We start from the raw sequence: 114,271 nt of genomic DNA, 5'->3' as shown, positions 1-114,271 counted from the left end.
AACACACTTTTTATAACTCAGATCACATATCCACGTATCTACTTATGGATTCAGCACGGTATGTCTGAGGTATTTCACTGACTAAAAGCAGTTCATTTCCATGCCTAACAGTACCACATTTACAATACCATTAACACACAGTGACCTAAAAATAGCTTCTAAATAGCCCTGGTGTCAAAACAGTGCAACCTCACAGATACCTCATCAAAACACTCTTATTAGCCAGTGCCTAAATGTCTGAAACAAAACACAGTTCAGTGCAGCAAAGTACAACTGGTGGGGTTTCCAATGCATACCAAATGCCTCTCCTGTTCAAATAACTCCCACTGTCTTTCCTTCTGTCAGTCTACAAAGTTCCCAGCCACCTGCAGCTCTTGTTCCTTTATTATATACTTGCGATAAATACAAAATTCTTGTGGTCATACAAAAGCTCAAGTAGCAGAGTTTATGGCTATGTGCAACTTTAGCAAATGAAGAATCCAGTGGAAATATCAATGTAAGGAAAACAAGATCATACCTCCGTTGTATGTATCACACCTCTGGTTTTTTTCTTACCCCTCTGATTAGTACCAGATGCCTTAACATTTCAGTTAAACTTTCTGTGAGAAACAGCTGACCTAGGTTGCAGAAAGAGAAACCTGTTACACAACTCAGTTGTCAGAAGCATCTGTTGCTGCTTTGCTTCTGCCAAAATCATGCCTCTTGTGTTGGATTTCAGAGGAGGCACCTACGCACACCATATTGAGCACATTTCCATCACTTGAATATCAGTAAAAATTATTTTGTGAAAAAGTCTTTATTCTTCATAAACTGTTTTTTCCCCTTAACTTGGGAGGTTGAAGTGGCTTTCTGGATATTAAACACCATTAGTCCAGTTCCCCTGGGCTCTGATGTACCTGAGTGGTTTCATCACCATGGTTACAGACTCCCACCACACAGCTTTATCTCATTGAAATAGTTTGACTCCCTTTCCTGAAACCTCTTGCCCTTCCCAGTGTAAAGAGGCACACAGTAGGATGCACCCCCTGGGCATGGGCTATTCCTCAGATTTCTATTCTCTTAAGAACCAAGTTTCATTTACTCCGAAGAAAGGCACCAAGATGTTAAAGGCCTGACTTTTTCCTAGCATAATTGGCTTGAAAAACCTTATTGTAGTCCTGATCTGGTCTGTTATTCCTTCCCAGTCCCTACTTGTGTCTAATCATTGAAGACATTTTAGAAAACCCAGGGCTTATGAATGAATTTCACATTTTTCTTAAGTCGGGTAGCTACACGATAGGAAAACTGCCAATCAGTGGAACTACTGACAGCAGTAAATGAAGTTTGGACTGGTACCCAAGATTTTTCATATGTGCATAGTACGAAATTAATGAAGATGCTAGGGAAAATATAGGTTTATCTTCATCAATCTTGAGATAATTTTAGTTTACTTAAGGTACTGAGAAGACATTCAGAAAATATGTGGAAACTGTTGCTGGGTTCCCTTTTTTCTTTAAAGAAAAATTTCATAGATCTTCCTGCAGTTCAACATTTTAATAGATTTTTAATTAATTAAATTCAGCTTTGCTCCCCCCCCAGTGAGAACACATCACTTTATTTTACTCTTTTCATATTTAAATCTGAACTGGCTGAATGGAGTCTGTATACACTATTTCATGGGCTCACATCTGGTGATGGCTTTTGCATTAAATGTGAGCAAGTTGTCTGAGCTTCTGTTGCAGTCAGGGGAAAGAGTCAGATGTGTCTGGAGCAATTTCCTGAATGAAGTGAAGATAACTTCTTCAGGGTGAGAGTCAAAACTGACTAGACTGACTAGCTGATGGGGGAAAAAGCCAGGGATGCAGGATAGTAAGAGAAAGGGAGTAACAAGATCCAATGAGCAAACAAACCAGTTGTAATCTTTTGCTGTTGGTAACAAAGCTGAACCAGCTAGAGATTTTAAATAAATGAATGCATAAAATAAAACAGACTATAGAATATTTACTAATGCCTAAGTCAATAATATTATCATCAGAGATCAACATAATGACAAATGTTCTTGGTGTACATTTGCTAACAGAAGGAGAGAAATACATAAAAGAGCTGAGTTTCAAGAGATGAAACTGGAAGTTAAGTACTGCCTCTTATGTTTTGGATTATAGCAGAATATTAGAATATGGATAATGGTGATTAATAACCCTAATTTTCACTCGAAGAATGTTTATCCTGTAGTACCAGTCCATCCAAGTTATGAATTATAGTTTCACCAGACTGATACTTCCTTGGTGTGCTACCAGCCTATAGTTTTTAAGCTCTTCAAGGGTTTGAAAACCCCAAACACGTGTTACCATCACAGGTAACACACAGAGCAGCTGTTACTGGGAACAGCGGGGCTTTGGGGACTCAGCAGTTCACTGCAGGCTCCTTTCAGAAAGGGTTTGGATTTTCACTGTACTGCTGACAGCTATGCTACTGAGGAAGTACAAAGTAGTCTGAAAGATGTTTGTAGTGGAAGCCATTTCCTTGAAGTGCGTTCAAAAGTTACTGTGATGATCCTTAGAGGCATCACCTTAGCACAGATGGAACGAGTCCAGGGACAGGGAAATAGAGATAAAACATAATGCCTTTTGTGCTGAGCTGATATCTGACAATGCAAACTGATTTTATTTGCAGCACAGGTCACTGCACTCACTACTACCATCACTTTTTGGTTCCAGATAATGCACAGCAGTTGCTTATCTGAATATACACTACATTTTTTTTTTTTAAGAGAAGCAGCATTTTATTTTGCTTCTGAATAACCCCCTTTGTGAATTTAAGCCTAACTTTCAGTGACAGGCAAGCTAGACAGGCACAAAATTTGAATTGTAAATGCTTTGTTGAGCTTCAGCTGTTGTTCAGTATGCCTTACTTTATAAAGCTGAAACGTGTAATTTTGGGGTGGCACAAGCTAAGCTCAAACAATGCCTCAAGTCATATGCTTCCAAATATATATTCTGTCTTTAAGTGTTGCTACAACACTCCTGCTCCCCTGCAGTCCAATCATGAGAGTCACTCCTGGGAAACACACTGACATAAAATGAAGGAAATCTATATCCAGTAAAAAAAAACCAAAAAAACCCCAAACCCTTGGATGTAGAATAGTAAAATTTTCACATAATTTAATGCCATTGATTATTTACACTAATGTTTCTGCATTACTTAGAAAAATAATAATTTCCTTTCAAAAAATGCTCATTGCTGTCTCTGAGCCTCAGCTGTAAGAGTGTTTCCAATGAAACAGGCAGTTTTTAGCCTTATGTGCTGACTTACACGATAGGATTGTAGAGGCAGAAGACCCATCACTCTTGGCAAAGGTATCATGTGTGGTAAGAAAGGAGAAAAGCCCTGTATGGCATATTGCTCCAGGAACAAAGGCTCTATAACATCAGTCGAGTGCTGCAGGTTACCATGGAAAATACAGGAACTTGAGCACTCCCAAGGGGTTCACTGGGGAGAACTGGATGTGTTGGGCAGAAGGAGTCATTGTGAGTTTAGTAGCCCTTGGGCTGAACAGCTAACATCATGCATGCAATCTTGTACCACAAACCAGATTTTCCCTAGATGTCAGTCTGCTTGCATGCAATCCCACTGCTCTATTGTGCCTGCTACCTGCATCTTCCAAGCACTACAAGCAGCTCCTTCCCTGCAGAGCACTGTCGCTGTGATTCTGTTATTGCCTGATCCAGTAATGCTAAGGGTCTCATCATTATGCTCTTCTAATCAGTCAGGGTATAGAAAAACTATTTTCCATTTTGAATTGAGCCTTTTAGGCCCAGAGAAACCAGGATGCAGAAAGGAGAAAGCAACTTTAGCTGCCTAACAGAAGAAAAGACACAAACCTGACCATGTGGGATGTGGAAACTCAGTGGCCTGTGTAGTGACAAGGCAAATGGAAAAGAGCAGGAATATGGAAGTCAACTGCCTTAAGTAATTTTTACTTGCTTACATTCTTAGTTCTTCTTTTTTCAGGTGTTTTTCTTTGATGTTTCTTTGTTATGGTGTACAGTTTTTTAGTTTATTTGGTATTTATGCAGAGTATAGTTCTACTTAAGAAACACAATATATCAAACTAATTTGAATTTTGTAATACAGGAGCCACCAATTGTATACTGACAGAGTATATAAAGGCTTGCACAGCCTGTGTATTTCTTACCCATAAAAATCACAGTAATTTATAGGACAGGGCCAACTCCATTGTTTGCTTGTATCTAATACACCAGCAGTCTCCCCACTATTTTGGAACTTCAGATAAAACCACAATGTAAAAATAAACATAATCCATAAAAAGAATGGGGTTCCCGTAGGAAAACATCCATCTTTTAGGTACATGACATCTTTCAGAATTATCTCTTCTGACATTTACTTTTTGCTGTAATAGTCTACATATCAGCTCACACCACGGAAAAGCAATCTCCAGCCTTCAGCAGGTGGCAAAAGAATTCAGACCAAATAAACTGACTTTCTGGGCAAGTTAAACCTCCTCCAGTTTCAGGAGAAGTATTTTACCATGGAGATACACAGAAAGCACTATGCATATTGCATTTTCATAAATTACAAAAAAATTACTATTTCTATTATCTTTTACAAAATTAAATTAGACATACCAGGACGGTTTATTGTTATGTTTTATAAATTTGCCATTTAGGTTTTCTGGAATTTTAACTGGAATCTGGTAGTTCAGACCTTTTCTTCTAGAAAGAATTTTTTTAAAACTTGTGTTCCAACATACATCCTTTTTACTCAATTTGTAAGACATTTGAAAGAATTCAGTCTTCTGTTTACAGCCTCTTTGTCAAATAATTATGATTTGTTTCCTCATTAAAAAGCTCTACAATTACATTTTCTAAATTGAAACCCTCATAATTTACATTTTCAGAATGTGAAGTTTCCTTACATTTCATGAAAAGAAGAAAAGAAAGAAGCAGTCCCAGCCCTGTATGATGTTTCCTGGCCTGTGTAGTGGATGGGAGGTTCAGCTCATGCCCAGTCCAGGTTTTCCATCCCCGGCTGTCTGCTCTCCTCGTGCTGTGCCTGCTGCTGCTGCAATAACAGCGTGCTCTCACACCATCTGATACAAGTGTTCCCTGATAACATTTTAATAGATCATCTCCTGCATCGCTTTAGCTCCCCACACCCTCCTGCTCTTTAGCTACTTTTGTCACTTAAATTATGAAATAAGCTTTTCCTGGCATGTTGGTCACCTCCACCACACTGCAGCCAAGAAACAGTGTCAAGATGCATTTCTTGAGCTAATTTTAACACTTTAAATTTCTAGAAATGTTCAGATGAAATGGGTTCCTCCAATCCTTCTGTCTGTGCCTAAAAAAAAGGGGACAAGGGCAATTCAAAAGGGAGCTCGTTTTCCTTCTGCAATACTTGCATGGGGTTTCAGTTGCACGTAGGTCTGTATACCTGTTGCTACATCAAAGGATAATGTATCTCCCACTTCTTCAAACTGACCATAGGATGACCAACCATAAGTCCCATGAAAGGAAATGGTCTTTATGACATTCTAATGGAGTCCTCTGAGTAGTACCAGCTGAAATAAATTCCTTCTGTGATTTTCTTCACTATTTATTTTGAACAAGTTTGAAGAATGGAAAAGGCAAAGCTCAAGTTCAGTCTTTCACAAGACTTATAGTTTTGATCAGCTGATAGAAAAGCCTGGAGTTGTAGGGGTGTTCTAGCAGCTCCCATACCCAGCTCAACAAGGGGCACTGTCAACGCTGAGGTCAGTCTGTTCATTGCACAGTGAAGAATGAAGGTAGGAAATAGTGGTCATGTGGGCTCTCTGCTAATGGAGACTCTTTGGCAAACATTTGAGAAGCAGAAATTAAAAAGCTTTCCAAGTTTGTTTATGAAGGTAAAGAATAAGCACGGCAACCTTTATATGGCTGATAAAACAGCATCCTCACAGTGGAAAGCAGATTACAGAAGAGAACATTTAAGAGGTGGCCTCTTAAATATGAAAAATAACATACTTTTAAAAAATAGCATGTAATTATGCATCTCTAATCAGAAACATAACAATCAGAGTAGAGAATATACAAGTCAGCTAAAGAAAGGAATATATACATGGTGCAAGGAACAAAGCAGCTCCTGTGGAGCACAGGAACCACTACCAAAAACTCAATTCTCTAAGATTTCCTGACCTGGGTGAAAAACAAGGCAATGACTCAGACCAGCTCATGGAAAAGCCTGCAGGGAATGCAAGATGAAAAGATGGTGGATATGTGGAACAATTTCTGTTAAAGCAGATGAATTGAGGAGAAAATGTATTCTGGGATGATTCTGAAGAAGTGCAATGTCCTGGCTTCCAAGAGAGCAATCATCAGCAGCACGATCTGTTGACTGAATGATGGGCATATGGATAGTTTCAAAACAATTCTGCATCATTAGAAATTTATTTATAAATCTCCTGATCAATACTATGCAGTTTCTTTAACTTTTCTATCATTTTGCAAAAAGCTACCTCTTGAACAAAAGGTTGGGTTGAATTTCAGTGGCACTTGGTTGTCAGGGAATGAAAGAAGCAATACACAAACATCTCAAAAACCTGGACAAAGGCATCAGTCTGACCGTAGAGAAGTGCTTAAATAGGATCTAAAGGTAATTGAGAAGGTCAATCTATCTCCCTGTAGACACATTAAATATGATGTTATTCTCTTGAGCTAGTACCAAGAAATTGGAAGATTGATAGCTCAAACAAGAAGGTTAAACACAGCTATGGTCTTGTGTATTTAAACCATTTCAGTTTATGAATCATAAACATTGTTTACACTACCCACTTCTCTGAAAAAGAATTCTCAATGACAAGGCTGGAAATTGTGACTACTTTCCACTCGTAAAACAAAACTGTTTTGCAATCAGTTGCAGTTGTTGCTGCAATCCTAGAAGCTAGAATAAGAGAGATGGATATTATTCTTCATAGTGACTGGAGTTTTTATAAAATACAAATTATTAATTCAATTGAATTTTTAAAGATCAAAACCCTGAAGTCAAAGCCCTAACAGTTTCCTGTGCAATATCTTCAAAGTCTGCAAAGTGGCCTCTAAACATAATATAGGTTTTGCAGTTCAGAGTTAAAACCTAAAGGATAATTTATTCATTGACCAATGAAAAGTGGGATTAAGGCTATGATCTGAACTTCTGAAATAAAAAGATGCATAAGGAGATAGCTTTAATACGTGATTCTCTTTTTACCATTTGCTTTCTCAGTTATTTTCTTTGTTAGGTTAACAAGCTCCTTGTTTAAAACACCTCATCATAAATGAGGTTTTCTAGGTCCGTGATACTCTCATTGCTCTTTTACAGTTGATCTTTATCTTTTTTTGAAGAGTAATGCTTAAACTGGATACAATGCCCCACTCAAAGCCTGGCTTTAGCCCATGCCTTACTTCCTGTGTCTTAGGGCTGATATCTTTATTTCTGCATTTGCCTTTTTTGCTATTGTATGACAGCTGTTGTCTCGCATTCATTGTGGTTCCTGTAGCCTTTCATGCTTTCCTGCAGACATTCTTCCATCAGCATCCATCATCTTGGCTTTTGCAGGTGTTTCAGACCAATATCTTGCACTGTCTCCAGTGAGCTGAGTCTCACGCTTTAGGCTGGTCCTGTGAGTGTTCACATTAACTTGGAATTTGGTTCAGGATCTGGACTGAAGTCCAGGTTACATCCGACATGGTACATCTGTAACTCCTCATTGTAGAGCTCACATGGTAAAGCACACTCTTTATTTCATTAGCTCAGATGGACAGGCCCATTAACTCCCCAGGGATTTGTTTCAGGCTCTCTGCAGAGGCAAGGCAAGTATCTCTGCCACAGTGCACACTAATCATGTTTTCAAAGATAACTCCATAACCAGCTGCTTCTAGGGCTATAAAGGTTATTCAACATAGGGGGACAGTAGGGAAAGAGCAGTCAAAACCCAGCTACAACAGTAACACAGACTAACAAGATTTAAACTGCAAACACAGAACAAAAAGATACAGTGATTTTAGTAATGTAAGAAAGATCTTCCCCCCCACTGTATCCCCATCAAATCCAAGAGAGAAAATTGCAGCTTGTGCAGGAAAATTCACATAAAAGCAATGAGAATCAAAGACTAACACATGCTTTACTGCAAAAGAGAATCACAATCATGGAGGGAAATGTGTGTGTAAATATAGGAGCAGGAGAACATGGCAAAGAATATTAAAGAAGATTAGTTACTGTATGGGTAGGCTAGAGAAATCTCATTCTGGTTTATTTTCTTTCCTTAGCTCCTCAAGTTTAATGACTTGTATGAGATGTAAAGTAAATTGTCCAAAAAAATATAACAGCAATGTGCTCATTAAAATACACAGTAATATTTTTCTCCAAAGCTGATACACTTAGGATAATCTACTATAAAAATTATTTCAAACATATTAGACAGCTCCATTTCACATTGCATAAACAGCAGCAAGAATGTGAAAAATGGACAGAGATCTCAGTGTAATAATACATAACAATTACAGGTGGTCAGAACTTAATTTAAAAGCAACTCCAATGTTTGGTGAACTAAAAGCTAAGACACATGACATGCCTCGTGCTCACAGGAGCCATAGAAGATTTTAAAAGTCACAATGCAGTCCTTTATGATGCCTCATGGTACCCACAGCCCTGAGTCAGATGCCAAGATTCCTCCTACAGCCAGCCCATGGGGAGTCCTCAGCACCCATGAAAGTGAAATACACAATGTGGCATGCTGAGAAAGGAGCCACACAGCTAACAGATCAGCCTTGTCCTTCAGAGGTAGTTAGGTATGTCACTCCAGGCAGCTTCCTCTTGAGATTCTTGATTGTAAACCCTCCCCTCCTATGGTTTGTTGCCCAAGATATTTTATTTCCTTCTCATGGTCCTCTCTCCTCTGCTGTTTCTCTCCAACTCCAAACAACCAACCACGGAGAGCTCTAACTATGCAACGCAGTTAGGAAGTGGGAGAGCTACCTGAAAATGTTCCCCCTCCCCTGAATTAGAGAATCCCGCCTCTTCTCCAGCGGTCATTCTCAGTCTCTCAGCCTCTGCAGAAGTCTTTCATTTTGAGCACAGAAAGATCAATTAGTCAATATCAACTGCTCTTATGATATCATAGTATGAATCATATCATAGAATGGTTTGGGTTGTGAGGGAATTTTCAAGGTCTCCTAGTTCAGCCCCTTCAACAAGCTGGGACATCTTCAACCAGATCAGATTGCTCAGAGCTCCATCCAGCCTGGCCTCAAATCTTTCCAGGGATGGGGCATCTACAGCCTCCCAGAGAAACCTGTTCCAGTGTCTCACTACACTCATTGTAAAAAGTTGCTTCTTTATATCGATCTAAACCTGCTCTCTTTTAGTTTAAACTAATTATCCCTTGTCCTATCACAACAGGCCCTGCTAAAAGTTTGTCCCTATCTTTCTCCTTTTTGTCACAGGAGAAGTCTTCCAGCCCTCTGGCTATTTTAATGGCCCTCCTCTAGACCCACTCCATCAGGTCCATTTCTGTCCTGTGCTGGGACCCCAGAGCTGGATGCAGTGTTCCAGCTGGGGTCTTGCAGAGCAAAGCAGAGGGGCAAAATCCCCTCCCTCACCCTGCTGGCCATACTGCTTTGGATGCAGCCCAGGATGCATTTGGCTTTCTGGGCTGTCAGCGCACATTGCTGGGTCATATCCAGCCCCTCATCCATCAGCAATCCTTCTGGGAAGGGCTGTTCTTGATCTGTTCAATACTGTGAGGGCAGCAGGGAGCTGCTGGTGTAACTTGAGGGCCTGTCATCGTTGTGACATAGTCAGAACAATGAAGAGTTTGGAACAGATGTGCAAAGTACATCATCACCCATGAAACACAAGTACCATGTGGGTTTTGAGATCCTAATTCTTAAAAGAGATTTCTGAAACTGGTGTCTGATATCCCATCCCCAAATCTGCAGTAACATAAAGGTTATGTCTATACCCTCTTCTGGCATTTTTAAAAACACACCCTACAGAGAAAACTCTTACCACATTAAAAAAAAATCATCCTAAATAATCCACACTGATATTCTACTTCCGAAACGAGAATCCCTTTTAACTCCATCAATTGCAAAGGAAAAGAAATAAATTGACTCCCATGCCCCCGGAGGATGCCCGCACAGGCGAGCTGCCGCAGGCCAGCTCGGCTCCCAGGCTCCCTCGCCAGCTCGGAAGGGGGCCACGGTTGCGGGATGGCTTTGTGGTACCGGCGTGCGGCTTCCTCGAACAAAGCGCGAGCGTGTCCCGCGATTTCCTGCGAGCCGGTGCCGTCGGGGCACGGCGCTCCTGGCGTGTCCCCGCGCTGTCCCCCCGCGGGCGGCCGCCTGGGAGGGGCGTCGGCGGGGGCAGTCCCCGAGCATTGATAACCCCGTGCCGGGCCCGCGGCTGGCAGCCGGGGAGCGCCTGCCCCGCACCGCCACGCACCGCACGGCGCACCGTGAGTGCCTCGGGACTGGGAGGAAAACACCGGGCTGCGGGAAAACCGGGTGCGGGGGAAAGGACGGGGTTGCCCCTAGTCGGGTCTGGTGCCACTCGCAGCTGTGATGCCGCACCATGGGCTCCGGCTGCTGCCGTCCAGTTACGGCTTCCTGGCCAGGGTGGTCCCGGGACGGAGCTGACGGATGGACGGACACGAACTAAAAGCCCCGGGGGTGACGAGCCTGGAGGGATAAGCCCGCTCCGCGCCCGGCTCGGGCTGGCGGGACCCCGGAGGCTGCGCTCCGGCCGGGGCACCGCCCGCCACGGTCCGTGTGTCCGCAGGGCGCGGGAGATGCGGCGGGAGGGAGGGCGCCGCGCCGGGACGCCCCGTCGCTGAGGCACGCCGAGGATGAGGCCGCCCCTGGCGCTGCTGGCCCTGGCCGCCCTGGGGGCCGCCGCCGGCGGCGCGGAGCGGGAGGCGGCGGAGGAGGCGCGGGCGGGGCGTTTCTCCACGCCGGAGCTGCAGCGGTGCCGCTGGGAGCTGCGCTCGGCGGCGGGGGCCAGCGAGCTGCGGCTGAGCTGCCGGGCGGCGGGCGGCGGGGCGGCGCGGAGCTGCGCCTACCGCGGGGAGCCGCGGCGCTGCCCGGCCTTCGGCGCCCGCAGCCGCCAGTACTGGCGGCAGATCCTGTCCCGGCTGCGGCGGCGGCCGCACCCCTGCGCCCCGGGAGCGCCGCTCAGCGCCCGCCTCTGCGGCCCGGGCCGGGCCCCCCCCGAGGCGCAGCTGCGCCTGCTGCCCGACCCCGGCCCGGAGCCCTCCGAGGACCCGGCGCAGGCCTACTGCGCCGAGCGGTGGCACTCGCTGTGCAGCTTCTTCGTCGGCTTCTGGGAGGGCTGAGCCGCTCCGGCCCGCGGGAGGGAGCGCGGCCGCCCCGGCTCCGCACCCGGACACTCCCGGCCTCGCCTGCCCTCGGCCAGCGCCGCCAATGCCCCACGACTCTGTCCGCTCTCCTCTTCTACTCCCCAATAAAGCGGTAACTATTTTGTGACAAGAAGCTCGCGTAATTCTTTGTCTCGTCGAAGCCCTGTAACACCTGTAGCACTGTTCCAGTGTGTAACTGATCCGGGTGAGGGCACCTAGGCACTGCTCGTGCGTTCAAGTACCTTAACTTTTTTCAAGGGACACAGATACGAAGAGACAGCTGTTCTCTCCTCAAAATCAGTTTCTATGAGCCTAAAGTTTAAAGTTAGACTGGCTACCCAAGTAGAAAACCATACATTTATACCAGAATAAGAAGTGACTGAGACCTCACTGAACAGTAAGTCCTAGAAAAACCTTTCTTGCTGACAGAGATTTCACAAGCTACATGACCCAGTCCTGTTTCCCACAGAACAGCTGGGCAACTATCTCCGAACACGAACTTGGACAGGGCTGGGTGAGAAACCAGCTGTGAGAATAAAGGCTGAAAAACTCAGAAGCATCTAGGTACAGGAACTGGATTTAGGTAATGAATGACATTTCACCCAGCTAATGGCATACTGTTGAAATAGGCGAGTTGTTTTACCAGGGAAAAGAGGGGTTTGAGAAATACTTTATCCACACAAAATGGGGTACATTTTGGTAAGGAAAGCTTATGCTTCCGTCAGGTGTCTGGGGTCCTACACAGCCCTAGACATCTGCCTATGACCAGGAACAGTTGCAGACTCTTTCTGTAGGGTTTTAAGGATGGCTGTGAGAAGGCCACTAAGAAGTAATCAGGATCTTCCCAGTGGCTCTCACAAGGATCTGGACTGTTGCATGCAGTTCTTAGTGCCAAGACAATTTCCTTTACAGCAAATAGGTGGGCATTGCTCTGTGCAAGCACTATGCCAAAGCTTCATCATCACTGAATGTGGCTTGGATGACTTTTTTTTTTAATGACTGCTCATTTCTCCTTCATGTGCGTACCGCCCAAGCAGCCACAGAGCAGGCTGCTGGCTAGAGCATTGCGCAGTACCTTGCAATAATGCCCAGCTTTGTTTTACTTCCACGGCTCCAGCACAGCAGCTTTGTGCAGTGCTGCTAAGCTTGTATTTCTCACCATCGGATGCAAAGGTGGAACACCATGGCAACCAAGCTGATTACCCACATCACTCTGCATTTAAAAACCCAGCTAGGAACTCTGAACAAATTCATTGTTTACCCAAGAGGCAGAAGAAAGAAGAGGATCCCTTATTCTATGTTTAACCACAATATTTCCCTGAGTCTCCAAAATAGCTTGAAGTCTTCCTTTTAGCACCACTAACTAATAAAATACAACAACCCAAGAGACTGTATTCATTGCATTTACTGTGGTTAATAACACCAAAGCCTAGTGCTGAATAGCAAACAAATACTCAGTTTTTCTACTGACAAACTGATTTGCAGATCCCAGATCCCCTGGGAAAACATTGTGAGATCCTCAGATTTGCTTTTAAGGGGGAAGACCATGGCTTTTTGCTTCCTATGGCAACATTTTCATCCTCTCACACAGTTGGATAACAGCTGCCACCACCAGCTAAGGCAACCAAACCAGAAACACTTCCTAGCCAAGATCTTCACTTCCAACAGAAACAATTCCTTTTAGTCCTGTGGCAGCTCCACAAGACGTACTCATTACACTTCCCACCCCTGGATTTAGTTTGGCTCCCCTGATCTGCCCATGCCCCCACTCTGCAGCCACCCTTTACCTCTGCTCTCCCATTGCAGCTGTGGCAGTCCTTCACCACTGCTCTAGGTCCTGGCTCGGCTGGCTCCTGTCATCACATCCTTCCTTCCTCAGCACCTCCTGACTGTCCTCAGCAAGGAGAGCCAGCGTGGCCAACCTGCCAGGCCCAAACCCTGACCGTTTATCCCGTTGGCCTGATAAGCTCTTCCCTCCCAGAGGAAGGTGGTGCTGGGAATAATAAACCTTTCCCATATGCAGCTGCTGCTTGGGCTGTCATCACAAGGGTGCCATCAGGACACTTGGTGTGTTTTTCAAGGAAAAGCATAAGCTACCTTAAAAAAAAAAAAAAAAACAACAAATGATTGACATTTTAGCTTCTGGAAATGAATTCTGGGAGCTCTAACTCAAGGAGTTTTCAGAGGCAAAAAAATAAAATCATCTTTGTGCCATATTGCAGACAGCATTGTTTTCTTTCCTCTGCTGCTGAGCTCATCTCTGTATCTGGAGGTTCCAACAGAACCTTGAAAGCTGGCAATACCATTTCCTGATTTTCCTTTGGAGAAAAATCAGTGATGCTGAATCTGGGCATACAATTAGTGTGTCTAGCTTTAATTGCTGTCTTTATATGTAGAAAGCCCTTGATCCTATTAAATAGCACTAATCTCTCTTTCACCACTTTCTAATTTTGAAGGAACAATTAGAAGATGTTACTGTAATTTGCAAGGTTGAAGAAGGCAGTAAGCTGTCTTGCTGCGTGTAGCAACTCTTTCCTGTAAAGTGACATCAAAAAATAAATGGAATGGAAGTACTCTTTCATCACTGTCTGAACAGAGCTTGTACCACAATGGATCTGGAGTTGCATACCCCAGACTTTGAGCAGTTCAGTCTTTTGTCCCAGTCGACAACAGGAATTATTCTTTCCTGGGTTCTGCACTAGGCATTTCCTTCTGGAAGATGCTGATTTTCCCTTTCAGTCTTTATTAATTCCTCTGAATTCAGAGGTTCAACAAATGAAATCTGCTTAGGCAGTCACAGCTCAACCCTCTGCTCTACCAGTTGTACTTGCCTGCATTTGCATATTAATGTTTCCACGTGTAATTTTGACACTGATGCTTCCTACTTGAGTTTATGACCAGCCTGTGCTAGGGGAGTCTGCGAAGGGATGCAATTTTTTTGGAGGTTTGTGGTGCAATTTAAAAGCCATCAGACTATTAGCAAATAAGAATAAGGTGGAGACACAGAAAGAATAAAAAGAAATGAAAAATTTAAAAAGCAACTATTCAAGCTGGAGCTCTTTGGATAACGGAACCTGAAATCTTTGGGAATCTCTCTTTAATTGCCCCTGACATATTTCAGGCCTCCCTTGTGCTGTGAACCCTATGTAAGACTTACTGTAAAGCCAAGCAGCACATGAGCTAAGTGAACGGCAGGCTTTGTCAATTTGCCAAACAACAAATCCCTCGTCTGTTATAATCTGGATTTTTTAAGAATTCCAAGCTCAGTTCATGAGCACAGCTACATGAAAGAGGCTCTTAACCATACAGTATTACAGAGTTTAGATTAACTTTCTCAGCCCTCATACTCCTTTTTTACGTGGAAGGGATCTGTAAAGTACAAGTATGAATAAAATATCTACAGCTTCAAAAGAAATAATTTTAGGGCTTGGCCTCACCTGCCCTGTGCTGTGCCCTGTGAAGTGTGAGCAGGCTGTGCTGCCTCTCAGAAGGTAGATGCTTTGCCCAGTTTATTTCAAGCCCTCCTCAGGTAAATGATGCACGTTCCGTGGAGGCGCAGGCCGCGCTGAGCCCGCAGTGCCGACAGCCGAGAGCGGCACGGCCCGAGCTGCGGCTCCGGCAGCCCTGGCAGCCCCGGCTCCCACAGCCCCGGCTCCCACAGCCTGGGCAGCTCCGGCTCTCACAGCCTGGGCAGTCCCGGCTCTCACAGCCCCGGCTCTCACAGCCTGGGCAGTCCCGGCTCCCACAGCCCCGGCTCCCACAGCCTGGGCAGTCCCGGCTCTCACAGCCCTGGGCAGTCCCGGCTCTCACAGCCCCGGCTCTCACAGCCTGGGCAGCTCCGGCTCCCCGGCTCTCACAGCCCCGGGCAGCAGGGACAGACACGGAGCGTTGGCCCCCGGGGTCTCAGCACCCCAGGGAAACACGCAGCTGTTTCAGTGAGAGAAGATAAATAAAGAATAAATAAACAAATAAATAACTATAGTGTCTCTTGATAGGTGTATTCCAGAGCTCTGTCCTCGCTGCTGTCCCTCGCAGCCTGGACAGGCACAGGCGCTGCCTTACCGAGGGCTCTGCTGGGCACACACTGCACCGTCCCGCGCCAGCGCCTCGGCGGTTCCCACACCCGTTTTACACCCACAGCAGAACTGTTGGACCAGCTGGAGAAGCTTTCATGTTCATCTGCTAGAGGAAACCTAGGAATAATTGCTCCATGTAAAATAAGACTTCTTAGGACTAAGTTGTAGTTAATTTTAGGCTCTAACAGGACATTATTTTCTGGCATAAAATGAGAAAATGTTTGATGGAAGCATCATGGTAAAATGCAGAACTAATTTCTTATTACACATTCACAAAGTACTAAAATATCTATTAAACAAAGGAAATCCGTAGGACAAAATCTGGTCCAATTATAGATATCCAAATCCTAAAATACAAAGTTGTATGTAATATCTACTTAAGCACACATTCTTAATTTAATAAAAAAATATCTTAAAGAATTTCATTCTCCACATTATTTACAGAGCCCATATTTAATCTGACTACTGGACCCAGCAGATATTCTTTCATGAGTAAATTAAAGTCTTAGGTCTTAAAATGTCTATAGGGCTTGAATTCTTGGTTGAAAAAGAACAAAAAAAAATCCTAATTAAAGTTTTGTTGGTTTTTTTTTCACACTGCGGTTGTAACCAGAAAATACATTAGATGTATCATCCTTGGAGTTAGTTTAGTGAAATGCAAGAGAAGGAAGCGTAGTGGCTAACCTTTTAAAGCAGTGTTTCTTTTCAATTTAAAAAAGTAACTGTGCACTTCCCAAAGTCACGATCCTTAGCAGCAGCATGATTTGCACTAACAGGAGCAAATATAGCCTCAACTCCATGTGTTTGCTGCTCCTTTTTTAACTTTAAGAGCAAAACCTTCCAAAATTATGAATAAATTTGTCACCGGTATTCTTTTGATGGGAAAAGACTAACAAGACAGCCACACAAGACAGTATTATTTCTTGTTGGTCAAGACAAGATGCTGAGGATTTCGAGCTGATCTTTTGTTTCTGCTCGAAGACAAATGGTATAACATTTATATGCATGCTTCTGTCCTGACAGCAGACGGCTTCAGCACGACTCTCGCTGAGAGCTAATGGCTCTTGGGGATGCTGCTCTCTGAAGTCCCTGGGCATGAAATGGTCTCTCGCAATTCATCTCCCGTTAATAGCAGCTCCAAGACTACAGTGTCTCTTTTTTTTTTTTTTTTTTTTTTTTTTTAAGTTCTTTTATCCCTGGCTGAAGCGGCCTGTGTTCCCATTGGAGCCGAGAGGGTGTAGTGTGATGGTTTTCTCCCCTCAGCTCTATTCTCTCGCAGCCCTCAGCAGACGGCGGGGCCAGCTGGAGGCCCTATGGCAGCGGGGCCCGGTGTCATCCCACCCAGCACGGGGCCAATGAACGCCTGCAGCCACCGCCCGCCGCGCACGGACACACGGACAGCATCTCAATGGCCTCGGGGCTCTGCAGAGCGCTATGGGGCCCGGCCCATGGCACGGACACACGGACAGCATGTCAATGGCCTCGGGGGCTCTGCAGAGCGCTATGGGGCCCGGCCAATGGCACGGACACACGGACAGCATCTCAATGGCCTCGGGGCTCTGCAGAGCGCTATGGGGCCCGGCCCATGGCACGGACACACGGACAGCATCTCAATGGCCTCGGGGCTCTGCAGAGCGCTATGGGGCCCGGCCAATGGCACGGACACACGGACAGCATCTCAATGGCCTCGGGGCTCTGCAGAGCGCTATGGGGCCCGGCCCATGGCACGGACACACGGACAGCATCTCAATGGCCTCGGGGCTCTGCAGAGCGCTATGGGGCCCGGCCAGTGGCAGCGGGAACGGGACGGCTCCTTTCAATGGGCGTCTCTGGGCCGGAACATTGCGGGGCCGCGGTCATGCAGGAAAACAGCAGCAGAAAACAAAAGGTAGTTTGGTTTAAGAAAGAAGTTATTATAGACCCAAGGGAGATAAATCTTCTGTTTTCATTTCTGGGAGACGAGGTAGCCCTGGGGCGGGGGCCAGCCGTGTGCAGGGGGCACTATGGGGAAAACACGGGGCTGGGACACCAAGAGGAGCCAGCTGGCCCTTTCTGCCAGCACCAGGCTGGTGGGGAGAGCCCAAATCACCTGGCAGTGGTTGCCTTCTTCCTTTTAATGTGCCCATGTGGTAAACGTGGCTTAGTAATGAAATAACATCACAAAATGACATGTATGTGCCTAATGATACCACAGTATAATCAGCCACAGCTTGGTCTGCCTTTTACATAGGTCCTCCTCACCTGCAATCGTTGTGCAGATGTTTCATTGCCTTCTTCACACTCTTTGCTGCCTCAGGAGATCAGACTCTGATGCTCAGGTCTGTTTCCACCTCTGCCCACAACCTGATGGAGTAGTGGGACTCTCAACAGTGCTAGTTCTTTTCAAATTATTCAAACTAGACTTCTTCTGGGAAATTTGGAGCTAACCCCTGAATGAGGTTAATGAAAATATTTCCATCACACATCAGTTGCAGCAGAAGTCATATGCACTTGAGAGGAAGTACCAGCTAATTTTAAATCAGTGAAAGAGTGAGTAAGAAATTGGCATAGGTAACTCAGAAGATAAGGCTGGAAAAGTAATAATTTCCTGAAAGATGATCGGGCATTTGTTTTTTTTATTATTACAGTCTAGGTAAGGAGTAAGTACATATAAATATTCTTTGTAAATTTAAAACAGTGGTTTGTTGGATACCCTCTCTTTTCTAGGCATCTTAGGGATCCTGTTCAGCACAGGCTTCTGCTGTTTACCCAGTTATCCCACACGGGCACCCCAAGCCTGGGGAATATTGTGAGGGGTGCGTGGCCATTGTCACTCAACACCCAGAGCAAACTGAAGCCATCTCCAGTCTAGTGACAAGCATAAACAATATTTACCAACACCATTTATAAAGAAATATAAAATAAAATAATTACAAAAAAAAAAAAAAGTGGTCTAAAGTCTAATGTGGGGTGGGTGTGAAGGGACAGAGATTTAAGGCTAACAGAGTTTTCAGCTACGTTTCTATTGGTAAATTAACCTTTCCAAGACCTTCAATAATTGCTTGAGGCTGTAGAAAGGTAGCTTCTGTCAGATCTTCTCTCTTTAACTCCTAGGGACAGCTTTTATGGACTCTCATAGAAATGCATTATCATTCAACTTCGTGTGTGTGTCTGCGTGAGCTCACCCCAGTGAAGAGCATCCTTCCCTCAGCAAAACGGCTTTTCCAGCTGCTGCTGCTCTTGAGTTGCATTAAGGTTCTAACTGGAAGAAGTCATAACAAGAAGTATGATTTCTGTTAGGTCTGTTAAACCAACACGGCCATGCCACTGCCAAGACTGACTTGGAAGAGCAGTAGGATGTAAAGGGAGAAAGCCCCCACTGCCTCCCAATGTATTAAAATGAGCCACTAACACAATACTGATGCGGTAAGTCAGGGCAATATGCAAATGGCTGCATGTCCCAGAAACCCTAATCCTATCAAGAATGCAGAAGATGTTAATTTGGCCATCTTTCACAGCTCATAAATCTATCTGTAGCAAAGCCAGGCTGGCAGATGTCATCCACTAGCACTTGGAGGCTGGCAGTCTCGGCATAGATGCCCGATCATGCCTCAGTAAAGACCACTGAAGAGCATTGTTTGTGTGGCCTGAGGGCAGCTTCTCACATTTTGCTACAATAGAGGAAAACAGTGGGAAACGTGAATGAGTGATTGGCAGAACTGGTGGTCTTGGTTGTCCTGCTTTCCACATACAGATTTCACAGCTACAGATTTCACATGCATTTTTCAGCAGCAGCAAGCAGATTAGTCTACCTTGTTCTCAAAAGTTAGTGATGTATGTTCTCCAAATTAAGCTTTTGAATCCTAAACTATAAATACAGGCTGGATATAGTTCCTTTTCTCTCAGGCAGATACTCCTTACCTACTTCAAACAACATAAAAGAGCAAACAGCTTTATTATGATGTGATCTTACTCCTAAGATTTAACATCTAGAATAGAAATATTCTATTTCAAAGGAAGCAAAGGTCTGTAAATAAAATATCTCTATAGTGATATACTCATTTTATCCTTCTTAAATACAAGCTTTGAAGGTACCAGTTGCAATATAGCTTCTTTAATACCAGCCAGAATTAATCTAATTTTTTGCAGTGAGGGTGGTAAAATGGTAGCACAGGTTGCTCAGAGGGGTGATAGATCACCCATCCCTGGAAATATTCAAGTTGGACACGGCTCTGAGCAACCTGATGACGCAGTTGAAGATGTCCCTGCTCATTGCAGGGGTTTGGACTAGATGAGCTTTAAGGGTCCCTTCCTACCTAAACCATTCCATGATTTTGTAATAATTTGCTTTTAAAAGGTGTATATTGAAAACACCACAGCAGGTATTTTTGTGTGAAGTTACCTGGGAGCAAGGTGGATGAACCTCACTTTTATGAACTGAAATGTCTTTCAGCTTCTCAGTGGATATTGTGACTATCACAGAACTCCATGTCAAATCACTTTATTACAGCACTGGGCTGAAAAAAGAAACAAGACAAAATTATAAAGAATGCTGTGGAGAAACAGGAGTTCCCAGCAATAAAAATGGCACGTGACTGTCTGCTATTACAGGTAAAGACATCCCCATGGAAACTGCTGTTCATTTAGGATGCGTGCATTCCTGTCACAAGCCACCCACACCAATTCATTTTAGATCATGAAGCTGCAGCCCCACAGAACAGATTTCTCATGGTTGTTCACAGGGTCTAGAGAAGTGCAGGCTCTGAACCGAGAAGCTGAGCTGCTTAATGCTGGCAAATCCCTGCTCTCTGCAACACGGGAGAAGGTGCAAAAGGCAGCCACAGTTAAATAAAGCAGATGGGTCTAAAGAGACAGAATGTTGCAAAGAAGAAGAAACCCGAATAAAGTCAGTTTTAAAACTTAAGGACATAATGAATTTGCTTGGGAAATCCTGGTTGCATTTTACCATTAGAATTAGATATGATAGGGGAGAATGCATTGTGTCTAATGATGAGATGATAACTATTCCAACTCAATAACCTAAAATCACTATTGCTAAATTATGGTATAAATATAGTTCTGATTAATTTTCTGGACACTAACAGAATTAAGAGGCAAATGTGTGTTTACAGATATAATTCAATATGCTAAAACTAGTAGCTCAGTGAGTCCAAACCCACCATTTTAAGTAGGTTAAAGATGCTGAACCACAAACTCCACAAAATAAGCACTGTAAATTCCATCCAGTGGAGGAGACATATTAAACACTATTTTGCGCTTTGTTTCTTTTTTTAAAGGAAAACATGTTATTTATTGATATTGCAGTAAAACATCTGTAATACATAACAATGCACCCTATCACACAATAATATCTAAGCTGTTAATTGTACAAAGTCACATGATTATTCTTTCTTCTTTACAAAAAGCTAAACACAGCTGAAACTTGATATATGAAATATTTAACTCATACATTTTGTTCAACTGCTTTACTGAACAGCTAGTATTTCTGAGAAAGGGGAGGGAAGTCTCAGAAGACATAGAGGAGGCATACCTAAACCTAAGTGTTTATGGACTATTTTATATAAGTCCTTGGCTTTTAAAATTTGCCACAAGGTTCTCATATCTCTTGCAAAGTATTGTCATGATTTCAGTATTTCTGCTGGACTATGTCCCTACAGCTGACACATGGTACTCACATGAATAAAACTATCCAAAGCTTTAAAGCATGTCCCTGAATAAATCTATTTATACTAATGTGAAATTTTCCTTTTAACTGAAATATTCCACTTAACTGCTCCAGGTCTGAAATTATTATTATTTCTTTCTGCATTTTATAAATATCTGTTCTTTTCATTAGTCTTTCTAAATTTATAATTGAATAAGAACACTTTTAATAGCAGGTGGTATTTCAGAAGTGCTTTGGAATATGGTCTAATATACAATTACATAAAAAAAGCAGGTTTCCGTATTTGTCCAGTCCTATCCATAATGGGTTATTCCCATTGGAATTCCTCCCAGGACTTATCTGTTCTGAGCTACGTTTGAGAATTGCCGGAAATGAGCTAGCTCATCATTCTGCCTCTCCCCTTCATTTTGAGTCTGATTAAACTAATGCCAAGAGGCTTTTAAAGCTGCCCAAAATGCTTACATGGCATAAATAAGTAGGATGTTGGATAGAAGGTTCACTGTAAGTTTTTTATTTCAGAAATTCAGCAATCTGACACACTGACAAAAAAGAGCAGCATGTTTCTCTAATTTTTCCTCCTTATCAAGACACTTGGTGCCTTTCACTCTAATTTAGTGTGGACTATTTCCCTGACCTTGTGGTGTACCACTGACCTGATTTTCTGTTAATGTAGTTGCCACCACTCTCAGATGCTCAGTCAATTACACCCACGCCCCTGCACCTGTCCTTTTTTATAAACCTCATTTTTTTTCTCAAGGTCTGTTCTGCACCTTCAGAAATCCATCTCTCTAGTAATGTGTTAAATGGTTCTCCATTTGGAGATTTACTACCAATAAGAGAAACCTATAATTTTGCAGTTTCTAGTGCATTTTCACATTCCTAATATCTCAAAATAAGCTTTAACCATAGCCCATTTAGTTTGAAGTCAGATTTATTTCACTGTCTGATTACCTGGTTTAGAAGCTTTGCATTAAATAACACCTTTGACAAAATGTACTTCAGGGGCCTCATGTTATTACTGGACCTATGCTGTCTGTACAAATTGCACTTATTTATGTAGTTTTTTGATTATTTATAAATCTTGAAGTTTTAGTACCCAACTGCTGAGTGGGTAAATACTGGATTAGACTTTGTTTGATGGAAACAAGTGCTCTAATGAATACTTGTTATTCAAAACAAACCTCTTTAATTTCAAATCTAATTAGTTAATTTCATGTTTACTATGCTTCAGTAAAATACTTTTAAATAGGGAACCATGATCAGACATTGGTCATCATATACAGGTTTATTTATTTAAAGATGACACTTTTGGACTGCTTAGTAGCTCACTCTATCATTAATTAAAACAATACTTAATATGACTGCTGTCAGCTTCTACTTCGACTAAAAAGCTATTAGATACAATATCCCCCTCAGCTGGGTCATAACTATTATACAGACGAATTGATTTACTGTTACTTATTTTTGTAAGAAAATCTGTTTTTTCCTTTCATAGAATCACAGAATCAGTAAGATTGGAAAAGCCCTCGAAGATTAAGTCCAACCTATTTGCTTAATTTATTTACCTGCTTAATTTACTTACCAGATTCTTTATCAGGCTAGTTAGAAATTCTATTTCTGTGCACATCTATTGATCTATGATGCCCACAGCCCCACAAAATTGAATAGATTTCTTGTGAAATAAGTATGAATGAAGAAATTTATTGTGAAATAAGCTTCCAAATGTATTGCTAGCAAAGGTTACCTTTTTGAAGAGCAGCTGGACAGCACAAAGCCAGACATCTCTGGCCCTGAAAAAAACTACTACTTCCCAGTCCATTCCTCAGGCTACTTCTATCAGATACACTATTCAGTATTAATCCTTCCCCATATGTACCACTCCAGATCTGTACACAGTATCAGCAGGTGACACAAAGCTGCTTTTCCATCTATAAAAGGCCTCACTCACACATTCTTAGGCGCTGGTGCATCTTCTTTTGCTCCATAAACAATTCACATTTGTTTTACATGTTAAGATGCAACTTCTGCTGTGGTCTTTTAAAAACTGAAATGGTCCTAGCTTAGAAACTCTGCAAGGAAGTGTTCCCCTGGCTGTGTCACTGCACATGTCAGGAGCCACCCCAATCACCTTTGGTGCCACCCAGGAAGATCCCAGCTGAAACACGCTCATCGAAGAACCACCTTTACCAAGATTGCAGATAGAGAGATGGATCTCACCTCCACTTCCTTTGAATTTCCCGGTTTCATTAAAATCCCCACCTTCCCATACACATCCTACCACTGTACAGAATCCAGGTGGATAATTTAATGCGACACACTTTGCTCTTACGCTGTCTACAGGGGGTTTTCATCTTGTCTCTAATAAATCAATGCTTCAAAACCAAAGTTTTGAAGACCTATTATGCAGGGCATTTGCCTTTGGTATTTAAACCCTGTTTATTTTCTTGCACACACTTTTCCCCAGGTCTAACATTGATGTTTTGAAGTGGCTGCAACTTTCCCCTTCCAAAACAGGTGTGGTCTTCTCAAAAGGAGTCCCATAATGTCCACACATCAGTGTTTGCTTTTTTATGTCAAATGTAAATTGGGAAGCTGATGTACCATGATTACTTTGGCCATTCCTAATACTTATATTTGCTATTCCTAACATGCCTTTTCAGTGTGTGTAGAATTTGCCTTTCTTTTTTTGCAGGTTATTTCTTCTATTCTATTTCTCCTGTCTGTCTTCTCTCAGTTGCCAACCTTGCCCTTTTTAGGGCAGAACTTCTCATCTTCAAGCCAATCACCTACATGCTTTTTCTTTTGTGTTCTCCTCTGGTTGCCTGTAGCTTTTTCTGATCTAGTGAGCCACAGGGAGAGGGAAAAAACCCTTTGATACCCTCAGAAGCACCACTGCTTATGCTTGCTGCACAGGGACAAGACGAGGGACACACCTCCTCTTATGCCCTCCACGGTAGGACGATCTCCACCTCCTACTGCAACTTAAGCACAGCTCCAAGAACCAGAGAGGGGCAGGCGTCAGTCAGTCTCACTGCCAGGTCACTGAAGGCAAGAAAGCAGCCTTCAGCTCAATACCAATCAAGTCTCTATTTTTTTAAACTGGAAGGCAGAAGAAAAGCCACCCATGGGGCTGTTTCCAGTGAAAGAGAAAATCCATTTCATTATATTAAGTTCAGAAGAATGACCGAAGAAGGGGACATGGCTCCTAGGCTGCAGCAGTCTCACTGGCAATGGTGTTCTGCAGAAAAATACACCTTAAAAACTTCTTTTAATTTCTTCTTTCAGAGACTGAGCAAGTGTGTCTGTATGCACAGATACACACATGGCTAATGAGCAAGTTCAGGGTAGAAATAACAGTGGCAATTCCTTTATACACAGTCATTTGCATTCTAAATGAGTGCCAACATACCTCTGTAACACGCATTGTATGGGTAACCAACTTTTTCAATTATCTAAGATAGAAGAGTGTGGCTGAATTGTTTTTTGATTTCTAAGAACTAAAGTTTAACATTTGAGTAAATTTTTAAAGAAAAGATCCTAATATTTCCAATTTGCTTAGTTGTATACTTTCTTTTTATACTAATTATTTAATTAAACAAACCCAAATCTAATGCAGAATGGAAAGTTAAATTTTTTACAACCTAGAGATGTAGAATTTTCAGGAGCAATTTTATCAGAAGTTATGTTCCCAAGACCCTTTAAATATTTTCATCGCCACTGATCTTCGAAAACATTTGCTTTCCTGCCCTCTAGTGCTCATGTCTATTCAAGTCTTCTATACAAACCTGGTTTTGGAAACCTACCACCACATAAATGGTCCTACTGAAATAAATTGTCTTACTGCAATACTACCAGTGATTTAAACAGTTCCTTCTGTTGTTGCTCAGGTATATATCACACCCATGCAGTTTTCTGAAAGGTAAGACTCTTCAGGTTATTTTTCATTTTACCAAACCAATGTAAGCAAGTTTTCTCAGTTCTGGACCATATAATGGAGTTTTAAGTGCACAAACTGTAGCTGACTTCTGGGTTTATTACTAAAACATTTTCACTGCTAGCTAAAGCTGTTAGTAAGCCACATATCAAACTACAAGTTTTCACAGTATTTACAGGTTTTCATCTACATTAAAAGCTCTTCTACTTAATGTAATTAATTTTGCCTCCAGTGATGCAGTTTGTTACAGCATTGTGCATGCTTACATTTAAAACAATGGGTTAACATACTACATCTGTAATTACTCCCAAGCTACCAGAAAACCAGTGAATTAAATTTATTTAGTGTTAAATGGATATGGAATGTCATACAGTACATGTAAAGACACTTCAAGATGAGTAAAGCAGAACTAATTGCACAAGGGATTAAAGGTTCACCTCAACAGTCAGTATTATCAAATCATTACAGCTTCCATCTTCAGAGTGCAAGGTATGTCATGCAAAAAAAAAAAAGCTCAAAAAATCCCCAAACAGACAAAACCAACATTGTGGTACCACTTAAAATGCTATCATACCACAATATTTTACAAGACATTAGGTGATCATTCACATAGAATGAAGCATTTTAGCAATAACAAAAAAGTTTTAAACATAATTAACAGATTTTGCATGAACACAAATTCCAGCATTACTATACCTAAGGAACAGGCAACATGCTGGGAGAAAAGTACCTAAAAATCAAAACCTTTTTTATTCATAGCCAATATTACCTTCTGCAAGATTTCTGCAATCTTATTCAGTTTCCTCACATAACTGGGTAAGGTTCAATACATTTTTACATAGAGCATAATCACATAACCACCACATCAGCAAGAGGATTTCATTATCTTGATCAGTTACTACATTTAAAACCATGGTAAGAAAACATGCCCTGCAAACAAATTGTCTTCTGGGACAGTGTTCTGTATGTAGAAATATTAAACAACTAAAACATACTCCTACCCACTTTAACCCCAAGTAACTTATAATTTGTATTTACATATTTTTGAAACACGTAGGTAAAAACTGCAGATGGCAGAAAAGCAGAACACACACAAGAGCTATGACAGCGCTGACGGAGCGCGTGGGTGCAGCCAGGAACCCCGAATGACACCTGGGCAGGGGCTGTACCTTTTGCACTCCTCCTCTGTTCAAGGAGCCTCACCAGGGCTACCAAAGGCAGCTGCTGCTGTGGCAGAGCTGCTTCTCCCCTCCCAGCTGGCTGAGCTGGAAGCAGAAGGTGCAGCCCCAGCAGTTCCACTCAGCTGAAAGCAGACAAACACACTGCTACACACCTGCTTCAACCACAGCTTGAATGTTAACATGGACGAGACACAGGAGATGAGAGGATGGCTTTTAACATTTTCACCTTGCAACGCTCATATTCTTAGGGCACCAATGGGTATATTAATCTACCAAAAAAAGCATACAAAAAAAGGCCAAGTTGTTTGCCCCTATATTAGGAATAAACTATTTAACTTCCTGGCTTAAATGTAAGCAAGAGGAACTCAAGAAAACTTCTTGAGGTTAATTTTCCATCAACATTCAAAGAAAATAATTTACTAAAACTGTAACTTGCAAGGTCTACTAGCCTTGAAGTGAGGATACTGGTTAACTGTACCTATAGTTAAATAAAAAACTTCAAAAGGCATTTTACAGAAATAAAATATGCAACTCTAGGAAGTAGGTGGAAAACCACTTTAGTATTTGTCTGGAACATTCTATTTTCATAGCCCATCATTCTCAGGAATGTATATTTCATAAATAAAAATACAACAAGAATTTGTGTATTCAATCTAAAGTTGGATATTTCTAAACCTCTTCAGATAAAATTTGCTTTCTCCCTCACAATTAAGTGATAAAACCTGAAAAAAAAAGACTTTTCAAATCTATCTCGCATGAGAAAACACAGATGAACAAACCAACATCTGGAAAGAACATTTTGTACAAGATTGCAGTTCTAAAACACTTATATTACAAAGCAATGTAAATAAATACCAGGCTAGTACAAAAGCTCTTATTTACAGTTTTACAAATGAAAATGTTTTCAGTGTAAATGCAGTGTTTTAAAGAACACAATATTAGTAAAATGAGTTCCTGTATAGACCATTACAATTTCTGCTATGTTTTAATGCAGTATTGTATAAAACCATTGTTTCAAGTTAATTTTTGTTTATAATTTAGTACAGCCAAACCCCAGTTTATGCCTGGAATGGTATCTGTTAAAGTGCTGAAAAAGAGGACATTTCTGAAATTTTAGAAAAACATACTGTACATTATTAAAGCTTTCTCAAGTCAAAACTGGTATATTTTGTTCACATTTGCTACCACACCACCTGGGAATGGGAAGTTTTTCAACAAAAACTTGTTATTATTGGGATGGCAGCCATCGCTATCTTCGCATCCAAAGTCTGATGGTTTCCCACAAGTAATTTGTCTTAAGCTTCAGTGGTGGCTTCAGGCTTCATAATCTGGTAAGTAATCAAGTATTCTGGATAAGCCTGGAAGAGTGACACACACATTGTTTATTATTATTTGATTGTCTGGATGAATTAATAATGTTTGTTAAGGAGGAGAAAAAAATGATGCCAAAGGAAAAAAGGGCAAAACGTCAAAGGTAAAAATCCTGGATCATTCAGGAAACACGCATCCTTTCACCTGCAACCGCAGCTGGAGTTTGTTCTAAGACAAAAGCAAACCCTAGCACCACAAACCTAGGGGAAAAACCTCCAATGCACAACATGCCTTTGAAAAGACAAAAGAGAGTCTGTAAACCAATCCAAAAGCTCTTTACCTGCTCTCCTCTGTAAATGACGTACTCGGCCAATGCCAATCCATTCACACTGGGCCGCCCAGTCACTGAGTGATGTCCTGGGGGAGAATGAGCCATTTTCATGGCGCTGAACTGCAGGAAGGACTTGCCCAGTGTTACACGACAGAAGAGCAACTGCCTGTGTTGAAAGGGAGAAAGAACCAAGAATTCACAATGCTTATGAATTTGAACCTTGAAGCCATTTCAGTCAGCTTTGATAGTTCATAAATTTCTCAGGTTCTGTTTTGCTGAACAGAAGTTATGCTCACTTTGGAAAGCTCTAGCCCAAGGAAAGGGCTGGTAATAACATGGAAAAATATTTATCTTAGTTACTGGAAACAGCATGCTTAACAATCTACTCAGAGATTGCCACCATCTTTTCTTTGTCTGTTACTTATTTATTTTCATTTTTTTGGGCTTTTTAGGAAAAAGTTTTTTATTCCCTCCCCCCATTACTCATCCTGACAACATAATTCACAAGTGTTCTAATGCTAGATTTGTATCCAACAACCAAGTCAACATCAAGGCCAAAGCAAACACTAGGTCAATGCAAAATACCTCAGACTAGCATCTGTCAGTTTGTTATGCTGTTTTCACTATGAAAAGACTCAATAAAGGCTCTTATTTCTGTATACATGTACCTACTACAATGACAATGGAATTCTGGCATTTTTATAGACCAAGGTTATGTACCACCTTACTCTGCCAAAACTTTTGCTTTTCTCAGTCTTTGCAGAAGACAAACAAAAAACCCCTTCTTGATTCAAAACTTCAAAAAGCATGAAGAGACTCTGACATCCTCTGTAACTCTGGAAGATGATCCTCATTATTTGAGAGTGCCAAAAAACAGTAAGCAACATGAAAAAGGGGGAAGAGACTCAAAGAAGGATACTGGAAGGATGACTTCATCCTTGTATACCAATGTAAAACAGGATGCACACAAACACTAAATATTATTCTGGTTGAAATGACTGCCACCACCAAAACTGACTCCACGACCTAAGAGTTTATTCTGAACTGATGGTGTTGGCAACAGGTGTTCTTGTCGAAAAGCAGATTCAGGAACTCAGTTAGTGGCAGAATCCACAAATCCACATCTCTATTTCAGTGTGTGAAAAAGCAGTAATGTGAGTGCTGACTGTTACAAAGTACACCCTCCTCAAAGAAATACTGCACCTGAGTATCTCTGAATTTCTCCTTTCTCTGTAATAGACAATGAACTAAACTCTCATATTGCATCTTTCACATAAGCATCTAGCAGATCCTCTTCGTTCTCTGGCTTCCTAAGTCTGATTTTTACACTAAGTTAAGGGCAAAGATAGGGTTAAGATGGTCGAAGGTTCTTCAGGACTTTGAATGTCAAAGTTTTCTGAAAGTTTCTATTAAGCCCAGCACCTAGCACAAAGAGAGTACTGAGAAAGTCTGGTTAGCAAGCAAACCTTTCTTCAGAGAGAGACTGCTGCATTGATAATCTAGGACACAATATACAAAAGCAAAATCAGATTCTTTCAAGGGACTTACCTGTGGCAAACATAGCAAGATCTATCTTTGTGAACTGGACATCCAGTGCCACCTCCAATTCCATACACATATTGATTGCTTTTGGAAGAATTTTCAGCAAAATAAATCCCAGCTCCAAACATGCCGCCTATATAGGCATGTCTCTCGTCAAAGCCTTTGTGAATGATTGCATTCACAAATGGGGATCCTAAGAGAAAGGAAGCAAAATACTGAAAACATAGTACACAGATTTTTCTACGTGTCACAATTCAATCACTCCTTCCCACTGTGTTGGGAACTATGCAGCCTTCCCTATGAACATCCACTGTGAACTTTGCTCACCAGGACAAACTCTGTATTTGTGTACAGGAAAGACTTCAACTGGCTTTACCTTGCTAATGATAAGCTATCTTTGGAATGCTTAACAAAACTAACTTATCAACTTATAAAACCAAGAAAACAAACAAAAAAAATCCCACCCCAAAACAATCCTAAACAGAATAAAGTTTGACCTTTAATCATTTTGGTCATACAACTGACAAAACAGACTCGAGGAGACACACTACTTAATCTTCATTCATAACTGCTGAAATGTTTTAGCTTAGGTTTTTGAAGTCTCCTTTGGGGAGAGACAAGGAGATGCAAATTTCAGAAGAACAATATAGTACATTGTATCATCCCTTGTGAAATACACAAACACTTGCTCATAAAAAACTCATGTAAAAACCTTGAACCTACTTCCACGGAGGAAATTTACTTTGAGACAGTAGAAACCCTCCAATAAAGAGTGCTGCTGATGAAGTAAGTTCATGAAGTGCATTTCAAATTCTCACCATGAAACAGCATCCTTTCATTGGCATGGTTATGATTCTCTTCAGAGACCTCTTTCCGTCTGTGTGTGTATCTTTCCCATAGTTTTTTGTTGCACACTTTCTGAATCTGAAACAGTCAAAACAACACCAAAAAACTCAGTTCAATTCACTGGACAGATAACCTACAGCCTCTATACTACAGTACAGTTACACTGCCACTGCAATGAGAACACTTTCCTTGGGACTCAACGAAACACAAATTGACTTACCCTGTTGTTTTATGACAAGTAAGTAATAACTATATACTTAAAAATCAATTCATTTCACAGAGCTCCTTGTTAATAATCTTTAAATTAAATATGCTCTAATTTAAATTTAGCAGGCTCAGTCACAATTTTTCTTGATGCCGAATCACAAGTAAAGAGATCAATCAATAAATTAAGAAATGCCTTCCATGAACATTTGTGAAGCACTTCTGAAAGAAAGTAAATTATATACTCCCTGCAGAGGTATGCTGGCCATTGCAAAGTCTTGTGCATGTAGATATAGCATAGCAATTCTACTGTAACTTCAGTTCAGAATAAAACTTAGTAGTGCTTACTTGCAAATCAAATATTTATGATATTAATGAAAATTACCATTACTTCAGAGGGAAAAACACATAAATACAAACCAAAAGTCCATTATTCAAACTCATCTACTGCCTGTTTTTTTACACTTGTTTGGTATTAAATCAAGCCAAAATAAGAGTTCAAAAGTTTTGCTTTTCCTTCTGTTTCTTTCCTGCCATTCTCCCTCAAAAGACACCTCTTCTGTTTCTTACAACACCTCCTGCCTTTTTCTTCAAAAATTCTCCAGTTTTCAGTCACATCCTTCTATGTCAATTTCTTCCTGACTATTAACCCATAAATAGCTTTTCCATATGAACTGTCTTTGAATTTCCCTGGAAAGTGACCTTTATCCTGTGCATGTCTCAGAATGTCACACCTTGTCACCTTATGGAACTCAAACAAGTGTAGAACATTTTACAGATATATTACTTTTAGACAAAACTCCAAATGTGTAAAACCACTGGCCACAAAAAAAAACCAGGCACCTTTAAGATGTTGTATCTATTGAAGACTCCACCAGCATGTCCTCCATCTCTGTGCTCTCGGACAGTACTCTGCATCTGAAAATTGAGAATTTAAAGAAGATGACAGTCTTTCAGAAGACATTCAACTTGTTTCCTTTATACAAGTCAAGTAATGAAAATAATGAATTATGTATTAACACAATTAAAAATCATATGAGAAATTTTTAGGTGGCTGGTTGTTAAGTAATGCCAGGTTTTGTGAAGGCACATGAATAGGTTTAATGATTTATTTAAAAAAAACAATGTATTTTGACTGCACCATGGTCTAGTTTTCAAACTAGAGAAGACTGCCACTAATCTCTTTAAAATTGTATTTGTTCAGAATTTTGCCTTGTGTGATTATGGCACTTTGAAAGGAAGTGATGCAAAACCATGTATGACAAACAGGCAATCAATTGGTAGCACAGAATTTATGTTCTATTGAAGAGATTTGATATATAGTAGAGGTTTTAAAAATACTACAAGCAATAACAATGTAAGAAAGAAAAAAAGTTACAGACATCATGATCACAGATTATAAGTGGTGCAGTCAAAGTTGGGAATCTGAAGTAATCCTTATGCAAGTTTTACTTAAACTTAGTGATATTTACTGCACTGTTAAACTGTCTAGCAATACCTCCTTATCTGCTTCTTTAGCAGCAATAGCAGAAATACTGAGACGTTACAAAGAATGGCATTTACCTCTTCTTCTACAGACTGAAATTCCTTGTCTTCAGTGGAAAGGTCTATGAGAATAGTTCCGCTAGCAGAAGTATTTAGAGTCAGATATGGGTTAAGTCCTGTGAATGCAATAAAACACAGCAAAATGTATGTGAATGTAATAAACAGAGTCTCAGAAACCACAACTGTTTTCTTTGATCTGTGGACATGATTGATCCTTCTCTCAGCAAGAATCATCATTTCAGATGCACTAACCCATTTATCCATGCATAGCTCAGTGTACTAATAGACACAACAGGGGAAATACTTGTAAACACTTGCTTACTTCAGAGTTCATTTCAACTCTAGGCAGTGACACAGCAAGCAACCAGTCCCTGTACAGAGTCCACAACTACTGGTGGCAGTGGCATCATGAATGGGAAGAGCAACTTGAAGCACTAATGTAGTAGGAGTATTTTTTCCCATGGTCATGCAGAAAGAACTGACAAAGAACTATGTCTGTCAATCCAAAATGTTTAAACGTGGTATTGAAAGCTTAAAAGGTGTTTAAAGGAAACTTCCCTATCTTCCCAAATATGCAAAAAATTTGGAATTTTACACAGAATCCAATGTCAGTTTGCATTGGACGAACTGCAATCACAACTGGCAAGCAACGGGAGTGTAATTACTGGATATAAGAATATGAAGACAGTGTGTATCAAGTGTCTTTTCTGGCCATGGCCTTTCCAGACAACTAGCAGGTGACCAGAATTAAACACTGGGTCTGTCATGAGCTCTTTAAAAGGAATAATCTGGGGAAAGTGGAAATTACAGATTCATGCACAGTCTGGAGCCTCATGTTAGCAGTGTGCAGAGAGCATTCTGTGGCAGGACCCAACAAACAGAACACAACAGGCCTGAACTCATCAACAGAATGTGCTCTGCTCTTCAGAGTGCTTTGATGAAGATAAATATTCCCTATCTCAAGGAGATTATGAGCATTTTGCACTAAGTCAACATTTTACCTAAGTAGACAAAAAAGAGTGATCACAGAGAAAAAAAAAAATTAGAGAACTGAAAGGCAAGATTCACAGTAATTCACAGCACAAATAAAAGTACCCAAGCTTCCAGTCAGAAGACATTCTTACCATTTAAAATGCCATTTTCTAGGTCAGGCTTTATTACCAATTCTTTTTAATGAGATACAAATTGGAATAACGTAAGTAATTCATAAAAAGTGATTATGTAAAGGCAGTATCATGTGATAATTTAAAATAAACATATACCTTGTTGTCCAGAAATAAGTCTTTCAACTCCTTTGATGATTTTATGCCTGTGCCCATAAGCATTAATGCCAATTTCCTTCAATTCTTTGTGTCCCATTTCAACCAATACATCCAATGTTATCTATAATGAAAGAAAAACCATGTTTTTTGTAGCAGAACAAATGCCAGTGACAGTGAAAATATCCCTCACAATAGCTGTGAGAAAAAGCAAGTGTGAAAAGAACAGGAACATTAGAGGCTTCAGTGTATTATTTTCCTATTTACTTTTACTCAACTGCGTTCTTCTAACTTTTTGTCTTGAGTAACCATGCTACCAACTACAAACTGCAACTTGCATTGCTTGCAAGTGTTACGTATATGTTAATATATACACGTATAAGATAGCAATTAAAAATCCAGTTACAGTCCTTTCCTTCATCCCCCTCATTTTGACTGTCACTCATTGAAAATCTGTCTTATTACATTCTACTAACCAGTCACTATTTATTCCATTGCTTTCTAGCCCAGACTACCTGGAAATAAATATAACCACTTACCTGTTCTCTCTCAAATATGTCAATTAGATGTTCAAGGCCAAGGTTCCGCACAAACTGATTAATGCTAAAATCTACACCTGAAACTGGGTAAGAAGAAAAACACAATGTACATTCATATCTGTATTATAAAATAAGGCATACACATCTCCCCCTGTCTGTGGCAACAATGAGAGAGGCAGAAATTCCTGGTCTTTTCCAGATGGAGATTAAATATTAAATATCACTAACCAGTAGCAACTAATCTGCTCTTCTACCTCCCAAAGAGCAGTCTTTGCCACAGAACAAGGCAACCAGCCACCAGAAGTGCATACTGCTATAGAAAATATATTGACAAGTAAAATGTCATAGAAGTAACCTTTTTAAGATACCAGATCTAAGAACAGCCTCTTAAAAACTAGATAAAGTTTGTAGTAAAATACTGCTTGGTATGCAGCCAAATTTCGTTCTTTTTAAAACACAATTCACCATATTGGTTCAGTTCAGCAAAAAAAAAATTTAAAGGCTCTGTAAGGGGAAAAAAGTAAAATCTTATACTGCAAGACTTTCAGACTTGTGTTCCTCATTAATGACATCACAAAGAATCTAAATATTGCATATGCTATAATACCTCTACGAATATATGGGAAACTTCACATCTTTGTTCTTTTCACCATTTGTTAAGAAATGCTATTCACTCCTGAGAAAAGCTCACCTTCTTTTTTCTCCAGAACAGTAGCTCCCTCTGCACAGTTTGTACCAACAACAGAGGGAAGTTCAGAAAAACTACCAGACAAGTTGTCAAGACTACTTGCAGCAGACAGACTGGATGGACTGGATGGAACAGAAGAGAGGGAATCAGCTGCAGAACCTGTAGTCTGAGACACACTTATAACCTGAGGCTTGTAGCAAGTCGGTAAGGCAGAAGGAGGCATTGCTGCAGTCAGTAACGCACTGACATCATCGGCCTAAAGAGCAGAAAACAACTCATTAAAACAGAGGAACACTTTTGCACAATGTTTTTTCCTAGAATGCACTACCATTATATCAGATTTCTTAAGTACACTGCAAAGTAATATTGGGAAAACATGTATTTTACAGTGCGGCTTACAAATGGCCTTTTCCACCAAGAGAATACAAGAAACTGTAAAATGTCTACATGTAAAAGCTGTAAAAAGGTAAAAAGTAAAGACTTCAGTATTTCTAAAAAATGTAAGGGCAGTTAAACAGAATAAATTTGCTATGAAAAATGAACAGAAGCTTCTACTGGCAACCAGAATTTATGAAACAAAACAGTTTCTCAGTGTAGTTTTGGATTACATTATAATACTTAAAAAGAACACCCCTAAGAATTTAACAGACAGATAGTTTCTTACATTTATGCTGCTACAAGGTTTGCTTATATTTTATTGTCACAATTTTTGTATTAGTCAAACTATAAGCCCTGAATTCAAAGCATCAAATTACAACCATTAATTCATTTTGTTAGCATTCTGAGGTCTTTTCCCCCTCAGTCCATACTGAAATAAGATGCCTAAAGCAAGAAATTACTTAAAGACAGTTCATAAAGCTCTACTGACTTCCCTTGCCAGGCATATACAAACCCCACAGAAGCCACAGTATTTTTAATTTTGGAGAAGTGGTTGCATTATTGTTTTTTTAAAGGATAGTTTTAAATGAGGTGTCACGCATAAATAAGAACGGATTTCCCAAAAGGAGCCCCATCACTTACAGTGACCAGGTCCAATGGTGTTTGTCCTTCTTGGTTTTTCAGAGTAGGATCAGCCCCATGTGCCAGTAACAAGGCACAAAGCTGAGTCCTTCCTTTCTGGGCTGCTTCATGCAGTGGTGTGAAAGCCCATTTGTCTGTAGCATTCACACATGCATTATATTTTATAAGTAAAGCTGCTACATCAACATGCTGGAAAAGTAAAAAACACCTGTTAAATTCCAAGGTACCACAGTGTACTAAAGTAATTCAGAACTATTACTGCTATTTCTCTGTAATCAGAGTAATTCTGAATCTTCTTAGAATGCATTTAATTATGATTTTAGAAAGCATTAAAGCAAGGTGTTTTCTTCCTCACCTATGACATATCAGCAAAAAGTTAAGAAAGATTTGTTCTCTTGTAAAAAAAAAGACAGAGTAAAACAAAATTCCAAATCCAGAGGAATGTGATGGAAAAAAAGCCTGATTCTGAATTTCCAGTTTGGAAAGTTCTCCAACTGTTTAGGTTAAAGACTTGATTCAAGGACAAAGATTCAGGAAGTTCACAAAAACAACTGCTGTCTCAACAGCATTCAGAAAAGTGAAAGTGAGATCTTCCTGATAAAATTTGACTGGCATAGGTAAGGAAAGGCATTTTCAGAACACCTTTCAGCCTGCTGGCTTTTTAGGCATTCATGGTCAGAAAACTCCATACGTGACTTCACAAATTCACAGGAGTCTTTACCTGCAACACAAGCTGTGATCTCATTATTCATTCTGTGTCTTACAAATAAGATTACAATGTAACTCAATAGCAAAAGCATTCTACAGAGGCTCAAAATGCTGTCAATGAAATGTACCACTTTTTAAAAAAATAAATAAAGTCTCGGAAAGTTTGAGATATTCACCCCATAAGATGCTGCATTGTGCAGAGGAATCAAGCCTCCTTTATCCTGTGCATTCACATCTGCTCCATGCTGCAACAGGTATTCTGCGACCTCCAAATTATTGTAACCAGCTGGAATTGCAGAAGGACACAATGAACAGAATTAAAACATCACCCCCAACAGGCTGTGGAGAAGTTAATTATTAACCTAAATTACTTGAAAGTAAATTGAATTGTCAGTCCCAGTGAAGACAGTGCAATACCTATTATGAAGGACAGCATTACCTTAAGAGTATTTGGTTTTAAAAACTGTCAATAAACACTAAAAGATCCTCTCTGGCTAGACAGAACAGGAAAATAATTCAACAGTTTGAAAAGCAACTCAAAAGTAATATGCATAATAATCTAATATTTTTAAAGAAAAGCTACTGAATCCTCCAGCTTGAGGCAACACTATAAACTTGTGTAGACATAGAAAGTTCAGCCACAGTAATTAGTAACCGATCAAACTAATTAATTAGAGCACTGACCTGCTAAATGTAGTGGTGTAGAATGACGTCCTTGTGTGTCCCGACAGTTGACATTGTCAGGTGAACAAAGCTTTTTTACTCGGGCCAAACAACCTTTCTTTGCAGCATCTAGGAGAGCTGCATCTCCTCTAAGCAGGTCTTGAATATCAGTATCACCATCTTTAACAAGGTCTAGAGGAGTATTTCCATCCCTGTTTTTCTTTGTAGGGTCAGCTCCATGCTGTGCACACCAAAAACAGGTGTTAAGTATGTCAGCAGAATAAACATGATGCATCTTAGGCATCTAATGCCTTGTTGAGCAAATATTCTGACACATACTGGAATCCTGCAGAGAGCCTTCCATTTACTGCTTGAAAAAGGACAACACAGGTACTAACAATATCCCTTTTACTGAAAACATTTAACCACAATAATTTAGAAACTACAAATCAACTTCTGATACGTAAATGGACTTTGAAAGTGAACAAGAAAGAAAAGAAATTTACCTCCCTCCAGCATATGTAATACCTGTAATAGGAGTTTGCAAATCTCGTATTTTCCTTTTGCTGCTGCTTCATGCAAGGGAGTGAATTTCCACAAGTCAGCTACATTGACAACGGCACCATGTTTAACCAACAGCTCTGCAACTTCATAGTGACCGTATGAGCAGGCGTTATGTAAAGGGACAAGTCCTCTGGAAACAATTAAAAGAGAAAAACTCTCTTTAAAAACAGGGTATTTTTTCAACAACGATATAAACTTAAAACACAATGCATCTTTGACCATATCAAACCATAACAAAATATTTCCCTACCCCCACAACAGTCTAATATAGTAGGAGTACCTATTGCAGTAAAAACTTAATCAGCGGAGCACTAAAGAGAAGTAAAAGCACAGGGCCAGAGAAATTCTTAATGCTCTAATCTTAAGTACTGCAAAATGCTTTTGGATGTTCTTAACATCTTCATTCTAACAGAAGTTTCCATGAAAATAAAAAAATGTAAGAAAAATGGGATGCTTATCAGCTAGCAATATTCAAAAGCTGATAGATATGACCAATTACAATTGCCAAGAAAAAATATATTCAAGCATTTACCCCTTATCTTTTGCATGTACATCAGCTCCATGCTGAAGAAGATACTCCACAACAGATACTCTGTTGTATCCAGCTGCAAAATGAAGTGGTGTAGACTGACGTCCTTCGATATCTCTGCAGTTCACACTCTGGACTGTACATAGCTTCTGTGAATTTCCCCAAACAAAACATGTCACTACATATAGTGCTGACATCTCTAATTTAGTCATAGACATCTAATTTTGTTATACACATCTCTAATTTAGTTATACACATCTAATTTTGTGTAACTGTTTTCAATAAAAAAACATTATTTTTACAGTCCTTACTTTTTACACATTTTGTCCTGAGGAAAAAAATCCACCTGCCCCCAAAATCCACACCTCTGATTTTAATTAATGCTTTTTATATAAGGCATCTGGAGGTGATGAATATTGTACTCTGCAATCAGTAATAATTGTGCAATACAAAGGTTTTAGGACCGATCATAATTCTAAAGCAGTCAGTGAAGGATTGTTTGAATGCTTGCTTTGAGAAATTATACACTGACATATAATTCTCTGCTACTTTGGCTGGGGTGGAGTTAATTTTCTTCACAGTGGCTGGTATGGGGCTGTGTTTTGGATTTGTGCTGCACACAAGGCTGATAATACAGAGATGCTGCTGTCATTGCTGAGCAGGGCTCACACAGAGCCAAGCCCTTTTGTGCTGCCATGCTGGCCAGGAGGTTGGGGGGAGACACAGCCAGGACAGGTGACCCCAATTGACCAAAGGGCTGGTCCAGAGCAGATGGCATCATGCTCAGTACATAAAGTTAGGGAACAAAGAGGAAGGGGGGAACATTTGTAGTGATGGAGTTTGTCTTCCCAAGTCACTGTTACCCAAGATGGAGCCCTGCTCTCTTGGGGATGGCTGAACACCTGCCTGCCCATGGGAAGTAGTTAAATAACTCCTTGTTCAGCTTTGCTTGTGTGTGTGGCTTTTGCTTTCTCTATTAAGCTGCCTTAACCTCAGCCAATGAGTTTTTCAGCTTTTACCCTTCTGACTCTCTCCTGATCCTGCTGGGGGGAAATTGACCAAGCATCTGTGTGGGGCTTGGTTGCTGGCTGAGGTTAAACCATGACAAATTCCCTCTTATTTTTAAGGAGAGGTTTAAGCTTACTTTTACGGTATCCACATCTCCAGCCTTTGCAGCCTCCAGCAACTGTCGATCTGCATCAGAATTACCTAATGGGATACCTTCTGCAAAATAAATGAGATTGCATGACAGGTAAGTGTAGGCAGTTGAAGAAATTTGTTAAGACAGGAAATAACTTGAGTTTTTTAAAGGGAAATCCTTGAAATAAAGTTAACCAATTACCAACAAGGTTTTCTCTGTTTACTATCTACAACTACAGCTGCTAGACCTAATGCTGTTTGGGAAGCTGACTTCAGCAACATGCTTCCTAAATGTTTTGAAATACTGTGGAATCAACAAAGCATTCTTATTTCAGTTTCAGAATTAGACCACATCAAGTTTATGTATGTATTATAACGTCCAAACATTACTCTTGAAAATCCACCTACACGGTTGCCTCCACTCACAAATGCAGATCAAGCATTTTTTGTTTTAGAAACTAATTTTCTACTTCCAAGATTCCCCCCATCCTATGTCTGATTATCCAGACAGTAAGTGATATTGTTAAATACGGAGTAAAACACCACCTAGTACTGTCTTTCATAGAACTTTTTTTTTTTTGTTGACTAGTCTGCACTATTATTTGGCAGCACTTGGAACAGCAATTAAAACTAAGCACCTCAGTGGATGCTGAATAACTCAGTATACCTTGAAGTAGCTGTTGCACACTTTCAGTCCCCATTTGTAAGGCTGTAAAGCCCTGCAGAGACACGATGGAAGGATCACATCCAGAACTCAGCAGCAACCTGCATGTCTGAAGATGACCACAATGTGCTGCTCTGTGAAGAGAGGTCTGGCCAAGATTATCTAATGCATTAACCTAAAAAATAACAACAGACAAGAAATACCACCATCAAGTTAGTATTAAGATGTTTTCATTGCTGACTGGGAACATTTCAGAAATAGTATCCTTACTTTAATAAAAAGAACATATTTAGTATATTTCCAAAGATTATGACATTTCAAACAAAAACAGTTCATGAAGTAGCCCCCTTTTACAGGCATGGGAGCAATCCAGTGCATTTTTACCACAGACAGGAGTAATTCACTATTTTGCTCCTCGTAGTACTAACTTCAGTGCTAACATGTAGAACAGCTTCTACCTTGCAGTGGCTTACTGTGGTTTCTCAGACTGAGGACTTCCTATCTGTTGGCCCAGTCAAAGTGTATTCAACAATTTAAAACTCTGCACCCAAACCCTACTTTTATTCCCTGCTCTTCCTCTGGTTTTGGAATCTACAAAGGCTACAATCAAATTTCCATGAGAGAGATTCAACTCTGTATCTTGGAGGGTTCAAGTACTACAGAGTCTTTCCTTTCCACATTTTCTTTTTGTGGAAGTTTGAACTAAACATTGTGTTATGAATTAACATTTTGCCTTAATTTTACTTTTTACTGCATACAACATCATGTAAAGTCTATCTGTCACACGGTTCAGTTTAGCTTCTTGCTGTTCATACACACCCCCCACTTTTTTTCCTCATGTATTCCATTATTCCTGCTGGACAATGAAGCACTGAGTAAGACACTTTTGAAAGTTTTCCATTCCCAGAGAGAACTACGTCTGCACTTCTTAAAAACAGGACCAAACCAGTGATGATTCTGTAATGTATAGGGCTGTACCGATGGATTGACAGCCTGTAGCTGAAGTCTACAAATCTAGAACCTTCCAAAAGAAATTATTTTACAAACTTCTATTCTCACAGTGTGAAAACCTGTATGGTACATGAATGTCAACAAAAGTATGATACTCATACCTTAGCTTCATGTTTCACAACCACTTCAACAACATCATTATGAGCTTTTTCTGATGCCACGTGAAGAGGAGTCAAGAAGCTTAAAAAAAAACCAGAATAATTCAAAATGTATTTTACAAAATCTTCTAAACAAACAGTTAAGAGCATTCATTTGCAATCACTCACTCTTTTGTTTTTTCATTGATATTGGCTCCTTTCCTCAGCAGCAATTCACATACTTGTTTCCTCTTAGGATATGGAGATGCAGCAGCACAGTGCTGTAAACATGAAAAAGTTTACAATTAACAAGCAGCTAGCAATATCCAGGTTTTATTACCTGCTGATCAGCTGGCATTTAAGAGCTGGTGGCGTACAAAGACAACAGAAAAAAACCCCAAACACGTAGACGCTTATTAATTTGGCAGATTCCACACGGGCTTTTGGACTTTCTCTGGTATTTTCAAGAACTCTCCTTTCTAACAACTGCTGGAAACCATCAAAACAAAGCTAACATACATAGCTTGCTGTTGCTTAAAATGAGACTATTCTACAAAACCCAGTCATTTAGACAATCTAAACAGACCTAAATAATTTATGTTAGTCTTAATATTAACATTAACTTTAAGAACAAAATAGCAATCAATCAGTGTTATTTGCTTAGCTAGACACTGGGTATTCCAAGTCGGTCCGAATTACAGCACTTGGCACTGCAATATTTATTGCTAAACTATTACCTAGCGTGCTTAGGTTAGCCACAATATATACAAAACCATTAATAAATCCTGCAATATTACCAATGCTGTCTCATGTGTCTGAGGATGCTTGAAGTTCACTGTTTCCAAAGAAAGATGTTTCTTTATACGAGCTACATCTGATTCTCTTGCAGCCTGCAGCAGTGAGTGACCTTTGAATTCATCTTAAAAAACAAAGAAATACATAGCAGAGGGTTACACTCCTTGGCTCAAGAAGGATCATGAGAATTGCTTCTTTCAGTTAAAAAAAAGAAATTGTATTCAGCACACCATGGAGCACACATTTCCAAGTTGACTCAAGCTATTACATCAATTGACAGAACTTGTTAGTTAAGTCAAAACACTACACAACTTTTGCTTTGTTTCTAAACCAAAGCCAGACACATCCAAACTGGCTGCACAAGATCTATTTTACTCACCACTCTGTAGGTTCTACTGTTCACAGAGGTACTAACTCAGGCATATAAAAATCTCTACTTCTGACCTATTTTTGGAAAACCATTTCTAGATGCTTTCATGAAGCCTAGTGTAGTATTTACTGAAAAATTTTGTAAATATCCCAGAAAGTTATTGTTTCACCACTCAAGGACAGAATCTGAGTTCATTCTTTTCACTCTTCAAGTCTGCTGGACAAAAATCAATGCCTTTCATTAGTATTTTTGAACTTTCAGTGATTGTGGCACACTCAAATGTATTCAGCATTCTAAACAGTTATTCTTTTCTTCAAAGAAAAAACTGTGGAATAAAAATTAATATTTCAACAATCTTGATGCAATGACAGGAACAAGTATAGGATATGAAAGTGTACTGGCAAGGTCATGAGGGAAAGCATTTAATAGGGGAAAAGCTACAAAATCCATCACAACCACTTGACTATAAAACTGACAGTAAAATTATTTTCAATGCCTTCATTCAGAAAATACAGCAGTTTCAAATTATAAACAGTGAAATATACCATGTAACATTGCAGCATTACTGCTAAAGCGTAAGCATTTTCCAAATCTGGTTTCTGGCAGGTCACTGTCTAGGGACTTTAATTACACATTACAAGCTGTAACTGCAGAACTGATCCCACTTGATACTCACATGCTAATCGTTCTTTTAATTGGGGCGTTGGAGCCAAATCAATGGTGCTTTTGTTGTGACAGTTCAAAAGTGTTGGGTCAGCACCATAACTTAACAAAAGAGAACATACTTCCACCCTGTTCTTAGAAGCTGCTTCATGCAGAGGGGTGAATTGCCACAGATCCATTGCATTCACACATGCTCCATGCTTGAAAGGGAAAGGGGTAAAAAAAGATGCAATCAAAACCAGGGCGTTAGAAAAAGACTATGTTATTAGTTTTAATACAGTAGACTGTTAAAATAAAAATCAATGCTTATATGCAAACTGTTTCCATAACACTAATTTTCAATCTAACACAACATTTCAGCACATTGTGGTTTTTAATCACCTGGTGTCCCACAGGTACATTCAAAGAAGCCAAAGGCTAGCTAGTCTTTTCCCGTTTTTTTCAGAAAGGAAAGGAGCTCTGCTACAGGTCAAATCAGAGAAAGAGAAATACTCACACTCTCCAAATCACCTGTGAACAAGCTCTGGTTCTTTGCAGCTCTAGAAAACGTCTAGAGTGCTGCAGTAAGATAGATACATATTCTGTGAATAACCCCCAAGATATGAATGCCATGGTATCTAAACTGGGATGGGCACTCAATTTTAATTCAAAACATTTAAGTACAAGATTCTACAATACTCCTGGATGAGTAATGTATGTGTAATTCTTCTCCAGTAACATTTTGATTGTACTTTTGAAGTTCAGTCTGTAAGGAAATACATGCTCTTTCCCACTGCTTCTCTTAAAGATGCATAGCTTTGCAAAAAGTTATTCAGAATTCTCTAGAGCAGAAATCCAATACAGAATACAACTCTAGCTAAATCACTAAGACACGCAGTAGTGTATAGGCAAAAGCTCACTTGTGGGATTTTGTCTAGTACCACCATTGTAAAAATTCACTTTACAACTGGGCCCTGAACTAAAAAAAATCATGACTCATTATACTTACTGCAATGTAAGCTTATTTCAATAGTTTTTTTTACAAAATATTTTGCTAAACAAATAGAAAGATACGTGGAATTAGTGGGGGGCCGAAACACATACAGCAGAACAAGAGCTATTCCCTGAGCAGCCAAATGTCTGGAGTTAGATAACAGAACACTCTCAGTTGTTATAACAATCTTCATTTGCTATGGCAGCTGAGAATAGGCACAGCTCAAAACTCCGTTGGTGGAGTACACATATTATGCTGCAGCCCACATCTTCAAGCCACTAGTTTAATGTGGCTTATCTTACTTATTTTCAAGACTAACATGATTCAGATCCACTGCTTCAGTTCCAAGAGTTCCCTTTTGTTAGGAAAATGGACAGGTTTCTTTCTTTGGGGTAAAGGGTACAATTCAGAGCCAGAACTGATGCTGTAAAGTTAATTTCCTCAAAAGACTGACTGCTCTTTAAATTTAGAACATTTACTCTCTTTACCAGTATTCTTTTTAAACATCTCTTATTGCTTTGTCTTCTAAAATATTCTTTTACTGTCAAACTCAAAACATCACTCAGCTTGTAGGGGGTCTTTGGGTGGTGTGTTGTTTTTTTTTGGTTTTTTTTTTTGTTTGTTTGTTTGGTTTTTTTTTTTTGGTGAGTATAGAAAGACTGAGATAAGCACTACTTACTTGGTGGTATGAATATTCAACTTTGGAGAAGAGAGTTAAAAACAGAAAGCACATTTATAAAGAAAAAGCTTCCTTGCAAGCAGAAGATTCTGTAGCTCCAGCTTAATAATCACTAACATGTAGAGCAAAAGCAATTTATCATTCTTTAAGTTTTGTAAATCTATGTACAAAATAATAGGATATGCAACTTGTATTAGTCTATTATAAACTGCTCTTATTTAATAATATGCAATTTGACCTCTTCAAAGACCAACCTTTACTAGAAGCTCTGTTACTTCATAATGACCATAGGAACAGGCATTGTGAAGTGGCACCAGATCTCTATACAGAAGAAAAAGAAGGATGATTAGTTTAGTATGCACATATATTAATTTCAAATGCATCTAGCACATTGCAGCTGGTACTATGCTTCACGTTGAACATTTTACAAAAATATGACAAATGTTCAAATGAAACTATGGGGAAATAAGAAGCTGAAGAAGAAACCAGAAAATCCCATCAGCATTTATCAGAACAGGAAGCATCTAAAATAATCAGAAGATGAGAATTGCATTGTCTCACTGCAGATGAAATGGTTCCACTCAGACTTGGAACCCTAAGCAGGAAGAACTATCTGCAGGGATGTTCAGGAGTGACCCTAATTATGAAAACTAATCACCTTGCATTTTTGTCCCAACAGAAAATGTTGTTAGAAAGGCTAAAGGTGACAGAACAGTCTAAAGTTGGAAATTCTTCATGGTTAAAACAGTATTACTGCTCTTTACTTCACCTCAATTTTTAATGGATTCTGTTCAATCTGAACAAAGGGAAAAGGAACCTACCCTTTATCCTTAGCGTGTACATCAGCTCCATGCTGCAGTAAGAGCTGCACTATTTTTACACGGTTATACCCAGCTGCTAAATGTAATGGAGTAGACTGAAACAAGAGAATGTAGAATAAATCAGTAACACAAAATCAAGGTTGAGTTTCTATTTCTTTTTTCTCAACTTGTTAACAATACTAAATGCTGAAGTCCTTCAAGATTAACAAGCTTTTAAAAAATCTGAATGCTTGAATCAGATATTTGATAACTATGTTCATTGTTTACTGACTACTCTTGAAGTCAACATAAAGACAAATCCCAAATTTACTCCATCACTAATACAAAGGCCATTTCTGCTTTTTTAGCCTACCATAGCTATAAATACTTTGCTAGCACAAACTATATCCTTGTGAAAGGGGAAGTAGGAAGACCATTAGCAACAATCACTGTTGAACTATGAAGAAGTCTCTCTGTCAATCAGTGAAGTAAGTTTAAGAATTATCAAGAGGGATTGTTATCCCCATTTGTGAACGCAGTGAGCAGGGTGTGGGGGAAATTTCATCTCTTCTAACTTCTCACCCTCCAGAGAGCAGACAGATAACTAACTGCTCTGTGATCTTTTCTACCAAATGCATTCAAGCATCAGCAGCACTAAAGGCAGAGCTACAAATTAGTAAGGAGGAATCTTATCCTCTGCATTTACAAACCCATCCACTGAACCAGATTTCTACAGTTCCTAGAGGATGAACCTCATAACCAGATGAGAAAACAGAGATGCACCAGTGTTTTGGAGATCCCAGTATTTTACCACAAAGCCTCACAAAGGGGAAGTAACTAAATCAAAACTTGGGTAATGAGTACAAATACTTAATGAGAATAATGATGCTAAAAAGTGATACTCAATAACCTGAACCTTCTGTAGGCTAGGGGCTGAATCCAGAAGACTTGGGATTTTTCAGAATGGAGATTTCTGAACATTTTCATTTATTTCTTTACCATTACTTACAGCAATGAGCAGCTTGCTCCTGAATCAGGAGCAGTAACTTGCCTAAGGGCACATGTCAAATAAAGCGCCTGTGTGTTTCTCCCTGACAGGGACAAAAACCTGTGAAAAGGCCTAGCTTCTTTATCACTGCAGATATGAAGGTCGAGCAGAAGCTTCAACTGAGAAGGTGTTTGTTTATTGCTCCTATATAGAATTACTTGCATAGTCGTTTTAAGATTAAAAAACAAATTAAAAAACCTCAGCTGGCTGCTAGAGAGGTAGAATCTTATTTCCCCACATACAGTGAAGAAAGTAGGTTTTATGTTTAACATTTTAAAAATCTGGTCAAACAATAACTGGATCATGTGAGAGATAACTACTTTTAAATCAGGTTTTAAACAAAAATACCTTTCTGCCATCACTTGCATGACAGTTAACATTTAATGGTGTAAGAAGAGACATCATCTTCTCCTCATTTCCACTCCTGAAAAACAAGATGTAAAATGAGCAGAAATATTCTTATTCCAATTTTTAGTAGCTTATTCTGGTTTTGTATTTTTCACTGTGAAAATGTTCAACAGATCTGAAGCAACACATTCCCCTCTGTATTGCCAGCATTAAAGAGAAAACAAAAATGCATTTATGCAACTACTTTCAGCTTCATTCACAGAAAACAGGCAAAACTTAGCATCTAGATGGAATGCAAGCTGCAAAGACTACCTATCTATATATTAATTACACAAAATTTTGCAAACATAACTAATTCCAGTTATTTTTCAAACATACATACCTGGCACTTTCTAAGAGTTCATCTTTCTTGTATTCACCTAGAAAATAAAAGGGCTTTCTTTAGCTGTCAAATAAATATCTAGTGTGTGAAGTTCACTATTTATCCTTCTCTTCTAAAATTTTAGAGAACATAAGTGCTAGAAGTACTTACAAATACTCTTTTCAGTTGTTAAAGAGAGCTTTTGAAACAGAGGAAGGACGAGTTTTTACACAGGCAGGTATTGATAGGACAAAGGGAAATGTGCTCAAACTACAAGAGGAGAGATTTAAATTAAATGTTAGGATAGGAGGAAATTGTTTAGTCAGAGGGTAGTGAGGCACTGGGCACTTCTCTGCCCAGAGAAGTTGTGGATTCCTTGCCCCTGGATGTGTTTAAGGCCATGTTGGATGGGATCCATGTAATCAATGTTCCTGCCCATGACAGGGGGTTGGAATGATGTAATCTTTGGGGTCCCCTCCAATCTAAGCCATTCTATGACTCTAAAAACTTTACAGTTCATAGCTGAACTAGCATGATAAACTATCCAGAACACATGCCATGACTGAGATGATGGAAGCCATATGAGAATTCTATTTAGAATTATAAACCAGAGACAAGTTAAAGTATCAAAAAGACAAGCCCCAAACTACTGTATTACATCAGTTCAAGTGTTACTAGTAATAAAGAAATCTAAAGATTATCACTTACCAGTCAGCACTGCTTTTGCAGACGGGTCTGCTAAATCCAAAGCTGTTCTTCCATCTGTGTTCCGGATGGTTGGTTCAGCACCGTGCTGCAACAGTACTACAAAAATGCCAAAGTTTTCCATGAGAAAACAATTCTACAAGACAAGGTTTATGAGGCATATCATAACAGTAATCTGCAAACAACAAAAGAAACATTCTAACTTCCTTTTTCAAATTTTTAATGTCAGCATTCTGCAATTTCATCTGTGACCAGTGTATCTGATGAAATATGTCTAGACACATTTTAAGAGAAAAAAGCAGATCAGAAAGAGAACAACCACAGACTGACAAGAGACAATCTCAGTTGAAAGCTTGTGACTGACCCACCACAAAAACTCAGCAGCTACTTTCCATCAGCTCCAGAGCATGCTGCCTCAAATCCTGTGCTCTCCTAACCTGCAGACAGCAGTGGCAGGCTGTGCATGCTGCACTCAGGCCAAACAGGCAATGTTATCTGTACAGCTCTCTAGAGCGTTACAGCTCTCTTAAAAGTAAATGGCAGCAAACCACACAACCCAGAAATGTTTCTTGACTACGTGTCTAACTTTCCACCTCTTCCTTAAAGAGCTCCTCTTAAGAACTGTGTAGGTAAAACAGTCAATATAATTGAAGTTTTCCCATCCTTAACTAATTTAACGCAGCTGCTACACATAAGACAGAATGAATCCATTATTAAGATCACTTTTGGTCTTTCCACTGCACAGTGATCAGAAGCAGAAGGCAGCGTAAGAGTCTAGGCTGAAACAGAAGAGAATTTAGCTTCATCATGTTACTTTAAAGCACCTTCCCCATGATGAACCTTTATAGGTAGACAGTTATAAAAAAGATCAAAAAACCTGTATCTTGTAACAGTGACATATGAATTGAAGTTTATGAAAGATGTTTACTTTTAACCCTTGTATCAGCCATAGCTCCACACAGTGAAAATGGTCTTAAAAGGGTTCTTGATTTTTCACAGTGAAAACAAGTGAGTCAGTCACAGGAAGAGTGGGAGAAAATTACCAATGCAGACATCTGTCTTCCCCTTAATGGCAGCCTCATGAAGGGGAGTGTAATTCCAATTATCTCGAGCATTAGGATCCGCGCCGTGCCGCAGGAGCAGATTGACAACTTCAGCATGGCCAAAGGAGCAGGCGTTGTGAAGAGGAATAAGGCCTCCATCATCTCGTGCGTGGACATTGGCACCACTTTGAAGTAAATATTCAACTACATCCTTCCGACCAAAACCTGGAAAAGGGAGAAAAGGCTTCAGGGTGGGGTAAGAGAAATTCCTGCCCCAGATGTGCAGATTAAACCAACAAACTTCAGTAACAGTAACCACTCCTAAAGACAATCACAAGTGGCATGGTTTACTGAAGAAGCATTTACATACTAAGCATGTTTCTGAAACTCTTAAAAATTAGATTAAATTCAGTAGAAAAGTAATAATAAATATTACAGAAACAATTAATATCTTGATAGGGTTCCCTCAAATTTCAGCTGTATCTTGCATACTTATATAATGGCAAATGAACTAGGACATCAAACTGTATCTATATTTGCTCTACCATCTCCACATGAGGCCAGAACGCTTTAGGATTTCTGCTTGTAGCCATTATATCCATCTGGTTATGTCCCAAAGGCCACCTCAAAGGTTCCATGAATGTCTCTGTAGGTCTCAGCGATTATTAAGGCAGATAAGAGCCATATTTTAGTATGCATCAGTCTTCTGCCAAGTACCTTCTGGGAAATAACTCATGTGTGCAGGACTTGGCCTTCCTTTAAATATCTGAGTTACAAACTCTTTTCCTCAACAGATCAAGATCTGGATGAAGTCTTGAGCTTGCCCCTCAGAGACAATAACCATGAAGTTGCCAACACCACTGATATCCAGACTGCAGTGAATTTAAACTTTGCTACAGATCACCCACAGAATGTCCATGGTAGGTTTAAGTCCTCGCAACCATAACCTAGCAATTATGTATGTTCCTGATAACAATACAGCATTTCATTGACAAAGTCACCAAAGCATACAAGTGTCAGCATTTCAGTTATAACTGAACTTTCAGTCTTAGCTTAGTTGTGACTGAACCTTTTCATAGCATGTTCTTCACTAAACCTGACTTCAGTAAATCCCTCTCATAGAGCAAGAAGCACTTTCACCACCTGGAGCTCTCAAAAAACCCACTGCTATTATTAAGCAATTTCTGGATCCCACTTGCTAAGAGAAGGTCTTGTAGACAAGCTGTGTATGTCAGAGAGAGAGGCCTGGACATGTATTCAGAAATACTTTAGTTGAATTCTCACTTTACCCTTCTTCCCTCAAAAGTCTGGTAAGGAAACGCATTCACCACCAATTCTTCATTATTGTAACAATCGTTTTATGTCAAACTTTTGAATCACAGCATGAACTTCAAGGTGTTTTCCAGTAACAGTCACAAGGCCACTGGTGATATGCTTCCTCAAAATACAATACTGGTGATGTATTTCTTCAAAATACAATACTAATGACACAAATCTTAGCTTACTAGCACCTTGCCTAGGAGAGAACCACAGCCCCTACAGCAAATTCACTTTTGAGTCTCACCATGCCACTTACCCATCATGCCTGTCCTAACAGAGAACAAAAGCTCTGTTTGGGATGAGCACTGGATCAGACACATGGTCCATGCAAAACCAATGCTCCAATTATGTTACAAAAGACTCTGATCAAATTCTTCATTACATATCTGGTAGCTAAACCACTCATTCTTGTACAGAAGGTATTCCTACCCCTCAAAGTATTGATATAAAGCCACGTTTTTACAGGTAAAATTCTTCACCAGGAATCAACATCTTAATTGATAATCAGCTGTAGTAACCCTTATTATAGGCAGAGAGAATTCCTTTGGATCCCTCTATTTAATACAGAGGTTCAATCAGATACAATTCATGAGCAATCCATAGCTTCTCTCTCAGCAAAGCCTGCATCTGTAAAGTACCTTCAGTACAGCAACACCCCTGTAGCTAATTTAATGTCGATGAAATGAACTCATTTTTATCACACCAATTTTTGTAACTTCTCTCCAGCATGAAGCGCAGAGCAGGGATTCCTTACTTCCTTGGGGAAGCATCTGTACAACAGGGCACCATATATGGAAGGGGAATTATTTTCCCATTACTTTCTAAAGGATGCATGAATACAGAGGAAGTGGCCAAACTGCACAATGGTCTCTGCCTCTGCCTCTGCTGTTTTTCCCAAGAGTGTGGGAAGCAGGGGCAGCTTTTGCTATCACGGGAAGGCAGTCACTGCTTACTCTAACAGTTCCTCTTCACCATTAGTTGGCTGCAGTAAAAACTATTTCAACACTTTAAAAAAACCCAACATTGTAACTTTTAAGAGCTAGCTGTTTTCTTCAGCTCTTGGGCTTTTATCGAGACACCACCTAAATGGGATAACACCTTTCAACTGTGCAAGGTAATGCTCTTATCATCGTGAACTCTTTGTTTTAATTACCAACAAGAAAGGCTGGCTGCTCAGGACCTTGAGCTGACACTCTGCTACCACCTGTGACAGCTGAGCAGCTCACTGCACTTGTTCCCTGGAAAGCTACAAATTTTCACCTGACAATTCGCAATTTAAATCACAGTAGAAATGTACAACTGTGCATAATTTTAAAAAGGTATTTATTTACAATCACTCTGGGTTATTATTGACATTCAGCTACTTCTGATGGGATAAAAAGCTAACAAAAAGAACTTAGCTCAAATTCCTCTCCCCTACCCTGGGCGTTCATATTTTTTATGAAATTAAGATTGCAGGAAGGGCCTTTTGGTACTCGCCAAGTCCTTAGAACCTAGTGATACTTTGAACTTTGACACACACTGTGATGAAAAAGACTGACTTGAGGAAGTAGATGCAGTTTATGGTGGGAGAGGATGGAGCCTCTTTTATTGTGAAGGATGGTGGGCTCTTGACTGAACCTTCAGGGTAACTTAACTAACACAAACACAGTTGTGTACTACAAAATCCAAAGAGCAACCACCAGCAAAACTCCAATATGTATTACTTTATTATTTCTGATAATGACACATTTCTAGGGAGAGCTTGAAGCTTTTTTTTTTCTTTTACATCTTTTACTTCAAAATCTGCCTTTACAATCTGACACATGGAAAAAGAGGAATTTGGTTTATGAAAAAAAAATTTGTTAAGTAAGATCTGGGAAAAGACTTAAAAAATAGAACCCAAGTTCAGACCCAGAATGCCACTAAAAAAGGAAAAAAGGGCAATACAAAACATGGTGACATGCTGTACTTCAGCTCCAACTCCTCCATAAAAGAAGTCTTGAAACTGAATGAAACTAGTCAGAGATGTTTTGTAATGTATTTTCTAAGAACACCCAGACAACTAGGATAAACAAAGCAGGAATACAACAGATTTTTACTTCCTGGAATGTGACTCCTTCAGAGGCAAAGACAAAAGAAGTGACTATTATTCCAACTGTGAATAATAGGGGAAAGGCAAAACCTAACAAAACCAGTCAGGCCCAAGTCCAAGAGCTACTTATGTCCATCTTTCACACAGAGCTTATTGCAGGTGGGCTGGCAACAGCAGAGCTCGACCTGAGGCAGTAAAGAGGGTTCCAGTGAGAAATCACACAAGTGTTTTCTGTCCCATGTTAACCAGAAACTCTCAGCATCTCCCATAGGCCGCTGAGAGGAGCAATTAACTTCTCTGTACCAAGTCGGAAGAAGACTCGGGATGACAGCAGTGCCTCTGATTTACACACCAACCTGTTTAACCTTAGAAATCTAACAACTACATGAACTTATGGCTATACATTTTTTAAAGAAAAATCTTTCTACAGATCAGGAGTTATTTAAAGTCAAGACAGATCCCCCCTGTTCAGAGAGATAAACCAGATCATTAAAGTGAATGAGAAAATCTTAGGCAAAAAAAAAAAAAACCAAACCAAATTAACCAAAAGCAAATAAATAAATAAAACCTACTCCTCACTTCTCCAAAATGCTCTAAAACATACACAGTTGTTTAGAAGTTCAGAGTTTATAAGTAGACAGTCAGGATTGCTGCATATAAAAAAACAGCTACAAAAATTGTTTTCCTCTGATAGGATATTGTAAGTTGCCTCCCGACCCCTCTTGCAGATTAAGCTTCTTGAATTTATTAAATACTGCTGTCCTGAGGAGACTTTCAAGAACCTAGACCTAGGTCTGAGTCAAGCTCTCTTAACATGAGGAAAGGACACCTGAAGCAGAAACATTTAACCAGACAATCTAATAAAGAAAGAAACATCTTTGTTACTATCCATATTGATTAGCTGAAAAGAAGCTGCTGTTTTCTACAGCCTGTCAACCTTGGAGTCCTACATCCAAGGCTGTAATTAAACCAAAACAACCAACATGAAAACAACAGTCACAGTCAGGTCTTTGTCTGAAAAGGTGGGATACAATTTTCTGGCCAGTCGCCAGTGAAAGCAGTTGTCCTGTGACGTCAGTGGTTTGCTTACTTAGGTCCTGAATTAACAAAGTCCATTTGTCAAAGATAAGAACGCAAAAAGCTTAGAAACGGTGTTATCGGACAAACACCTTCATGCGTTCAACTCTAAAAATGCACAGGCCCACTGAAATCCATGAGAACTGTACGTGGTACAGTGTCCCTGTCAGAGCTCACGTGTCACAACACGAGGAGCACAAACCCCGCTCCAGATGTGTCCTCGAAGCCAGACGAGGTGGTTTTTTAAAAATGAGAAAAAAAAAAAAAAAAAGAAAAAGAAAAAAGAAAAAGGAAATAAGCGAGCAGACGCAGCTGTTCCGCTCGGCGCCCCCCTCCGCCCGGGTGACACCGGCTCGGTCCCGGGGCCGGGCCGCGGGGCGGGGGCGATGCTCAGGGGCCGGCGGAGGGCCCGGACCCCGGCGCTGCGCCCGGCCCGAGAGGCGAGGCCCGAGCGTCCCGGCGCTGCCCCGCGGCCCGGCCCGGCCCGGCGCCCCGGGGAGACGGCGCTGCCGCCCGGCTCCCCCTGCCCCGGTACCTGCGGCAAAGTGCAGCGGGCTGGACTTCCTGCCCGCCGTGTCGCGGCTGTTCACGTTCTCGGGCCGCACCAGCCGCTTGACCCGCTCCACGTCCCCGTTCCTGCAGGCCTCGAACAGCTCCCGGGCCGGCTCGGCCGCCGCCGCGCCGCAGCCCGGGGCCTCGGCCAGGGCGGCCGCGCCGCCCGCGCACCTTCGCCCCGCCATGGCCGGGCCGGGCCCCGCGCAGCCCCCGCCGCCCCTCACGGCCCGCGGGGCTCCGCACGCGCTCCCGGGCGGGCGCTGCGCCCGGCGGAGGGATCCGGGCACCGCCGGCCTCGTGCGCAGGCGCGCGCGGCGGGAGCCTCCCAGCGCCGGGCCGCGGTGCTGCGGCCTGGCCGGGAGCGGCCCCCCCGCCGCGGCCCCTCAGCGGGGCACGCCGCTCACACCGGCTGCTGTAGCCTGCTCCCTGCCCCCTCGGAAGGGATGGTGAGGAGCAGAAAAAACCCACAGCACCAGCGATTCGTCCCAGAAGAACAAATGTGCCTTTGGTGCTTTCAGTAAAATGTAGGGATTTTTCTGTTCAGGGATTTTTTTCCCCCTGCGAAGTGTGTAAGACTGCATTTTGCTGCCGATGGCTTCGTGATCCTTGCACGGTTGCTTATATAGGAAAATACTGACTCCGAGGAAGTTCACAGCTTGCATAATAACTATGAAATGGAGATTATACAACAAAAATGGCATAGTTCCCTTTATTAATCTTGAAAACCATATATTAAAAAACCTGTTAGTTTACTTTGCCAGTTCAAGGTTTTGGAAGAGAATGGGAAGTGTCCCGTCCCTCCCTTCCCACAGTAAGCCTCATCGGCTTGGTGGGGAAACCTGAGCCCAGATGGGGCTGACTAGAAGAGAATTCAGTTGATAATTCTGAAATGTGGTTTTTTTTTTACTCACACCATATTAAACCACTAACTTTGGAAAAAGTAGGTGAATAGAGTCATTACCTTCCTGTTGCAAATGCAGAGATTAATACCTCCAAAGTCAATTCACCTCGCAGACTTCTGTCACATTAGAAAATTAACTGACTTAAGTACAAGGAAAAAGATCTAGCGCATTTGTACAGTCTAGTCACTTCCATTCTGTCAAATATCCTTGTCCCTAAAACAAGGCAGTTGCTTCCAAATTTTCTCTCCCTGGTCCATGCTAATGCCTAAACTGCACCCAGGAATTTTTTTGGGGGAGACTACAAGCTGTACCAGGCTGTCACCATGCTAGTGACAGAGCAAGGTCTGATGCTTGTGTCCGTGTGTGTTCTGTTTGGTAATTTACACAAAGCCACAGCAGCAGAGTGACAGAAGAATGCAGCCAGCACAGGGCAGAAACCACATACTTTTACAAACGTGATGCCTCGGTCATGTGTGTTTTCTGTAATCCCACTGGCTTTTCTCTGTGGCTCCATCGACATTTCAAGCTGTGCTCAGCAGGCAGGGAATAGCCAGAGTCCCACACATACATAATTCATCCACTGCTTTGCATGGGACCATAATGTTCCCAAAGAAACTGTCATCACCTGTGGCTCATAGGCCCTCTCAGACCTTCCCACCTTCTCCAAAGTGTGCATGATGAGAGCTTCCCTTCCTGCCTGCAGGCACCACAGACTGAAAACAAGACCTGCAATGCTGCCATTTGTATCTTTTATTATCACCATTAGCATAGCTTGGAAAACTATACAAACTTTTGAGTTCATAAACCCTTCTTTGGACCTATAGCAGAAGTAGAAAATGCACTAACTTGACTGCTTTCTTTTCAAAATTAAAGAAGGGACTTTGTATCTAGAAATCTGTGGAAGTGCAAACACCTGTGTAAATCCAAACATCCCACTCCTCAGTCTTCCAAGTAATTTTAAATCCAGAACAATATTTTACTGTTCTGCTGGAGCACGATTATAAAGAGCATGGCCTGAAATAAACTCTACATTTTTCTCCACATCACTATACCCAAAAGGTACTATTATTCTAAATTGTCTGCAGCCTGATTTCCTTTTCCAGCATGTCTTCGTGATAACTAGACTGTGAAACTGCAGCAGGCCTTTATGAATGGAAACAATTTCAAAAAATTACACTGTAAGAGCAGGATTCAATAAGCCTTGAATTCAAGGAGGCAAAGAGTCTCAGCATATTTTAGGACTGGTGCTAAGATGTGACTTTTGAGATTCACCATACATACCCCCCCTTTTATATGTTATTTATATGTTTATTTATTTTATGAGAAAATAATCTGTAAAATTCGATATTTTTCTTCCTTCTTCTGTACAATAGAAAACCATAGCTGAAATAAATGCCAAATCCCACCTAATACAGGTGGTAGGGACTTTTCTAGAGGCAGCAGGGGGTTTGTAACCCACCTGTTACTAACACAGCCTGAGAGGCTCAGCCATGAACAGCTCAGAAACATTTCACTGTTATTCCTTTTAGCTTAATTTGTCATATAACAATGACCTCTACTTTTGAAGTGCATTTATTCTGGTGGCATAACCACACAAAACAGAAACATGAAGTATTTGGAAGTGTGCTCAGTTTGTTTAGGAACATGCTTGGTTGGTCACTAGAGGGCAGGAAAGGAAAGGAGATAAAAAGGAAGGAGAAACTAGAAAAAAATGACCGGGGGGGGGGGAAGAAAAAGAAAAATAAATGGAGAAAGATATAGAAAAAGAAAGAAAAAGAGGGATTGTTGGGCATGGAAAGATTAAAGCAACCTTAAAAATAAATGAGTTTCCTTTCTGCTTAGGAGATTAAGGTTTATTTATGGGGAGAGACATTGTTCATGCCAATCTACAAGGCAGTCCACGAGATTTAGGATTTTCGCCTGTCAGCCCTTCATGTCATGAGGATTTTCCAGTTATTTCTACTTGGGCCTTGCAGTTCTTTGCCTTGCTCTTGGAAGCAAAGTAAAATGCTGGAATAAATATAACATTTCAAGAGTTCAGAAATTTAGCTTATCCCAAAAGGACAATGATTTAAAATTTATTCCATTTGAAGTATTTCCAGATGAAACTTGGGAAAAAAGCCCAAACCAGGGATAATTAATGTGTACATCAGGAAATAATACAACATTCCTATAAAGAAAAGTGTTTATTTTAGAGAGATACAGAAGTGATCTGTTGTTTATTACTATATTTTTATAACTATAAATAGAAACTTTCTTAGTGCAAGCTTCTTTTTCTAAATGAAAAGATTAATTGAAGAAATAGAGGCTCACTGCAAAATCAAAGCAGTACAGGCTGTACATCAGTGAATATGTGTAATACTGGATCTTTAAAGAAACTTTCTCTCTTCCCCTTCTTATTTCGTCCATCAAGTATTTTGGCTATGTCTCTTAGACAAGCAGGAACTGGTTCTTTTTCTCTGCCAGTTACGCACGTGTAGTTAGTGGTGTTTTGTATGCAACACCTTCATTTTACCAGCAGTAGGGGGTAAAGTGTAATAATTGTAAAATGTTGTTCTGGAATAACGAAGGGATTAAAAAAAAAAAGTGACATGGAGATGGTGAAATGTTGAGGGACTGAGCTTTTCAGAGAGGAGCAAGCACAAAGCCAATGGTCTGTCTAGGAGATGGGGATACACTGTGAGTTGTTAACCAAGCTGGAATGGTAGGCCATTGAGTTATCAAAACACTGTATCTGTGTATGCAGCAACCAAGATCATTGTTCAGCAGCTTCATGACCAGCTGTGGGGACAGCAATTAGAGAAGATCTTTTTAGTGCTAGGGAGAAGCTTGTGTTCTGGATACCAGCAGCATAGATAAGTGTATAAGAGTTCATGGAAACTAGATTGCAGAGAAAAAAAAGAAACCTTTGGTCCAGGATGTCTGTGATTTGTTTAAAATTGTTTAAAACTGTTTTGACAGTTTTCTGTCAAAAACTGCTAGACATAAACATGTCTAGAGGGCTTAAATGGAGCTCTTGTTTGTTTTTCTGTAGTGCCTGGAACATTCTGGGATGACAGAGAGCTTTTTTAAAAGTGTAGGCTCCTGGCATGCAAAGCAGAATTACATGGGTGCCAGCATGACAACATGGCAGAGGCCTGGGAAGTTGTTATTTTTTATTGGGAAGAAACCACAAGCAGCAGAGGAGCAGTAGGGCCAAAGATCAGCATTGACTGGGGATGCCAGCAAAACAGATTAATTTGTACCTCAAATAGCTATAATAATATGAAAATGCTAAAAGCAATTGAAGGCAAACCAGAATATGTGTCCAGCCATGAAATTATTTTTTTTTCTGAAGCCAATCAAAAGAAAAAAAATAGTGGGCTAATTAGGTTAAAATCTGTGTAGAACTGATTGAGATAATAATAGGGAAAGAGCAAAAAAGTAAAATGCTCTTGAAAAATCATCCTAAGGGAGAATATTTAGAACGAGCAACTAACAAGTACTGAGAGACTCTCCATGCATTTAAATGGCAATTCAAGTGACATTTTATTAATAAATTTTGGTATTTGTTTTCTGTCCCAATTAAAAGCAAAAAAAAAAAAAAAGTCCCTGTGGAGGTTCAGACATCTTCACAATCTGCCCCGGGTCTTTCACAGAAGTGCCCAGGTTCTCCAAGAAATTGAAAAAGCAGGCAGGTTTCTCAGTGTTTTACTCTTAATTGCCCTCTGAAGCACTCTTCCTCTTTCCACTGATGGCATAAGAAGCCCATACTTTTAATTTGGATACCTAAATTGGTTGCCTATAGTATGTAAATACCATCCAGAGGAGGCAGCGTGAAGGAAAGCAAAGAAGAAACTGAATGTAATATTTTTTTAAGGAAGTAGTAGTGTACCACTCCAAATAGTTGCACAGAGATTGTCAAGTTGTTATTTCAGGCCAGATCTTTGAGAGGCAATTTCTCAACAATTCAAATGATGGCTTCTTGGAACAGCTAGTTCCACAGTCCAGGGAAAAAACAGGAGAATGAACAGGCTATTCTTGACTTCACCCTAAGAAAAAGTTACTTAGTTTAAACAGTTTTTATAGTTTCACCATGAAGTAATAACTGTCAAATCCAGTGAATTTCAGTATTTCCAATGGAAGGCTCCTGCTGAAAAGTAGTCCATGGCAGTGATTCAGAAGAGGAATTGTGATGAGAAGAAGGAATGTCATTACAGTGATATTGAAATCAGACATTAAACCATTAAAATCCTAAGACTTACTGTGAAGAATACAATTATGCAGATTTTTAACTGAGTGACAGAAAGTAGGAAACATGTTCAAATGGTTGTTGGTGTCACACTCTAATGGCCAGAAATCTTCAGTAAAAGCCTATAAAAATCAATACAATTTTTTTCTTTTTAAAAGGAGGATTATGAGAAGTGAACACAGTTATGTATATGTCCTACTAAGCATAAGTTATCACAGAGCTAAACCAGCATTATAACTAAAAACTTCTCCTTTGGGAAGATTTCTCCCACACCTTAAAATTCATTGTAACCAGTAATATCTCAAAAAGGGTAGAGTACTTTTTGTGAGGGATATTCTTTGAGGAAAAAAGTCCTCTATTAAGACAATTCTTATGTTCCTGCAAGCAAGGTTTAAAGTCTTCATCCAAAGATATTTTTGTCTTTAACAGAAAAATCTCATAATACTCAGATATTTACCAGATAAAGATATTTGCCTTCCTACCTGAGTGCAGAGTAGACAGCCACTCTACAAATAAGTGGCTAATCCTCACTTAAGGGATATCTATTTCATTTATTTGTTCCATGAGTCAGTTGAAGACAGAATCCCTTTATCAGACCTCTGAGATCAAAAAAAACAACAGAACTGCTGGTTACACCTTAAATTTGTTGAAGGCTTGAGTCTAACAAAAGTTAGAAAACATTGAGTAGTCAGAAAGTTCTAAAATAACTATACACTTGAACAGTGTCAAAAGCAAATTAAATTGTAAAAATAAGTTAAAAGCCTTTAATCTGGCAATATTTTAAGACTCTATTACACAGGTCTTTCTTTTTGTATGTATTACTTGACTAAATATGTGCAAGAAAGGAACCGTGCCCTGGTTTCACTGATACTTTACAAAAGGCTGACTGAATTTTACACTGGAGTTTATGAAAACATCTTAAAAGTAAAATGTCTTCGGCGTCATTCTCTCTCTCTCTCATAAACATACCCAAAACTCATGAGTAAAGTGATTTTTAGGCAGAATAGTAAATGTGTTGGCTTTTTTTATTGTCAATATTATACATTTATAGGATGGGAAAATATTAGCAAATTAAGCATTGATGGTTTTCATCATAGTTCAGGGACATAAATGCATGGCAACATACCATTCATTTATGTGTGTACACAGCCTTTCTCTGGATATTTTTTTTTTTTAGCAAGAAAGATAAAATTTTAAGCACTTTATTCAGGCAGTTTATTCTAGGATTATTTCCGTGATCTATCTACTTTTTTAATCCTCTAATTATTATAAGCAACTGAGATTTCTACTATATAGTTTATGTGAAGCTTTATAGCAGTAATTTATGTCTTTATTTATCCATGGAAGATAATTTTTCCATTAAGTCTAGAAAATTACTGATTTTCTTCTTTTATCAAACATGCCTTGATTGTTGAAATGTTGCCTTATGGTGACTCTCAAGATCATGGGTACACAGTGATGTAATCTGACTGCCTAAAAATAGTAAATGGTGCTAAATTTCACCTGGGAATGTGATTATTTAGCACGGCACTGTGTACTTGGGCAGTAGAGCCAATGCCTAATACCTGATAAATTCCTCTTTAAATGCCAATACTTTTGATGTATAGGGTAATGCTGTGTAATGAAGATTTTAGCTATCTGGGAAGTATATTTTAATACTTTACTTTTTATATTTTAGAGTTACTGAATATATTTCTTTATAATGAAAAAGTAGGTAATTTTTGCTTTACATGATTACACAATTGCTAACTATTGCTGCTAAGGTGAAATTACACAAGATTTCATTTCAACAGCAAGGTTACTAAATATATCTTAGGTTCTATCTCTCTGGAATGGTTCCAGGAGCATGAGTGGTCATCCTTCTCTCTTTACTTTTCAATTCTTTGCCTCATCTGGGCAGGCCTTTTGGTCTTCAAGATGAGAAGTACTTAACTGAGTCCTCTACCTCACTTCCCCAGAAAATGCCCAGTGGGAGCCGATTTTACTTCCAGATCTGCCTCATGGCTTGAACAACTTCAAGACTGGAAACAGAACAGCTGAATGGAAGGTTTGACTGGTGTGGAGAAGTAGGCATGATGGAGATCTTAAAACCTTAAAGACATTTGAAATGTTATCTCTGCACGCAAATCAAGGTCCCATAGGCATTTAACAGTGAAATAGCATTTTTTGTGTTAGGTTACCAACTGGTTCTCTTCAGAAGTAATTTTGCTGATGATCCTTTCCCTGCTGTCTGGACAGTTCATGGAGCAGAGCTACTGCTGTCTTCCTCAATACTGTCCTTGCACGGAAACTATTCAGTGTGGACCAGAATAACCCTTGCAATCTAGATAACAGGACCCAGATGTTCTTGTGGCCCTCTTAGCTTGTAAACAGAAGTCCTCTGCAACAGATAAACATTGGATACAAGTTGGCCTAATTTGTATTTGATCCAAGGTAAATGGTATTCACGGAAAAAATATATGGAATGCGTGTTAGTTACTAGGGATCTTAAATGGTAGGCAAACAAATTATCATTTGAATCAGTTTGACACAACCAGCAAAGTCAGGTGTGTGTTCAGAAGGGTGCAGAGCACTGTAGAACTGATAAGAGCACATGCACAAGTGGCTCAGGGGTTTTCTTCTCCATTCAGGCACTTTACACTGTAACAGTATTTGATAATGCTATTAGGAACACCACTTTCCCTTTTATAGCTACATTGAGAGATCCAAAGCAATCTGTGCTGTAGCAAAGATCTGAGAAGCCACAGTGCAGATTTACCGCAACTACTGGTACATGCCTGTGTTTATTTTATTCAAGACAGAGAAATCACAGTAAGGAAACATCAGGAGGTATTTGGAATCCTCCAATTTAGCCAAAAGAGCTTTTAGCAAAACAAACTTGGAATAAAATAAAATTGTACTTTTCTGAGCAATTCTCACTTGGCACCTACTCAGGTACCACAGAGAGGGAAGTTCTGGGAAGTTGGATTTACCTTATAGAGAGTGTGAAGTAGAAACTGTCTTTTGCATCTAACAGCACAGTAACACCGTCTTTGGGGGGAGAACTGGTCTGCTTTTAGCAGAGATCTCACAGAGTCCTGTAGGTGTAGCCCACCTTGGCTAAGAGCTGAATTAGTTATTTATTTCCCCACATGGCCTAGTTCTGTCAAGCAAAATATTGGAATATTTGGAGTAGTCATATTGACTTACATAGAGAGGTTTGATAATTAAGCTGGTCAACTGCCAGTCCCTTTAGGACAGGAAAAGAATCTGAAGACTTTGCCTCTGCACTGGCAGAAGAGTGAGAGAGAAAAATAAATCGACCACAGATTCCCTTAGCTAACATTCCTCAGCACTGCGTTATTTATTTCTGCACAGATTTATAATGTACTTTGATGCTGAACTCATAACATTCTTAAAAGGAATATTTAATAAATCCCTGAAGAGAAGAACCAGAAATCAGAACATTATGCTTCAGTATAAAGAGAAATGAAACAAGTATTCATGCTACTTACATTGTTCAAAAATGTTATGGGAAACCATAGTGGTTAAATCTGAATTATGCATTAATGGCTCCCCTGAGACCACTCTCGGAAGCAACATCCTTGTCCAGCAGATGCTGACTTGGAAGCTTGGGTTAAGCCATGGTGGGAGCTGGTGCCTTACACTGCGCAGGGCCACAAAGGCTGCAGGCTGCAAGGACCTTGAGAGGCAGCAGGATGGATGGAGGATGGGCAGGGAGTGCAACACTGCTGTGTGAAGTGTGCACCACTTTGCCCTTCTTGCAAAACAGCATTTGTACAGCTATCTTGTCTTTTTTATTGAGGTAATCACCCAGTTGGGATGGTAGAAGAGTTCACTGTAGGTGTGCTAACAGTAAATTCAAGAATGAAAAAGGAGTGAAGTGAAAGCAGATGTTCTGCAAAGTGATATTAAAACCACCTAAATAGTTCTGTTGGCAGAATGGAGTAGTCATAGCATTGCTATTATTATTAGTCTGATCAGAAAGGATGAAATTTAAGCTATGCTCCCACACAGGCCAAGCTCACAGAGTTGCTCAAGATTGATGTCTGTATGTATGGACAGAAGTCAGCTTGGCACAGCACTGAAGCTCCTCCTTTAGGAAAGAAGTCTAAGAAATCAGATTTAACCTTTAGTTACTGACTTACTTTGGAAATATACTTTTTCTTGACAAAGAAACAAGGAATCCAAGATGGTGTGTTTGTATTTTGAAATTGCCTGGTTACTGATTCTTTTTAATTTCTAAGTTACACTTTTTCCAAATACTTTAGACATAAGATTTACTGGCTGTTTGGTTTTTTTTTTTTTTTTTAGGCAAACTGCCAGTGTCCTAGTTTAAACCCCTGCTTCTGCTCTAGCTGTTCCCAGCACAAATGTGAAAGCTTAAGTGACATTATACTCCTTGGACAGGGGTTCCAAATTCAAATTGTGACAAGACTTAATATAGCCCCTCTGTGTCTATATTGGGAGGAATTGTGCAAAGCAGCTGGGCATGTGGTTACTGTGAGTAATGGCAAAGTCTGATGGTCTTTTTAATTCTGATGCCAAGCACCCTGATAAATCTTAGAACATGTTGCCATTTGGAAACTCTGCCTTCTGTCCATTGTTTAGGGCAAAAGAAGTTGAATGAAGAGAAACCACCATAAATATAATGTGAATTATATGTCAAAAAGTTTCAAACCAGAAATTTAAAATCAGTAAAAGACCTTGATTTTTTAGGCCAAAAGGGTACTTTTTATGCTAAAAACTGAATTAGAAATATGGCTAACAAATTCAAATGTTATTCTGCACACAGGATATTTTGTACCCCATTCTTTTGCAAAACATCACAGCACTTAAAATTACTTAATAAAACTATTTACATAAATGTTAACCAAGAATCCCAAACAATAAAAAAATCCATATAAAAAAAAAGTTTAAGATTTTTTTTTAATTTTGGGAGGTGAGAGGGAAATATTTTCGCCAGTGACTGACAATTATCTGCTCTTTGTGGCTACTTAATAGGAAAAATTATTTTACTTCTCTTGTAGGAAAAAGTATGTTTACAAAAAAAGCCCCAAACAGTAACAGCCTTTCCAGAGACTAGTCCCAGAGATCTTCCAGAGTTCCTTGGTACCTTGATTGGTATTGACTTCACATTCTGTCTTTCAATTCAGGGATCTCTAAACAACTTCTTAACTAGCAAATTTTCTGTCAGCTATTGGAAGGTTTGAAGTTATCTAGTGATTAAGAAGGAAAAATATGAAAGAGATAGTGGAATTTGTTTTTCTGTTTGAAATTAGCTTGTACTAGTTTTGTTATGCTGTGTACAAAAACAACTTCACATGGGCATGGACACTCCAGGCTAAATTTGGAAGGAATTCAAAGCAGGCCCACGGTGACCTGCAGGGATTTATTTGAATGTTCTTTTCCTTTGCTGTGTACCATTTATTATCTTATGTCCGTCTTCCAAGTTTATCTATGTGAAACTAACACTCTCCTATTTTTAAATTGCTTCTGAATAAGGTGCAGAGCCTTTCCTTTAAAATATATGTGAATAGTTGTGCATTTGTGCTACCAAATTGGCATGTGCTTGCAGCAGACCTGACACGCTAACCTTGTTTTTGCACCTGGTGTGTTAGCATATGGTAAGACTAATTCACTGATTCTGTGAGGCACCACTTTGGAGCTCACAGGCTGTGCACCTTGGAAGCTGCCTCAGCTGCAGCTAAGAACAAGACTGCTCTTAGTCATTTTTCAGGACAAAGGAGTTCATCTCAAAGTCCTGCTCTGTCTTCAACAAACACCTGACATGACCCTAAATGTCTTAGAAAGACTCACTGAATCCATTCTTGACTGTTTTCTGTTAGCTACAAGTGGGAGGAGGCAAGGATGAATCTGATCCCTTCCCGTTGTGTGGGCAAGAATGGCACACTGAGTCCCTGTTATATTCCCTCCAGTAACCTGCTTTGCCCCAGTCCAGGGATGAGTTTTCCACTGTGGAGAGTTTGTTGTGCAGATATGTGAGCCCAGCCCCAAGACTGGCACACAGAGCTGTTAGACACTTGTGACTAGCCCAGCTCCTCTAACTGCAGGAACAAAAAAAAAGAGGTAGGAGGAGAAATGGGATGTCAGGAAAATGTGTTTCTTAAAATGTCACCTGTCATTTTAGCTGTAACTTTTTCCTAAATTTCATGCTGCATCACTTGAGGCACAAGGTGAAGGAAACAGAGCAAAGGGAGGGCAGTGGCCAGCATCTCCTCTGAATTAGAGACCTTGTGCTTAGCGCTGCTCAAAGACACTAAAAGATTTTGGTTTGTTTTTTATTTTTGAAGTAACATCCAAGACTGAATTTCTGTCAGTGTAATGATGTTCACATAAACTCAAATGTGCCTACAAAACACTTACCTGTAGTGAAAATACCGAATTTATGAAGGCTTAAAATTTCCCTTCATATTTAGACAATGTATCGAAATTATTTTTGCTTGGGTCTTTCTTGGCACATATTACATTTCAATTATGAGATTTGTGATGGAAGAAGAGGACTGACATGAACTGGCAGCACTCCCTTCTGGGCCCCCTTTGAAGAAAATGCATGACCCCATAAAAATAGGCCTCTGTCATAGCATCTGCTCAGAGACAGAAGAAAGCCTCTAGCCCAATTTTTTCCTAGGCTGACATCCTTTTTTTTCCTATCATGATTTCCTCCTGCTCTCTGCCGCCTACTCCAAGTTAAACCAAATTAAGTAGGCAATTCCAGATATTCCTATTCAAAAGTGTCCCCTGGCAGGAAATCAGTGCCCTGTTTTTCAGATTAAAAAAGAGCAAGCAAACTAAGCATTTTCTCAGGATGTATGCTTTTATCTCTCACCCACTCTAAATCTATGCACAGGCTTTTTGCATCAGCCATCCTATCATCAGCCCTCTGAGCCTGGCTACCAATGGCAAATTTAAGGTGGTTGAGTAGTCAATTATCTGTAGGAGTGAAGTCTCAGTGGGTGATTGAACTCATCTACTCAAAAGACTTAGAAAGGAAGAACACTAGATTTAGATTTGATGCTATATGCCAACAATGGAGTCACAATAAATTTTGGTAGTAGTTAAAATACTGTGTGACACAGCAGCACCTCAAAGCGTTCTATGGTACTTTGGCTGCAGCTTGTTGGTGTGTCTGGTTTATCTCTCAGTCATGTTTCCTTCCTGCTATAAAGTCTTGCTCTAATTCAGATCTTCAAGTGTCTAACTCTTTTGATAAGGCATGGAAACATCATCATTCCACTGTTAAACTTACATCAATCAATATGAATCTGCAGGGAAAGAAGGTTTGCTCAGCTGAACCACTCCTTCCATAAACAGACAATATAGACAGATGAAATAAATGTTCATGAAACTGTAAGCTTTTTATGGCATTTCTTTTCAGCGTTACAACAGATTTGAGTTGGTTTTTGCCATTTGATTTGTTTATAGTATACTGGTGCTGAAGTACAGAAACCCACGGATTCAAAGGAACCCCATGCTCTGTTAAATTTCTGCAAACTACTGTGGCTGTGGGAATGAGGCACAGTGAAAGTAGAATTGTCCCTGAACTCAGAACACACCCCACTGAATGAGTTTCTAAGCATCATCTTGCCCCATCAAGAAAAGCCTGGCAGGAGTTTCAAGTGGGGGTTCCCACCCTTGTTATTAGTTGCATTGTAAGGGTTACACACTGTGTGTGGTAACATTGTTCAGGGAAAGCTCTTCAGGAGTATAATTACTCTTTCAAATTCATATGGATAAAGAAAGGAAATGATGCTGAGAACAGAGGACCTTCAAAGACCCACGAAAGCAAGAGACTGTGTCTCTGTTGACTTCACTGAGAAGGTATCATTAGAAATGTCAGCCAGAGAATCAGGGCAGGGACTTTTTATATTTACATGGTTGATGTTATTCATACTTCACACCAGTCTGATGTGCTTACACTGGAGTAGGTCTCATGCAGTTTCATTAGGAACCGCTGGTTTTTATCAACTTTGCATCCAACTCTAATAGTTTATACAGTTTAAATGAAATAGAGAATAATGTCTTCTTTTGATAAGAATGGTAGAAAGAACATTTTGCTAGCTTCAGCAAACTGATGTAAAAGTAAAAACCATAAATGTCAGAGTCCAGGAAGCTCCCTGTCTTGGACAGAATGACTTTTTTCCTGCAAGGATTAATATGCCTTTATTTTTAATATGCCTTTATAATAAAAAACAGGGCACAAGCATAAGCCTGGAATAAAAAGCCATAGCATGCTATCAACTATATTATGTACTTTTAAAGTTCCATATGCTGTTTGAAAACACAGAGGACAAAACAAGTACCATATCACTTGCAAAACTTATAACAAGGGATGGTAGAAGTAGGATATACCAGAAGAGACATTAAATGCTACTGACTCTAAGCTGATCTAAACCTTTTGATTTAGAATAATATCAGTGATGGAAAGCATAGCCCATCTCCTTTGCACAGCATCGAGAAAGATGATTTGACAATAGCCAAGAATACGTTTAGACTTGTGAAGCTTTAGGATGTAGTATGTGAATCAGCATTCTTGGTTTTTGGATGAACAGATAATGAATCATAATTTCTCTTCCTCTAGCTGTACTTACATTGTGTTACATAAAAGGGCCAGGTATACCATTTTATTTTCTGGTATTATACCTGCAGGGCATGCATAACCTGATTTTGAAACTAGCAGCCCTGATAATAGGGTGTAATTTCTAAAACAGAGACATTCCATTGACCAACACCCCATCCTGCTTTCAACATTGTTGTGCTATGACTAGCAGAGAAGTTTCTCCTTAAATACCTTCTTTGTGGGATATTCAAACACAGACTGTATAAATTATGAATATGGCTATGATCTTGAGAAGCCAAATGTGTATTATATGATGGCAGTAATAAAATCAATGCATAATTTCTGTGCTACCTGTTTTATATAGAACTAGAGTTTATTTTCTTTCCTGCTCACTGTCTTTATTACTGCCCTGAGAAAAAATGCTACCAAAGGAGCAACTCTCTTTGTCTTGGGGTACAGAAATTTAAAAAGTTAGTAATTTAAATGGGATGGAAAAAGATTTATTGTGTAAATATTTTACTTCCCTCTATTCCCCCACTTGCTTCCAAAGGACAGAACCACAACTTCCTCTTCCATAATAGCCAGTTGATATGGCCAGGCCCTGGCTTGATGACAGCCAGCTCCTGTCCTATGAATAGGCTGAAAACTGCTTTGGCTGGGCTCCATCTCTCTGAGCCTCTCCTGTTAGAGCTATGCATCTTTGCATGCATAAATATACTGCAGAGAAATAGATGGGTGTACAAAAAAGGATCAAGTATTTCAGGATGGGTTTTCCCTAACCTAGGAGAAGGACATAAATGCCATGCCACCAATGCTATGTGTTATTTTGTGTCCCATCTCATTCTCCATGAAGAGATCCTTGATATTAATCTTTGCTGAAGGCAAAGAGAAAGTTTGGCTTTGTTGAGTTTTGTTTTTTAAATGTTATGTTTCCAAGAAGCACTCTGTTTATTCCTTTAAACATATTTATTCCTTTAAACATCAGAACTTCGTTAAAAAGAAAAATTTCTAGCTACCTCTGGGTTAAGACAAGCTTTTTGCTTTCACCTAGTCTGGGAATAAAACCAGAATTCCTTTTCCCCCCAACACACTCAGTGATTTCTCTTCAGATGAAAGCCCTCAATCCTCATACCCTTAAAGTGTACATTATGACTAGAAAGTGCATGTCAGTGTCACCAAGGGGAGATCCATGCCTTTGCAGCAGAGTGAAGGGTAGATGAAGTTAGGGTATGACCTGTGTTTTGCTCAGTGAACTAAGTCCATCCTGGTGCCAAAGTGAATAAAAAGAGCTAGCCAGGAAGGATGGGGAGGGATTAGGTTTGCACTTGAGCATTAGGTTTGCATTAAGAGCAGTGGGAGGTTACCAGCATGGTTAGTGGCCTGGAATGTGCTGTAGAAGGTGACACTGATTGAGCTGACTTTGCTTAACTTGCAAAAGAAAAGCTAAATTAGAGTGAGTCAGACTGCAGCCTCCCAGTACTGAGAGGAAATCAAGAGAAGATGGAGCCAGACTTTCCCTTGAGTAGTACAGCAAAAGGAAAAGAGGAAGCAGTCACATGTTGCAGAAAAGGAATTCCAGACAGATAAATAGAAAAAAAAATATTAGAGTTGTTAGCACTGGCACAGGTTGTCTAGAGAGGCTGTGTCCTTGAAGTTGTTAAAAGCTCAGCTGGATGGGCAACCTGAGCAGCCAGATCTAACTTTGAAGCTATTCCTGCTTTGAAGAGGAGACTGGATTATGTGACCTCAAAAGGCCTCTTGCAATCTCCACTATCCTGTGACTGCAATTCTCCAGAGAAGCATGCAAGCTTATTCTCACTGATTAAAACCATTTTAAATCTTGTAAAACTTACTGCAAGCACTATTGCGTATATGGAGCAGCACATTTTGACAGTAAACCATCTGTGTTCTGCGAAGCAGCATCTAAGAATAACCCAAAGAAACAATTTACTGCAAATCTATTGTTTAGACCACAATCTTTCTACAGTCAGGACCATAACTAGTTCCCCTTCCACTGCTGGATGAAAGAGGACTGATGATGTTCCAGCACTTGGATTGAAGATCTTCATTCTTTCCAGCAAATCTAAAAATGAAGTGAATGTCTGCATGAAATTTGACCCCCGTGAAACTGGGGAAACACACATTCATATACATATGTATGCTGCACCCAAAGAGGCATAACTAGGTCAGATCCTGAGAAACTCAAAGTTTTAGTCTGAAGTGGTTAGAAATTAAACTAAATCTGCAAGAGAAAAGATTCATTCATTCATCTCTTGGTATGCCATAGGGGAGTTTTTTCCCCGCACAGAAAATCCAAGAAAAACTTGGCACAGAATTTCACTGTACTGATTTCCAAGCCCCATTCTTCCCTTGTGATACACAAGACAAAAAAGACCTTGTAAGAGAACCTAAAATAGAGAAATGGATCATGTCTCTTGGGTGACAGAACAAGAGAAGGAGTGTTACTCAGACCCGTCAAGGGCTTCTAAACACTCTGTGTGAACATCTTGCAGCTCTTAGTTGGGCTGCTGTCAGATATAGCAATGCTTATTCAGGATGAAGGTTTTATTCAACATAAATTTTATGGAAATGGCGATCATATTGAATAACCACGTGGCTCCTGCAAGTCTGTAGGGAATTGTGCACATGTGCATAAAAAAAATCACATTTTTCCTTGAGAGATTGCAAAGAACAAGAGTACTGCCCACATAGCTGATGGAAGTGTCTGCTGAACCAACATTTGCCTCTTCACACAACATTAAGCATAAACCAAATTGCAAAAAGCAGCATTTCACTTACTGTTTTCTTTGGAAAAGACTATTCATCAGCAGAAGTAATTCCTTCACTTGGGCCTAGGGGAAAAAAAAGCAAGAATAAACACTGATTATCTATACACAGCAACATGATTTATATTTATATTTATATTTATAAAATGTTTGGCCACAGATTATCAAGGTTCAACTGTCTCAGGATTGTGGTTAAAAATAAAACCCACAAAAATGGAGAAAAAGAATGTTGTAATATTGAAATACTGCATTTATTTCAGACAGCTAGGACAGATTTTGCATGCTCAAAAGTGAATCTGCTCTGTATTTATAAGCCAGATTTATACTCATGTATAAAATCTATGCATGTGTTTTGTTTTCTCCACTCTTGTAAAACACTTCATGGAAAGTTCAGGTTATTCCAAGAATGAATGCCTACATTTATGCTCTTCCTTCTTTTGGTTTTCTTTCCTTTTTCCCTCTACATTGCAGCAATTAATAAATAATGGCATTCTCTTTATTTCATCTTACTACATACCAGCAAAGACTTCTAAAAGACTGCATTTTGCATAAAATCAGTTTAAGGAATTTTGCTCAAAATATCCCGAATTCAATATAATCACATGACATTAAACATTTGAGCAGCCTGAGATATGTTTTTTGCTTTTTCTATGTCACTTTTTTCAGAAAGCAATGCACTTCTCTACCACTGTACATTTTCAAAGTGATGACTCTTCTACAATTGATTAATTTATCATTAATCAGCTTTAACAAGATTAAACATTTTAAATAAATTTCTAGCTTCTAACTCAGTCCAAAGCTTTCAGTTTCAAGGGATTTAAATGTCTTTGAATTTAAACTTAGAAAGTTCCAAGAGTGGCAAGAACTTGCACTATTGACCGAAATAGAATGAGACCTAGAACCCCTATGAATGCCCAAAGAATTAGACCCACGTCCTGTTGCTGTAAGAAAACATAAACCCCATCCATCTTTGCATGTGCGTTTGGCTGCATGCTGCTTGCCCTGCTCTCTAGGGGATGGTTGTGGCAGTATTGCAGTGAGGGCAGTGCAATATTTTTTCCCAGACTTTCTCTAATTTGCCTGTTAGCAAGTGATTGCAATTTACAGGTATTTCAGTGAGGGCTTCCCAACAGCTGTAGCATGTTGGATCTGGTTGAAACCATGCCCCCCCACCAACCATGAGAAATGGGCTAATAAAAATTCTAAAAATATCAAAAATTTATTTCTTCCTTGTATGGACTGTACCAGTGCTGAAGAAATTCCTAAAACAATAACAGAGTTTCCCAGGACTAGTTTCCTTGGTATATATTTGCAACCGTTAGTAATTTTCAAAGTTCACCAAAGGGTTCTGAGAAGTAAGTAAAGAATCTAGCCTTCTATTGAGACTTAATAAAACTTCTACTTACTGTATTTCGTCATATAAACCATTAAAAGTAGTATTAAATTTTCAAAGGCTTACAGGCTCAAATGACTTGCTATGTATCTGAAAAATCACTATTTGCCTCACAGTCACATTCATAGAAAACTGAAACCCAACTTCATAGATAATACACATTTACAAAGATTAGTCTTAGTAGCAGAGAACAAATATTGAACAGAAGAGCCCAAGACAAGGAAAAAAATGCTGCTGTTAACCTTGTGTGACTGAATTGTCCCTGTCTATTACCACAGGTGTTCTTTAAAGTCATTCAAGCTGTCTTTTTTTAACAGGTGTTGTGCGATGCTGCAGGAACGTGCCAGCCAAAACAAGGTGGACATAGTCTGTTTTCTAATGACACCAGTATAGTGCCACTGGCCCAGCAACTGGTTTTAGTTTCAAGCCCAAAACCAAATCAAAACCCCTGCTGAATTGCATACTGTAACTGCATTGAGCTAGCATTGCTCTCCCTTGCACACAGCAAGGATTTCTCAAGAGATGCATTACAAGGCAAATGAAATGGGCATATGTTTTTCTCTCTGAACTTTTCTACCTATAAATGCCGTCATGACTTTACTTTGCTCTGAGGAAATATTTGCCTATCTTTGCTTCAAAAAGCTTTAATTAAATGCTAATAGCTCCTCTACTCTTTCTATATCCTCCACTGCAATGTATTTCCTTTCTTCCCTCTTGAAGTTGTGGGGGAGGATAGCAAAGAAGCAGAGCGACTTGAAAGTAATAAAGTCAGAGTAAACACAAAATCCTTGCTTAATTACTCAGTCTCAGAAGAGAGGCTCAAAAAAAGCAGTTCTTTCATTCTCATAAAATGACAAGAGCCAGCAAAGAGGTGCCCAGAGCAGCCCATTGCGGTGTGATAGCTGACAGGAAGGCACAGTCACTCATTATCTGTTCCCAGAACTGCTGATTGAAAGGTCGTGGGTAGTTCAGGTGAGGTGAAGAATGGCAAGACCCGGAGGACCATCTGCATATAAAAGCATTCACTGTGGAGCTAATACCATATATTTGTCTTTGAACAGAACAGCGTGAACCCAATTGCCAGTTTGTCACTGAGCAACCTCAATGAGCTCCTTGAAAGCGAGCCTGTGCCTTCCATTGCATCTGGACCATCTAGGCTGCAAAGTGTTTTTAAAAACGTACATTTAATGTTTAGTGAAACTATGGTGGCTACGATAAAACTGTGTTTTCTGTAGCTGTTGTGTTGCAATTAATGTATTAGATCTAATGTGACACTTTTTCAGGAAAAGACAACTAGTCTGGGTGATCGATTTGGTTTCCTTCTTACAGAAGTGGTTGGAGGTACAGCCCCCTGTGATGGGGCTTGATTTTATAATCAGCCGTGCTTTTTCCAGTTACATATTTCTGCCAGTGTGCTCCTACAAATGTCAGAAAAGCTGATATGCCACAAAGTGCTGTCAAATGCACAGTAAGACAGTAGTTTTTTTTCCTCTGGTGCTCCCATTTTAGCAGCACTATTTGAAAGGTAAGACAGACAGACAGATCTACATTTTAAGATGCCAAACCAAAGTATCAGGAAACCTGAGTCCTCTATAAAAAGCACAGCCAGGGAACCATCGCTGACAGGACAAACTGGTGTGCTAACTCAGATTACCCTGTCAGTTTGCCTCAATGCAGGGACGCCTCCCTGGGTGAGGAAAGAGTTACCCTGGCTCTGCACAATGCTCTCTGCTTGTATTGGCAACCAGGAACTGGGACACCAGTCCACGGCCATGAATGTGCTCCAGATTACCAATCAGGCACAAAGTTACTGTATGCAGTCTCTATTTACTGACTTGGGCAATGATCTGCCCGTGAAAGGCTCTGGATCTCACTACTGGCTTTTTGCTAAACATATCACTTTAAACAATCGGAAGATGTTTTCCAAATTGGTCAAAACAGGTATTTTACACAGCAAGAGCAAAATATTTTATAGCACCAACAGTGCAATGAACTACTACATACCAACAGAAATATGTGTAGGAAAGCCTTGAGGCAACTCCTTTTTTACAGGATTCAAGCAGCTCTTATTTAGTGCCTGCAGATAGTGGGACAGAGCAGCCCCAGCTGCTGCACGTGATCCCTGATAACACAGCAGCCCAGCTAAGCTGTGTGTGGGGGAAGATCCATGGACAAAGATTCAAGTAGCACAGGCAAACAAACTCCAGAGTTATTTACTCATTTTTTATAATGGGTAGGTAGAAGAGATTTGGTAAGTGCCAGCCATGTGTCCAGTCCTCCCTTATACCCCAGGTATGTTTGGCCCGGCTTACTGCAGGTGGAGGGGCTGGGGCTGAAAGTCTCTGTAGCTCCTCCAAAAGAAAAATAAATTTGCGACTAGTAAGGCTACTAGCAAGGCTTCCAAAACACAGATGCTGTTTCCTATCACTTTCTGTAGATAAACAATGAGAAAAATATCATCTGCCTCTGATAGGGAGCCAGCAGTCACCAAAAAATAAAAGAAGGGAAAGGAGAGGAAGAGCAATATGAGCAGCAGGGATGCAACTTGAGAAGTGGAGGACCAGGGAAGGTTGTCCTGAGTAACTGGCTCCAGGGAACCGAGTAGGACCTTCCAAAGCCTTGTCTGCATTGCCAGTTACTGCTTCAGGCTTCATCTGGGTGACACTTAATGTCATGTACTGTCACAAAAGGCAGGAACTGCAGTCATCAAGGGGCAGAACTAAGAAACTGAAGTGTTACTGTCTTATGAATACTCTCATTGTTTGTACAGAGGCAGATACTGATCCATGTGCCATGCATCTGTTATCAGAAGCCTCTAGCCTTTCCTGTTTGCTCCCTCTGCTTATATGTAGCTTGAATCCAAGATGGAACTGTCCTTTTCATCATCTGGTATGCTCACACCCTGTCTTCTAATAAGTCCTCACACATAAGGAGTAGAGCTTTTAATTTCTTTTGCTCAGAAATCAAGAAAAATCCTTTACTGTTTGTTCATCACTGTAAGCCCCCCTTGCTTCATGTAGAACATAGGATTTCCTGCTCTTCATTGGTATGTGGTCTCATCTACTGGTAAAACTGTGAACTCGGAAAATCACAGTTCATAGACTCCCTATCACATCTTGTAGGTTGACTGCAAGTCATCTACCACCCTTGGGAAAGAGCAGCTGAGCAGCAAGAAGGTGGCAGTGGAACTGTTGATCCACAGAAGACCCAGAGAGAAAGTTAGCAACCAGGACACGGTCTTTGAAGAGCAGTAACTCAGCGATGAACCTTCTCTAGTAGGATTACTCAGCCTGCAGAAGACAGCACGCTGCTTGTCAGCTGTCCACAGCCTCTGCATGGGCTTGTCTGCCGAGGGGCCTTTGGGGGGCCGGACACCAGCAGTGCCACAGTATTGCTGTGGCTAATGCTGCGGGGGCTGCCTTCCACCACTTTTTGTCCCTTTCCTCTGGAAAAAGGCAGTGGATAAAATGCGGGACCCATAGCAGGGCTTGTCATCCTCAGACAGCGCACAGATCGCCAGGTGTGCGAGGTGAAAAGTTATGGGCGCCATTCACATTAAAAGTTCAAAAGTACTTTTTCACTGAGGACATAGGCAGTTAGATTCCAGGATGATGGATTTCTGGCCCTGGGAACATTACCTTACAACTCAGTGTCCCAGCTCCTTTCCAACGAAGCAGAGGAGTCTATAATTTAACACGGGTTTCGTTCCACTGGCAAGGTCCTTTAGCAGCGCCCCGAAGCGGCCCCGCCGCGGCACGTGTACCCTGTACCGCAGGCGAAGAGCCCTGGCGGAGAATCCCGGTCCGCTCCCTGCCTGCGGGCACGGCCGCGTGAGACGGCGAGCCCTCCCCGGAGCCCGCAGCCGCTGCCGCCCCTCCGGGAGCACGAGGGAGCCGGGGCGGCTCCGGGCACGGGCAGCTCCGGGGCACCGGGGGTGTGTGCGGCGGGCAGCTCCGGGGCACCGGGGGTGTGTGCGGCGGGCAGCCCGCGGGCACGCGGCAGCGCCGGCCGCCAGCGGCGCCCGCACGGCCCGGCCGGGGCCGCCCCTTGGCCGCGGGCCGCGGCACGGCCCCATAAAGGCGGCGGCGCGGCGGGCGCGGCCCCGGAGCGGCGGCGGCGGCCCCAGCACTGCAGCGCACCAGGTAAGCGCCGCCCGGGCCCCGCTGCCCGCCCGGGGCTCGCTGCACACCCGGCTGTACCGGCGGCGCCCGGGGCTCGCTGCGCTCCGCGGGTCCCCCCGGGCGCTGCCCCGCTGCTGCCCGAGCCCCGGCAGCGCCCGCTGCTCCTCCAGCGCCCGGAGCTGCTCCGGCGGTGGCGTGGGGTTTGCATGCTTGGCGCTTGTTTGCTGTTTCGGTGTTGCGTGGGCTTTTTTCCTTTTTCTTTTCTGCCTCTTTTTTATTTTATTTTATTTTTTTCTTTTCTTTTTTTTTTCCCCTCTTTTTTTTTAAATATTTTTTTTTATTTTATTTTCCCCCGACACTGCAAAAGCTCGGGTCATCAAAGTTGCAGAGAGAGTACTTCTAAAGCCTTAGTTCTATTCCTAATAAAGCAAAGCAAAAGTTGATTAATTTGATTTGGGTACTCTCCTCCTACTGCTTATTATGGTAAATACTCCACAATAAAAAAAAGCAAGAAGAGGCCATTGCAGCTTCTGCTTTAGTTTTGGCAGGGCTCTGGAATACCAGTGAGAACTCTGGGAAGCAGAAAGCCATTTATTTAAGTGACAAAGCAAATGCCTTTCCGTGACTCAACAAAACTCTGTGTTTCCTGCAAGGACTGCATCCATCTCAGCAGGGATGAAGTCCCTTTTAAGAAATATTCAATATTCATATCTGGCATTGCATGGGCCATGGCCTTGCACAGTAATTTTGATATCCATCAAAAGAGGATATCTTTTGAGGGGAGGGTTATAAGTAACTCTTTAAAAAAAACCCTGTAGCATTCTTATTGAATCCTTGCAGTAGACTTGCAGTATAGTCTTTAGGGATTATGAAAAGTTGTTTTTAAGTCAGTTCTTGAAACCTAATGAAAAAAAAATTAGTATGTTCTTCTCTTCTCCCACTTTTTTCCCCTGCTTCACTCAACAGTTGACATTAACAGTGAAAAGAGCCCTATTACTTAGATATGGGTTCACAACTCATAAAAATATTTCTAAAGATGCTTTAGTATTTTTATTCAACCAAACAAGTTCCTAAAAAGATCAACTGACAGTTGTTCAGAGCCACAGAATGATGGTTCTGCATAAAGATATATAGAATCCCATCTGATGCTCTGATGGGATAGGCAACTTGCTTAATATAGTGCTGTCTGTGCTCAGAGATGAAGCAGCTGAGCCGGCTTGTTGGAATTTTAAGACCTCACTCAGGGCCTCTAAAAGGGAAGTTCAAATGGATGAGCACTTCTATTTTAACTGGACTGCTTTACTCGTTACTGGAATGTTTTTTTCGGTATTTTCAAGAAAATATGTTCAATTAGCTTTCACTAAAATCTTTTTTTTTTCAGAGGTTTGGATAAAGAAAGGAGAGTAGATTTGAAGTTTAGGATTGCCAAGAAATGACTGACTAGTTTCACCCTGGTTCCTTAAGTAGAACTGTCAATTTTGATTTAGGCTGCATTGTTTAAAACTGTGCAGAGATGAGGCCGTGAATAATTAAGAGAATGATGAAGTAAACACGCCTTCTAGAGAAGCTTCTTACCTGATGTAATAAATGATGACATCCTGTTTTTCTTCTCCATTCAGAATGATACAGATCTTGGACCCGAGACCCTTGCCCAGCTCCAGCATGCCTGTGGATATGGCCATGCGAATTTGCATAGCCCATTCTCCACCACTGAAGAGCTTTCTTAGCCCCCTTGAGGACTGCCAAAGAAACAGCTTTGTGAACAGACTCAAACCTCTCAGGCCGTGCCTTCATGTGAAATGTGACTCTGAAGATCAGAAGAGCGACTGGAACCACTCGCCAGCCCGAGCCAAGAAGCGCGTTGTGTTTGCAGACTCCAAGGGGCTGTCCCTGACAGTGATCCACACCTTCTCTGAGTTCCAGGAGCCCCCTGTGTGGGATCTGCAGTTTGACCTCTTAGGCATTGAGGGCATGACATCTGACTTAAAACTCCATGAGGAGAAAAACTTGATTCTGGGTTTCCCTCAGCCCTCAGCTGACTACCTGGACTTCAGGAACCGTCTGCAGACAAACCTGGTCTGCCTGGAGACCTGCACCCTGCAAGAGAAGGTCCTGTCAGGCACTGTGAAAGTAAAAAATGTCAGCTTTGAAAAAAAGGTTCAGGTTCGTATTACTTTTGATACGTGGAAGACCTACAAAGATGTTGAGTGTGTGTATATGAACAATGTTTACAGTGATTTTGAAAATGATACCTTCTCATTTGCCATTGATTTTCCTCCTGCCATTTCCTCTGAAGAGAAGATAGAGTTTTGCATTTCTTACCAAAGTGGAGAACATACCTTCTGGGACAATAACGAGGGTCAGAATTACAAAATTGTACACGCAGAGTGGAAGCCTAATGGTGTTCAGATACCATCTGCCAAGGAAGGCTATGTAGATCTTCAGACTTCAAAGAGAGGACAAGAGAGAGAACCTGATCAGCTGGGCAGTCCAAGGTTGTCCAGTGGCCTGTTTCCCCAGTGGCAGAGCTTGGGTCAGATTGAAAGTCCATTACCATATTGGTGATCCAGACTACTGGGGAAGAATCCTTCCATTTGGCAACGGAACAGTGCTAGATTTCTGGTTCACATACTGCATGATGAAACCACCTGGCAGGTTTTGTTTGCTGTCTGAAAAAAATCCAAGTGGGACTTGTAAAACCATATTATGCTCCTGAAGTTCTTAGCCAAACTTTATCCTTGGAAGAAAAGAAAACCAAGGTGCAACTCATGTGTATGCTACATACTATAGGAGTAGCTTGCCTGTATCTCAAGTATATGCTGCTTTCTTCCTGCTGCCAGCTCTCCTGGGTCACTAGGAGAGAGAATTGCAAAGTAGTATGGAAGTATGGTGTCTCAGCAAGCTGTGGTAACTGTGTGTGAGTATGTGTATGTGCACAGCGGTGGAAACAGAAGTCACAACTCGTTTTGCACCTATCAGGAGTGTAGTAGATGCTGTCAGGAGGCTTGCTGTGACCCTCTACGTGCTTGTAGCAAAGGCAGGTGGGGGTGCATGGCAAAGATTTGTGCCTTCAAAACATGTTAAGAAGCTTGGAGAGGATAATGGACAAGTGGGAAATGGGGAAGAGGTAGAGTGTGCTACATAACTTGGAGATGTGCAATGTTCTGATTACTTCTTTCCAAAGCTGTTTTTCTAAATCTCAGAGAAAGATCTATGGGATAAAAAGAAGACTAAAGAAAATGATGCAAAGTGAGTAGTAGAAGTGACCACTGCTTTAAGAAGTCATCTCTGTCCTTACTGTCTTTGTGAAGCCTTGCATTTGATAACAAATGTAACCTTGACTTCACCATCCTACTTATTTAGCAGGCAGATGGTTGCCTTTCAATGTTAAAAGAAAAACGTGCCTTTGAAAAAATTTTAAAGCCACCCTAATATGACAAAAATAGGGTTAGGCAACAAAACAAAGTGATTTGTGAATTTCCTACTCTGTAGTATTATTAGGTGATTCCACTCATCACCAGATCTAATCTTACAGCATCTGATGGTTGAGTCTCTTGCTCCTGATTGCAGCGTTAGCCATGACTTTTCAAAAGTAACATAGGCAAGGTCCTTCATATTGAAGACAGTGAATTAGCTGCACTTTGTGAGAGCTGATTTCTTTAAAAGAGCAGGGTTGTTACTAGTTTTTTCTAGACTGAATATAGGCTTGCACATAGAAAACTGTTCTGGTTTACCTCATTTTTATAAGTTTATTTGTTTTTAGACTTTAGTAAACTAATATATATTTTGTATCTGTATGCTTATAATTTAGCTTTCTGAGCTCTCAAACTTTAAATGTTATCTGGGTTTCATGCAAGACTTGTGTGAGAAATTGTCCAGTACATGCTCAGCAGGTGTGAATGCTGGCACACCTTTTAGCTATACAGAAGTGGTGTTAACATCAAAAAATAAATCACATTTTTGTCCACGGCTAAGAAGTATAACAGCCTGAGTGTGAAGCTACTTGCAGTGCAGCGAGATGTTAAGTATTAAGGTGAAATAAGCCTCCTCCACTAATTGCACTTTTCCTTATGTAACCTTTGCTGTTATGTGTAAACTAGCCATTTTAGGAATAAATTTTATTTTGATACATCTGTTTCTCACTGTGTCAGCTCAATCTATCTATTTTCTCAGCTTCTGTAAAACAAACCTAGCTGTGATACAAGGTACAACCAGTTTGTTCTGTGCCATGGGGTCTGCTGAAGCTGGCTATAGTATGGCATCTCAGATCAGAAGCTGGCACTACCCTGAAAGTGAGATCCAACCTCTTCACTAAATGAGAGACCCTTGAAAGTATTCACCTTGCAAGTTGTATCATTTTAAGAAACACCGTATCACACTAAATTTACCTGGAATATTTTGGTTTGATAGATTTTGTCAGGGATCTTGCTGTGCTGCGGGTAAATCTGGCAGGAGTGCGTTGAAAGCTGAGGGCCAGACTTACCTGCTGAGCTAGAGCATATGTGATGTGTGGACAGGTGAATCTGCACAGCAGCCCTTAATGTTTTCTGGCTTGCTTTCACCAGAACTTGGCTAGTTGTGCTGCCTGCTCAGCTATGCTGCTGTCTAGGGCAGGGGGAGGTTACACCCAGGGAGCTGCCCTCAGTCCCAAAGGACTCCCTGTGCAATAAAGCGTCTGCTGTGAGCCAGCCATGCACTGCTGCAGCCTCACAGGCACTGAGAACGCAGAGAAGGCTGGGCGTGCTTTCCAAGGGCCCTCATCCCCTGGGGTGTGGGCAGGGGACACCCCTACTTCTCCTCCATGGCCATGGACAGCTGAAAAGAGGATTTCTTAGTACATCAGCTCACTGACAAGACGCAGTTTAGTTCTGTCAGCTGCACACAAAGTCAAGGGTTTCCAGCAAGAAATCTAGCTTTAATTGTGGAAAAAGCCATTCCCAAAAGGCAGAAGACAGGAAGCTAGCAGCAAGTTGCTGACCTGAGGAATTAATTTAGTGCCTCCACATGGCTGGACACAGAGCCCACTTACCAATCTCAAACTCAGTTACTAAGTACACTGGGTCACAGTGGGCAGGAGCTCTTATGTACTGGACCACTAGGTCCCTGCTCTAGGAAAAAAAAGTGAACTAAAGAACTAAGTGGCTTGAAGGCTGTGCTACCTCAATGTGAAATTTGGCTTCAACAAACCAGATGTAAGGCTACCGGGTAAAGCAGAAGCCCTCTAGCATGAGGAAAAGCAGCATTTCTTATCCTGCAGCCAGGCTTTGAGACCAGCCAGCCCAACTGCCCTGCTCCTGACTGAGGCATAAATCACTTACAAATACCAGAAGACAGATTCCTTTGACCAAGCCTTGGCTTTAAGCCAGCTGCTTTGCAAAGCTGCCTTGCAAGGTCCTACTTGCCCAGCAGAGAGTCAATGTGCTGCTGCAGTGTTGCTCAGCAGCTTCAAAGCCCTCCCTCAGCTGAAAGGGCAAAAGATTTCTACTTTCTCCACTCCCTACCAAAGCAATACAGTTTCCGTCTTTCCTCTTTTAAAACAGCTCATGTTGAATGCTAAAGCTCACATCCAACAGAAAGGTAACAGGCTCCTGGAGAAAAGTATTAGCAACACTAAGGTATAATAACTGAGAAAAATATTAGTCTTACAAATCTTTTTATCAAACACTCAAAAAAAAAAAAAATCACCATTTGAAAATTGTCTTAGCATCTTAGATGCTGCCTTTCCAGTTCCAAAACCTGAAGGTATAAAGCAGATGTGGTCCTTGGAAAAAAAAGCTTGTAACCTGTGGCATTGTCTCATTCTCTTAGGAAGTCACTTTTTCAGCTGCACTGTAGGTCTGTATTTCCACCACTAATGTGACAGCAGTGAGTAACTGGATTCACTCCTATACCTTAGCAGTGTCTGACTTTCCGTTATAGCCTATGGGTGGCACAGTGCTTACAGGCTTTATTCTTCAAACATGAGTGTTTTAAGTTGGGTTCCTAATAGCTGTGCTCCCTGTTGAGAAGCTAGATCTAATTTTGCCATGCAAAATTAAATTAAAATTTGCTGGTGTTTTATATTAACAAAGATCTATCACCCTGGAAGATCAGTGTCTGAACATTTCCTGAGAACATAATTAGAATTTTCATGGGCAATTAGTGAATGTCTTTTTCTGTAGTTAAATATAGCTAAGCAAATCACCACAATTTATATGGTAAATCTGGTATATTAATGGTAATGTGGTAGATTTTACAGTGTTAAATATGCATAAAGCAACAACTCCCATCTCTCTCAGACACTTCTGAGATTTAAAATGAAATGTAATCAAGAATAAAATATTTCCGTGAGGCTAAAATAAAGGAAAGCAAGAATGTGCTAAATCCTCTTGAGAGGTCTCTGCTCCTGTTTCAAGAACCACCTGTACTTCAGCCTGTCCTGGCTGGCATTCCCTTCACCTACTCTTTCAGCCCTTCAGCGATGATGGCTTCCAATTATTCTTTCCTCATTTTAAGAGTCTCCTCAGGTCCTAGCCAGATTAAAATGAAGCTCCTAATTTCTTGTATTTTTCTGCATAGGCAAGAAGAAGCACCTATTTCTTTCTTTTTACAGTAGCCTGTAATGGCTTGAGAGCAAAGAACAGCTCTCTCCCCTCACACCACATCCTTTCTCTAGGCTATGTAAAACTTCATTTCATTAGAATCAACATTTAGACTTCCTATCCTTGTTTGGGAAGAGCCTGTTACAGCTTCGAATTTTCCTTAAAGCAGAAACATCACTCTTGACTAGTCTGGCAAAAGCCTCATGGTGTGGTCCTCAACTTCACCAGTGAAAACTTAGCACAGCTCAGTACCCATTTTTCATTGCTCAACTGGCTTCATGTGTTTCATTCAGAAAGGCCTGGGGAATGTACAGCTCATTTCAGAGCTCGAGAGCTGTCTGTGAGGATCATGACAGCTGGGCAGATTGAATCACTGATGCGCTTCACTGACCATTTATCCTAACAATGGCATTTCCTCCATTAAAACCATTAGTCTTTTTCCTGGTCCTCCTCCCTATATTGCAAGGGTGCCAGACAAAGAAATTAGGCTACAATTTACTATATTGTAAAAAGAAATAGATGGGGAAGAATTAAATAAAATTATTTGCCTCAAAGGTGTTATTGGGGAAAAACATCTGCTATCTCTTCATATTTCAGGTCATTGTAATATTTTATGTGCTTCAATCCTTACTGTCAGGAACAACATGAAAGTGGCTGTTGCTACAGACTTGGTGGCAATTAGAGTGTAAGGGCAATTCCCCTCGCTTGCAAAAATGGGAAAACAAAACAAAAACCTTCACACAGCAAAACTCCTGTCCTAAATAGTCCCCTCATCCCTGAATCACATACACAACAGTAGTTAACCATGAAGTCAAATCTGTGAAATTGTTATACCAAAAGCAACTATCAATATTTTTTTTTCAAAAAATGTTCCTTATTGATATCTCTTTGAGAAAACAACATTTTAACAGATGAATTCAGAGTATGCAGCAAGCATCATTACCTGAAATCAGCAGAAGGTCAGGGTGAAGTTTTTTTGGTGTGTGTTCTTTTTGGTTTTGTTGTTTGTATTTTTTAAAGTGCTTTTCTTCACGAAGCTTCGTCTTTTTCTCCTGCCTTCCCAATCACAATTCCCCTCCACTTTTCCTTGCCTGGAGCTAAATCAATATCAAAACAGGAGACACATAAATTCTCAAAGCATCCAGCCTTACTTTGGCCCAAAAGTGAATGGAATTCATAGAGATATACTACAGAATTTCTAGAGATATACCAACCCTCAAATACAAACCCATATCAACAAAGCAAAAAACTAAACCCCCAGTTCTTGTTCTCAGTTTAAAGCTAATTACACGCCACAGGTCTATCAGATTAAGCACCAAGAGTGTTATGGTACAGCACAGACATCTTTGACTTGGCTCGGAGCACCACAGCAAATCTACTGACCCCAGGAAAAGAAATCTATCCATAAGCTCAGAGCTCAGCCACAACCATTAGCAGCCACCCCTCTTCTACTCATCAGAAAATCAGGCCACACACCAACAGAGCACAGAAACCCACAGGGTCTGCAGAGTTGGATGGGGAGAGTTAAAGGTGATTTTTGTGTTCAGGTGACACAGTCATAGGTCAAATATTGATACCCTTCAAACTCTCCACCTAGCAAAGGCAAGTAATGGAGGACTTCCTAATATTTTCTGCTCCACTTTTTTTGTTTTCTTGGAACAGTCTCATTCTTCCAAAACCCAAACCAGCCTGTGGTCTCTGTGTCTGTAACTATCACCTCAGCAGCTGCACCACCACAAGCATTTCCTTTGCTCTGCATTGGGAAGTCAGGAAAAGTTAACTTCCAAACCACACTCCGCAGTCCTAGAGTTTTTCTTTTTTTTATCAGGCTGTAAAATCCTCCTTTTCTTACTGCCATAATTTTCTGGAAGACCATGGTTGTCTGAATTTCTGGAAAATACCACTTTCAGAGGTCTGTCATCATCTTTGTTCAGGAAGGACACCAGGCAGGATATAATCCCAGTGCAAAGGAACTATCTGCTGGTGCAAAGGCAACCCCAGCAACTGAGATAGGTTGAGTTAGGATCAGTCATAGCTCCAAAGGACAGGAACTACGAGGCACTTCCAGTGGCAGGAGATAGAAATGGTGCTTTAGGGATAGCTGTTATTGCTGAAGCAAATTTCCTGCAAGCTTGATGTCATCCTGGGGGTGCTGGGTGAGTGCTGCATTTGCAGCACCGGGGAAAATGGGCAGAACAGGTAACAGGTGCTGCTTGTATGGCACACATGGTGGTTATTTGCTAAATAACAGAATTACATTCCTCCTCCTCCAAATCAAACCTTTATTATGCTGAAGGAAACCAGAAGGGGTGGTTTACAGGCCCTGTCTCTGCATCCTAGGTGTACTGGGACCAGCTGCCCAACTTTGTGCATTGAATCATGGTGCAAGTGTGACATTAAGACCCCAACAGAGAAACAGCTGGGGCTGTGCTGAATGCAGTGCAGACCCTGCTGGAGTAACAGCTGTGGTACAGAGCCTCTCTACTCAGCTGGAAGAGAGCAATCAGGCAAAATCCATGAGCAGCTGAATACTGAAGAACTCAACTCTGATATTTATTTTAGCTAGTAATTAGAAAAAAAATATTATTTTTTATTTTGGTGAACTGCAAATGTCAATTATTGTATTATTATTCTCAAGACCAGTTACATAAATAACATTGCATTTTATTCTATACAGTGAAAAATGTGCTACCTCAAATATAAAATGTCATACAAATGCTGCAGGTGGGCATGTGCAAGTTAAGGTGTCATGTAGCTACTCATGCATTGTACTATGTACTCTATTTTGTTTTGACCCAGGAAAAACAAATGCTACAGCCTCAAGCAGCTGACTGACAGAGAAGGTTGTGCTGGGTTTCTCCCATCATGCTTCAGTCATTATTCAGAATGGGGGAAAAAAAAAGAGAGATGAAAAGTGTTTCTGAAATCACATCCTGCTAGCTGTCTATTAGAACTCCCATCTTTACTCCTACCAGCTCCAGGAGAATGCCCAGGGCAGGGTCATGGTGGCTGTGAAGTTATTCACCCTGTAGTTTCTCTTCTCTCTTGTGGCAGTGTGAGAAAGACTTACTGTCTGTCAGCATAGCAGTGATGAAGAATCACAGAATCAAAGAGAGGTGATTCTGTCACGGAATCAAAAAGAGAAATCTGTTAAGTCATTTATATAATCAGTCACCTTTCCTGGACTAAAAGCTCCTTAGAGAAGGAAAATTTTACCCCTTAGGACCTATGGTTCAGAGGTGTGTACTAATGCCTTCTTCAGCCAGTGGTGAACATATTGCAATGCCTTTACAAGGAATAATCAGGCAGAGACATATATTTAGAGTTAATTATCTTGTTAGGGCAGCAAGAGCAGAGTGAATTCCAAATGCAAAATAAATGCCCCCCATTCCTTCCATATAAATTATATTAGCCCCTCTGGTATTTGCTTATTCCTCTTGGGAGCTTTTTCAAAGACTTCTCAGCTCTGAGCTTTAATGCCTGGCATTGCTGATGTGCAGAATTAAAAATGTAAAGCGTATTTTCTGCCTTCTGTTTTTAGATTAGCAATAGAGAAAATGGTCCTTGACCTGCACATAAAGCCAGAAGTGCCCAAGGGACACAGCTGCAGTGTGAGCAGAGTGGGGAGAAGAAAGCTCATTGCAGGCAGCTGGAGGGGTGGGGGCAGAAGTCCCTCTGGAGCTACAGGAGCAACTGGAGGAGAGGGAAGTTGTGGAGAAAAGCCCTATCAAATGTTCATTGCTGGCATGGAGATCTGTTGAAGTGTTATTTCAGGAGACAAGAGAAGAGTGGTTTTGTCTGTAGGCCAGGGGAAGGATTGCATTGCAGCTTTACTGATATCTGCAGTTAATGATCAAGTGGTTTGAGGAAAGAGTAAAACCCCATGATTTTCACTGGATGTACAAAACTAAAAATCTGTAATTAAAAAAATAAAAAGAATAAGAAGAGTGTTTTTTCCACTTTCAGTGGAACATTATTAACAGCTCTAGTGTTTGCTTTTTGAAGTAGCCTACAGATAGTTTCCAGACACCATTCTACTTATTTTCCAATTTGTCTTGTTTACGGAATATTTTTTAAACCCTGAAGGCATAACTACTAAATCACTTACAAAAAAGTTTCTCATGACATTTTTGAAGGATTTTCTCAGAAAAGAGGGTTACCATACCACCCTTGCATGACTAGAAACTAGAATAAATTCCTAGTATTTTAACTTTATTTTTATACTGTTCTTTTGGTAAATAGAGCAGTGGCATTCACAGGTGCATAACTGGAGACTTAGGTGACAGAGGCTTATTTGCCACAGGTTTAAAATAATCTTGGGACAGTGGGTTTTTTTAATCTATGGTTTCAGTTTTTGTCAGAGCAATTTTCTGCCTTTCCTGGTCTGAGTCACAAGTTTGTGAGAACAGAAAGCAGCTCCTGAAGTAAATTTACATAAGGGTCTATTTGTGCTCCTTTCTAGAGACAAATCTGCACAGTGCTTTGGGATGTATTCTCTCAGCTGAAGTTCTGGCCCCCTGCAAATAACCTTTCATGTTACTATGAATTTGCTGAGTTTGTGACTACCCTGGTGAGGGAGAAGAGTCAGTAGGGCAGTTCCTCTGAAACTCACGCCAGTCCTGCTGGAAGTGACTTTGGCTCCTTATGTTCAAGCATCTTTTGTTCTCCAAAGGGCATTCCTTTTCAACACCATGAGCCCACATGATTTCTTGGACAGTCTGGAGTTTCCTTCACATAATGGTGCAAATTAAGTGCCTCTGGCCTTCAGTAAAATTGGGATATGTGTGACTGCCTCTCAAACTGGCAAGAAGCACAAAAGTGAACAAGGACAGCTCGTGGACTGAAGTCCCTGGATGTTTTCCACCATCCGGCCATAGCTCCTCACTTCCCACGCTGGCTGCCAAGCAGAGCCCAGCCAGCTCCAGACACAGGGGCAAGGGGAAGGCTCAGCAACTGAGGGCTGGGTTGCAGCTCAGTGCTTCTAGAGGAAATATTCCTCTCCTCTAAGGAGATGCTGAAATTTGTACTGCCAGCATCTGCTTCCTCTTAGACACCTATTTTACTCCTACATTTGACAGATGGACCAGTGAAGGGGAGATGAGTGCTGAGAGCCTCCTGCTAATTTCACTGATTTGGAAACAAAACTGAGAAATACGTGTATTTTTATCTCTCATTTCTTTCACAGGCCTTCTACTCCTTCATTCAGCAAGGTCAGAGCTACAAATCAAACTTGGATTTTGTTTAGCAAGGAGTGGAGTAGAAGATGGAGGTGTGGCTGATCTAAACCATTTCACCTGTTTTCATGTTTCTGCAGGCCTGAATATTTCAAACACAATTAAAAAATATATTCTTGGTGCAAATACTCCTTCTGAAGTAGAAGGAGCTATTTTTCAATATCCAGCTGAATTTCCAGCTCTATTCTGAACATGCAGTAAACAGTTAAGATTTTTCTTGGATAGCTCTCAGTTCTGTAGGTCAGGTGACACAATAATTCTGCTATTGTGCTTGCCCCTGTTCTTGGGCTTCCTGCAGTTTTTCCTGTCATATACCCTCGATTCCCAAACTTGCTGTGGATCTATTCTCACCTCCTGCCCTGCCTGAAATTCACAGGCTGTATGTGCTAGTGTGAGTCAGCAGTAATTACACTTCATCTGGAGGAAAGACAGCGGAGAAGGAGTTGGGGGTGATTCAGCAGAACACTTTATTGGCAATATCACTCTGGAAACCACCGCACCTGAGTCCTCAGGTTGAGGGTTTCACAGTCATAGATCATTGAGTAATAGACAACCATCCTACAGGCTTTCTGCAGCAGTCTGAAATTTGCTATCCCATTATCCTTAGACTGCCAATCAAAGTACCATGGCAGGGCAGGGATAGTGCCTAAGTGCTGTGAGCATTTTCCCATTTGTTCTCCATGTCAAATGTTCTCTCGATTCTCAAAAAACACAGCCCTGGAGCTGGAAGTCATTTGAGTCTGATGAGTCAGAGCACACAGTATTATTCTGGCACAATGGAGGCACTAGCAATTAAACCTTATTCTCCAGTTGTTCTGCCCTTTTAATCACTGCCAGCTCTCATGTGTTTCTGGCTTATTGGTTGCTTTGAAGGAGATGGAGGCAGACAGCTGATCAGGTGTCACAGAGATGTGCCATACTGATGTCAGTCTAACTGCAGAGTTAAAATCTACTGTCTGATCAAAAATGATTGGATTTATATAATGAATCCACCATGGGATTATGTTGCCACATTCATTAAAACAAGAGCAAAACAGCACTGCATACCAATATCATAAAAGGAACCAGCAGTTAATTGTGTGATTGGCTTAGTTAATTTTTGTTATAAATTACAGTAATTATCTGTGTAAACCAAAGTCAAAGTAATTTTTCCAAAATGTAACTATTTCTAATTTCTTTTTAACACTGTGTGGCTGGGAATTGCTCTTTATGAGGCTGAGGGTGAACCCTCACTGGACTGGGCTGCACAGAGCAGGCTGTTCTGTGGGACGTGTAAGTCTGCATGTTCCTCTCCAGCCCTGCCAGCACTCTAACCCTGGGTGTGGTGTCTTCCTTCTGGTCTCCCCTTCCAACCAGAGCCTAGGAATTATATGATAATTTGTACAAGACAAATCAATAAAGGGTCAACACAAGAACAAGCAACTCCTAATTTGTGGCTTAAGAAATGCACTGCTTAGCATATTTTTCCTATAAGTATTTTGCAGCAATGACACGCCGTCCTTGCACTGCTTTATAAGCCAAGGCAAGATTATCTTTCCTTATCTCCTAAATATGTGTAATACCCTGAATAGCATTTGCAGATGCTAATAAAGACAGTGTATTTTATGGATGTTTTAATTTCACAAAGCCACGTTTCATTATTTGTTTATTTAGTATATTCTCCAAATATTCTCCTTAAGACTGGCAATATTTTCAACACATGTCAGAACTGAAGTACTGGGTGTTTAATGTCAACAGAAGAGACTGTGTGAAGGCCAAGTAGGGAAAGATGTGAGTGGAATGAGAGCACTGTGGCCACGCAGAGGGGGTCACATTCAAGAGCAGATGTGAAAGCTGCTAAGCCTATTACTGGATCTTAAACATGCCATTATTTTTCCTTAAATTCAGAATTGAGACTTCTCTTCCTAAGGGGAATAAAGGCATTTCAGGAATAATTCTGTAAAAGCTACAAGGTTATGGAAACCACTGAAGTTAGCCAATATGAAAGTGTGTGTTAAGTCTTGCTCCTCTCACTAACTTACTTCACATTTTACTAAATTGTACTTCAAAATTTTTTCTTAATTCACTGCTGCCAAATGCTTTGATGCTTTTGGTTTTCCCTCCTTTTCCTAAAAGCCTGAATTAAAACCTACCCATCTCCTTTCCAGATTCCCATTTCTGTCAAATAAAATAAACAGAAAGAGGAATATAAAGATAGCAGAGAGAGACTAAGATTAAATGGAAATGGGATTTTGGTCGCTTGGCTCTGATAGCTCCATCATTTCTTTCCTCTTTAGAAGCACTGAACCACAAACAAGTCCTTCTGCAAGCATGGGGCTACTGAATTTCTGCTCAGCACTCTTCCTTCCTGCAGGACTCTGACAGCACTGCAGGCACCCAGTGCTGTAAGGAGCATCCACAGGCACAGAGCCAGTCAATGTCCTCATCACCAGCTCAGTGTTGGCCCTTCACTGAGACCACACAGAATTCACATGGCAATAATCATTCAGATGGCAAAACTGCCTCGTGGAGCACAGGCTCAGGGAGCTCCTGCAGCCACTGGTGTCTAAAACCCTCATTTTTAGATTGTCATTAGCTACTTCAACACCAGTACAGAACATCCAGTTTGATTCCATTTCAAATCTGAGAAAACGAATAAATATTTTCTAGAAGCATCTCCAGCTCACAAGCTAATGTTCCCTTTGGATCTAAGTGAAAATGCTTGGAAACTGCATTTTCAGGGTATTGCACTATGTGTCATAGCAAAAAAACTTCCTTGCATGCAATTAAAACAATGAATATATCTTAACTAACTTATTTTAGTCTACTGTTTAAAGAATTAGCCTGGCTTGCCCTGCCCTATGAATACTTCAGTATTTTTAAGTTGCCATTGGATAAAACGCACAAGCAATTCCTGAAGCTGTCCAAGGGAAATGTATTCTTCCACTTACCCACAGGAGGAGAAAAATGGCAGAATCCCTCTCTCAAATGCATACAGTATTTGCCTTTTCCAGAAAAAAAACCAGACCAAATTTCTTCATATGGTTTTGCAGAGTTCCTATACAGTTCTTAGCTGTGAAAAGTTACATTTTTTACATGTATGTATAGATTAATTGAGCATTTAACAATGGCCAGAAACAGTCAACACTGAAGCATGTGTCTGAGTTCTTGATAAATACCTTCTTTAAATGTAGTCAAGATACCACAAAATATTTTCCCTAATAGGAAATAAAACATAGTCATCTGTTCTAATTTCAGTGATGCTGATGTAGCAAAACATGTATTTATCAATTCACATTATCAGAGAGTACCATAAGGACATGACTACCACATTTCTAAGGAGATCCCACAACAGATCACATTCAAACAATGTTTCAGCTTCATTTTCAATGAACAGGATTTTCTTTTTAATTTGAAAGTGAGACATGATCTGAAATGTACATACCCTTACTCAAGCTGTGGATTAATGAGGCCCTGTCTCCAGCTGATGCCTCTATCATCGACCTCATAAGAGAAAGTGTTTTATGCTCACCTCAAGCACAGCTTTGCCTACTTTTGGTTAAAGCTCTTCTTTTTAGAGAGCTGACGGCAAAGGTGAGCACACTCAGTATGTTCTTATAGCCTCATTTACATATTTTTTATGTCACGATTCTTTATCTAGGTTATCCCACCTCACCCTTTTTCTGAATAACTGAGCAGTGAGTATACAGCAGAATTGGGTAATGAAGAAGAAATATCTCAGGAAGAGACTGTACCCCCAGTAGCTTCCCAGGCACCTCCAGGGAGGCTGCAGGGAGCTAAAAGTGCACTGAGTCATGTTTGCACCTTCTGGTTCTGGCCACAGGATAAGAAGAGCTCAGCTCAGTGAGGAGCTGCTCTCTTCATCGTGGCTTTGAGCAGCAGGGTGGAATGCCCTAAGCTACAAACTGTTGGTCCACAGAGCACTTTGGCCTGATTACATTCCTGACTCTCCAGCTTGTCCTCCAGACCTTTCCTGAGGTCAGTCTGACTCAGGGACTTACACGGGGGACTACAGGGGCAATGCAGACCAGCAGGCTCTTAGGCACCACAGTCACATAAGTCTTCACAAACAGAGGAGCAAAAGGGGGTGTGTATCTTCTGCCAGGCCATTTTATTGCACAAAGACTACTAAATCCCAAAAATAGGCAGGGTCAGGTTGTGGGTTTAAAAGCATAGATATGAAGAGTATGAGAAGGACCCACATTTTTAACTTACTGCAGAGTCAGAAGACAGATGTATTTATAGCCTTAAATCTCTGAGTCCTCAGAGGTATGAGGCCTCTTCGTCTGCCCTCTGGACTCCATGTGCTTTTGGGACCTAGCAGTCATATAATATCTCTCAGAACCTGGAACTAAGTGAACCTTAAGAAAAAAAAACCAAGAGCAATTTAAGAGATGAGGAGAAATGCCAGAAGTGTCAGTGGTAGGCATCCTTTCCCACCCCCAGCCCACCAGCCATGCTCAGTGGGAGGTTTTCCTTGCTGGAGCTGCATTAAAAACACTTTGTCCTGGACCTGATTTCTGTGAGAAGTATTCCACATGCCCATGCCAGAGCTTGGCCCCAAGCTTACACTCCTACTGTCAGAAGGTACTCTTATGCTCAACACAACTTGACTTCAACCTGCAAACCACAGGCAGTTTTAAACTAAAACAGGGTAGATTTAGACAAAATATAAGGAAGAAATTTTTATGATGAGAGTGGTGAAACACTGGATCAGGTTCCACAGAGGCGGTGGTTGTCACTGTCCCCAGAGGTATTAAAGAGATGTGTAGACATGTTGTTAAGGGACATGATTTAGTGGAGGACTACACAGTATCATGGTTATGGATGGACTCAATAACCTTAATTGTAATTTCCAACCTAAATGATTCTATGATTACTTCTGAAATCCATAGTAGTACTGATAGCTCCTTATGCTCCTCTCCCCTTCTAAAAAATTCCCCTGCATATCCCTCAGCTCAGGGCACACAAGTCCAAACTCTTCCTCTACTCCTTTGGATGCTAGAAAACAAATAAACAAAAAAAGAATTCTAAAACCAGTGTTTCTTTTAATAAGGGAGAGAGTTCATGTGAAGGCACTATGCTATGATGTAAGAAACACTCATTCTCTCCACAGAAAATGAAGAAAGGACCAGTGAGACAGTAGCATTCAATAAGTGCTTTTTTACAACCCTGTGCTAGCCTCATTGCTTCCTGAGAAACATCTTTCGGGGTAGTTCTCTGAAGAATTCATTATTCCACCCAGTGACTTCAATTTATTCCATATAAAGCAGTTATATTTGGAAAAGTTGCAGTCAAAACCATATGATGCTATCACTGATTTATGTGCACAGCAGCAACAATGAGTAATAAAGTTAAGAAGCAATAAGAGAGGTCTAGCAGATGGGCAAAACACAAAAATAAATGTTCTGTTAAAAATGCAGATTCAGCAAACCACCAAACCCAGCAGATTCTTGGGAGTTTGGCTTTATTTGGGTTAACTAAGTAAATTTGCTCAGAATTTTTTTACACTATCATAATACTAAGGCACAGAGCATGGCTAAGGACAGTGGAACATAATCTGGATATCAGAGGATGAGGATATCAGAGAGAAAAGGCAGAACATACTGTAGCTCAGTTGCACTTTGCCCCCATCACATAAACTTATAAATCCTTCTAGAAGAGCTGCCCTTTCCCACAATCCATGCTACTAAAACTAGATGCAGCAGTAGTATTTGTGTACACAAAGCCCTCAGCTACTGTTCCCCACATCAAGCCTTCCCATTTTGTATGAAATTGCTTTTATTTCAGGAAACTAGGCTCAAACTCAGGGAAAAATGCACAATAATGCAAGTGTATAAAATACTGAACCATCTTAATGGAACAGGTAAATTTGGCAAATAAGTTCTCATGAACAAGGTTTTGGGTCAACTGGGTTCCTGTTTCCTGCACCAGGATAGGAAATATTAGTTTAATAATTCTTTTGTATTGGGGAATGTGGCTTCATAATCACTGAGGAGTCCAGTGCCATTGCCAGTAGCGGCTTGGGAGAAGATTCTGAAACTCAGCAACTCTCTTATTTCCCATATCCAAGAGCTTTGAACCTGCTCACAGATGGGTAACCCCTCCTTTTGATCAGAAAATGATAGTTACAGGCTTTACTCTGTGATAATGAAAGATGATTTTTAAGTGGACAGCCCTGCTGCACAATCCATTGCCATCTGGAAATGAAATAGAAAGATTATGAGGAGCATGGTTTTCTTGTATACACAGCTTCTGCACAGAACTAACATTTAATTATATCTTTTTATGCAAAGATCTGAAAGTAGCTTCTAACTGCAATTATAACCTGAGGATGACAGAACATATTTCCAGAGATAATCATCTGTTCTGGGCAGACAATAAGATCTACATGGCCTGAGACCAAGACTGAAGTTTAGAAACACTTAGAGAAATAATTTCTAGCATGATGATTTCTCAACAACTCTAAATCAATCCAGCTGTAAGGCGCATTTGCCCTGCCATCCTCCACTGCCTTTATGTTTCCTGCCTTCTGCTGGACCTGTGCAATCAGACAGTGACAGGAGCAGGACACTGTGAAACACAGCTGCAAAGCAGGCTCTTTCTCAGCTGCGTTCAGCAGCCCAACAGTTTTGGTTACAGCAGTGCTTTTGAGCCATGCACAATCCCAGCAGATCTTTGAATGCTGTAAATGAATAACCTGGTTTGTGCTGCAGCAGCAGCAGCAGCAGCTCAGGAGGGAGCTGCTGTTTGCTCACCCTCCAGCCCTTTGTGGTCTCTGGTGCCCAGAGCTTGCAGCCTGGAGCCCTGTGCCCACCGAGGGACTCCCAGCCTTGGGCAGAAACCCTCTGCATGACTGGGAGCAGGGCTGGAGGGCCTGCCTGCTTGCTGCCAGCTATAATCTCTGGGCCTGAGCAAACTTTCTAATGTGAAAAATCACAATGAATAAAGCGTTATAAAAAATATGGCACGAAACCCATATAAGTAGGTTTAACCAGAAACAAAAGCTGAATACTGTACAAATGAGGAAATTTTGGTCACAGGAGACTGTAGAGCACTTTTCTCAAGTATGCATTTGTTGGCTATGGCTGTCTCAGTCTTTCAATTCAACATTTTCTAAATTAGGAGGGATTTATATAAACAGAGCATGGTCTCTAAGGTGCTGTTTGTGGTCTGTCTGGTATAAACATTTATGCTCATTCTAAAATTAGTGATTTTTCTAAAGTGTGCTTTTGTTTAATACAGCTCCTGATAGTCCCTCTGGTAAATATGCAGTTTTGTTTTTTATGTGAGAAACAGAGGCAACCGAGAAACCCACTGAAAATACTGCTACAAAGGTGGCTGATCAATGGAGGGTCCTTCTCAGCTGTGAACTGCAGACTCTCTGCTGTCTGAGAAGAATTCCCTCCTACACGCTTTTCCCCAGGGCATGCAATCCTTTTCCCACGTGCCATGCAAACCTACCCATGCCATGAAGGAATATATATATATATATATAGGAACAGAGGGCTGGGAGGAAGTGCTGGAGCTGCTGCCTCCTGCAATAGAACACATGTGATCACACGGAGTGCATCTGCTTACTCAGATCTCGTGTCAGAATGATAATTCATGTCCTCTCTGCAGAAATAAAAATAAACTGGGTTCAGGCTGAGTTCAACAATCTGAGGTTGCATATTAGCAGTTACCAATCTTGCTGGGAGGTGAGGCATTTTTCAAGTTCCCACTAAGAGGAAAGAAACCAGATAAAAGCCTGATGCATGATGAGTGGCATGGTGCTCGCAGTGACGTGACTCATACTCATTGGTCGTGACTTCAGTGGGCTTTTGTGAGCCATGACTACAGCATCTTTTAGCAGGATTTCCTTGAGTCACTGGCCTGTCTATTACAGATCTATAGATCCGTGGAACCTGAGCAAGCTTATAGAATAGACTGTTCCTGTTCGTGTACTGCATTATGAATTGTAAAGTGCAACTGTGGGTAGACTGTCAATTCATTTCTATCTTAATCTCTCTTTTGAATAACAAAGCTGTATTAAAAAGCTGTAACTATCTCATTGCCAGATCTTGCAAGTAAAGTCTGCTCTTAGGATAGAATCGCCAAGTAAGTATAATAAATGATTGAAAATTATTTTGAACTTCCAAGCCCCTCACCAAATTCAGTCATCCAAATCCTCTGCCTCTTTCTATTCTCACTATTCTCCCTTGCTACACAGCTAGGAACATGGATTTCAGAACAAGAGTTAAGCAAGTTTGCTATGGTCCTCCACTTGAATCACTTCAGCAAATCTCAAACACAGAAAAAAATTGAATTAATTTATGACAATTTATCAGGAAGATGGAAAACTGGCAAGCTGTAAAGAGGAAAATCCACTGCTATAATTCAATCTGCACAAGCTGACAAGATGACTGATTAATGTACTTTTGCAAATGGGAAAGAATTTGTCCAAACTCGGAGAAGCCAGACAGTAGTCACTGAAAGGGAAATAAATGGGTTCTGCAAAGAATCTGAGGTCACAGGGAATAATTAACTGAACATTGTATTATTGTTGATAAGTACCTGATAATTGTGGTGAGAAGGAAAGAAGAATGAGTCAGACTCTTCTCTGCAACGACAGGACTGTGACAGGACCAGAGGCAATGGACAAAACCTGAAACATAGAAAATTCCCCTTAAACATAAGAGAGCACTTTTTCACAGGGGTGTAGTGAAACACTGAAACAGGTTACCCAGAGAGATTCTGGAGTATTCACCCTTGAACATATTCAAAGCTGGACCAGGCAGAGCCCTGAACTCCAGCCCTGCCTGCAGCCACTCTGAGCAGAGGACTTGAACTTGACAGCTTCCAGAGGTCCCTGCCAACCTCCACCTCTTGCGATTCTTCAGTACCCACACAGAGATCAGAAATAGGAGAATAGAAAGAGCAGAAACTTATCCGTGGGACAAGATTCAAGAAGTAGGAGCTGATAATAAATGCTTGAAGTTAATTGCAAAGTTTTGACCATTTGACTTGCTGGAGCAAGTCGCTAAGGACTATTGTGGACATTCCAACAATGCCAGCTTTAAAATCAAATAGATTTTATTCTATATATAGTGATGGGACAAGGGGGAAGGCTTTAAACAGAAAGAGGGTCTTTTGGTTAATGGTTTATTCTATCTAAAGTATATTCTTATACTTCATAAAACACATTCCTGAATGGGACCTGTGAGTTTAAGTATCTTGGGGCATCTTTTCACCTCATGATTTTCATTATATTCTTTTGGGCTGAGAAAATGGAAAAAATGCAGAATATATTCTTTTGCATAGCATTGCCAGCAGGTAGAAAAATCCTCCAGTGAGAAGACCAGCAGATATGCTTTTTGAACACCATAAATATATTTTTAAAGAAATAAAAACATCTTTGAAAAAGAAAATACAGCAAAAGAAAGCCCTATACAAGCAATACTTCTCCCTGGTTGCCCTGCAGGATTGGTCTTTGCAGGGAGAAAGTATTGCTGTATCTCTTAGGCTGAGATTTTAAAAAGTTTTTAAGAAAAAAATATCCCAAAATACAGCTGTAACCATGATGCCCAACTTTGGTAATACTTGTAAATTTGTGGAAGATATGCCTACTTCCTTCTGACTACAGAGGATGATCAGAATGATGGGCACAGAACTGGAGCTCACCATTTCTGAGGAAGACCTTTTGTATTCCAAGCTAGATCAGAATATGGGAGGACGTGCACCTGAGCAGCACAATTTCTAGCTCACAGTGTCACTGGGACAGCTGCCAGTGCACGCAGTGTGTGGCACATGAACAGAGTGCCTGAAGAGCCTTCCTCAGTTCAAACATTTATCTTGTAGATAGCTCCCTGATTGGGTCTGTGCAGCCTCCTTGTCCAGCAATAGTGTGCTGCAAACGTTCCGGTTACAGCACCCATTTTGCCGCATGTCCAGCATCTGTGAAAGGCAGAAAATCCTTCCTATCCTTCCCTCTGACTGTGGCAATTTGCAGAAGTGAAGGTGGTGCAGCTTGTCAGCATCTTCTGTGGGATGGCTGGGTAGTGCCAGCCTGGGCTCCACACTGGCGTGAGACAGACCGAGACAGAGCTGGGGGCTGTTTTTCACAGCCTTCTGTCAGGCAGCCAGACCAAATCCCTTCTGACAAAAAGAGGGCATTTTTAGAATAACTAATGTTCAGATAGTGACAAGGTAGACAAAGTGATGTGTTTCAGAAAATTGATGCTCAGGAAGGAAGATTGGAGATATCAGGGAAAGAGGATTCTCAGCCTTACAGAGCCATATTGAATATGTGCTAAATTTTTTCAAAACGAAAAGAAGTAAAAGTAAGTTGGCTAAAACCACCATGTTTGTTATGTTTGACCTTGCTTTCCTATAAGCAAAATCTTAGAGCTGAGCTGAGGCCTCTCTCATATGAAAAGATCTTGCTCCCTCTGATATATTACTCCTTTCTAGTTATGGGGAAGATGCCATTTGTAATCTATGTGATTCCAGCCTTTCACCCTAATCAAGAGACCTGCCCACGAGATGGGACTGCATGGCAGATCCACCTCCCCACAGGAAGTAAAGCTGTGCATTGCCAATGCCTTGGAGCACTCTGGAACAGACCTCTGACTCTGCAATAACCAGGGCTCAGAAATGCCCAAGGCATCTCACCAGCCTTCCCCTCTACCCTTCAACTCAACTTTGTTTAACAGAAAACCAAAGATGTCACGGCCACGCACAGAGAAATACGAGGAATGTTTCTCGCAGTTATAATTGCAGGGAGTCCCAGATCCCTCCCTCCCCACCCCCAGACTCCCAGCCCCCAAGCAGAAGCGCCTGGAGAGGCTGCAGCAGCCCTGGCACAGGAGTGCAGAAAGGGCACAACTCGCTCTCTCACATGAGCAAATTTCTAAATACCCACTGTGAGTAAATTAAATACCAACATTATTTGCTGGGACTGGTGCTTTGTTTAAGTAATTCATTCCACAGAGTTCATTTTGTAAAAGAAGTGCAAATAAGCACTGCTATTTCTTTTTTAATCTGAATCTGATGACGGGCAGAGTCTGTACCAGTTTCCTGGGCTGCTGAACAATGGGTCACCCGCCCAGCACAGAGTTAAAAGTGTACCTCACAACTTGTACAATATGATTGTTGTTGGTGTTCTTTTGAAATTTTTCATTCCTTCAAGTAGAGGAGAGGAGTGGAGAGGAGATGAAAAAGAAAAATAATTGCTAACTTATAAGGTTTGCTGTTTTTTTCAAAGTGCACCAGCATCTTACAATCCATTAAAGACGAAACCATTTAAATTTTGTACTAAAAAAAGTTGCATTTAAGTCCTAGAGGAGATGAAATTTTTTATCAGCCTCCATGTGTTAACTAATGGGCAGATGTCTAAAAATATGTATTTACCAATCAGAGGTTACTGAAGTTTAATAGATCAGACAGAAACTGTAATGTCTGTTAAAATTTAACAGTCTTCTAGCTTGTGTGGCTGCAGACTCTGAAGCCATGGCCAGAATCAAGTAGGAGTTCTCTGGGACTCACCTGATCTGAGCACAGTTAGAAGGTAACCTTTGAAGGACTGCCAATACAAATGATCCTTCCTGATAACATCTGCCTTGAGCATGATGAAATGGCTCTTGGATCCAATTCACTAAAAATTCTGTCCTCTGAGCACCTTTCAAGTTAAAAAACCCCACAAAAATGATCAACAAAAATCCCATGGAATTTCAATGAGAAGTTTACTCTGATGATAGCTCTAGATTAGACCTAAAATGGGATTGCCAAAGCACTCTTCAAGTTTTACTAAATAAAGATATTTACTCTATAAGGATGCTAATTAATAAATGTCTGATGGGCTGATTTGGAGACTTCATGATGGGACAGAACAGTCAACAGCAGAGTCTCTTCTCATTTAGTTTGCAGGTGCTGCTGAAACCAGACCTCCGCCTCAGCTCTCCTGGGATGAATTTAGAGCAAAGAAGGTTGTTTGCAAAACCAGTTTGGCTTGCTGGAGCTGGGATGTAAAGGCACTGGTATTCTCATTCCCTCTTCTCCCTCCTTTCCCCAGTAGAGTAGTACCATTTCTTAGTACCATGCAGCTAATGCTGAAAGTGCCACAGAGCCCAGATGAGGTCAACTACAGCTATGCAATTGAGAATTTGAATCCACACAGCTTCCAAAGTCTCTTTTAGGAAGCACTTTGACAAATGGGAACCTGAAAGTGCCCTGTACAAACCTTGCTTTGTATCTGGGAAGGTGAAGGAAAACACTAGGTGCATCTTTTTGGTCCATTATTCTTATTGTTTGTTCCAATATGCAGATTTAAGAAGGTTTTCTCTGGAACCTCAGTAAAACCATTTATCTTTAATTGTGGCAGGATTTCCCAGACTTCTGAAGGCTGATCCTCCTGCTTCAGGAAAAGGAGCAAGGTCAGCCACTTGGCAATTCTCCTGTGTGCCCTGCGTGCTTCCTCCCCATCCCTATCCTGACCTACTTTGGATAACCCTGAGGCACGTCACCATTGCCTAGGGCTTTGTTTTTTCAAAAACACCACCTCAGATTGTCCTTCAAAAAATGACCCCCCTGACAGTTTCTCTCTAATGCCAGTATTTTAAGAGGTTACTTGTTGCCACTGTGAATGTCAGTATTCACCCCTTGACATAGATCTCTCCTGCTATCCTATTAGCAAAGTATTAACACATTTAAATCCAATTATCATTAATTCAAAAGACAGTCAGCAGTGAAAGCTCTTCTATGGTTTTAGAGGCTGGAAATAAGGGTCACCAGTTCAACTTTATGTTTATTTTTTTATAATTAGGTGTTGACTTTATTCTCAGCACTGAGAACATGAACTCCTCTAGCTCAGGCACAGTGTCCCCAGGCATCACCAAAATATTACAGGGATCTCTGATGCCCTGCAGCAAATTTCAGACTCTGTTAAAGATGCCATGGAGCAAACTTCCAGCAGAATGAAGAACCTCTGCTTCCAGTAAAATTAACAGCTACCACCAAATTGTGTTAACACGTACATAGTGCTTCATTTCCATCTGGCTGGTTCAAAAGTATGTGTAAACTTGGATTTTAGGATATGACACTCAAAAAGCTGATGTAGGCATGTAAGTAGGTGGCAATAAAGCTGTAAGCTTTTGTTGTGACCTCTGCAACAGAAAGCAGAGACAACTTGTCTGGTTATGAGAGCAATACAACTCTTGACAAAATCCTGTGCCATATATGAACTGCATGAAATAGTTCTGAAATGTGAAAACCTTCTTTGTCTTAACATATTTTAGAACACATTCTCCCACTATTGTCTTCCATAAACACACAGGACAACTCTGCTGCAGCACAATAAACCATTTCTTGGCTCTGTGGTTTTTGTATTTCAACACCCTTTCCTGGATTCTGCTCTCAGCTAAAAGAGATGGGTTGTTTCTGCATTTAGCAAACAAAAATGCAAGTACTCTGAAGTTTAATAAAATAAATTCATGTCATGAACTAGAGGCCTTCCCTTCCTCTCCTGCCTCCTCAAGCAAGCTCTTCAACTGGCCTCTAAGCAGGTGTTTAAATTTCTTTAAAAGCAATACTGTCAAAAAATTAAATCAAAGTGGCTTTCACTCTCTCTTCATACCTACTGGCTATTACATATGGAAATACCTTGGACTAATTTTCTGACAGGCAGTCCTATTGTCATTTCAGTCCCCTAAGGATATTTTAAGGTTTTTTCAGTCTAAGAACAGTAAAGAAAACCCCAGAAACAGATCTTGTTTAGGAAAAACATTTGTATGTTGCTTAAAACATTCATAGCAAGTATAGGAAAATATACAATCCTCCCAGCTGATATATTAAAATTATTTTGCTATGAGCCATGAGGTAAGGTGCTAGAGTTTTCCAGAGAGCTGGTATGTGGACCAGTAGATTCATTTTCTGGATAGAGAAAACACAAACTCCCCTGCAAACAGCCGGAGTGCTGCCTGGTGTTGTAGACAACCTCGTTCACGTGATGCAAGACCCCACAGCTCTCCTCCACCGACACTGGAACCAAAACCAACTCTGGGTAGTTACACTAAATAAAATCACACTAAATAAAACTTTTCTATTATGTTTAAGCAATGAACATTTATATCCCAGAGCTACACAGCTGTGATATGAACTCAGACACAGAGAGGATCCACACCACCACAAACGCAAAGAGTGATACTGCTCTAGTTCTGGTTCTGCTAAACACTCCTTAGGGAATTCTGTGACTACAAAGAGGGAATTTCATGGTGTCAGTGTTCCTAGGAGCTGTGCTGGGGTCACAGCAAGTGATGTGCCAAACAGTGCAGACTTGACCTCACCTCACCTCACCGGGTGAAGGGCTGTTGTGGTAAGGAAGTGGTGGCAGACAAAAGGCAGCTTAGTAAAAAGGAACAAGAGCAGCACTCTAGCACCCTGGCACCTTGCTTCGACCCAGGAATCACAGAAGTTGAGGCTGGCTACAAGTTTGTGGTATTATTATGCTGTGTCTCACAGACTCAGGATGTTATCCTATTTGCCCTCTGCATGAAGAAACAAAACAATGCAGAGATTACGTTGGTTGTAGCAGAAACAACCATCTATATAGAGACATGGGCTGCACTTTCTTAATCTGCAAATGCAGTGCTAATAGTCCTGGAGACTATAGTTGTGGGGAAAACTTTCTTTGGAAATATGAACACCTTTCTGCTTAAATATGGGGAAGATTTTGGTAAATAATGATTCCATGCATAAATGAAGTCTGATGTTTTAATAATACTTTTAAAGAAGATGAATATGGATCAATCTTGGGGGAAGGTGATCAAGAACAACATACTTCTTGTGAGGGAAAGTGGGCTGCTCTAATACCTGTCAGCATAATTCTTTATTGATGCTATCAGCTTTCAACAACTGACTAGAAGTTGTGGGTTTAGCACCCCTCAAGCATAAAAGCATCAGTGCCACACTCTTTCAAGAAATTGCAAAGGATGCCCAGAAACACAAAGTTTGTTTCTTAGGCTGCGATGATGTTATTGAGAGTAGGCTGAGCTAGATGCAGAGAAACATGAGACAACCATATAAAGGCAAAGAAAGTCTGTTGTAATCACTGGCTGAGTTAAATCTGTATTTGTAAGAAGCAAGTCAACTCAGCCAAGAGAAGCTGGCAGCTATGTGTGTGCAGCTAATTTTTCCAAAGGAAGGCCAAAGCAAAACCAGAGTGTTTATTCTGGCATCAAGACAGTCTCACCCCAGCTGAAATCTCAGCTATGCTTGTTCTAAGTTCAGCATTATCTTAAATCTGCTCAGTGTATTATTATTCCTTTCAGATACACAGACATTCTTGAAACAAATAACAATCTCCATCCAGAAGTAATGTTTTTGGGGAAGGTTACTTCTGGTGAGGTCACCTGACCAGTCAGCAAGCAAAAAGGCAGCTACAGTCTGCTGTCCTTCAGTATCAGGAGCTTTTATAAGACCCTGCACTGCTGTCACTTTTTTATATGGAAAAACTGAAGCATAGGGAGATAATCTGGTGTAATGTAGGGTCAATAATTACCAATATTGTTGCACAGTCATTTGAGAAAATTGACAACATACCATAATTCCCAGGTAAAGGCTATTCATTTTCAAACCAGAGCAGTAACAAAGCACACCAATGTTTGCAAAAATCATGTCACACAAAAACTATGCAGCTCAGGGAATGAGCTGGCTGTACTAAACCCAAAAAGCAAAATAATCACATTAACCTTATCAGAGAGAGGTCTGGGGCTTCCTCCAGTTAAGCAGGCATTATCTAGAGGAGTTGTCTGGGACCTGCAATGAGATGGGAAGAGCATCACCGGAGCCTTGGAAAGAGCTGTGGAGAGTGAGTGGAACATTGCTGTGGCTGGGGTGAGTTCCTGGGAAAGGGACAGAGCGAAAGGGACGCCCACACTCTACTGTAGGTGGGTGGGTGCTGCTGTGTGCAGGCTGCAGGTGGTGGAGGGGACACCTGCCCCAGGAGTTGTGGGTCAGCTCAGCAGACAAACAGGGGCTGGGCAGGCCTGTGGGATGCTGGTGACTGCCTAAACCTGGGTGAGCATCAGCTGGGGTCACACCAGGAACAGCTTGGTGCTCCCAGGCTTGACCAGGACTGCTCCTGCCCCTCCTGGCTGGCAGGAAGGGATAGTGTGGAGCCAGCAAGCTCTGCCCAGAGCCAGGCTCTATGTCCAATGTGCCTTGTCTGCACCTGAGTACCAACTACTGCCTGCCCTGGATCACACAAAAGCTCTGATGCAGAGCCAGGTGCTCTGCACAAAAGCCCTTTCCAGATGTCTGGAGCTTCAGGCCAGTTCCTTCATCACAAAACACCCTTCATTTCCATCAAATCACTCGCACTTACTCTCCAAGGTGTATGACTGTCTGTGAAAAGAAAAAAAGAACAGGAAAAATATCAAAAGAAACCTAAAAATTGTAGTTACTTCATGGAAAACATCTCAACAGAATACAAAAATGAAACCTGAATTTTATAGAAACAGTCCCACAGAAATTATAATGTGAAGTCTAAAGAATTTTATAAAGAATTACTTGCTCTTTTCATCTAAACCTGTATTCAGGCTAGAGATTTCTGCAGCAAGCCTTGAAAGTCCACTTATAAAGCAATACATTATCATTTGGACTTTACATAATGATTTCCAGAGGAATCATTCCCTCTGCAAATCAGCAATTTCATATTTGAATGAGAGCTCACCTTGAACATTCATTATTGTTGTTCTAAGTGAACAGTTTTACAAAACTTTCTTTTGGTACCTTGCAAATGCACTTCAGTGAAGAACTGCAAGATAGGAAAGATAATTACCTTTGGATCTTTATATGGCTACCCATTAAAGACACCTGCAATGGGAATGAACGTTGTCATTTAAGTTCCCACAAACATATTTATGCCTCATAGCAGGAAATGAGTTACATTCAGAGCTAGATTTGTATCTTTATTCATAAAACACCAGCTGTGATGAAAGTATTAGGGGCATTAGTAACCAATTGCCAGTCCAAATACACCAGTGGATGTAACAGCCTACTACTCCTAGGTGGCAATTTGGTGGCCTGCTAGGTTGACATAACCATGTAGAGTGTCTAGCTGCTGGAAAGGACAACTTTGGTACCTCAGTGGTTCACAAGAGACTCATCTCCCAGACAAGGCAGACACACAAAATGTATCAGAGCCTGAGTTTAAAATATGATATTATTTTGTAAATTGTATTATCCAGACTTATCATGCATGTATCAGCTTTGAATTTAATCTAGGCATTAGCTGACTATTCCCCAGAGACCTACCTTGCCAAGAAGATGTACTTTCATTACTTTCCTATTTGATTTTTATAATACTAATCCTGAGGCAAGCTTGAAAAAGCGGAACAGTGATTAAATCCCCATCTGGTTTTGCAGAAAGTTTGTGGAGGTTGGAAAAGGGCTCAGGAAAGGATAATTTACAACAGATACGTAACTTTTAGATCAGATTTAGCAACATGACCAGCCTTAGGGAAATAGGACTGGCCTTGCTACTGAAATCCTTGCAGATTTATTGCTGTATTCATGACCTTATGATTTGCATGAGATGCTGCCTCTCGCCATTGTCTGCTCAAGATGCTGATGCTCATCTGCCCTCAGCAGTAAACTGGCACCAGAGGGGTGAGCAGGCTCCTACCATGTGCTGTAGCTCATGTGGCAGATGAACCATTTCCATTTGGTAGTTTTGGTGGGGTTTTTTGTTTGTTTGCTGGGCTTTTGTTTTCTTGTGTTTTGTTTTGTTTCCTGGCACCTGATAGATGAGTTGGCTTTTGTAATCTGAATCCTGTCATCACTCTCTGTCTTACTGAAGTGGTAGCAACACAGGAATTGGGAATGCGTGGGGGAGGAAAGAGGTACTTTACCTTGCCTGCCATTTCCCTTTTCATCTGTCTATGCATGTTCAGAAGTCTGACTACAGCAGAAAGAAGTGTGTGAGGAGTGGGCTCAGCCAAATACACTTTGCCTATGGAGGGTCAGAGGCAGTTGCTGTCACGAACAAGGCTTAGTGCAAACCTAAATTCACAAAGTCAGGAATTTTAGGTGAAAAGAACATAAACTCTGGTTTCTTTTGCTTCATTCCCCATCTCTTTGCAAGCTGCTGTGCTTACCTGTAAGAAAAGTGTCTGCAATGAGACATGACAGTGAGAGTATTGGAAAGGTGCTCAAGAATAGTCTGAAATAGCATTTTTGCTTACCTGAAGCATGCCTGTGATTGCTGAGTCATGCTAACACACTACCCCAGAGTCTTGTTACTGGGAGGGAAGGCTGATAGCCTTGGCACAAGAAGCTGTTCCTTCAGCTGCAAATCCAGTCCAGCTCACAAACAGGCTTTGGCTCCCTCCTGGAGAAGCAATGTTGAGTCCCTCCCCTGTGGACTGCTACCAGAAGACTTAAAAGAGCATAAACAAGTGAAATTATCTCCTTCTCAAAATCAGCAATTTCACCCTTGAAGAAGAGAGAGCTCACCTTTAAGAAAGCTAAATTAAATAAAGGTAAATTAAACTATAGTTCCATTTGAACAGTTTTGTGAAACTGTAGGACTGGGACTGAAGGCAGAGCCCTCTGCCAGGAGAGAGCTCCTGCTGATGAACCAGACCACTGGTGGGGCCAGAGCCCACAAACCCAGCTTTAGAGAGTGAATGCCAGACATCAGGTTACTCTGAGTAGTCTGATGTCCACAATGCACAAATCCCAGCATTAAGTGAAAGCTCTACTGTGCTTCAAGAATGCATTATTATATTTAAAAGGTAGAAGTAATGAAGTAATTAGGTGGTGAATTGGAATTAGATAAAGAAAACTTTTAACAATAGTTAAAAAATTGATAACGCAAGACTGTGTATGTTCCTGCAGAGGAAATACAGGGTTTTTAAGAACAGATTTTTTTTTTTTTTTTTAACATCCTCAAGTGTCAGCACTCTTTTGGGCAAACACCCCATCACACTGAAATGAGGATTTATGTGGAGATAAAGCCTTAGGGGCAGGTTCCTGCCTAGTGTGAACTTGCACCTTTGGGATGGAGGATAGCTCTGCTTGTTTGAATAGGTGTCTTTCTGCTAGTACTCTGAATCACAGCTCTTGGTGCTGACAATATACATGACTCATGAACTCCGTGGCAACCTATCAACAGCATTTCTTGCCTTGGACCGACTCAAAGTTCTTCAACAACTTTAGAGGACAACTGGCAAACACCTCATCTCCTATGGAAACAGAGGGAAAACCAGAAACAGATCAAGTGAGTAGAGCACAAACACCCAACTATTTCAGAACAAATAAGAAAACAGACTAGAAGAGTTGTCTTTTTTTGTTATTATCTTAGAAGTATTTCCAAAATGTGATTGTGATGAAGTTAAAGGTGATGAGTTATACAAACCCATGTTGAGACACCAACACAAACACCTACCTGCAGAAACTGCAAAGGTTAAACATTCTGGACAATGATTTACTTGATTCATTCACCCTCATCATTCCAAACTAAACATTCCAAAATGGTCAACAGTTTCTCAAGAGAATGTTTGTAAGGAAGGCACTGCCTGCAGATTAGTGCCAGGTCTGCACCCCCTGCAGCAGCCACATCCTCAGGGCAATCGCACCCGGTGATGCAGAGTCCTGGAAGGGAACGGATGGTCAAACTCACCTCACTCAGGCACAATTTCATCTAGACCAGGGGAGTTATACTGGAATGTGAGTAGGCACAGTTAAGCCCAAACACAGAATTTGAGCAGCTAATTTATGATACTATTAATTCCCAAATGAACAGGATGCATGTAAAAATGTTTAAATGTATGCTGCACAAATACCCACGGGAAACAGACACAAAAGTGTTCATGCTGTTTTTCTTTTTTTTTTCTTCATAGTATATTCAGAACCACAGTGCTCCTGCAGCTCATTATGGTCTCTCCCACAGACTGTATGAGCCCATTTCAATCTACTTTCCTCGTCTTGACAAAAATCAGTTCACAAAAAAATGAGAGGTTCCTTGAGAAATATGCATAATATTCGTTGCAATAGTACTTCAAGGCAGATGAGAAAACCTACAGGAATACTATTTACCTGAAAACAAACACCTCCTCATTTAAAACTGAAAGTATTTATGTTTCAAGGATTTATAAGAGGTAACTTAATAATAAGGCAATTTAGGAATATACAGAGGGGATAACAGCTTTCTGTGGTTTTGGTGTGCTCTGTGCTTTACATAAACATTTGAAAAACATCCAAGTTTTATAAAGGAGAGAAGTATTAGAAAATAAAGATTGAAATATGCCTTTTCATTGTGCAGATTGCAATTCTATGCACAAAGTTATGATTTTCATAAATAAGGAAAGGATTATGAAGTTGCTAAGTTTGGGGAAAGTATTTTGTAAACCACTGAGTATATAAATAGTTGTATTAAAGTCTTTGCCAATCAAGTTGTCAAACTGAAATTCCTACAGTCAAAACTTGAGCTCTGTAATGACAGCATTTTTACAAGTTGGCAAGTATGGGATTCATCCAAAGCCTTCTGAAATCAGTGAACATTTTCATGGGCTTGAATAAGTACTTTAACAGGATATGCTCCATAATGCAAATGACACAGCAGTCTCAACACCTATCTCTGCAGAACTGCTCAAAGCTTTATAATAAAAATGGATTATTTTCAGCTTAGAATTTTTCAGCATATTAAAAATTCAAAGTCTCATTGAGGCTCCAAATGCATATTTTTCAAGGTAGTATTTTTCAAAGCTTTCTGTATCTCATTTAGCCAGATGAAAAAGACCCCAGCTAATGAGTAGAACAGAGAACCAAAAGTCATGAAATCCAGGTTGGGTTCAAATCTAAACATGATTTTGTGCAAAACAGTCAAACAGTTCAGTGATGGAATTTCAAAGTGCCATAGGCATGCTCTCCTCCAGCACTTGAAATGCGAAGATTTTTCTACTAAAAAAATCTGCAAAAAACAATTAAACTTTTTTTTTTTTTTTAAATTATCTGCAACTCAGTAGAGAGTTTTGCAGAAGAAATGGCCTAGAAAGCATTCATAAATTTTCACTGGCTGGTATGGTTCTTGCAAAAACCCATTTAAAAAATCACATATACAAATCCCCCCATATGTTACAGAAGTGGAAATTTTAGGATGCCTTAAATCTTGCTTGTTCACACAGAATTACTATGCAGTGTGGGATGTGGACTTGAATATTAAAAAGTAACAGTAAGAATTGGTGATAAGGCCCCTTTCTCTCACACAAGAAAGCAAACTGGCGTGAGGAAACAAATCCCACACCTGATGTGAAGGGCGAATGAGTGTGGGATGCAGAGATTCCCTGCCTGCTCCACTTAGTGGTTATTGAGCTCAAAGCCTGACCCAACACCAGAGCTCCCCAGAGAGAAGGCAGTTACCCCAGAGAGAAGAATCCTTTCAGTGCTTCAGAGTCCAGCCTTGTTCAGAGGGTTATGAGGGCCTGAAGGCTGATGCAGCTCAGAGATTGTAGTGCTGATACGAGGATTAAAACATGTAATTTTCAGAGCTCAATAATGAAAAAAGAAGTTAGTTCTATGTAATAACTGGACAATTTTCCAAGATGGCTTTCACAGTATTGTCTGTATTTTCAGCCAATAAAGTATTCCTGGCTTGTTATTTTTGCACATTGCTCAGGAAAATTGCACACTGAGACATGAAGAAGAATGGTAATTTAGTTTTTAGAGTTACCAGACTTCCCAGAATACTTTCCCATTCTCAGCCCCTTTTGTCCATGGTTCACACCTGGCTTTTGAGTAGGAAGGAGGGTTTCAGGCATGACTCCTGAACATGATTAATATTTGGTTCAGCTAACAAATCGTAAGATTTACAGGAAACAAAGATTATTATCAAATCACACAATCATAGAATGGCTTTGGTTGAAAAGGACCTTAAAAATCATCTAGTTCCTAACTCCTTGACATGGGCAGGGATACCTTCCACTAATCCAGGTTACTCATAGCCCCATTTAGCCCAGTCTTGGACATTTCCAGGCATGGGGAGCCCACAACTTCTCTGGACATCCTATTCAGTGCCTCACCACCTTCAAAGTGAAGAATTTCTCCCCAATATCTAATCTAACCTTCCCTCCCTCAGCTTAAGGCCAATTCCTCTTGTCCTATCACCTCATACCTTTGTCAAAGGTACCTCTCCAGCTGCCTTTTGGCCCTCAGGTACTGTAAGGTCTTCCTGGCACCCTCTCTTCTCCAGGCTGAACAGTCCCAACTCTCTCAGCCTGTCTTCATAAGAAAGGTGCTCCAGAGTGAGATCAACTTAGTGGCCCTTCTCTGGACTCGTTCCAACAGGTCAATGTCCTTGTGTTGGGATCCTCACACCTGGACAAAGTACTGCAGGTAGGGTCCCAAGATAAATCAAAATAAAAGTGCAGTGGGGGCTATTTTATTTTCCTGAGGTGAGGAAGTAGAAGGCCATAGCTCCTACTGAAGCAGAAATGAAGCTTTTATACCATTTGGAGATGTTTAACAAGAGCAACTGCAGAAGTTAAAAGCTCATGCAGCACTCGTGACAGTGGGAGAACCCTGTTCTCTGTCAGTGACTCAGTGTGCTCACTTACAGGAGGAGAGGACCAGCCTCCTTCAGCCCGATTCAAACCACAGATTTAGGAACTCAAGGGTTACCAACAACAAAAATTCAGTTCCTGCCTTCAGAATGCCAATTCCCCCCTCACTGGTAAATGCTCTGACCACCTGAGCGTTGAATGGGACAGATGGAAAAGCAAAACACCTTCCTCACTTTGTAAATCAAATATTTCTCCCCACAAAGCTCATCAGTTGAAATTAGCCATTAAATTTTATCAGCAATTGTAGATCAAATGAAAAACACCAGAAGGGTCTGAATGCACAAGAGATAATTACTGTAGGTTTGAACAGCTGCAAGTATGAAAAAGCCTGTAGCTGTACTTTATGCTCTATTTATAAAATGTAATTTCTGACGTACATTGTATATATAACTGCATTTATCTTACTGCAAAAATCAGACACCTTTGCTACAAAAGTAAGTCATTGGTGAAATAAGCACTGAACACTACTGGCTAGATGTCACACTGAAGGTCAGGAGCAGTTACAAAGTAGATCATTGCCCGAGAGTTACCCGGGTGTTTTATTTCCTTCAGCCAAAGCCAGCCAGTGCCCTGCTTAAGGGCAGACTGGGAACCCCACCAATAAATCCACGGAAACAAAATCCAAATCCAAAAAACCTGCCCTTACATACATAAAAATGAACAAATCTTTTTTCTTTATATGCAAGTTGCCAACATGTGGTTTGGTATTTTCTGTGGCTCTGTCTTCACATTCTGCCAATGCTAAAATAGTGAGGGAGATGGGAAAGGCTGTTGCCCAGTTTTACAAGTTAAAATGGACATATAATGCCCAGTATGTTAAGATAATATGAAACTGCTTTGGACTGGTAATATTCAATAATTGTGATGAAACTCTGATCTTAACAATACATTTCTACAATCTTTTTATATCACTGCTTTTAGGTTTGATAAGCTATCTGAAAAATTCTTTGCTATTACCAATAAAAAGCTCTAAGATGGTGTTTGGTGCAGATGTTTTGTCTTTTAATCTGCAATAATAGAGACAAGTGAAGCAATGATATCAATGTTGCACATTTCCAAAACTGTCTTGATTTAAAAAACTCAAGAAAAGTCACCAACCAGCTAGTTGACAACTTCGTAGTAGTACCTGATCCATCCAAAGCACAAGACTCTCCTGCTTCCTGGTTTTCTCCTTTAACCCTTGACCTGAAAAGAAACTGGGGTTCAAATTGAGTGAAGCAATAACAGTGATACCTATATGCACCTAATTAGGGAAGAATGCTAATGGCAGAACTTTAGCACTCCAGGGTTTTTCATTTAGGGTATCTTACAAGACAGCTCTGTGGTCACATACTACAAAGCATGAGCAAATGAAACCTAAAAAAGGCAGATAGATGGTGGGATTTTTTAAATAATTATTTCCTTCAAAATAAATAGCTAGTATTTGACCTACTAATCCTATCAATTTAGTAACAAGCCTACATTTCAAATTTATTTGCTCACCTCCACTTATCAATTTCTAGCAAAACCTGTTTAAAAAGATTGAGAAATCATGAATGGAATACAGAGCCAAGATGCCCAGTGAGCTTCAGCTGTGATCTAGCCTTCATTGACTGAGTGACACAAACAAGTGGCAGTGACTTCAAAGTGGAAAAACTGGGAAGCATTCAGAGCTGAAGGGAAGGGCTGAAGCTGGCTTGCTGCGCTGCCAAACCCCGCTGCAGCCTCTCTGCTGGCTCAGCAAACAAGGTCTCCCCACCAGCATTGATCAGGCTGGCTTAAAAACGGGTCCTCCTAAGTGGGGCTCATTTGCTCAACTCTGACATTCAAAGCGGGAGAAAGCCACGACTAATTGGAATTAGGTAAGCATGGGCTATGACAAGGTCAGTAGAGAAAAAAGAAAATGTCCCAAAGGTAATTAAAATAATAAGCAAGTGGCAACAAAAAGGAAGAGCAGATTGAGTCATAACGACTGACCTGAAGCTTGTAGTATTATCCCTCAGGGATTTTTGTTCCAGGATATCTCCAGTATGTAGTGTCTGTCTAGCTCCTCGAAAATGAGAGAACAGCACAGCAATTCTCTCCACTTCCCTCTGCCACCACCTTGAACCCATTGTTTTTAATCTGCCTTTCATTTTCTTCTTAAGAGGCAGAGACACATTTACAAGTTGCACCCTAGAGACAAAAGTCATTATCCTTTTGCAGCAGCTTTATCTATGTGTTCTTCCTCAATATTAGAACCACTTTGATTTATGAAGATGTGCTGCAAATAGAGGATTGACATAGCATCTAGCTAGGATAAGGACAGACAAGCCAAATAACTCATGAGTGCAAGTGACAAATCTGTTCTAAAATGCCTGTTAAAGTCCCCTAAGTTACCCAGCGTTTTGAGAAAAATAAAATGCGATACCTAGTGAAGAAAAACCCAAAAACCTAGAAAAATGGCCACAAATAGCCAACGGGATGATTTTCTAATCTAGGAAAATTCAAAGTGGCAGCCTCTATTTCTTTATCATTCTACAATTACATATCTATTATGAATGACAGCAGATCTTGAACATGGTGAAAGGCAGCAGAACTGTACAAAGAATGCAGATTGTTGCTATAAGTAATGACAGGAGAGATTAATCAAGGATTGGTTGTGCTGCATGAAAGTAGCAATTTCATCTTCCCAGTACACCTACAAGTATGAAAATGCTAACTGAATGTATGATTAAGCATAGCAGCTGTGCTTATGTCACAAAGAATTAATAAGCCCTACTAATAAAGTCAGCAACAAATAGAGAAGAAATTCAAGGGCAAAAGATAAAGTAAGACTACCTTTGCACCATAAAATAGAAAAGCCTTGATGCATCAAGGTGCCCTGAAGAGGGAAGAGAAACACGGAAAGGTCATTTTTTCTTTTGAACAATGATGTGAAAAATGATGCAAGCAAATACACCTTCAGATCCCCAGCTGCAGTGTACCTACTGCCAACAGTTACAGAGGAAAACCATACACACAACTACAGCTACCACATGAGGATGTAAGCAAAGAGATAAAAAAATTCCAGTACCATCACTTTCATGTAAAAACTTACTCCAAACACATCTCCCATGTTTTTGTTACATGCCTACAGCAGTTTACACAAAAACAACCAGGGAATGAGGAACAGAAGACACAGCTGTTGATGTTGCCTCAACACCTCTGATTACAAGATGGTGTTTTATGTTTAAAATCCAGTATAGGAAAATAAAACAGTTTTGCAAACTAATTTCATTGAGATTTTAGATCTGTACCTGAGAGTTCTTGGCCAAAATTACAGACTGCTGAAGAAACTGACTTCCCTTTTTGAAATGAAGAATGAATGGGTATTTAATTGTCAGTATAAGAAGTACATTAAAATACCCCCTGAAAGGGTTTGAAACCCATCACCAGTAGAAATTGGGCCAGCAAGAGAGCTGGGAGACGATCAATAGGAAGAAAGCAAACATCCCCCTGGTAATTCAAACACAGCTTGGATGTAATAGCCCAGGAGATTTCAGGCCCTAGCTGGCAACTAACAAAGCAATTAACTTTTAACAAAAAACAATGATTAACTCAGAATCCTTTTCACGTATTTGCTGTAACTTCCAGTAGCACAAGCTACTGGAAAGAGAGTTTTCACCTGCCAGAATGTGCCATTTGATGTAACAGCTTAATGTGTTTCAACCAATGTGCAGAATTATGATATTGAATAGATTCTGGATCCTAAAGCAAAACCACCCAAGACAAAATGCAATGAGCTTGTTTATAAGCAACAGGAACAAATGTCCATTATTACTTCAAAACTTTCAGTTTGAATGAATACTGACTGCTTTCAATGTTTGGGAAAGCTTTTCTTGCATGATAAAAATGGCCAGAAATGTTGTAATTTCAATAGAAAAATCATGAACACTTTATGATATCAGTACAATCAGACAATGCAATAAGCACAGAGGTACATGTAGGAAAATGTGTACTTTACCCAAATTTTACCTTTATCTAACACAGTTATTGAATTAAAGAAAATATTTTCAGTTCTTAAACTCTCTAAGATATTCTACCCTAGAAAACTTTAACCTCATCAGCTAAGGAAATAAAATTAGATTTCTCCAACTAAAAAGCAATTCCATCAAAATGCTAAGGAAGTAAATTTCTTCTATTCTGCTACTGTGCTCATCTCTAT

At 40.7% G+C, this 114,271-nt stretch overlaps 3 protein-coding genes across 4 annotated transcripts; 2 read left to right on the top strand and 1 right to left on the bottom strand.

Annotated features, from left to right (window-relative positions):
* The first annotated feature begins 10,233 nt into the window (after positions 1 to 10,233).
* On the top strand, positions 10,234 to 11,501 carry FGFBP3 (fibroblast growth factor binding protein 3). The gene is made up of 2 exons (XM_038140904.1): positions 10,234 to 10,471; positions 10,795 to 11,501. Exon 2 carries the CDS (start codon positions 10,862 to 10,864, stop codon positions 11,345 to 11,347), a length of 486 nt encoding a protein of 161 aa, XP_037996832.1. The 5' UTR covers positions 10,234 to 10,471; positions 10,795 to 10,861; the 3' UTR covers positions 11,348 to 11,501.
* A 13,733-nt stretch (positions 11,502 to 25,234) lies between these two features.
* Positions 25,235 to 75,539, bottom strand: TNKS2 (tankyrase 2). 2 transcript variants are annotated; one of them, XM_038140415.1, is made up of 28 exons: positions 75,211 to 75,539; positions 70,193 to 70,245; positions 48,654 to 48,878; positions 47,614 to 47,709; positions 46,927 to 46,963; positions 46,545 to 46,620; positions 45,170 to 45,264; positions 44,603 to 44,669; positions 42,710 to 42,896; positions 41,666 to 41,787; positions 41,058 to 41,149; positions 40,893 to 40,971; positions 39,784 to 39,955; positions 39,121 to 39,200; positions 37,980 to 38,125; positions 37,412 to 37,577; positions 36,905 to 37,124; positions 36,397 to 36,506; positions 35,513 to 35,701; positions 34,496 to 34,748; positions 33,805 to 33,887; positions 33,269 to 33,389; positions 32,025 to 32,122; positions 31,305 to 31,379; positions 30,230 to 30,335; positions 29,418 to 29,604; positions 27,879 to 28,035; positions 25,235 to 27,585 (listed from the first exon to the last, which is right to left on the bottom strand). In XM_038140415.1, exons 6-28 carry the CDS (start codon positions 46,599 to 46,601, stop codon positions 27,523 to 27,525), a joined length of 2,925 nt encoding a protein of 974 aa, XP_037996343.1. In that variant the 5' UTR covers positions 46,602 to 46,620; positions 46,927 to 46,963; positions 47,614 to 47,709; positions 48,654 to 48,878; positions 70,193 to 70,245; positions 75,211 to 75,539; the 3' UTR covers positions 25,235 to 27,522. The 2 variants fall into 2 exon arrangements, with proteins under 2 accessions (XP_037996343.1, XP_037996342.1); XM_038140414.1 differs by lacking the exons at positions 70,193 to 70,245; positions 75,211 to 75,539 and adding an exon at positions 53,660 to 53,991.
* Positions 75,540 to 75,633: 94 nt separating this feature from the next.
* PPP1R3C (protein phosphatase 1 regulatory subunit 3C) lies at positions 75,634 to 79,824 on the top strand. Its single transcript, XM_038140416.1, has 2 exons — positions 75,634 to 75,714; positions 77,313 to 79,824. Exon 2 carries the CDS (start codon positions 77,314 to 77,316, stop codon positions 78,256 to 78,258), a length of 945 nt encoding a protein of 314 aa, XP_037996344.1. The 5' UTR covers positions 75,634 to 75,714; position 77,313; the 3' UTR covers positions 78,259 to 79,824.
* The last annotated feature ends 34,447 nt before the right edge of the window (positions 79,825 to 114,271 follow it).

This window comes from Motacilla alba, chromosome 6, assembly GCF_015832195.1.
Source record: "Motacilla alba alba isolate MOTALB_02 chromosome 6, Motacilla_alba_V1.0_pri, whole genome shotgun sequence".
NCBI lineage: Eukaryota > Metazoa > Chordata > Aves > Passeriformes > Motacillidae > Motacilla > Motacilla alba.
The sequence above is the reverse complement of the archived record's forward strand: the minus strand, read 5'-3'. Positions and strand labels throughout refer to the sequence as shown.

Coding starts and splice junctions, on each gene's coding strand:
- FGFBP3 (XM_038140904.1), top strand. CDS start 10,862: ATGAGGCCGCCCCTGGCGCTGCTGGCCCTGGCCGCCCTGGGGGCCGCC.
- TNKS2 (XM_038140414.1), bottom strand. CDS start 53,864: ATGGCGGGGCGAAGGTGCGCGGGCGGCGCGGCCGCCCTGGCCGAGGCC. Junction 42,897..44,602: donor TAACAGAGCTTCTAGTAAAG/GTTGGTCTTTGA, acceptor TTCCCTTTCAAG/CATGGAGCATGTGTGAATGC. Junction 28,036..29,417: donor TCTTGCTATGTTTGCCACAG/GTAAGTCCCTTG, acceptor CTTTCAACACAG/GCAGTTGCTCTTCTGTCGTG.
- PPP1R3C (XM_038140416.1), top strand. CDS start 77,314: ATGATACAGATCTTGGACCCGAGACCCTTGCCCAGCTCCAGCATGCCT.